The following is a 111,879-nucleotide window of genomic DNA, read 5'->3' as shown; positions in this document are numbered from 1 at the left end:
GAATTTTTTGATAAATCAAACTTTGGTATGATAATTCAACTATTACGTATTAAAGGAAAAGATAATTTGACAAAATATGTTCATAATTTTTCTAATATTTGACTTAGCTTTTTGAAAAAACACATGCAAAGAGATCAATTGTCCATTCCCAAATACTAATATGATGAATATATCATCATAGGTCAATAAAGATATTCAAATCACTCGTTAATATTACTAATACATATGTATAACCTAGCAGACGCATTACGATTCGTGCGCTAAAGAAATTTATATATGATTAGTGTTGTTGACTGCAATGGACTTGATAAAATTAAAAAAAAAATCTATCGACTCACAATTATTTGATGCAAGACTCATATTTAATTATCTATACCGTTGAAGTAAGTCTTGGTGGTAGATGCAATTAGTTGTAAGATCAATTTTCCGTTAAACCATCAAACATAAAAAATTATTTACTCGATTAATTTAAATTTATATTATACGAGGCTTATAGGGAAAAAAAATTATTTTTATTTTCATGGCTTAAATTCAAATTTTTTTATTAAAGGTGAAGATCTCATTCAGGATCAGGAGGAGCAGATCTATAGGATTATATAAGGCTCGTTGTAGGAGGAAAAAATATCTCGAAGATTATTTTTTTTCATTTTCATGACTCGAATTTAAGATCTCTAGAGTGGAGAGCTCTCATTTAGGGGGAGAATCTATAGGATAAAGTATTAATTCACATGAACTCAATAACTTTTCTCCAAAATTTTATATTTATAATTTAAAAAATAACTAATATATACTAATATTTAGCTCAAAACCACTGCATTAGTCAAGTTATAAATAGGTGTATACTCCCCCATCTTAAATAGTTTAGTTTCTAATCCTCATTTAATTTTACCCTTATTTAGAATGTTTATGAGAGTTTTTAAAGTACGATTTCAAAAATATTACATTATTTTCTTAAATTTTGTACTAGATCAAACACCAACATGTAATTAAAATGAATAAAATATTAATTAACTTAAAATAATTATAAAAATACATAAATTTTAAATTTCGAATTCGTATCATCTCGATTAGTTACGTACATCCCACCATACCTCTTGATGATATTATAAGGTCATATATTCATCCAAAAGTATTTGCTTTTCATTTGTTGGAAGTCACCAACTGTTAAAAGATTCGATTGGACGGTGCATTTGGTATATTATTGGTTGGACCAAACTATTATTATTATTATCACTCCAAAAAAGAGTACAATTTTCATCCACTTTTTGTTCATTTTGTAGTACACACATTTTGTGTTGTAGTACCATATCTATTTAGCATGCAGTACAAAGTTACAGCCACGTCCAAACACACAAAAAAGACCTACTTAATACGTAAACGTGTTATTCAATCTTGAATACACACAAATAAAAATAAATATATGTGTTATACATGATATAATATCTATCAGTATAATGTAATTCAATTTGAGTGTATCTTTATATATACAATGGCGTAGCGTAATGGATGGTCAGTTGAACACCCTTTATTGAAAAAGTATACTTTGTATATAGAAAATTATATAAAGTAGGGGTGTACATGGATCAGGTTGGTTAGGAATTTTCAAACACCAAATCAAACCATTTATGTCGGATTTTTAAATCTATAAACCAAACCAAATTAATGAAACTCAGATTTTTCAACTTCAGATTTTTGGGTTTTTAGGCTTTTTCGATGAAGTATTCATACAACATATAATTAATTTGTACTTCAAATAACTCTTAGGTCCTATTGAAATATAACTATCTAAAGAAGTTTCTTAAGAAAATAACACAAAATATGATAAGAGTGATGACACTAAAATATTCAACAACAAAAAAATGAAATCGCTTAAAACAAATATTGCAAATAAATCCAACATGGTGGGATGTACGTAACTAATTTTGAATAATATCATCTTGAAGTTATTATAGTCATACTATTTTAACTTAGAGATGATAATGATCATAATTTTTAACTAAATTTATCCAATTATTCAAAATTCATATTATAATAACTTCGAGATGATAATGATCATAATTTTTAACTAAGAAAGGCCTAAAATATCCTTAAACTATTGGAATTGGTACAAAAATACCATTTGTTAGCCTATTGGCCACGAAATTCCCTTAAAAGGTTAACCTTTGTGGCCCTTTTATGCCTTTTTCACAAACGACTCTACTAATTAATTAATTAGCCTTCTCATTTAATACATGACACGATCTGATTCTTTAGAAAAAATAATCAATTAAAATTAATTTAACCCAATCTAAACTTGGATCCACCCAAAAAAAATCCGACCCTACTAAAAATCCAATTATTCTAAAAGAGGGAAAACCCATTAACCTAAAACATTTCCCCGGATCTACATGTAAATCCTGAGCTAGATCGTAAACCCAAAGCCCAAAATTTTTACAGGCCCAAATGGGCAATTTCACCCAGGCCCATTTACATAAAACGGATAGTTGTCCTATTGGATTACCTACAAATCATGTTGGATCTTCATATCTTTTTTAAAAAAATTAGCAATTAAGTCATAATACCTAACATAATTAGTCAAAATAACAATACTTTAAAATATTTATTTAAAATGGCAGAATGACAATATTTTTATAAAATAACATGTATTCAGATTTTAGTATTTAAAATTAATTTTATTTATGGAAAGAGTCCTATATTGGACCAAATTATATACCAATAACCGTTTAAAGAAAAAAAATTAAACCAATACACATTAACCTTTTTTCAACTCCATTCACGTTTCTTCCCCACCTTTCATGTTTCAAGTTTATCTTTCTTCAAGGTGCTAAATTGTTGTTCATCAAATCTTCTTTATTGTTAAATGAAATCTATTTATTAATTCAAGCAGATTTATCGATTGACAAGGTAATTTCCATTATCCATTTTGATTTGATGTTTAAATCACCGATTCTATATATTACGGATTTTCAGTCAAATTTTTCAATTTTTATGTGATTTTGTTTAGTTATTCATCAAATAGTTATGATTTTCAATTTTTTTTGTGATTTTCTTTTAAATTTTCAGATTTTGGAGAATCTAGAAATTCATATGTATATTTATTTTGTTTGATATTTAATACATTCTAATTTTTGATAATTTCGAAATTCAAATTATCAAAAATTTTGTCTTCATATTTGAGATTTAGTAGATTGTAGTAACTACATTAGCACACATACATCATATATTTTTTGATTTTTTTATACATTCATATTTAATAATTTCGAATTTTGCTTATAGGGTTACTGATGCACAAGTGAATACGGATTTAGATTCAGTTTTGATGGAAAAAAATCGGAAAAAAGAACATAGTAGATGAAGAAGAAGAAGAAAGACAAAGTCAAAGAAGAAGGTTACAAAATTGTATTCATACCACAACTGTATTCCTATTAATTTTTGTTTGTCAATTGTTTTTCTTTTACTCATCATTTGTATTTTTATTTTAAAACATTGTATTTCTTTTTTAGTTTGTAGTAATTTAAATAGGTATATAATGTATTCGTCATAATTATATATCTTATGCTTGAATACATAATTTATATAATTGTGACGAATACATTATAAGAAGGGAAATGAAAACTTATTGGTATTCATTTTTTCGTTTGAAATACAAAATTATACTAAAATACAACCTGATATTTGAAATACAAACTTAGTAAGACATATTTTGTATTTTATTTGGCTAAAGCAATATAATTTTATGAATACATAATATATAAAATCGTGCGATGAATACATCACAAGAAGGGGAATACAAAATTATTGGTATTCATTCTGTGTTTGATATACAAAATGATATTGAAATACAACATGCTATTTGAAATAAAAACTAGGCTAGAAAATACTTTCTGCAAATTTAAAGTGAAATAATAATATAACAAAATTGGATATTGAAATATAAATACAATTTATTTTGAATAAACTTATTCTATGTATTATATTATATATATGTATTCATCGCATTTGTATTTTTCAATATCATTTTGATCTACAACTAATTTGTATTTATATTTTGGTATATATTACACAACTGCTTTTATTTTTGTACTTGAACTAGAATGCCAAAGAGTTGTATTCATAATAAATCAATACCAACATTTTTTGTATTTTAAATTAGTTATACATATCATTAGGTATTCAAATACATTTCGGATGGACACATATTCAAAGAAGTTCAAACATTTAAATATCCAAAGAGGGCATTAGAAATTTTCCAACAATTCCACTCATATAAGATATAAAATACAAACTACTGTTTCCAAAAAAAAAATGAAATTCTTAAGAACAAAGAAAAAAACGCTAGAAAGAAAAATGGCAACACATGGTTTTTCAAAAACGTAACTGATGTTAAATTTTTTTAAAAAATTACCTTTTTTGAAATTTTTTGTTCCATGATTTTCTCTATTCAGTTATTAATTATTTGTATTCTTTCAAATTAATCAAAATAAAATAAATACATAACTCAATCCTTAACAAACTAAAATATTGACATTTTAAATAAATAGTGAAACTATTGCTAAGGAGTCCCATTAAAAGCTAAAATATTGTTGTTTTGAAAATTTTCCCAAAAATCATTACTTACAAATCATATCAAATTGTCATGATTTTAGAGCTACAAATTAAAAAAATAATAAACTTCAAAAGTTTGACATATACAAGTTATTATAGTCATACTATTTTAACCTACTTATCATGTTGGATTAATCACAAATCAAGTCAGTTCATCATGATTCCATAGATACAAGTAACAAAAAAGAAGAGAGAAAAAAAAATACATTTTAAAAATTATGAAACATAAATCATCACAAATTGATATGACTTTATACTAAAATTTACCCAATTTCGTTGAATTACTCACAAAATATACCAGATCATCAGGATTTTAAAAATACAAGTCATAAAGAAGAGGGAAACAAATATATTTCGGAATTATGACAAGCAAGTCATGGGTAAATCTATAATTCAAAACAAATAAATAAAAGTCGAGTTTTTCAATTTCAGATTTTTTTTCCGAGTAAATTCTTTATATAAACACATAACTAAGTGGTGCTTCAAATATTTCTTTTGTCATAGCAAAATATAATTACCTAATATGTTTTTTTTTAAATTATAAAAATAACACAAAATATGTAATGAGTATGACAATAAAATATTCATTTTTTTTTTGTATAAAACAAATATTGCATATTAATAAGTCATAATTAAAATGATCATTATCCTGCTAAAATAAATCTAATAAGTATTAATTACATGACTAACATTAAAGAGAAGAATAAAATCACATCACATATTTTAACTGACTAAACTAACGTAGAATAATTTTTTTTTTTTTAAAAAAATAAAATATATATATATATTGTCATTCAAATGTTGGATTGACTTAATATTGATTTGATTTGATTTTGATTTAAGCATTATGAGTTACTAACAAACGCTATAATTTTATTGGACCTACCCTACCTCAAGCACAATTAATCCACTCATGCACAATGAAATTTGTAAAATTAAAAGAAATATCAATCGACAATCGCACATGAAAATAATAATTCAGGGATATCAATATCAGACACCGAATAAACAAGAACCACCCTACCTCAAGCACAATTAATCCACTCAAGCACAATGAAATTTGTAAAATTAAAAGAAATATCAATCGACAATCGCACATGAAAATAATAATTTAGGGATATCAATATCAGACATTTGTTCAACAAGAACTACCCTACCTCAAGCACAATTAATCCACTCAAGCACAATGAAATTTGTAAAATTAAAAGAAATATCAATCGACAATCGCACATGAAAATAATAATTCAGGGATATCAATATCAGACATCGAATCAACAAGAAAAAAAAAATTTATTTGGCATGCTTATGTGGTGTGTCCATGCTTAAATTGAGTGACCCTGTGGCCAGATCAAAAATTATATTTTGCCAAATTCGTAGGGCATCGACTTTAAATTTATAGGACAATTGTGGGAGAAACATGTTTTTTAAGTTGTTTATTGGTGGACAGATTTGACACACAGTACCAAATATATATTCACGAATTTAAGTTATATATGGTATAAATAATTATTTTCATCACCAAAAGAGATGGTTGAAGTTGAAGCGATCTAAAATTTAAAGTTTTGAGTTCCTACAACGACTTTAAATTAATATATGATAATGATTGATTTCATATAATCAAATATTTAAAAATAGACTTGTAGGTTCCTATAATGACTTCAAATTGATATGCGATAACAATTGAGATGATATATGGTATTTAATATTTGAGCAAAAATAGTTGAATTTTGTGAATCCGCACACAACATGTTGGATCAACCCAAGGTTGAAGTATTTTAAGGTAAAGTAGTTAAGGAAAAAAAAACTATAAAAATGAAAAATATAATTTTATAAATAAATATTAAACTTGAATTTCACAATAAACTTGTATATAAAGAAAAAGAAACAACTTGATGAAAATGATATGATAAAACTACAAAATCTCTTGAAAGTTTTTTAGCAAAAAAAAGTATAATGTGTTTTATTAAGATTTGATTTGAGACATCAGTTGGACAAATTTTAGGGGTATTTCATGAATTTTCAATTTGTCAAATTAGAAAAAATGGTATCCTACCATTGCACATGAAAATAATTCTTAATAGATATTTAGGTATCAAGATTCATTTTATTTTAAATCCGATCAGATTTAACAACATAAAATCTATCTCTTGTATTATCTATAAATATTGATTCATTCACATATAGTAATTTATCCAATAAAAGAAATATCAATAGACAATCGCACATAAAAATTGAAAACAACTATTGATGGATACTTAGGTGTCAATGTCTTGTCTAGTTATGCTTGACTTGAGCTCTCTTGTTTCTCAAAATTAGAGAAGCTCAATGTGTGTACACTAATCAATACCCAATGTTTAGATATTTTGTTGGGTATTTTTAACTAATAAATGTTCACAAGAAGAAGAAATTTAAAAATCAAACCATATCCTAGACCATCATAAACTAGTTCACAAATTAATGCCTAGAACCTAGAAGGAAAAAAAAAAGATATCAATGTGTTGTGTGCATGTTTAAATTGAGTGAGAAATACAAATATGAGTTATTGTGAAATGATTGAAATTCCTCTACCTTTAATTAGAGGTTTTGAGTTTGAGTCGATATATGGAAAAAGTCATGTTGGGACTGATGCCTCTAAAATAGATGTTGCAATGCTCAATTTAGATTTAGTCTAACTCCAATACAAATATCAAATATCGAATAAAAAAAAAAGGAATAATTGGATGCTCCCAAATTTGTAGGGCATCAACTTTAAATTTGTAGGGCGGCCATTGGGCACATGTTTTTTTAAGTTGTTTATTGGTGGACAAAATTGACTTACGATAAATATATATCCATGAGTTAAAGTTATATATCGTTAAAAAATAATATCGCATTACCAAAATGGGTTGGTTGAAACATATGTGGAACTAGAATTTAAAGTTTTAGATTTATATAACGATTTTAAATTAATATACAATAATAATAATTAAATTTATAGTTAAATATTAATAGATGCTTAATATTTGAATAAAAATTATGAGATTTTCATGAACTCGCACGCACTATGATGAATCCGCCCAGAGTTGAATGATGAAGCAAATAAAGGAAATGTTTTTGGTCTCAAAAATTTTAGGGGCCTTAATTTTTTCTAGTAATGGACTCGTACGTTAATTTTAAGAAGAAAAGATATTGAGTATTTTATGGTAGAAGAATTAAAACAATATAAAAAGGAAATATAATTTTGTAGTTGAATATTGAGCTTGAATATCACAATAAACTTGTACATCTATAAAAAGAAATAATTTGATGAAAATATTATAATAAAACTACAGAATCTATTGATATTTTTTTTTTTGCAAAAACGTTCTAAAGCATTTTTGTTGTAAAACTAAAGTAAAATAAGACAAGAAATATAAAAGATAAAAGCAATAGAAATAGGGAGACGAGATGAGAATTTTTCTTATTATTCCAAGTCTACAAGTGTATACAATATGAACCTTTATGCCTCTATTTATAGTGTAACATAGAGGCATACAAAAGGTTAGTCAAAAACATGACATTAACATGAATATAATGGAGAGGTTATGGAAGTGAAAGGTTACAAGAATAATGGTTATAAAGGTGGAGGTTATGGAGGTTATGGTTATCTTTATAATGGAGGAAAGTAATGGAGTAACTTCTTGATGTAGTGGACATCCACAATATATTATTTTATAACACTCCCCCTTGGATGTCCATAGATAATATGCCTCGTTAAATCCTTACTAGGAAAAAACCCCTTGGGAAAAAATCCTAGTGAAGAAAAAAGAGTACACATCTTTTAATACGCTTTGAATGTTGCCTCGTTAAAAACCTTACTAGGAAAACCCAATTGGGATAAAACCATGGCTAAGGAAAAGAGTACAACTCGTATTTTTCTCCCCCTGATAAAAACTTTACTTGATATCTCGGAGACGATGCATTCCAATCTTATATCACAACTTCTCAAATATTAATGCCGGCAATCCTTAGTGAATAAGTTTACAAGATTATCACTTGAATGAGTCTTTGAACGTGTATCTCACCATTTTGTTGAAGATCACGTGTGAAAAATACTTTTGGTGAAATATGTTTTGTCCGACCTTCTTTGATTGTATCTTCCCTTCAATTGAGCTATATATTATTTCCGTATATGGTGGTTAGAATATCCTTTGCCAAAGGAAAATCACATATTTTCTGACTATGATAGATCATGATTCCAACCATACACACTCCCGACTTACTTCATAGATCAATATTATTTTTGTATGATTTAAAGAAGTGGTTACCAATGTTTGATTCTTTGAATGCCAAGATATTGTTGTGCCTCCATATGTAAACAAATAGCTCATTTGCGATCGAGCTTTATGCAGATCAAATAAATATTTTGCATCTACATAATCAAATCATATCTAACTTAGAGATTGATCATTTTAATTTTATACGTAGCTCATCTTTTGTTCTCAAAGAAAATCACACATCTTCTATGTGTTGAGTCACTTGCTTTGTTAGTTTCTTGGCATAACTTGAATGCTAATATGACAATTCCCTCACATAACTTTATATATATATATATATATCAAATAATCTTCTAGCATTTGCATAGCCAACAATCTGTAAGTGCACCAATTGCACTAATACATAGCATTTTCAATCATTTTCATGAGGTTGAAAAGATTCATTCTCTATGTTAAGCAATCTCAAACCATTGGGTACTCAATGGAATTGCTTTAAGGCATTTTAAATCCTTCAAGGATTTTCATATAACTGCATTGTCTAGTTAGACATAATAATCATTATGCATATTCAAGTATTTCATCTATTGCCAGACTGAAACAAGTATCATTGCATCCACCATTGAAGAATATATCTCCATTTAATAATATTGGGATTTTGAAACCCTTTATGCCCCGAGGCACAAATCGCACTTTATATCTTACGGTTATACTTTCGCACAATGATTCATTTGTACTACACTGACATTATATTTTGATCCATGAACTATAAGATCAAAAACATCACTTTTCTAAGTGAAACAAAATATACTTGAATAGTGCCAATAATTTATCTGTCTACACTATATGACAAATTTGAATTTATGATCCTCGTAACCATTTATAGCATTGAGTGCTACTTCATATCAAAGATATCGTTGATGGTCATTTTGATATTGATTTCAATACGACATAACTTATCAAAATCTCTTCATTTTTCGTCATTTTCAGGTACCTGAACTTTTGCCAAGGTTTTATGAAGTGTTATGTCATAGTGCTCTTTCAAATCACTTACCTCATTATCATGACCATTTTGATAATTTGTTCATCTCCTTCCTCAAGGAGTTTTACGTTTGGAATCGATTGGTCTATCACGCATCTGGCGTACCATAGACTCTGTCATTCAAAGACTATTTATTGGAGCATTTGCAGCTAAATTAAAATATTGGGTTAGCAAATACATCTGGCAAATTATTTGCAACATTTTGCAAATGAATTATCTCTTGAACTTCAAGTTCACTTTTTTTTTTAACGAGGATCTAGATAATTCACCTCACACATAATTTTCAGCTGCTCAACACATCTCCCCCTAATGTTAGGAAATCTAACATTTACCCCAATTTCATTTGGGGATCCATCTTTGTGCGTGGTGGAGCAATAAAATCATATGTGCACACATCAAATTTTTAGATGAAAATTATTTGGTTCCTGACCTTGAACCAATTGTAATGGGAGAACATTGTTGGCTTGATGCATACATGTTAAATAAACTCATCTCATACCAAATTTTATTTGATAGATTTGTTCTCATAATCAATGGTCTAGCTATAATTGGAGGCAAACAATTTCTGCTTAACCAACCAGTATTATCAACATAATTTTATAGTTTGGAACTATGCTCGTAATTTAACAATTCAAGTAAACAATCTTACAAAAACCAATTAGTAAGTTGATACAAATGCACATATGACCATACCATAGATGCATCTATTAAATCCTAATAGTAAGCGGTCCACATGGCAGGTGAACGAGCCCATATTCACCTTTCTATATGTTCCAAATAATTTCAGGGGATATAATCCCAACCTTAGCTGGTACATTGATCATTTTATCATGAGAACAAGCAACACAAGAGAATTCTTGAAGAATCTTTTTTTTCCTTCAAACATATAATCACGTGAATTCTCAATTTCTTTTGCATCATGTTTGAACCGAAATGGCCAACCGGTTATGCCAACTGATATTTATTCTAGTAAACTTCTAGTTTACTTTTGCATGTGATTCCTTCATCATGCTCATATCTTTATACAACAAACAAGAGAAAGATGGGTAACTTTTTATGTAAATATACATAACCTGCTTTGATTGTAGTAATCTAAAGATATTTAAAACTTTCCATAATTTACAGTCTCAATAGAATAATTTTTCTTTTCAATTCCTCCGAAACTTAAAAAGATTCTTTTGAGACTTACTACAACCTCAATATTATGAACTATTGCATTTTCTGGATAGTAACAAATTAGTCCTTCCGAAACTTTCAATTAATTTTGTGTACTACCACAAATTTCACAACACCATTCTTATGGTGACCATCTACTTCAAGGAGAAAATTATTATTATTGTCATGGTTAAAATTATTATTGCAAGACTTATTTCTTGACAACCAATGACAAATTTGTGTTGCCACACAATAATATTTATTTTGGTCATGATCACAACCTTTATAGGATATAATTATTTCTTTCTTTTGTCCTGCAATAGTTCATGATAGAACATACCACAATATTTGTGATGTACTCAAAGTATATGACCAAATAATCATTTATGTCAAAATATTTCTTTTCAATCTCTCAAACCTCCCATAGAGGTGAGATGTGACATTTATCCAACAATACTTAAACATGTTCTTATCCATAAGAACACGAGTCACATTTTCTTTAAGAAATGGACCATAACCATTTGAACATGCTCCATAAGTTTTTATTAGAAACTCATTGTCATGCTTTGGCATTATCAAATTTATGTGACTCACCTCAACATCACTTTAAGAGGTCAAATGTACCAAACGTACAACCACTTTGTATTCCTTTATTTTGATGGAGAATTTACAAAACTTTTCAAATTTGGGTTGCACCAACAACAATGTGCCCAATAACTTCTCATACCACTTTGATGGATAAAAATTACCTTCACATTTGAAGGAGCATCTTAAGAAACAATGTGTCCAATAACCTTTCATACCACTTTAATGGACAAGATTATCTTCACATTTGAAGGACCATTTTAAGAACCCATAATGTTCTTCCTTTTAATTACCACAATGATGACCATTAACATTTTACCACCCCCATATTCATACATACAGTCACTTGTCATTTTTCAGACATATTATGCACTGCTACCACATTCACATAAGAGAATGGAGTAAATTAATTGGGCAAATTTCATGACTTTCAATCAAAAGTACACAACTTTATGTTAGTCATCATCATATCATCACTATAGTGCATTAGGACTTAAACCCAATGTCTTACCCATATAAAAACGTCTTTGGTGATAAATCAATGGGACTTAAACCCAACTTCTTATTATCATGGTGCACCAAGACTTTAACTCTGTGTCTTACCCACTTGGTGCGGTGAAACTTGAATTCACCGTCTTACCCTCAATCAATGTCTTGATAAACCAAATACATTACCAAAAAAAATAATTATCGAAAACCATAAATATAATCTGAATTTGACTTGCAGTCCTGCAATTGGTAGAACATTCGTGCTGATAACGTGTTATAAAACTAAAGCAAAATAAGACAAGAAATATAAAAGATAAAAGCAATAGAAATAGGGAGACAAGAGATGATAGTTTTTCTTATTATTCCAAGTCTACAAGTGTATACAATATGAACCCTTATGCCTCTATTTATAGTGTAACATAGAGGCATACCAAAGGTTAGTCAAAAACATGACATTAACATGAATATAATGGGGAGGTTATGGAAGTGAAAGGTTACAAGAATAATGGTTATAAAGGTGGAGGTTATGGAAGTTATGGTTATCTTTATAATGGAGGAAAGTAATGGAGTAACTTCTTGATATAGTGGACATCCACAATATATTATTTTATAACAATTTTATTAAAGTTTCATTTTCAAACATCAATTCTATTAAACCGCCTTAATTAAGCATCAAAACTTTCCAATTAAATATCTATAAGCAAACTTTACCTACCTTAAAGTTGGAGCCTCGTAACTTAAACAGTGGTCCATGAATAATACCATAAATCACAAATGGGCCATCTTATTAAACTATTATTTAATTTTTATATATCGATGAATTTATAATTTTTTTATATTTAATAGAATTTAATCGATTGTAACAAATAATAAAATAGGAACATTCTTTTTTTCAAAAGTTACCAACACATGCATGTTTAAGGATAAATGCTAATTCACAATTACATTTTAAAGCTCCTCTCCATTTTCATTCCCTCCATTTTCCCCAAGTTTTTGCTTGGATGTGAGACACACGGCATAGATAAAAATCAATGGCTAAAATTTAATAGATTAAAATAATATTCTAAATATAATTTAGATAATTAATATTTCATAAGAAAAATAATAATACCATAATCATAAGTCATAACAATATAATATCTTGTCCTTAAACAAAAGATAATACTAGAAAGAAAAAGAAATAATATATTTATGAATAAGATATTATATTGTTATATTTATGGACAAGATATTATAGTGTTCAATTTAGATTTAGTCAAACTCTAATACATATATAAAATATTAAATAAAAAAAGAAAAAGGAAATAATTGAGTGCTGCCAAATTTTGTAGGGTATCAACTTTAAATTTGTGGGCGGCCATGGGGCACATGGTTTTTAAGTTGTTTATTGATTGGCAGAATATACGTACAATAACTATATATTCATGAGTTTAAGTTATATATCGTTCAAAAAGAATATTGCATTATCAAAATGAGTTGGTTGAAACATATGTGGAACTAGAATTTAAAGTTTTGAATTTTTATAATAATTTTAAATTAATATATGATAATAATTAAGTTTATAACTAAATATTTATAGATAATTAAAGTTTTCTATTAATACACTTGTACGTTAATTTTTTAGAAAAAAAAGATATTGAGTATTTTAAGGTAGAAGAGTTTTTTTAAAAAAAATTATTAAAAAAGGAAATATAATTTTTTAGAGGAATATAGAACTTGAAATTAGGGCTGGCCATTCGATATTTTTGTTCGATTTTGGTTTTATTGGTTTTCGATTCTTATACAACGTGTACCGAACATCGAACCAAAATAATTCGATTCGGTTCGGTTTTTATTATTTCGGTTCGATTTATGTTATTTCAATTCGGTTTTGCTAGTTAGGTGGCGCCTGACTGTGTGGAAAGTGGAAAGGTCGGCTGACGGCTGGTCGCTGCTGCCTGCTGGTCGACGCCGGTCGCTGCTGTGCTGCGGCAGCCTGCTGGTTGACTGGCAGCTGCTGCGTGCTACTGATGGTCGATGCCGGTCACCAAAACTCGGAAGTGGGAACGTCGGTCACTTTTGGCCTTTGGGAAGTTAAATGTAAAGTGGAAAGTTAACAAAAGTTTGAAAAGACCTACTTTTGCTTTTAATTTTAAATTATAATATTTATTATTTAATATTAATAATTAATATAATATTAATATATATTATAATATAATATATTTCGGTAAACCAAAATATCGAAATGATTTGATTCGGTTCTATTTTTTTGATGTTTATGCCCAACCCTACTTGCAAAATTATTTTAAAGCATTTTATATATTTTGTTTTAAGCATCAATTTTACCTACCTTAAATTTGGAACCTCGTAACTTAAATAGTGGTCCATGCCTAATAATTGCTCTAACATAAATCACAAATGGGTCATCCTATTAAATTATTTAAATTTTATATACCGACAAATTTATAATTTTTCTATATTTAATAATTTAATCGATGTAACAACAACAAAATACTCCTTCCGTCCCTATTTACTTGTCAAATATTTCCTAATTTGATTTCTCTGTGTACTTATCATTTTTGACAAATCAAGGAAGGACAATATTTTTTTTTTTCAATTATATCCTCAATTTATTAACATTAAGTTGATATATTTGAAAAATGTAGTAAGCAAATATGTTTGAGACCTATCAATTAATAAGGGTAAAATGATAAACTCGCTATATCAATAATTAATTTTTAATAGACGTGTTAAGTCCAAATTTGACAAATAAATAAGGTCGGAGGGAGTAGCAATATTCTTTTTTTCAGAAGTTTCCAACCACATGCATGTTTAGAATAAATGCTTATTCACAATTAAACTTTTAGAATCCTTACCATTTAATAAAACCCAAAATAAGTTCCATAAAGGGAGCTGATAACATTGTATGATTAATGATTTAAATCACTTCAACTTCATTAAGTGGAAAAAAGATAATTCCCCCAACACTATATTACTCTAGGATTATCATTATAACAATAACAACAAATCCATTGAAATTTCACTAATGGGGTTTAGAAAGAATAGAGTGTACACAGACCTCGTGTTGAGATAACAAAAAATATTTTCATAGACCCTTGCCGTGCAACAATTTCAAGTACAAAGATGAAGAAAATAATGACAAAACATAACAACCAATAGAGTACTTTAAGATTATCATGCCACCTTTAATATTTTCATCTATCAAAAGGAAGTGAACTATTCTTATTTCTTACACAACCTTGCCTAATATAGACCAAATGAAGCACATACCCATGTGAAATATCAAAACATGAAACCAATTTCTCCATGTTGAACCATAGTAGTAGCAATCACAAATGAATGTGGTGGAATCCATCACGTTGATTAGAGTTTTCGAATTCGAGTCCTGGAAATGAAGAAATTTCTATCACAAAACACTTCTCTTTTAAATGGATCCTATACAATGTGAATCTGAATTAATCGAAACAGTAAGTTTCAGATACTAGAATGTAATACAACAAACGATAAACCATACTGGTGGTCATGCTACTAGCTAAAAAACTTCAAATGCCCCTCCTCCTCCTAACCACCACCGGAAGCCCGCCTCTCACGGTTGCCGTCAACCCCGGATCAAACCGAGGTTCACTGCCGACCGCCACGGCCCGAATTTCGAAGTGTTGCAACATAGAAGCCACTACACACTTCATTTCCATTAGTGCCAATTCCTTACCTAAACAAACCCTAATTCCACCTTGAAAAACAGGATATTTAAAAGGACTTTGTTGACAAAATATACCATTTTTTAACCAACGTTCTGGCTTAAACTCCATATAATCTTTACCCCAAATATTTTCCATTCTCCCCATTGCATACACATGATATGTCACCCTATCATTTTTACCAACAAATGTACCATCTACAAAAACATCATTTTCACTAGCAAATTTTGAATCAAATTGCACTGGTGGATATAGCCTCATACTTTCATGAATCACAGCATTCAAATAATGCATTTGATTCATTTCTTCAAACTTCAAAAACTCTTCATCATTTTGTTTCATGACACGACTCGTTTCTTCACGAATTCTCAATTCAACGTCAGGATGACTTGTTAACAACCAAAATACACTTGTTAGACCCGATGCCACCGTGTCACGCCCTGCTAATATGAAACTTATCACAATGTCTCTTAAATAAACATCATTATCAACCATAGTCATAAATCTTGATAAAAGATCTTGATGATTTGAATAACCTAATTTCCTTTTTTGCCTTATGACTTCATTTGCAAGTACATTAATATCCTCAATGGCCCCTTTTAACTTCTTTTCTGTTCCAATGTCCAAAAATCTTTTGATCTTCCATATCAATGGTGATGCTACCATTGCCCTCTCTGCTGACAATTTTGTAGCCAAATCGAATGAATACGCGAAATGTGAAAGAGGAAGGGATAGTTCAAGACAACAAGGGTCTAAACCAAAAGAGAATTTACATATGTTATCAAAAGAAAATCTTCTAAAAACATCTTGTAAATCCAAACTTTTAAAATCATGTTGTGATGATGATACAACAACATGTGAGGATAAAAGTGGTATAAGCCTAAAATTGATCTCATTTTTCACGTTGTTAAATGCATAAGATCTAATAGACATACTACCAAGTTCAAGACTAGACATTTTTCTTTGAAACATCCATAAATCACCATCAACATTAAAAATACCATCACCTAAAAGATCACCAAGAATCATTGAAAAAGGCTTCCCTTTAGGATAATTCAAGAAGTTGGTTTTGAGCATGTACTCCACATTTCTTGGATTGGCTGTGATTATGTTGTCAAGAACATGTATTCGTATCGTTTGTGATGGCGAATTACGGAGAAGATGAGCATACCAATCACCAAGATTTGTAAATTCTTTTCTCCAACTAGATGTAAGGTAACAATGGCAAATGTCACAAGTGCACCATGACCAAAACTTGTGTCTTAACAACAAGACTAAAACAGAGAAAACAGAGAAGCCAATGGCAAAAGTGAAGAGAAAATAGCCAATAGACAATTGCAAATATTGCAACAAAGTGTATACTTGCGACTCCATTGAAGAAAAATGAGTATAACACAAAAGGAAATATAAATTTGGAGTGGTGGGCTAAGTGCATTGCATTTTCTTATATAAATAATACTCTTTCTCTCCAACAATAGTTGTCCACTATTGTCTATTGACTTGACACAAAAATTAAGAAGCAGTAAATCATAAGGTTAATTTTACCAAATCACTCTTATTAAATGTAAGTCATCTAAACATTAAAAATTGAATTGTATTTAATAACAAGAGTAAAATAAACACGACACGGTAAATTATTAATTTTATAAATTAAACAAATATTATTGAATATCCCGAAATAAAATACTGAACAAGTAAAGGTGGACGGAAAAAAAGAATAACAATTTTTTTGGTTGTGGGAGGGGTGGGGGGGGGGGGGGTGGGGGGCTATTGCAGCACAAGAAAGATGAGGTGTTTGGTAATCCCTATAAGGCCATCACTTTCATATACTTTTTTCCTATTTGGTACAAATTTAACTTAAATATTACAGTATGATTTTGGGAAAATGTATAGATTCCCCTTTAAACTTGTTTCGAAAAGTCAGCTACACGCTTAAATTATTATGACGATCTATTACACATCTTTACTACTTAAAAGTGAATTTACTTATCCCCTAAAATTGATATGGCAAAATAATTTTTAAAAAAATAAAAATAGGCGTGTCAGATTTATTAAAGTAGAAAAAAAATCAAAATTCAATTAGACCTCACCCTACTCTTCACATCTCTTCTTCTTCACAACTCACCCTCTTCTTCTTCCTCAACCCCACCCTCTTGATGAAGCACATTTTTCTCCTCTTTCTTTTAAGCAAAAATCTTTTTTTCCTCCTTCTTCGACTTTTTCTCAGCTTGCTTAGCAAATTACTTATCATCAATCTAAGTTTTGTGGAATTTGATTTGTGTTTGTTAACAAAAGATTTCTTAATGTCATCGTCGGGATACAATTTTGGGGGTTTCTTAGTCGTTGCAGCTATAACGGGCCTTTTTTGAGAGAAACGGAAGAATTTTCCACTCCATAAATCAACTCCATGTTTCGATTAATGTTCTTGGCGGCCATTGTTAAAATTTTCATCTTATTATAATTTTGCTATGAAGAAATATAATTATTAGTGCATTTTAATAATTAATTGGAGATTAATTAGTGTAAAATATAGTTAACAAAAAAAAAGTTAATTAAAAATAAAAAAGAAAATAATTTTTTTTAATTTCTGACATGGTGCTGACATGACACTAATGTGGCAGCGAGTGTAATACACCACATATTGTGAGAGTGGTGTTACACGTCTCAGGGGTAAACAAATTCACTTTTAAATAATAAAGATGTGTAATAAATTAAATCGTCATAATAGTTTAAGTGTATAACTGACTTTTCGGAACAAGTTCACAAGAAATCTATATATTTTCCCTATGATTTTTTGTCTATGCCTGAGTTACATGTTTTCAATGTTGAGATGTCTAAAAATTTCAGTAGACAGTTTGTACACACTTCTGTCAATTGTCCTCCTTTTACCCTTTTTATGATAAGAGAGTTTGCCTACTCCAATATGAAATAAAAAAAAGGGGGTTGGGGGGGGGGGGGGGGGGGNNNNGGGGGGGGGGGGGGGGGGGGTTAAGTAATATACATCGGATTGTTTGGTTGGTGAGATAAAAATAATAATTTTAAGATACGTTATGGGATTATTTTATCACGTATTTGCTTTTCTTTAGTTGTAGACTTATGGTATATTTGACACATGCGGAAAAAAAAAATAATTACACTATTCAAGTTGTATATATGTATTTCCTCCGTCCCCTTTTAGTTGTCCTGGTTTCCTTTTTTAGAGTTAAACGATAAGAACTTTGACTAGCATTTGATATACACAAAATTGCTATTTATAATACTTTTAATTTCATCTAGTTTTTGAATATCTAAATTTTTAATTTAAAACATTAAATTAATATAATCTAATTTATTTTAAAAATTAATTAAATTAACTTTCGAAAAACATAACATAACAACTAAAAGGAGACGGAGGAAGTAAGAAGAAGATACTGTTTGCTAACCCCAAGGATTATAATGTTGACTAGGGATTGTAAATTTTAAGAAAATATGCATACCACTAGTGCATCACTCTTTCGAAGCTCGGTCCATTTTAATTATCATGTTTACTTAAAGGTATTCTAAGTTATAACCATATTCTCCATAAAAAGAAATTAAAGATATCGTTCGATTATCTACTAATCCTTTATTTTAATTCTCGATCTTTACAATTTTCTATCTAGGATCACATCCTCAATGAAATGAAGATGTATTATTAGTTCATGTCAATTCATCTCTTTCAAACTTTTCTTATATGCTCTTCCTTTATACGTTTGAACTATCTGAGTCTTTTTTTCACATCTTGTGTCCATCACTGTTCACTGATGTCGCTCTCATCTTGTCTCATATAGATTTTCATTTCATAATCTTATTTTCTTAATATGCTCATACATTCATTTATACATTTTCATCTTCATTATTTTTATATTTTAAACGTGTGAATTCTTAACTATCCAAGCCGTCTAACATAATTGGTTTAATTAAGTTGGACTGTGGTCCCCAATCACGACTCTATAAAAACTGAACTTTCTTCTATCCCAATGCGACGTAAACGTTTCTTTCTTTTTAAATATTTTATTTTTGTTTTTGTTTTTTGAATTTAGGACCACAAAGAAAGTATTTTTTTTTTCTGCTGACAAATTTCACTTTTTAACAAAAATGACAGTTAAATGAAGTATTCCAAATATTATTCACATAAATTCTTTTTATTTTTATTAAAAATAATTCTCATTTTAAAATTACACCCTTATATTAAAGATTTTTTGTCACATTAAATACTTTAATACAAATATTACTAGCACAAAGTAAAGTAGCAACAAGATAAACCTGAAAACTTAATAAAATCTACGTAAATAAAATTAGCAATATTATAATGTGACGAACAAAAACAACTTACAGAGATACGTCAAATCTAAATTTATTAATCCTTCCAAAATGGTTTTAGTGGACATAGATTCCCTCAGAAGAGTTAAAAAAAAAAAAGAATTAATAATTACGTCCTCTCCAACAATAGTTGTTTGTATTAATTTGACACAGAGATTAAAAACAGTAAATGATATAAGTAATTTTACTAAGTCATTACTATTAAATATAAATCATCTAAACATTAAAAAATGAAAAACAATAGAATCAAGAATAAAATAGATATAATATAACAAATTATTTAATAATATTTTTAGACATTTTAAAATAATATAATTGACAAATAAAAGTATCGATTTAGATGCCGTACTATTTAAAGTGATGGGAACAGAAGTCGAAGACTAGAATAAATAATTAAAATTTGAATCCACATGCATAATTCAATGCATCACACCAATCATGAAAATTTGGAAGGGATAATACTGTTCTCGTCAATTTAAATATAATTAACTTGAATTAATAAAAAAAATACTCATATTTTTAATTTTTATTGCTCGTGAATGAAAGTTTTTGAAAAATAATAATAATTTTACCATTTAATTCCTCATATACTAATTGATATTATAATACTTTTTGTTTATGTGTCGCACATTTTTAATTTAAAAATAATAAGAGATCAAAAGCATACTTAATAAAAAAAAAAACAACATATTAGATTATATATCACAAAAGTTAAAATTTCAATTTACGAATTAAAGGGGTATTAATTTTTTATAATTATTGTATATATTTTTTATGTTTCAATTTATATGTTTGAAATTTCAAGATTCAAGTTTTAAAACTTTAGCGTGAATTTGGATGAATTTTTTTTAATTTTTTTGAAATAAAATTTATATATTTAAAAATTATGTAAAAAATATTATAAAAATTATAATAATAAAAAAATCAAAATATTTTAAAACTTATAAAAGGACTTCAGAAAACGCTAAACTAATTCTCAAAAATTTAATTGTGCCACGTTAAAATAGGACCGAGAGAATAATATATTCCAATTTCTAGTGATATCTAGCGGCGGCTAGTGCTGAGATTCTTTTTTTATGGGATTATTAAATTCTGAAAGACTAAATAAGTAAATAAATAAACGAATAAATAAGCATGTCTTCAATAATCAATGATAAGTTTAATATGAAAAAATTATATTATCTTCTCATTGACTTACTGATTTTCGAGATCCTACTTTTGCAAACAGGTGTCCTAATAATAATTACTTCATATGTCTCAATTTATTTAATACATTTAATTTTTTAAGATGTAAATAATTTAAGTTTGACCAATAATTTGTTCATGAAATCTTTAAACTTTAATTTTTTTAAAATAAAATTTGCATATTTGCAATCTACGTAGAAAGTAGTATAAGTTTCAATAATTGACAAGTTAAATTATTTAAAAAATATAAAAAAAATTTACGGTTAAATTAAGATTGATTTGTTTAAATGCAAGGGAGTAATTTCTTTCCTTTGAAAAGAGATTTAATATCTTTTTTTGTTGCAAAAAATATTAAAAAATAGAAACTAAGAACAAGAACATGGCTTAGATATCGCCTGTTTTGAAGTGATAAGGTTGGTGGTCAATTTTAATCTGTGAGCATAATTTGAAGAAAAATAAAAATAACTCCCAAATGCCTACAAGTGGACTCTTTGATAGTGTATACGTAGATCTTATCCTTATATTAATAAGTAAAGAGTCTGTTTTTAGATAGATCTTCAATTCAAGAAAAAACATATTAAAGTAGGCTGTAGAAAAAAATGCAGAAGTGAAGAAACCATGATAAAATATTCAAGATAACATAATAAAAGATACTTAAAAATAAAAGGAACAATAACTACAACAAAATAATACAAAGAAGAAACAAATAATAATAGAAATCGGAGACCATGAAACTACAAGAGTATTACTACGACTACTAATATGAAAGGGTAAGTGAGACAACGTTATAACTACCTACTAGCATTCTACGTTTGTTTGTGTCCTCTATAGCCTCCTATTTAAGGTCATGTATTGGGTAAGCTAAACGTGTGACATGTCATGTCTAATCAACTCTCCACAATACTTCTTCGGCTTACCTCTATTTCTCCTCAAACCATCCATAGTCAAGCTCTCACACAAACGCATTGGATAATCCATGTGTCTTCTCTTCACATGTTCAAACCATCTGAGTCTCACATCTCACTTCTTGTCCTCCACATGAGGTCACTCCTACCTTGTCCAAGATATCTTCATTTCTAATCTTATTTCTCCTAGTAAGCTCATACATTCATCTTATCATCCTCATTTTTGCAACTTTCATCTTATGAATGTGAGGGTTCATGACTGACCAACAATCCACCACACAATATATTAGTCTAATCACCACTCTATAGAATTGACTTTGAATTTTGGTGATCACACCTTCTTATCATACAAGACTTCAAATATTGTGAATCTCTATTTCATCCACCCTGCATCATACAATGTGTGATATCATCTTCAATCTCTCTGCTACCTTGGATAAAAGCCAAAAGATACTTGAAACTTCCTCTCTTTTGGATGACTTGGGTATCAAGCCTCACTTCAATGTCAATCTCATGTGTTTCGTCACTAAACTTGCACTCCAAGTATTTTATCTTGGTCTTACTTAACTTGAACCCGTTAGATTCTAGGGTCCTTAATTCTCCAAGCCTCCTTAGCTTTAACTTTGTCATGAGTCTTGTCAATCAAATTATGTCATCTATCAAACATACATCATGAAGCATAACCTTGAATTCCTGCATCAATTCATCAATTACCAAGAAAAATAAAAATGGGCAAAGATATATGAACCATGGTGCAACTCCCTCTGTTCTTCATCAGATATTGCTTCCATCATAAATGTCCTTAATCACCTTAGTGGACCCAACAACTACACCTCTAATCTTCATGCATATTATAAAACCTCCTTCATGACTTTGTCGTATGCCTCTTTATAGATCAATACACACTATGTGTAAGTCATTCTTTATTTCCATTACTGCTCCTCCAGTCAGGGGTAGACCCACCCTTATTCGAGGGGTGTCAAGTGATACCCCTTTGTCGGAAAATGACATTATCAAATTTTGGTTTATTATATATATACACACACACAAAATTATTGACACCTCTTAACAAAAGTTAAAGGTTTAGTCTAGTAGTTAATACTCTCTGGGTCCTTACCGACGCTGAGGTGCGAAAGCATGGGAAGCGAACAAGATTAGATATCCTGGTAGTCCATGTTGTAAACGATGAGTGTTCACCCTTGGTCTACGATGCGTTGTGAAAATTACTTGAGGTTGTGTGTTCTAGTCCTACTAGAGTAGCCTCATAATTATATTTTTTATTATAACTATTGACACCCCTTATATATTAATTTTTTATTACAACTATTAACACCCTTTATTGATAACTCTGGGTTCGTTACTTCCTCTAGTCTCCCATTTTATACATATACAAATACAAATTATATATATACATATACAATTATACCCTCTCTCGCTCGCCTCTCTCCTCCCTCTCCCAATATCGCTCGTCTCTCTCCTTCCTCTCCCAATCTCTCACGCTAGATATATAACCACATATGTATACTATTTACATATATACAAGTATTTGACAGATATACCTATACAATTCACCTCTCTCCATTATTTTCCCTCCCTTTCTCGCCTCTCTCCTCCCTCTCCCAATCCCGCTCACCAAATATACAAATACATATGTATACCAGTTACATATATACAATTATTTGACAGATATACATATACAATTCGACAAATATATATATATATAATTCGCCTCTCTCCACTCTCTACCCTCTCTTACTCGCCTCTCTCCTCCCTTTACCAATCTTGCTCTCCTCTCTCCTCCATCTACCAGTTGCACTCACCTCTCTCCTCCCTCTAATATATAGCTACAACTCGTAATTAGCAAACTATAGCTATGAAGCATAATTAAATTAGTTTTGAGTAGACATGCAAAAATTCCTCAATTTAAATTAGGTTCATTTGCTTTTGAAATAAATTTTGTAAATAGTCACGTAACTATAATTTTTCAATAAGTTTCACAATAAGTGTTTGTTTGGTTTTATACAAAAGGAAAATTACTTTATTTTTTTTTTTGGAAGAACTCACACTCAATTCTTAAAAATTTCTTTCTCTCTTTTTATTTATGTGATATTTTTTTTATTTTTCGAGAGTTAATTTGAAGAAATTTTAAATCTAATTAAGAAAGTAAAGAAGAATTTTGAAATTTTTCATGTTAAACCAAAAGATACGTAGAATATCCAAAAATGATCTTTAATCTTATGGTTCTAAATTACATGTCATATAAAAAAATAAAATTAAAAAATTACAAAAAAGGACATTCCTATTCAAACAGACAAATAAATTAAAATGGAAGAATAATAAAAATTGTAAAGGTTGAAACTTGAACCCATTCTAAAATTGGAGTAGGCAAAGTTAATATACTTATTCGGCAGTCAAGATAATGGATAAGGAATTGGAATATTTTTGATAATAATTGATTGAGAGAATCTTAGATCAATCATTTTGAACCATTGAACTTGTTCTTTCAAAGTCATTGGATATATATTAGCTTTAATCGAATCACTATAAGACTTGCCTAAGTACATGCATCATGTTTTTATTTAAAAAACTTTTTAAAAACTATATCCTCTTTGAATATGACCATTGATCGAAATTCAAGTCTTTGTTAAATCGTGGACCAACGTATGAAATGAAGAAGTTTGATATTGCTTTTCACATGTTAGTCTAGTTGATAAGAACGTCTGTCAGATAATTAATTATCATGTTGAATTTAATTAATTGATTTTGTCCCGCGAGACCAGATGTTGTTTTTATTCTATTGTTAGTTGTGATTTTGAAAACCTTAATGACAACAAAAGAAGTACTCATTTTTCGTAGAACAAAATTATGAATTAATTGAGCTTAGATTAAGAGAAAATAAAAGACTATAACATACTCCATTCATTCATTTTTAAGTGTCTTTTTAGCCCTTTAAATTTGGTCCATAGGAAATGTCATTTTAAGAAATTATTATTTTGTTTTCAAGTATATTCTTGCTCTAACAAATAATCTACTTTATAACTTTTAAATATTTTTCATGTCTTTTGATCAAGACTATTTACTTAGTAGATTCGTAAGCTATCTCTTCCATTTTCAGATAGCATAGCTCTAAAAGGAGAGTTGAACGGAAACGATTAAAAAACCCAAATATTTATGAATAACCAAGATTTGAATGTCAATCGATAATACGAGCCTGTGAAAGATTTCAAATTCAAACTGCAATGACGGCATATCCTCATCACTTAATTTACACAGCGACATTGAGTTGATGGAATAGTCATTGCCCTTGAGTAATTATTCTCTTTACTTAATATTGTCTTCTTATATCATCCTTAAAGATATTGAGGAAAGATAACAGGTAATTTAATTAACTAACTTCTTAAACTTAATGTTACTAATTAATTTTCTTAATATATAAATTGTATGCCAAAATCTTAAAAGATACCTAATATAACCAAGAAGGGGTACAAGCCATTTACTCTGGTCTTTGGGTTATAAAAGTAAGAAAAAATATTGTGATTCAAAACCAGAAATAAAAGTAAAGTTGAAGGCACTAAAGACCTATGGATCTTTTACCAATTAGGGAAGAATAACAACAAATCAATTAGAATAAGAATATAGATGATCTCCACAAACAAAATTATCAGTAATATTTAGCCATAGATTAGCGATGAAATCATTAATTTTAGATATATTCTCTTATTGACTTTGGCTATTAAAGTAAAATATACTTTATTAATTCGAAATTGGAAAAGAAAAAATGCAAAATGAAAGGCACTAAAGACCAATATTGTATCTTTTACCAATTATGGAATAATAAGAAGTATTGAAAACATTTCTAAATTCAACGTAGATTATCAGTTTTATCCTTCAGCTATTGACAGCCTTAGAAACACTATTTATTTGACTAACTGAACTTAAACACATCTCTAATCTTACAACCTGAAGGAAATACACCCATAATTTCTCGTCAAGTTATAAAAGAGTGTTTTCAACACTTCTCTTGGCCTTTTATTAAGAGCTTCATGCTCCTAAAAGAGTTTGAGACCACCTGCTATGTCATGTGGTAGATCGGGGGAATCTAAGTTTAGTTAGTCAAGTAGAAAGGTGGTTTAAGATTGTCAATTAGTTTGAAAATAAAACTAATAATTTGCATCAAGTTCAAATTGTTTTCAGTACCTTTCTCCAATAATATTAATAATAATAACAATCAACAACAACAAATTATTAATTAAGATTATTGAGAGTGTATACCCCCACACAAATACAAGATAAAAGGGTACCAAAATTCCAAAATACTTTTCCTATAAGTAGCTTAGCTTTCACTCTCATCAATCATCTACACTACAACATAAAAGAAAAATCTCAAACAAGAGAAACAACAATTCTCATATATATATATATAGATATAGAGAGATGTCAAAGCAAGTGATTAGTAGTAGTGTTTGTTGGGGAAAAGGTGAAAAAGTGCCACAAATTTGTAGGAAGACAGAGAGGAAGTTGAGCTTTGAATTGAAGTTGGAAACAATTGAAGAAGAAAGTGACCAAAAATATGGTGGCCAATTTTGCAAAATGTCTCACTCATCTTACAAGCTAGCTACTACTTCTTCTAATATTAGTAAGGGCTAGCATATCTTGTGCATCACAAAAGTGGCTAATAATTCAACTTTCCTTGCTTTATTTTGCAATTATAAGAGGTTATATGTTCAATATTCCCACCTCACTACACTTCTTATAATTTTAATTGCTTATTTATTTTGGAGCTCAACTAATTCAAATTTCAATCGGACGTTCTAACGTGAGGGACCGGGAGAGGGGAAGGTGGGGCAAAGCGCTCCCTATTCTAGACAAATTCTCTCTTAAGGTTTGAACTCAAATTTTTTGATTAAGGATGAAGGAATAATTATTATTCTATTAGAGTCTGTTATTATCTAATCTGATGATTAATTAACTAACAGAAAATTGCAAATTGGCGGTGGACCAATCACCTATTAAATGAAAGATTATTTATTCCTCGTAATCTTATGATAAAAACAAATTATCTATTATAACAAATAAAAATATCCTGACGATATAAAATTTTCGAAAAATAATTGTATATAACTTAAACACTTAATTAAGTTAGTTAAATAATGAACCGTGTGGACAAATATAGATTTCACAACTCATCCCCATCTTAAAGAGGAATGATTCTAATTAAGCAGAGTCAAATAGAAGCATATATCAGTCAAAGAAATTAAAGACATAAATACACATCAACAACACTTAAATTTGGCATCAACTTATAATTAAGTAAATACTCTAATTTTGAATATGTATATTTAGATACCTCAACTCGTCTCTATTATATCAGTTGAACACTTCAACTTACAAAATGATTATCTAGACACCTCCAAAATTTACGTGTCACCTCAGCATCTAATGTTCACGAGACACATAAGAGACGAGTTACATTGGAGTATTTTAATTGCCAGTTGAGGTGTCTAGAAATGCACTTTCAAAATTAAAATATTTACTTGCCAAATAAAGTCAATTTTAAATGTGTGTTTATGTATTATGTCTTCTGAAAAATGAACATCAATGAGAAAAACCGATCTCGCCATCAGCTCGACTAAGAGTTACGCCATCGAAAGCAGACATGCTTGATTCTCGTCCTTTGACCACTCCTCTTACTAGTGGTACCGAGCTTCCCAAGTTGGATGTCACTTCCAGCTAACGCGTGAAACACTCCGCCTGAGGAGTACGGTCGCAAGACCAAAACTCTTTCGATTCGAAAAAATGTGGTGCGGATTCATCTTCCATAGATCAAATTGTTTCGTGGATTGGATTTCACTTTGCTACCCCTGGGGGATCAGAGAAAAGTCTACTTGCATTTGTTAAGCATGTGAAAAAGGTTTCCTGCACGCTCCGTCCTCGAAGCGAAGAAAGAGGAGCAGGAACAAGAAGCTGTCCTCTTTTCAATCTATATCAGATCTAACATATATTCTTTGCAAGACACAAGATCTCCCCAACTAAAGAACATATTCCTTTTTCATTATTGGTCTTGGTTGAATATTACTCTTAAAAAGAAATTTCCACTGAAAATAAAAATTCCCTTTTATTTTCTATCAAAACTCTAATTTCACCGATTCTCTCTAAATTCTAATAGGACTATTAGATTACATGTAATATACATATAATATACACACTATACATATACTAATATATGTACCTACACATAGCATATACAATATTTGAAGCATATAAATAGTATATACATCATCGAGTTGGTAAGCTATTGGCCGAATTGTACATTTGTGTAAGTCCCCTTAACATATATCTTCCGTTTAAATTTATGTGGCATACGTTCTTTTTAGTCAGTTCTAGAAAAGGATACACTTCTCATTTATCCTTTTTGAGAAAAGTTTATAATTGGACAAATGTTATACTGATATGTTTAAAATCACAACTTTGAATTTTTTTGTACATAGCTATAGAATTTATGACATGGGTAAGACCATATATTTTTTTTTTTAAAAAAAGAACATTTCCTTCTTAAACTTCACATAAATTCAAACTACATACATCATATAAACTAAAAAAAAATGAAGGAAAAGAAGTAGTTCAGTCACTACTTCAATTTGATAAGTAATTTGTGTGATTTAATGTTTACTTCAATAATATCACAAACATGATGATGAAGATTTGACATACCATAAGATACAAGAAAATAAAGAAGAATAAGGGACAATAATTTTTACAAAATGTAATCGACATATAATATATAACATGTACACTATCAATGCATATGTTGTGTATAGATATGTATATTGTATACATAGTGTGTATATTGAGTACAAATTAGTATACACAACTTATACATATTTTTAAATTAAATGATCGAATGGTTCAAACACGTAATCATCCCTATATGGTTTACAATAAGGAACTTAGAGAAGGTTTTAGAGCAGAAAAAACAGCAAACCAGCCTTGTTGAGAAGGATGAATTACATCCCAGAAGAATGAAAGTTCTGGATTTTTGCATAATACATAGTTCTTCTTATCTCCACAAATTCCCATGCAACATGGTTTCAATGGATTCTCAAAGTTTGAATTTCCTAAAAAAAAATGAAAGATTAATTAGGGGTAAAAAATTCAATAAATACACGATAAAACCGCGAATTAGTGCATATGGTGTAAAATGCATACTTAATTTAACGTGCGTGTGATCAAAGTTCAGTAACCATACATGAAATTAACTATTACCTGGATGGTTTTGTTGTATGTTCAAGGCAGTCATGAAGGCACTATAGAGATCAATAATGAAGAAAATTGGTCTACTAGTTTGATTGTTGAGTTTGTCTATTATTTGATGTAACATTTGATTGTGAAATATTGAAAGAGAATTGGCATTTTCACTACAATTCTCATAAGAAGAACTAATTGTCATTTTTGGCAAACAGCCTATGGGTTCCATTGCTGTTATTCCTATTTTTTGAACTCCTAATCCATGTATACGTCTAAGGTTTAATTCAAGTTGACTTAATAATGATTTAGTAACATTGCCCAAATCCTGCACCAAAAAAAATAATAATTAGAAAATATGATCTAGCATTTTATTATGGTAATGACTAGAAGAAATTAATTAATGAATATTTTTTATATTTAGAGGGGGGTTTAATTGTTTATATTGGCTAATTAAATGACATTTAAAGTAGTTATTGGAGATGATTAAAAAATAATGAGATCGAGAGCAAGAGAACCATGGTTGGTGGAGTTATAAGCACTCTTTCATCCTTAACCAGATATTTTGGGTTTTAGTCAAAGGATACAAAGTCATCTTTGTTAGAGAATCTTTACCACTTAATGTGAAACTTTCTGGTGTGAATCCAATTTTTATCGGATTTCAATGTGTATACTGACACTGAAATGATGAATCTGAAGAAGAAGGAAAAAAAAACTTCCCTAGCTAAATCTAGCGATTTCTTGCTTCTATGGGTGTTTTTTTTTTTTGGGGTGGGTGGGTGGGGTTGGGTTGGTACTTGGTCCTCACCCGGTGTCTGATACAAGTATTAGGTGGAGTAAATTTCCATATATATTGAAGGTGTGACGCCCAACTTAAAATAAAAAGTCCCATATCTGTAAAACACATGAAAGATGTTGGGTATATAAGTAAGCATATCTTACCAACTAGGGACGCGTTTTAAATTCATTGCGGGCCTAAACCCAGAGCGGATAGTATCACTAGCGGATTAGGCTGTTACAGAAGATAAAACACTTTCTAATAAAGATGACTTTGTATCCATTATTAAGACTTAATCAAGGATGACTTTCTTTCTTTTTTTTGTTGGAACTCCATCATGGTACTTCTCAAAGACATTTGCTAGGTAAGCAAATCACTAGCGGATTAGGCCGTTACAGAAGATAAAACACTTTCTAATAAAGATGACTTTGTATCCATTATTAAGACTTAATCAAGGATGACTTTCTTTCTTTTTTTTGTTGGAACTCCATCATGGTACTTCTCAAAGACATTTGCTAGGTAAGCAAACGCAAGAAAATAAGACCATATAGATAACCAAACAATTCTAGATACATTATTTAATTACCTCCATATTGTTGAATATATATATACACACATAAAAGTTAGGTTAGTTTAACAACTTAATTACCTCCATATTGTTGTTATTTTTGGTGATGAAAGTAGCATAATCATTGCCTGCCACAGACACAATAGCAATTGATGAACTCATCTTCTCTTTGTTGTACACTTGTTCCTCTTCTTCAACAAGTTGTTGAAAATAATTTATTTGTGTTGTCATATTTGGTTGGTTAACAAAAGTATTGAATACACCTGTGCCTCCATATGCAAAATTTACCCCATAATTATCCATTTCATGTGATGATATTTTCTTTCTATTAGCATAAGGTTGTGGAGATTTTATACCAAGGAATGAAGCTGCATTAATTAATTACAAAGTCAAATATTAAGTAATTAAAAAAATTAATAGAAATTTAAACTTATTGAAAATGCGAAATTTAGAGATTTTCTAGAACATGAGTACATCATCAGAATACAGATAAAAGAGCAAAAAGAAAGTATTAAGTCATGAAAATCATTCTGGCCTTATTACTCCGATCGAGCAAATAACTCAATATTAAACAAGTACATCTTTTAGTCTTTCGGAAACATGATCCAGCAGACTATATAAGATCAAATTCTAAGAAATATGAACATAGAATACTTGATTTTGCGGAAAGATCATGTGTTCACGTTTATCATAATTTAATTTTGAAAGTAAAATCCGCCCCTGATTGGATGGGTTGGTTAGTCTATAACTCATTAATTTATTAATTATTAATTCAATTCATAATTTTGATAGTCTTAATTCACTCATTTGAGACCACTAATATAAAGAATTAAAAAGAAAAGAAAGGGCAGTCGTTTGATGTACAGAATGTTTCACGTTAGCAGGATTCAAAGAAGAGTGGCACCCTAGAGATGTTACGTTATGCATGGAAATAACATAACCTAATGCAAACATTAGTGACACAGACGATGTACGTACCAATAAAATCAGTGAGTACGAGGCCGTCGGAGAATCTTCCAGAAGGATAACCAGGATAAGTGAAGCCATAAGGCTGTTTCCAAGAACTAGACATAGATTTTGGCCAATTCCCAGTATCTACATATGAGTCTCCAAAAACAAACAGTTTAATTTCGCCATGTTTGTGCTTCCCATGTTGTCTTTTGAGTACAACATCAACCTCCTCAATCATGTCAACTGCAACAAAAAAAAAAAAAAAGATGCTGACCAAGGGAGGATCCAATATTACAATACTGAATATATCTGGATTCAGTACTTTTGACACGAAACATAAGGTTACGTATAAAAAATCATTAAAATTGCAACAAATAGCAGATATACACATTAACTTCAGAAATATAATGAGTTCAATGCTAAAAAACCTTAAATATTGAATTCATAAAATTTAGATCTTAAATATCAGTATATTCGCATGTGAATCTCCTAGACTTTTTTTCTTGAAACGTAATGATTTGGCACCTGGGCCTTACTCAACCCCAAAAGCTAGTAAAGGAGGGTATCCCTTCCCTCTACTGATATGAGACTTCTTAAGCAAATCGAACAAACAAATTGAAATTTGTTGAGAATATAATTAAATAATAAAAATGTATTATTTCTATCAGTTTAAACTTTTAGATGAGATAGTCACACACTTCAACATAGTATCAGAGCAGACAAAAGTCCTGAATCAAAATCTCGTTGTCACCCATATCAAAAAGAATTTCCACATGCTCAGCCATGAAAAAGAATTAGGCCCACAAATAAAAAAACGTATTAAAAATATAATTAAATAATAAAACTGCTCTCTCTAACAGCTTAATTAACCTTTAAGCTTTTAGATTCAACAAAATTAAACTTTATCTTAAACTACTACAATTTATGAGTGATGAAATTTACCAGGAGGAAAAGTGGTCATATAAGCATAGATACATAAACAGCATAAGAAGTAGGCTTTATTTCCCATTTTTTGAGTAATACTGCAAGAACAAAAAAATGTTGCTATCCATTAAATTAAAAACTATGTATATATAGAGGGTATATTTCTTTTTGACATGTTACGTGTCACAAAATAAATTAATCAGCGTGGAATAAGCTAAGGTTCATTAAATTTCTTATCTTCTCATTCAAAAGTAAACACAAGTTTTCCATATTTCCCTTATTAGTTAATCCAACATTTAGTAGTTGTAATGTGAATAAATAGACAAATTAGTTTTCATTAGGCAAAACTTTATTAGGGTAACGTACCACCATGAGGATAAGTGGTCTTAAATTATTTCTTTCTCCATCCACTTTTATTTGTTATGTTGCGTTTTTCGAAAGTCAATTTAACTAATTTTCAAAATTAAATTAGATTACATTTGTTCGATATTTAAAAAAATTAGATATTCAAAAACTGTATGAAAAGTACATAAATTGCATTTTTTTGCATATTAATATGATGAAAAAATACATCGTAAAATGTTAGTCAAAGTTTTTATAGTTTAACTCTAAAAAAGGAAACTATGACAATTAAAAGTGGATGGAGAATGGAGATAGTAACTATCTACTTTTAAAGGTTATTGGGTGTAATTTCATATTTATTTTCAAATAATTTGATATTATTTGTGATTTTTCTTGAAAGTGCACAAATACCTAAATTCGAAATCATTATTTAAGTTGTATCGGAAGTTATTATTATTACTTTTTATATAAATTTATCAACTTCAAAATAGCTTAAGATATATAATAAGATATATAAGACTGAAATTGTAAGTATTTGTGTCTGAAATTTGATTTACAAAAGAATAGAATTATAAGAGTTCATGTTTGAAGTTTGATAAACTTTGGACATTTTGAAGTGTGGTATTAGTTTGCCAAGGTCAAATTTTTGGATATTATTACTCAAAATTTTACTTGATTTGTCAAAGCCAACTTTGAATATTTATATAAGGCGAAACTTTAAATATTTTTACATGAATCCGAGTATGTATATGACAAAATTTTATATATTTTGCATGAAGTTTAGGTATATGTATAGCTAAACTTGAGACATATATATCTCATATTAGATTTTTAAAATTTTTGTTGTGCTCTTCTTCTACTCACAAAATTCTTACCCTCGATTATGTTCTTTACAAAACACTTATTCAATTCTTTAGATTTTTAGTACAGTAGTAAGATCATTCAATGGGATAAATTTTTTCATATAATAAAATATCGATGATAACTAATATAACACGATCAAGACCTAATTCTCACTTCAATTGAGATTAATTAATACATATTTTGACTTCGTTAAAATCATATTAATTTAATATAAACACTCAACTCGAACTTTCATATGCGAATAAAGTTTTACCTCCCAAGTCACATATGCTTGATAACTTGGACAAGAATAACTATTGAACAAAGAAAAGAAACTATTATATAATAAAAACATTAGTAATATCTATTATCATAATATATAATATAATTTTTGTTAAAATCAAATTATTTAATTTGCATAAATTTAAAACAATTATACTTAAATCTGAAATTGGTGATATTTTATTTTATTTTATTGGAAAAAGTTCAAAGGAGAAAAAAAAAAGAAAAAAAAAAAGGAAAGGAGGAGGAATTGCCAGTCTGATTTTTCTGGAATTTGTGATTTGGAAGTTGACACCACCAAATTCCAACTCCAAACTAATCAAATCTCAAATTTTTAACTACAATTCCTTCTCCAAATTTTCCAAAATTTTGCAGATTCTATAACGCGTTCGTTGAAAAAGTTGAATTTCCCGGATTTTTTCTTTTTCATTAGAGCTTTGATTTTTGCTGATTTACAGGTTTGTTGATTTCGTTTCCCTCAATTTCAGATACCCTTTTCGTAGTTTGTTTTGGATTTGCTTTTGCATGTGTTAATTATATTGATCTTGAAAACTAGAATTTTAGATTATTCTATTAGTTATGTTTAGGTACTTCTATACTGCGTTTGGTTGATTTTGATCAGATGCAAAAGGGGTTGTTGTTTTTTGGAAGAAATAGCTAAAAGATAGAAACTTGGTGTCTGGGGTTTGTAAGTTTTGAAGAAATAGTTGAAATTTAAGGATATGGTTTCTGATTGAGTGGTTTTGGGGAAATAATTTTGAAGATTGAGCTTGGTTTTGAAATTCAAACTGGAATTGATGATTGATCGAATCGAATTATGTATGTTGTTTAGTTGAAGTATACAGATGTTTTCTGAACTGGGTTTCTTTGATTTTGATCATATGCAGTAGGGGTTGTTGTTTTTTGGGAAAACATAGTTAAGAATAACAATCTTGTTGCTACAGTCGTATTTTTAATCTGTTTTTGAGTGGAGGAACTAACGGAAACAGCCTCTCTACCTTCTCAAGTTAGGGGTAAGGATGCGTATACATTATCCTCCCGAAACCCCACCTTTGTGATTGCACTGGGTTTGTTGTTGTTGTTTGTATGGTTATAAATGATAACTTGGTTTCTTGACAGAGTTGTTTTTTGGTGAACAGGAAATCGTAAGAAAAGTAAGACTTGGGGGAGGATTGAGGTGTAGTTTGTTGAACGTGGGTTCGGTTGCTTGTTAAAAGTTTCAAGCTTTGATTTTGCATGTGGTTTGTGATTATAAGATGTATAGCAATTTCAAGGAGCAGGCAGTAGCTTATGTGAAGCAGGCAGTTGAGGAAGATAATGCTGGAAATTATGCAAAGGCTTTCTCTCTATATATGAATGCTTTGGAGTATTTTAAAACTCATCTGAAATATGAGAAGAATCCCAAGATTAAGGAAGCAATTACCCAGAAGTTTGTGGAGTATTTGAGGAGGGCTGAGGAGATTCGTTCTGTTCTAGATGAGGGAGGTGGTGGGCCGACGTCCAATGGAGATGCTGCTGTTGCGTCGCGCGCAAAGTCAAAGCCAAAGAATGGAGGAGGAGGAGGAGAGGGTGATGATTCAGAGAATGTAAAGTTAAGAGCTGGGCTTAATTCCGCTATTGTAAGGGAAAAACCTAATGTGAAGTGGAATGATGTAGCAGGGCTTGAGAGTGCCAAGCAGGCATTGCAAGAGGCTGTTATCCTACCGGTTAAGTTTCCTCAGTTTTTCACTGGTTAGTTTGCCACTTCTCTTTTCTGTGTTTTTGTACATAAATTAGATATAAGCTTGTTATAAAGAAGTGAATTAAGGTTTAAAGATGTCGTACCATTCCTCTGGATAATTTATACTAGTATGTAACATCTTCAGTTCAAAGTGTTTTTGGCTTTCAATTTTTGTAGCATAATTTTTGCTTATATCAGTCTACTGTATTGTCTGTTCAATAACTTATGTTTATCTTCCCTATATATTGGGGATAATATTTCCACTTTATAATTGTTTTGGTACACTACTTTACACCACCTCCTTTATATTGTAATAGGAATGTTAGTAAGTGCAGAATTCCACCCTAAACTCTTATAACCCTGATAATTTTTCTCTTAAACTAAATTACATTGCATTGTTGTCTCGAACTTTAACTTACCTTTTTGTGACTTATTAAAAATGAGGTTCCACATACTATTTCAATCCTCCTTATCATTTTTCTTCTTCCTCTCCTCTTTTCTCCTTTCCCTGTCTTCCTTTTTCCAACCAGCATCCACTTGTTGGACCTGCAGTTGGCTCTTATATTGGAAAGAGGGCAGAGGAGGAGCAGGAAGAGAGAAGATAAAGAAAATAAGCAGCACGAGATGGAGAAGGGAGGTGAGAGACTTCATGGGCTAGGCTGAGGCGACCAATACAGTGGATCTTAGTGAAAACAAAAGAAAAAGAACCTCCAATGGCAGCCTGGAGAGAGGGAATTATGTGAGGTTGAGGAGAGGTTGGCAGTGGGCTATACTGTCGAGAATTAGCAACAGCAGAAATAGGAGGATGAAAAACATAGGTGAGAAGAATTTGATTGTTAACTGTAGGTTACCATGGTGGTGGGAGTAGTAAATAGAAGGAAGGGGAAAAATAAAAATGGTAGGAGGTTTTGTGTTCCTGGTTTACCTCAACGTTATCTGGGATGTTTAAAGAAAGAGGCTGTTAAGTACACCTTTTGGGTTTAAGAATGAAAATAGTAAACAATTTAGTTTAAGGGGAAAATACTGCAGTTGTAAAGACTTAGTGATATTTTTTCTCCACAGCTAGGTTTTCCTTTTTGATATCGTTTGTGATTAGTCGCTTTTCTTTTTGAAACCAAGTACTGGGACCACTATCTTCTTTTTCTTCTGTGAACCTTATACCAAAATGGTGAAAAGAGTCATACAAGTGAAGTAGTCCCTTGGGGTATTTAGTTGGAGATCCTAAAGAAGGTATTTGAAACTGCAACTTCAAGAGTAATGCCACTTCCTGATAAGAAGTCGATAACTGTATGAAAATATTACGTAGAAGTCTTTTTATGTTCATAGTTTCTTGAGTTAGCATTCCTGTTTCATTGTTTACTTTCTTATTAGGCAAGCGTCGACCGTGGAGAGCCTTTCTGTTGTATGGTCCACCTGGAACAGGAAAGTCATACCTAGCAAAAGCTGTTGCAACAGAAGCAGATTCAACCTTTTTCAGGTAAGATGAAACTGGTGTGCGAGATTCAGGTTCTTCTGGATTTTATTAAATGGCAAAGGATATGTGTTAATGACATTTCCTTCTTATCCATTTCCTCTTGCATCATTTTGGAACTCTCTACCTTCAAGAAAATATATGCTCTCAATTCCACTTAGTGGAAAAGTTTTGTGTATATTTTAGTGTCCATTATTGTTGAAGTGCAATAACATTGAATAGAAGTAAACGGTAAGGACCATGCACAGTGGAAACATCTGCTTGTTATCCATTTCCCATTCATCACTCTCCCACACACAAGCATGCAGAGACACACTGCCTGGGAGAGGAAGGGTTTGGGAGACCAGAAATCAATATTTTATTCTGCCTAGTATCTTCGACTTCTTTAACAGACAAACATCATGTATCTGAAATTCTCCTGTCTTGGCTATGCAGTGTTTCTTCATCAGACCTTGTTTCAAAGTGGATGGGTGAAAGTGAAAAACTTGTGTCAAATCTATTCCAAATGGCCCGAGAAAGTTCTCCTTCAATAGTATTTATAGACGAAATTGACTCCCTGTGTGGCCAAAGAGGTGAGGGTAGTGAAAGTGAAGCATCGAGACGTATCAAAACTGAGCTTCTTGTACAGATGCAGGTAAATTATGTCGTGTGGATATATTGGAATTGCTTTCTTGATTCCGAGTTCTTATTTTCACTAATTAGCTACTGGCAGAATTATTCCTTAGCAAACTCGTCAAACTTTTTGCTTGGAGAAACAGAGGAATAGTAGTTAGATGTTAGTATATTACACATTATATCCTGGTTTGGTTAGGAATTTGAGAAAAAACTATATTCAATAGGATAGGGCTTTGAGTCTTCATTTTCTATTTTTTATTTTTGGATAGATGGAGTTCAGAGTGTTTTTAAGCAATTGTGCTGGAGTTCAGAGATCTCAGGCTTTGGTGCTTCCTTTGCTTTGAATACCATTACAACCTTATGGTATGATCCTTGAGAACTTGGGGGAAATTCCTTCAGCGTCCTTTCCTCTTGCCAATGCTTTTGTGTTCTGGGAACAGCCGTCATGTTCAAAAATTTTCTGCCTCTTTTGTTCTTTTAACATTTCTAAGCCATCATGCAACATAAAGCCCTTCCATTCTACCATTCCCTACCCTTGTTTGCAGTGCATTTTCAGAATTTTGAACTCTATAATTACTGTGAACTTGTCTTGCATCAGGAACGTTTCATTACAGTTATGAAGTTCTCGTATTCTTGTCTATCACTCGGAGCTTGCAAAAATGAGTTTAACTAAAGATTATTTGAGGCTTTTTTTTAATAACTGGAAATGAACCATGCTCTTTGTAGAATATTTTCAATAAATTTCATGATACTTTTCTATATTGCTTTAGGCTGACTATCTTCAATGCATTCTAGGGTGTAGGGCACGATGACGACAAAAAAGTTCTGGTTCTTGCAGCGACAAACACTCCCTACTCATTAGACCAGGTTAGAAGGGGGCCTTTCGACTGCTAGAGTTATTTCTCCTTTCCTGTCTAACGTGTAGCTTTCCCAGGCTATTAGACGGAGATTTGACAAAAGAATATACATTCCCCTACCAGATTTGAAGGCAAGGCAGCACATGTTCAAGGTACATGTGAAATATTTTAAGCTATCAGGAATCCTCCTGGCGCATTGGTCTCTGGTGTTATGACATACTAATCTTATTGTGTTCATGAGCAGGTACATTTAGGAGATACCCCTCACAACTTGACAGAAAGTGATTTTGAGCAACTAGCTCGGAAAACAGAAGGTTTTTCAGGTTCAGACATTTCTGTGTGTGTAAGTATCATAGTTTTAGCTGAAATAGTTTTTGAAGCTCTATTGTGTTTTTATTGAGTACTAGCTGGTCTAATATCCCAAGCAAATCAGTCAGCAAACTTCCTCAAAGGTAGCTGAAGTTAGTTTTTTTTCTCACATCCTCCTTCAAATGACAGGTAAATGAAGTCTTGTTTGAACCTGTACGTAAAACTCAAGATGCTGAGTTTTTCATTAAGACTAGTGATGGGTTGTGGGTGCCTTGTGGACCTAGACAACCAGGTGCTATTCAGACTAATATGCAGGAGCTTGCAGCAAAAGGCCTAGCTTCAAAGGTAATAACATAGACTGCTTCTGGCAGATCTGCTGACTACATTCTGATATTAGTTGTAGTCATGCCTTATATGATGCTGCCTGTATTGTGCCGTGGGTATTCACCAAATGAAAACTGCATAGAACATGCAATTGAAATTTGTGTCATACTTAACACTGCAGATGCGATGATCTCACAACAAGATTACACTGAGACATAGCAAAAGCCAAATAGTTTTCCTAGATATCAATAGTCTTCCTCACTAGACTTAGTTTAATTTTTACTCCCCCACCCCCCCTCCCATAGGAGTTATTTCTGTGGATAGTCTTTGTATTCAGATAGGACATTAAAACAGTCACTTCCTCTTTTTAAGTAAAAAAAAAACTTTAGGGTGGGGCGCGCGGGGGGAAGGGGGGAGTTTCATGACTAACCTGCATAGAGGTTGACTCCAAAAAGGGCCCGATTAATTCAAATTTTATTAAAAGAAGGATGAAAAGAGTTTGCTCTGGAAGTAGATATTGAAAAGCTCCAGGGTCTGTGCTGTCTTCAAAGTTGCTTATTGAACTATTAAAAAAATCATTGTGAAGCTCTTAAACAAGGATATTATACTTCTATGTGGCAATTGAATGGGCAGGGTATCCCTCGTATTTTTTTCTTGACCCAAGAGTTTTGAACCTCCTGATATTTATGATAAGCATGCCCTACTTTAAGTCAGTTCAGACTCTCATCTTTCCCACATTATTATTCTCTGTCAAGTGTATGGTTCTTGTGAATAGCTTGTCTCTGTAGAAAATTTTTTAGGACCAACTTTCTGCTAATGCAAGTATGGCTGTTTGTTGATACCAATTATTGGTTTACTGTTGCAGATTACACCACCACCAATCAGCATAAGGGATTTTGACAGAGTGCTATGGAAACAGAAGCCAACAGTAAGCAAAGCAGATCTTGAGGTGCATGAGAGATTCACGAAGGAGTTCGGTGAGGAAGGATGAAGGATCTTTGGTTTGCTATATAATTATGTAACTACTATAGCCGTGAAATATTTCAGATTTAGTCATCACTTCAATAAAACCCAACAGTGTGTGATAAAGAGAAATAATCAGTCTTGGTCCTTAATTTAAGGACCATTGAGCTGATGTTCAGTGATTACTGTTTTTGCTTTGTACAGCTCGATGATAGTTTCTCAAAAAGCATTTTATGAAATTTTACATGTTAAGACCATCGTACACTGGTAAAGTATTATCAATATCTCTGATGGAATGAAAGAAATGTTGTTTTTGTGTCAACAAGCACATTGTATGTGCCCCCCCCCCCCCCCCCNCCCCCCCCCCGGGCCCCCCGCCCTTATTTTTCATTGTCAGCCCTTTACCTGTTGTTCTACCTATAATATGTGATATGTGATATGAGAAACATTCAAGTTAGATGTTTTGATAATTTGAGTCCAGTAATCTTCCCTTGGGAGATGGCCATTCATCGATATTTCTTGTTAGGCCTTTGAACAATTCTCTACGATGTCTACACGCGTTTGAAGAAGTGTTATTAGCAGTTTTTTGTGATGATGCCTCTCCTAGGATCTCCACTTTTTCCTGGAAAATGACTACTGTCATACCAAACACACCTGTTTACGTTTATGTTTGAAGAATGAACTTTTTGAACCTTTGAGCTGTATTCATATTAGTACAAGAAAAAATGGAAGAAGATAAGAGGTAAATCATTTGCAGTTCTACATGTGTGCTTCTCCATTCAAAAATATCATTTCACACTGACTATATCATTTAAGCAGCAAATGAGCTGATATCTATATAACAATTAAACTGGTCAAAACTTACCCGATACACTAAACCAAACTTAACTTCATTTAGTCTCTTTTCTACAATATTATCTAGTTGCTCCTGGTCGTCCTCTGCTGTATTTAGGAGGATTTGTCTTAGCAACATCAACTGTTATCATCCAGCCATTGATAATCTGTGAACAAAAAATCAACTTAGCATTTCTGTTAAAGCACTTATGATTTTGTGAGAGTAAATAAGCACATTGTTCCAAAATTACCTTGCCATTCATCTCTTTGAGAGCAGCACTTGCTGCCTCCAGTGTTGTGTACTCGATAAACGCATAACCTTTAGACCTCTTAGAAATTTTGTCCATGATGATTTTAACTGTCAGGATAAAGAGAGATTTATGAGCAAATTTTCTTCTTACAACTATATTATGAAGCAGAACAATCTTCAGATAACAATTATAACACCTTCAACAAGTTCACCATAGCCTTCAAATGCTGCACGTAGCGTTTTCTCAGACGTATAGAATGACAAACCTGTCCAGAAAAAGTGCATTGCAAATAGTTAGGTTATGGAAAAAACCAACTCTGAAGCAATGTAATATCTAGAGCTAAATGGAAAAGGAGTAATCACGATCAAACTACCAAAAGAAAATAGAATGGACTAGAAATCGGAGCTCTAAATGATTCATTTTGGACTCAAAAGCAAGGACTTTGCGGTTCTTATAGATCTAATCATTGAAATTCCATCCAATAAAATGGTATTATTATGTAAGAAATAAGTAACACTTTTGGAGGTGGATTTAGACTTGCAACTTACCAGTTACAAAAAGCTTCTTGGTTCTAACATCTGTTTCCTCATTTGATGCTGTAGATTCCTGGGAATCTTCACTAAGCTTTAAATTCCCACCTGAGATAAACCATGATTATTCAAACTTCCCAAAATGGAGATATTGCATGTAATTAGTTACTTACCAAAAAATTTAGGACAGAACAGCAGAAGATACTACTATTTCTTTTGTTTTCTTTCTGAGAGAAAAGATAACACCAGAGTCCTTTTCCTTTTGTTTGTCTTACTTACCTTTTTAGTTCGTTTCAAAAAGAATGTCTCTTTTCCTTTTTGGCAACTCGTTTATTCTAACTTTCCACATGGTATGCTTAAGATCACAAGATTAAAGGTCATTTAAGTACATTCTACTATCTTTAGTTTAAGACCACAAAATTCAAAAGTTTTATTTACTTTCTTAAACTCCATGCCGAGTCAAAATCAGACAAACAAATTGAAACAGAGGGATTACTCTCTGTTTCAAATTGCTTATTACAGTTACAGATAGCCATAGAAATTACTCTCTTCACTGATAGAAAGATAGATTTATTTGATACATAAATATACATATAGAGGTATTTTTAACACAAGCCCAAGTAGAGCTTCCCAAGGGAAAAATCATCAAGAAACTTTTTTTTTTTTTATGACAAGGGAAACCCGCAGCCGCTACCCTTTGGGTGCGCACAGGGTAAAACCCCCGCTCCTATGCAATAGCTCGCAAGCCACATAGGAGACATCGATAAGAAACTTATACAGAACAGAACTTTTAATACCTCGTTTTACCAATTGATATTCAAGAGCAGAAACCTCACTCGAAAGAGCACGCACATGAAAATTTGAAAGAAAAAAAATCTTTTAAGTTGAACTAATCCTGATATACTAGATCTTTTTGTGTTCAAATGACTTCCTGATATAGTTCATTACTATGTCAAAATAGAGAGAGTCAATAATTTGATGTCATTTCACATATATGGCTTTCATTTTGATATTATTCTTTTCTAGTCGACCGAATCCTTAACATCAGAGATGTAGCACTCAACAGGTTAAAGTCGGATGTGATCTCAAACCTCCATAATCTTTATCGTCAGAGTTAAAATTTTCATCTGGCTGAACAGATAGAACACCAGGCACTCCTGCGATAGTACATCAAGACATTTACTGGTACTGCAAAAAGTTTACTGATTACATATTACAGGTAAGAAGATTACTAGTATGAAATGATATTCTCACCAGCTAATTCTTGAACACACACCTCATCTAATTCGCAACAAAATCCATAATTGGATTGCCAGGACACATGATATAAGCACATCTGTGCATCCTTCTCACTATCAAGAAACCAATCATTCCTTTAGCAACCTGTAAATGATGACAAGGAAATAGCAATATATCGACACTCGGAAACAAATACTTACTTCCCAAGAACTTTAGTTAGAACTTGAACGTAATAGTCAACCACTGGGCCTTTTCTTATGACTCCAACAGATGGCCTGGCCATACGAACAAGCCAGTGTTTAGAAGTCCCAGCAGGAAATAATGAAGAGCCTTCCGTGTATGAGGTTGATGGGGAACTTAGCTGACCATTTGTGTAGCTATAGTCTTTCACCATCGACTCAAAATCAGGGTCAGGTATAACTGATAGTACCCTAGGCAAACCTAGTATCCAAAAATGTACAAAAATGGAGAAGGAAAAGCTTCAGGCAAAATCCAAAACATATATTAGTATTTTACAATTAGTATGCACTGCGCCTAAATTAAGAGGCACCAACAATGCCTTCAATCTTGACTGATATATAGAGGAGGTCATGCAAGAAAGCAGACAAAGAATTTACCGGCAATCTCATCAGCTACCGCATCATCAATGTCGCAACAGAACCCATATGGGGGATTGCAAGAGGCATTATATATACACATTTGAGCATCCTCCTCACTGTTTCATGAAGAACAGATAGTTGATAAAAATCAGCACCAACTCACAGTGAAACATGACAGACGGTAAAGCCTATGCTCTTCTGAAGTTAATTCTATATGATGAAATATCACAATTATACTTGAGAAACACTACAGGAGAGACAAGGATGAGAAGAATTATTATACACAGCTTGAATCCAGAATTAAATGCATAATCATATGCTGGTGGGACTCAGAATCAACTTTAGTTGAGTTGGCAATTCAGCTTTAAAAGAAGAAAGTCGGCAAGCATGGAAGAAATTCAGAAATAAAAATGAAGACAATCAATCAAAAAGAAGACATATTCAACAAGAGCTTTGATGGTGTAAGGGAGACTTACCAATGTGAAAGGTAAGTTCTATAGAGCAATTATAAGACCAACAATGTTATATGTGAGTGAATGTTGGGCTACTAAAATCCTACACATCCACAAGATGAGTGTCACAAAGATGTGATTGATAAGATGGATGTGCGGTAATACAAGATTAGAATAAGATCTCTCTACGCGATATCAATAATCTGGCCAAGCTTCCAAAATCTGCTTATTATGAAAAGTGCTTTCTGTCGGAAGTACTTTTGAAGTGTAGCAGTTTGTGTGTGTTTGGCCAATCAATTTGAAAAGCACTTTTGTCAATATTTTGAAGTAATTTGTGCTCGGCCAAGGTTTCAAAAGTGCTTCGAGGAAAAAACTGTTCTTTTAGGTTCTACAAAACATCTTCTGTTATTATTCTAGAACACATGTTTTCCCTGAAAGCTTAGTCAAACGCCTCAATTTTCTAAAATAAGCACTTAAGGCTTCCTAAAAGTTTGGTCAAACACATTTAAGTTTGGAACATGTTTTAGTTATGTTAGTATGTTTAGTTTAGGTCTTATACTTTCAAAGAGACTATAGACTATTGTCATGCCACATTATATATAGAACCTATAGTACTTTTTTGTTCTATTTATTTTTGTGTGATACAGGGTGGAAATTGAGGCGTCGTTGTTGTTGTTGGTTGGAAACTTGGAATGATTAAGAGGCCAAACAAAAGTTGGTGCTTGGGGAGAGCATCTAAAAGTAAACTCCCAAAGCGAGATATTCAACAGAGCTCTAGACTATTTAGAGTAAAAAATCAATGCAGCACAATATGTAAATGTCCCTCAGTAGATGCTCCCATTATACATCCTATAAGTATAAGCAGTCAGTTTGGTTGGCTAACAATTGCATACTTCAAATTACAAGCTTCCAATTGCATTTGACAATAGTTACCTAAAAAAATAACCAAAAGAAAGAAATAGTTCTACAAAGGCATAATACATAAATAAGACTTTTAACTTTGCCTCAGCTAACATCTATGCCCTCCAACTCTGAGTATGCACAAATAGCCACTTAAACTTGTATGGAGTTCAACAAGTTGACACACGCGTCCTACGTGCCATAATACACGAGGACACCATTTAGGATGCCACATAAGACACAAATTGCAGCATAGGACCCCAAGTAGGACGCACGTGTCTACTTGTTCAACTCTATACAAGCTTAAGTGCCTACTTATGCACAGTTGGAGGGCGCGTATGCCAACTGAGGCAAAGTTAAAAGTTAAAACAACACGTTTATATATTATGTCCTACAAAATTTCCAAATTTTATCAGCACATATTCTACCAATCATATAAGCACTAACCAAAAACACTTGCCAAAACTTATTAAAACACATAAAAAATTGTTTTTTTTTCAAGATAATGAAACATACTCACCTGCCTAATACTCTTTCAAGGGTCTCAACATAGTAATCAATGACTTCAGTTTTGGAACTGACCCCATTGGGAGGGGTTTCCATGAGAACCATCCAGTGGCTTTGAGTTGTAGTAGAATTGGGCAAAGATGGAGAAATGGATGTAATAGATGAAGAAGAAGCTGTTATTGAAGTTGCCCTGTTTCTTGAAATCACACAAGTACAACAGAATTTGGAAGAGTAGAGATTTTTTGATGATTTGTTAGGCAAATTTAGGGTGAATTTGAAATGGGGTTTTAGGGTTTTAGCTGAGAATGTAGGGATTATGGAGAGTGAAGAAGAAGATGAGTGGGGGAGAGTCACTTCCATGGCTCACTTTGCTCTATCAAGAAATGATAAAATGAGGATATTTTAATGGAGGAAGATTAAAGATTAAAAATGTGAAATTATAAAGATGTGAAACTTAGTTTTATGAGGCTTACGCCCTAATCGCTTGATTGCACGTCCTAAATACATTTAATGTTCGCTTCTCGAGGCTTGCGAAACAATTCTTACATAAATTATGTGTCAAATTCTGTTTAATGTTCAATGCTCGAGGCTCGTTAAATAATTCTTATACAAATTATGTGTCGAATTCTCTAGTCAATTTTATTGACCCTCGTGATTCATCATAAATGAATGGTATTGAATAATCTTTCATCTATAAAAAAAAATGAGAGTAATTTAATAACAAGTTGTATTATTGCATATTTACTATTTGAGAATATTGTGAGATTGAGTATCACTTAACATTACTTTAATATATATATATATATATATATATATATAGCTAAATTGTTTATTTCACTTGTCATTGATCATCATGTTTTTATTTAATGTCTCAAAATTATTATATTTTATTATTTTTTTATAAGAGAGTAATTTTACTTATATTCAGAAGTGATGTCTTAATTATAATAATATTGATAAAGCTTATTGATTATTTTTTTAGTGAGGTAAATTGCATAGTATAATAGTAATATATTTTTTTAAAATTGTGATTCTTTTTTTAAAGTTAAGATGCTAGAGTTGATTTGCATCTCATAATAACAATTATATCATTGCATTACTTATATTCATAAAATCATGTCAGAATTTTTTGTTATTTATGTGTTTCTTTAATCATATTTGTAATTTTATAAATTATTAATATACTTTTTTGTTATCATAATATTTTCATTACGTTATAAATTAAAATTTTAAAGATCCATGAAACTTACGCTTATTATATGCCTCGGGATCTCGCCCTATGCTAAGTAAAATGTTTCATCTCGCCTTGTCTCACGACTCCATCTTTCAAAACAAAGAATAAGATTTTCCACTCAATTTTAAAATACACCTTGTATATTTCTAAATAAAATTTTTAGGTCTTATTTATTTTTATTAAGATTAAAATATTTGAATACAAATACACATTTAAATATTAGAATTAATATGTCTGAATAAAACAACTGAATTTCAAATGATGCAATAAGAAAGTTTGTTTTCTCAATATTTGAATATATAAGTCTGTTTCTATTGAGAATTCTAATTAATCTAATACTACAATAATAAATAAATTTATATGGTAATCGATGGGGATAACTAGCGATAGCAATTGCCTGGTGGTACGTTGTTATAAGTGTGGACTGACAATGGTAATTGACGGTGATGATGGTTAAGGGTGATGGTTTTGTCATGAGTTTTGGCTAATAATATTGATTAACAATAATGAATTATATAATAAATAATTGTGATTGTGATTGATAACGATAATTGACTATATATAATTGTTAGTTATATGATTATAAAATTTGATTTTGTTTTTTGAAAGGTTTGTCTAGAGTCTCGACTATGTAGCAAATAATTAACTAGTAATGAAGAATTAAGAAAATTAGAGAAATAAAATCCTACCATTAACCATACAATATTAAAAGAAAAACAATAAAAGATATCCTAATTAACTTACATTATTAATTAATGAAACAACTACTTTCACAGAATGTGCAAAAGAAAATATATATAATCAAAGTCCATCCACCAACTTGTGCTTAATTAGCAACAATCTTGGCCGTTTGATCAACCAGTTTATGGATCAAATGGTTCATATTAATTCTCCTTAATTAATTAATAAGTCAAATTTTGTGAAGCTTTTCAGCCTTAACCAATGGATTAGCCATGGCAATTGCCACCTTTCCCATTGACTTATAGTCAAAGGTACAACCATGATGCTCAGGGTACCTATGTGAACCACAAAATGTGACCCCACACCTACACTTGAAACCCGTTAAACCGATCCGTTTTCGACACGTGGCACAACGATTCGACTGCACCTGAGGAGTCTGATCAGCTACAGTATTCAATTGCACCTGAGGAACCTCAGTCGCAGTATCTGACTGCACTTGAGGAGCCCTAGTTGCAATCTCGGTCTCTCGTGGTTGTGAGACTTCAAGAATTGGTAACGGCTTTGTACATGGCATGTACGTAGACGTTGATTCAGATTGTTGTTGTTGGGGACGAGTCTTTTCCATTGCAAGTTGAGCGGTTCGCGATTGTTGTTCTTTCATGCAATGATCCTTGTAGCATTTGGAACAAAGGTTCAAAGTTGTAGGGCTACCACAGAACCCACAATTATTAGCACATAGCATATGCCCTCCTCCTTCTTGCATCCTTTGTTCCTCCGCCATCTTTTTTTCTTTCAAACAAACTGTGACTATTAACCCAACGAATTTATATAAATATGTGAGCGATCGACTTATTTCAAATCAATCGCTCAATTTCCAAAAACAAGATTCGTTACGTACCTTATACCTGTAAACAAAATAACAATATAATTAAAAGAAAATGTACTTATAAATAAATCAAGAAATCAAATCAAAGATATGAACCAAACGTTAAAAGACTTCAAAGTTGAAAATGTGTGTACGTGAATAAGCAAAGAAAATAAATAGGAGAAAATTATGCTCTTTGGAGAAAGGAAATTAATGGTAAGGAATCAATAATAGAGGCTTAAATATTAATTGGAATTTAGAAGACTTTTGGTGGTTGGTGGGGTTGGAAATTAAATAATAAAAATAAATTATATAAAGGGAACTTTGGTGTTACTTGGAATTGCCGTTTTAGAAAGATTCTTGGAGATGATAAAAGTTTAGAGAAAGGGTCCATTCCATAAATATTTATTCATCATTTATTTCGAATGTTTACATAAAATCAAATCAAATAACTTAATTTTAAGATAAAAAATAAAATAAAATAAAAAGTAATTATATCATTTAATCAATGATTGATAGTTTGTTTAGCTAAACTTTCAAAATCTGCTAAGATTAAAATTTAAGGAAATTGCCTTTCGAAAAAACTTATTGAAGGTAACAATGTGTGTTGTAACTAATTAACTTTAAAAGCAATTTTAACTGAGTTGGAGTAACAATCTGTGTTTGACAAATAATTTTTGTTATGGGTCTAACGTAACTAAAATTTGGACCCAAAAGTAATAAATGTGTGTATGAAAAACACATTTTATATCTCTTTGATTCAATATAAATATTGAGTACGAATAAAATTTTCGTATAATAAATGGTTATTCAAAAGATTAGCTTTATGATAAATAATTTTTGTTGATTAGAATCATTCGAAGTCGTTGATGCTACGTTAAGGAGACCATTTCTTTTGTTTTTAGCTTTGGGTTTACGTTTTGTGTTTTCTTGATATTCTTTAATTGCCTAATAACATGTTCTAAAATGGCTGCTAAAAACATTATAAAATATTCTCCATTTGACATTCAAAATAGAGGTCTTTTATTGTGTGATTAAGACTTTTATTGGTTATTAATTGTTTTTTTTTTCCTATTGAAGTTTGGGAGTTGAAAAAATTGAGTATTTAGTTAATTGAAGAAAAAATTATTCCTTTTAATCAAATTTATATAGTTTGAATTTCAAGAGTCTAATTTCTTTATTTTAATCGCGCATCAAGAAATACTACAATCTTTAATTTTTCTACAAATATCTTACATAAAAGGTACTATAAATCACAGTAGTAAAAATATTTTAAAATATACGAGTAAATTGCGGTAAAATGATTTCTTATTTAACTCTCAAAATTTGAATAGTATCATATTGATTGTGACAAAGGGAGTAGTAATTTTATTTTAAGGTGAAAAAAAACAACAAACAAAAAACAAGAAGAAGATTCCAAACTTGGATTCAAGAAAATAATATAATTTAATTAATAAAAGAATTTTATTCACGTTTATATATTCTTTGAAAGCTTTATTGCATAAATAAATATGATTCTTTGAATCTCAAAAAAAAATAAAAAATTGAATAGTTGGTGTTAATGTTATTCATACTTTAACTTTAATCAAACTCAAAGGACTCTCTCTCATAATAATCATACAAAGAAGGAATATATTAATTCTCTTCATAAAAAATAATAATTAATTCTCTTAATTACTTGCTATTTTCTCTATTTTTCTTCCATTTTAAACCAAAAAAAATAAAATAAAAAATCTTGCCTTTCATTTCAATCCAAACAGTTTTAATAGAAATACACAAGGTACAGAACATTTACAATATTAATTATGTACCTATCATCTGTGGCCGAGCCAGAAATTTTCATAACATGCTCAAAAAATAAAAATGCACTAGTTAAAATGTCACATCTCAAATCCTAGCATGTGACCTAAAGCAATTTTCTCATTTGTCACTCGACTATACAATCTTCACTTATGTCAACAGAATTCATCAGTTCATATGTATATATAACAGAAAAAGTTGTATTATATTTATGCTAGAAGCGGCGCTTCCACACTTTCTCCATTTTCTTCTTGTGTTGATGGTGCTTCTGGTAGTATCCAAGCAAAATAAAATGCCATCGCCTAACACATCGCGTTTCTAGAGTTAAAAATCACAAAAATGTTGCATAGCAAAACGGTACAATGCATGTCTAACCAGAGGCGAATCCAGGATATCAATATTCAGTGTCAAAGGTCGCAAGATGAGTGTCAATCTTATGTACATTTACTTCTTTTTTGCATAATCCGAGCCAAAAGCAATGGGTTCGGTTGAACACTCCCTACTTATAATACGCGGCCTCTATATCTAACATGATTAAAATGTGTGAGAAAGTTTACCAAAGCAAAAGCTGCACAGATCAAGCTGAAACCTTTGCAGTTGAAAGGTGCATTGCTAGACAAGAACCAAGCTGCAACAATTCCAAGACAAACAAGATTTGATTGAAGAATGAAATCGAGCTAAGAAAAAGATCTTCAATAAGAAAGAAAGGCGCGTTTTTTTACTCACAGGTCAATGGACTCATTACAAGAGGGGCTAGAAAACTTCCAATTGCTTCTGCACCAGCAACTAATCCTTGAGTTTTGCCCTGTAACACAAAGAACAGCAATCGACTGAAGTTTCTAATAAACGTATCTTCAATAGACCAATGATTACTCGAGAAATATAACGATAATGATTATACAGTGTACACCACATTCGTTGAGTATGTTTCGTAGTGACTAAGAAATGTATCTTCAGTAGACTTTTCTTAGTTCACACTCAACGGGACAAACATTTTGTTTCAGTAGCGCACGCGTGTATCAGAGATGTTAGACTGACAGTTGCACTTAACTGCTGTGAGTAAAGCTTATGGTTTACTAACCTGATCAGATGAGCTTGATGCTTTAGATACAATAGCATTAGTCTGTGATAAACAAAAATAACCAGAAAAAGGCAAGATTATCAATAAAACATCATTGCACGATGTTTAAAGTGTCGCAAACAACACATTTTTTGATGTACTACTTACAGAAGGGCGCTCTAGTATATAAACCATCCGAAATAAAGCACCAAAGTAAGGCACCTGTAACAGAAAGAACAAGTTCAAAGTCAAAATCATGTCATCTGACAAGCTTTTAGCTGAAAAAGCTATTAGAGGAGTCAATACGTAACCCCATTGGAGTACTGGAAGGAGATAAATGTCTAGTTCACCTAACAATGTAAGAATTCCTCAACGTTCTTCGATCTCGTATACTCTAATGCAATAAGTAAGAGTACTGAATTCAGCTGCTCTTAAGTTAAATAGTGTTATCAAATTAATGCTTTCTTTGATTTTCCGATACACGCTATGTGTGGGATACTTTGCCAGGGATGAAGAAACTTTAAGGACAGCAATCAAAATAAAGCAGGTCATAGATTCAAGATTACATACCCACGATGCCCATGCCAAGCCGTAAAGCAATGCCTGTTCATATATATATATAACGTAAGGATAGATGCTTTTAGCAAGCAGTTTAATTGATAATAAGTGATAAAATGAGTTAGTTAACTCAACTTACATATGTGATTGATGCTAGCAAGGCTATTCTGAGTACCACTCTTTCTCCAACTAATGGGTTGACTAGAGGAAAAACCAGCATCTTGAAAAAATGCAAAAGGTGAAAGAAGTTCAAAAAAAGGAATGATCACGATTCACGGGCAACAAAATAATCAAATTACTTAATAGTCAGTTAAATCAGATAAGAAGGTTTCGTACTAAAACGAGGAAATGGACTTCTGTCACTCACATAAATTGACGGAGAATCTTAAGGGTTGTTTGGTAGAGTGTATAAGAATAGTACTGAATAGAGTGTATTAGTAATGTTGGGATTAGTAATGATGATGAATAGAGTGTATATAAATTCTCTAATACATCCTACCAAACGACCCTTTATGCAGGTTCCAGATATAACAGCTAAAATTCGCAAAGACAAGTGTTTGTAAAACAGAAAACAGGTCTAGAATCTCTGTGAAGAATACCTGAGTGATAATTGAACCTACTCCCACCATCATCAGAATTTCCGAGAATTGGTTTTTGTTGAAATCAAATGCTGACTTCAGATAGTACTGTAAGATCAGGAAGATACTTCAGTGAGTTCTTAATCTCCCTTAGAAAAACATTCAATTATTCAGACTTAAGTAATTGCAATTTTAGAAGAAAACACAATTTTACCATTAACACACTGCTGATACCAGACATTCCCATGTCATAGAAGAACGAAACAAGACAAATACACTTGAGAGTTGAACTGAGGAGGAAAAACAAATGAATCTTTTAAGAATATGAACGAGGACTTATTTTCCGAACCTAGGTCTCCATATGAAAAAAGAAAAAGAAATGTTGAATCATGTTCCTATCCCAGAGAAAAGTTGGAAGTGGAAGAAAATGGTACAAGATCATTAAATGATATGGAAAAAACTCAAATAAAACAACTGTAAGACCTGCTTGTTACCACGTGTAATGCGTATCTCATTGAGCTATATCGATCCTGAACAAGTTTGTATGCTTTGCTTGACCAACGTAAATGCTGGTTAAGGTTTGGAGTTAGCTTAACTGTCTCGGTAAGAAAGATTATCATGTACATTGGAGCAATGATCAAAAGTGCCACCGAAACCTGAAATATGACGCTTCAATATGGAGAAATCAAAGCAACTGCAGAAAAAAAGTAGGAAAAGTGAAATCAAACAGTCATGCCTCGAATATGTAGGTTCCAGGAAGTAAACGAGCAAGAAAGTTTCCCAAAACATGCGATAAAGATAAAATTCCGTGCATCCAACCGAAAGCTGCAGCCCTGCTTCTACCATCAAGAATATCTGCCTGCATACAAAATAATTCTGTTCTTTATATATAGTTCAGACCACATTCTAGACAGGATGCAGTATAGAAATCTTACAGCATAAGCAGCAGAAATGCAGAAAATACTTCCTTGACTCATGATATGAGAAATCATCCGCAGCACATAATAAGCATAGACGAATCCTTTTGACTTGTCTATAGCCAATATAGCTGAAACAAAGAAAAGATCATTAATAACATCATGGAAACATTTTAAAGAATCACAGAAGCATGAAGTTATAAAATTTGGTGGCTACGATACATCAAATTAAGAGATACGAAAGAGTATATTTGTGAAATTCTTCGAGAAAAGGTTATCATTAATATAAAGATAGATGCTTGAAGAATTTGTCCATCATGTTAATCGTGAAACAATTGTGAATGCATCTTTCAATAGAATGAATACCGTACATCACATAGGTAGTTAGGTTTAAATCAGCTCCTTGTACAGCTGATATTTATCAAAATTCTCACAACTAAAACTTCTCATCCTGCTAATAGAAATCAATTCAACAACTAATGCTACACAATAGCTTGGGAAATGGTCATGCAAACTAATGCAAAAGGTTATATGACGGCGAGATGTAATTGTTTCCTACAAGCTTCTCAAAGTAAAAGTTAAGAAGAAAGAGCATACCACTGGGAAAAATAGCAGTAGATACGATTAAAAGGAGTAGAGGTTTACGCCCGTACTCATCAGCTAGTTGACCAAGGACTGGAATGGCAACCATTTTGCAAATTCCAACCACCTACAGTTGAAGAGATATGCATAAAACTTGATGAAACAGTCCATCGGAAAGAATAGAGGAGACGGATAAAGTAAGCTACATACTAATCATTCTGATTTTAACAAATAACCAGTGTTTATGTATTTCAAAGGCATGAACCTATATAACTTGATCACGTTCTTTGAAAGTCGTCATTTCTTTATTAATCTTTTCGCCATTCACGTGTAACTCTTAGTCAAGGAATGGTCCTCTAAGAAATCGAGTCGAGCTAATATGCCAGACAAAGCTCATCAAATTATTGAAGTAAACTTGTGTAGCAAATTAGAGAACCTTTACAAGCCATAGTGCACAATCCACTAACAGATGCAATGGAGGAACTACTCAAACATATAACCTAATCATGAATTAACCAAACAGATAAATGAGAGTGCTGAGGATACAATACAACATAAATAAAAATGTGTTCTCTGTAACAATTTAAGCTTTTAAACGATATGGTCACACAATTGTCTTAATGATTTTTTTAAGAGAGATGCAAGCAGCAAGGATGAAAAACTCTCTTAATTTCAAAAATCATGATAAGGCTTTAAATAGCCTCATAAATAAAACAGTAGACAACAAAAGTATTAGACTTCTCCTATAACTAATGAGCAAAATCTTGTAGTACATGAAATATTAAATTCCCCCCACAACTAATTATTGTACAAAAACACTACAGATGCAACATCCAACAAATTGTGTAAAGCATAAGAAGAGGCACAAATGTTCAATTCTTAGTGAAACCCCTATCAAGAAGAATTTGCAGGGCATAATGAAGTAAATAAAAGCACCCAAGGATGTTTGCTTGCATTCTTCACCGGCGCTCGCCAGATGTATCACTCATCCCTCTCCCCACGGAGCGGCAAGGGGTCTTCTTGTGTGTTATAATCTTTACAGGAATGAATAGCATATGTTGGTTGAGAATTGCTTGGGAATTCATTGATAATGACTTTGCCAGGTTCTAGGGAGGCTACTCTTCTTTTTTGTCGATCAAGTCGATTTCCCTCATTCGACTCGTCCAGCCCTCTTCACGAACTTGTACAATTGATACCACAAAGATAGCCAACTCAATTATCAAAGAAACAAGGAAAGGGGCGACAATTTGGCACCGGATAGCCAGAGGTGTGGAAAGAGCAGCTGTGATAAGCGGAAAAACATTAAAAAAAAAACAACTATAGTTCATGGAGGTTTCTACAGAAAAACCCCTTGGTTCTAGCAAACGGATCACAATTACAGGTACCTAGGAGCATACCGATGGAATGAATGAAATACGAACAATTAACATAATATCACCTAATGGTCAATGAACTGATTGGGAACCACGAGATCTCAAGTTCAAATCTTAGCAAAGACAAAAAACACTAGGTTCATGTGCCCTAGCCTTGATGGATAGAGTTAACTGTTGCTAGTGGGTGTGACAAATATATTAGTCGAGAGGCACACAAGCTGACTCGAACATCATAGTCTCTCTATCAACAATCAAATCAATATAGAGGAAAAGATAGAGAAAAAAAAGTACCATTTGTTGAAGACCATTGATGTAAATAGCTTGAGAGCAAGTGGATTTTGTAGGACAAAGAGCATTAGTAGTAATATCAGCAATAATAGAAACAGACATCTCTTCAGCAGTCCAATAAATACATAATGGTAACAATAAATGCACAAGTATTTTCAACTGCTCTCTGCTTATATTCCCCTCCATTTTTCTTGATTTTTTTTTCTCCACAACCCCTTCTATCTCAATAGCTCATATACATGTAAAAAAAATAAAAAATCTTTACCTAAAAAAAAGTACATAGAAATTAGAACAATATATGTAGTTAGAAAAGTGGAAAGATGAGATGATGACAAATTAGTCAAGGCATGAAGCTTGACCCCCTGCAAGCCACTTTTGGTATGACAAGTTGTATATTACATGCGGTTGAATAAAATAATACTCCCTCTATCTCAATTTTTGTGACACTTCTTAATTTTTGAGATTCGAATAAGTCCATTTTTTACAGTAAATTTTTCATATATCTTTTAATTATTTAAATTGCCAATTTTTTAGATTTCAAGACTTAAATAAGTTTATTTTTTACTGTAAATTTTTCATATCTTTTAATTATTTTGAATTGCCAACCTTTTAGATTTCGAGATTCAAATAAGTGTATCTTTGACCGTAATTTTTTTATATAACTTTTAATTATTTGGATTTATCAATTATTATGACTTATAGTACTTTTTACATAGTTCACGAATATAAATTTTATTTTAAAATATTGAAGATTACAAAAGCAAATTTATTATCAAACTTAAACTATTTGATACTCGAAAAATGAAAAATGTTACATAAATTAGGACATAAAGAGTATTTTTCTTATTCAACCAATAAAATAATACTCCACTATATTGGCTCAATGGAAATGACTTTTTGGACCAAAATTTTATTAATAATGAGTTCATTTAAGGGTAATAATCCTATTTTTGGGAGAAAATGATATTTATTTTTCCCACTTTACCATTTTTGTAAAAAAGAGATGAAACTAGAAAATTATTTCTCTCATGTTTTGGAGTGGCCTTTAATTTGTCCCTCAAATCGGTGGAATTTTATTATTTTTTTATATTTTACTTCTCAAAAGTTAATTTAATTAATCTTTGAAGCTAAATTAAATTATATTAATTTACTATTTTGAAAAATAATTTAAATAACTAAAAACTATTTAAAAAAATACTATAAGTTATAATGTTTCTTGTATCAATATGATAAAACAATACCTTATATATTTTAATTTGTTAGACTTACCTTCCTTTTAAATCTATTTTTTTTAAATGTCTTTCATTTATTTATAACTCCTTACTTCTAATTTTTCACTATTTTATATTATATCATTAATAAATGGCAAAGAAAAAAACTTTCTATCAGTGTCTTGAATATTTAATAGCATGAAATTGATGTTTTTTATTAAAGAAAAGAACTTTTGAAAGTCACGTGGAGTGTGGACTGTTGTTTCTTCTTGGTTAAGTCATTTTGATTTAATAAACTAAAATATATTATTTTATTACTTATAATTAAATAAAAAAACACAATTCAAATAAATAACGTGTATATATTGATTTAGTGTAAATATCATAAACTGTTACATGGTTTGATAAATGCTTAGCATGTGTTCACACAAACTAAAAAATAAAATCAGATAGCTTAACATAGACAAATCGTGACGTACACTTAACCCGCATCGCGCATGATCTTCTCATCCTTAGAATGGTAAAAAGGCAAGATGTTGAATTCACTAATATAATGTGCATAACCCCAGTTTCATATATACAAAAATACAAAAGTACAAACCAACATCTTTCATTTAGACCAAAAAAATAAAGTGATACATTGAAGAGCTACAAATTTTAATACACTTCTTCTAATCTAATTAGATCATACTTAGCTTCATAAGATTTACAACTCTATCGTACGTAGATCGTAGACCGGACTTATTGCCGTTGTATAAAGGGGCAGCCTTGGGTACCAATGTCTCAAGTATCATGTCAAAAGTGGTGCTTCAATGTTCTCTGCATTTTCATCGAAGGTCCTCTCTCGTGGTGCCTCAACTTTTAGCGTGCTAGCATAACACAGTGAAACCACCTAACGGAATTTGTGCAAGTTAAAGTTTTAACATCAACAGGTATGACAGGTGAAAAAGTCGCGGAAAGAAAGAAAGAAAAAAAACAGCTTACCATGCATAAAGAAGCACAGAGTATACTGAATCCTTTGCAGTTGAAAGGTGCATCGCGGGACAAAAACCATGCTGGATGAACGTTATGTCAGTGATTAAACACGATTTCATTAAGATGCATCTAGAGTTCTGTGTGTTAAGTGAATAGAAGATGACTTACAGGTCAATGGACTCATTACAATTGGAGATAACAAACTCGCGACTGATTGAATACCAGCAACAAATCCCTGTGCTTTGCCCTGTAATAGGAATGAGAAGACAGCACGTAATTATAAAGTAAAGTAGGCGAAAATGGGATTCTGTTAACATATCATCTTAAGCTTACTAACTAGCTACAACTACAAGTAAGGCAGATCTCGGACAAAAAACACTGATTTGAGTTAGTCTATGATTTGATGGGACGCGGACAAGTTTCCTAAATTAGCATCTTCTTGCCCCTTGGTGTCAAAGCTGAGGTGGGTCATTTTATTAGCTTTGCTTTTCAAGGACTTTGGCATGTATTGGGCAGAGATACATGAAGAATACTATGCTAAAAGACTAAAATCGCATGATTTCACTAACCTGATCTGCTGAAAGTGCTGCTTTAGATATTACAGCATAAGTCTGTCAAGAAAGTAAAAGGATATGGGATTATCAAGAAGAAAATCCACAAGTATTAAGCTCTTCAATGTAATGTGAAATCGTGAACGATGTTCGAGAAATTACTCACAGAGGGTTTAACAAGGATGTAGATGACCCCAAAAGAAGCACTTAAATATGGCACCTGTATTAACAAAGACAGTCAAAAACGATACTTGATGCTTTGGTATCAACAAGACGAGAAAGGGTTATCGAAGCAGTTAAAATTTTGAGGGAAGGGAAGGAGGAGATGGAAATGAGTATGAACTGATATGTATTCTTTTAGAGCAGAAGTAAAATGTTAAAACAGCTTTTGTTATATGCAATTAGTTACTCACACGAAAGAGTTTGGTCTATTAGTGCATTTGAAATGCGACTTTCATTCATATCCTTTCGTGTCATTTTCTTCTTCTCTTATCGAAATCAATTTGCTATATCGTAGAAATGCTACTAAAGAGAAAGAGGATATGCATAGATATGACCCTCACGGAACAATTAAGCATTCATTATCATCATTCTCTCATTTTTAAGAGTCAGCATTCTGTTTTAAATAATTAGAAACGTACCCAAGGTGCCCATGCTAATCCATAGAGCATTGCCTGCAAAACAAAGTGCGGTATGAGGTTATTTTTCCTTCAGAATAAGCGTCTGCTCCGGTACAAAAATTAATCAAGGGAACTTACATAGGCTATTGATGAAAGCAAGGCCATACAAAGTATCACTTTCTCCCCAAATAGAGGATTGATAAGAGGAAGCACCACAATCTGGAAAAATTCAAGTACAACAAAACAGAAAAATTACACCACTATTTAGAATATATATTCATCTGTACAGATGTACCGGTCCCCCCAGCCCAAACGTGCCCAGAACACGCACTACATATATACATATATAGTAGTCTATTATAGAAACATAGCCAGAATGGCTTCAATATCGCTGTCCAACAAACTCAAGGCTCAAAAATTCTGCATACCTGTGAGACTATGGAACCTACTCCCACCATCATCAAAATTTCTGAGAACTGATTCTTGTTGAAGCCAAAGGCTGATTTCAAATAGTACTGCATAATTAAGAATAACATATATAAGTCTCCAATCAATGTAGACAAAGTCGGAATTCACACTGCAATTCCATGAAACGGTAACAAGAACTCATCATTGTACTAATATTTTGGTGATTCTGAAGGACGGAACAAATATGGGAGGAACGTTGTTTGATTCAAAGGAGCAGGTGACATACCAGTAAAACGCTGCTGATCCCGGACATTCCCAACTCGTAGAAGAAAGATACAAGAGAAATGCACTTCAGTGTTGGGCTGAGGAGAACAATAAAATGTCGTTTAGAAAATACACGCAAGTTATTCTGAATCTATCTTTATGTGCTCCAAATCAACATGTGGTAGTAGAATCCGAAATGTAATGGACGACACGTGCAAAATTACCTGCTAGTGACAAGATTTGCAGCATATCGCATTGAGTTATATCGTTCCTTGACAATCTTCAAGGTATTGCTCTTTAGTGTCGAACTTTGGCTCACCTCTGTTTTTGGTGCTACAGTCTCTTCTAGAAACAGTTGCATATAAACAGGAACAAAGATCAAGAGACCTATTGAAACCTGAAGGAGGAAAGTTCATTAGGATGGATGCGATAAGTAACAATAATAGAAACATGGTTCCCAAAATTGGTCTAGCTATAACACCAACGTGCCTGGAAAATGTAGCCCACGGGAAGAAAACGTGCGAGGACATTCCCGAGAACATGGGATGCAGAAAAAAGGCCTGTAATCCAACTAAAAACTGCAGCTCTACTACTCACGTCAACAACATCTGCCTGAAAACCAAAAGAGAATCTGCAGTTAGATTCTTGATAAATAACGCAGGCTTAATGTTGTCAGCAAATTACCAAATGGAACTCCTACCGCATAAGCAACAGAGATACAGAAAATGCTCCCTTGACTTATGATATAGGAAATCGTCCGCAAGATATAATAAGCATAGACCATTTCCCTTGACTTATTGATGGTGAGTAAACCTGGGAGGTTAGAAAAGAAAGAGAGAATGAGCATTAATAAGCATGATAACCAATTAGCCATACATAGAACAACAACAACAAACCCAGTGTAATTCCACAAGTGGAGTCTGGGGAGGGTAGAGTGTAGGTAGACCTTACCCCTACCTCTGAGAAGGTAGATAGGCTATTTTCGAAAAACCCTCGGCATAACAAACAGTGAAATAGAGGTCCATACATAGAACAAATCCATAGAAATGCACTTTAAAGCCAAGACAAAATGTTAATGTCAGACGTGCCCCAATAAGCATAATCACCTAATTCAGGAAAAATATAGTAAATTTTTAGAACATGGGATAGTTCAGTTCTCTTGAAGTTTAAGTACATTAGCAATTAGCTCTGTAGTTTAGAAACATATTTTCCTTTGTCAAATTTACCACTCCACTCAATCCCGTAGAGAAACAATTAGAATGAAAGAGAATACAGAAAAAGTTCATGCCACACCATCAAGTGGGAAGCACACTTCAGAAGACATAGAAATTACCAAAATGTTTACTGATGATTCTAGCATTACGTACCGAAAGGAATAATTGTTGTAGATACAGTGAGAATAAGAAGCGGTTTACGCCCATACTCATCTGCAAGCTGACCTAGAATAGGAAGGACTATCATCTTGAATATTCCAACGACCTGCGTAGGAAAAATTCCTTAATGTTATAGAACAGCAAAAAGCCATAGGATGGGTGTCGCGCTTTCTGTAAAAGAATTATGTACACTGCTGGTTACACACAACAAATCAAATTGAAGTTACCCCACTCCCACTTCACCATCCTAAACAGACATGGGATAGCCTTGACGAGAAAATGCTAAAGGCAGCACGGGTAAATCTATTTAAACACTAATCAAGAATCACAATAATGTTCTTCTACTTAAACACTGACAAAGAAAAAAGATGTGACTGAATAGTTCAATGCTGAACAAAATCATTACCACCATCCCAACAAGATACATTATAGTTTCATACAACTAATGTTAGTATCTACTTCAACGAAAAGTCCACTAAGGAAACAAGTGCCTTTCCTTTACATAACAAGCTCCTTACTCAGTCCAGGGGCAAGATTTCCTTTTTTTTCCAAATGTTCAATCAGTGTCCTATTTCCATAGACAAATAACGGAATCAAGCACTCAAACAGAACGAAACAATTAAATTAGGTGATCATTTCATCTAAAAGCTTCAGTTGTTGAAGGAGAATACACCTTAAATACTTAATTATATGAGTATGTTACAACACACGTCTCATGGTCTGATTCTATTTCATGGGCCAAACACATGTATATTATGTCTCAACACGCGCCTCATGGGATTGATTCTTTTTCATGGTTCAAACACATGGAAATATGCTTTTTTGTGTGTGACCATCTTAGCTTAATCCACTAAGCTCAACAATATCAAGATTCCTCAAAGAAAAGAATATGCAGACAGTAAAGGGTCATTTGGTATGCGGAATGTGATAAGCAAGGATATTCATGAAATTATTTTATCCCGCCTTCTATATGGAACAGTAATACCACCATATCAGTATAAAAGGAATAAAATAATCTCAGAATTAGCTAATACCTCAAACAAAACATGAAATAAAACTAATCCCAAATTTTATATCGAGATTATTATCCTTATCCCACGAAACAAAACAACCCCTAAAAGGTAAAAGAGGATAAGATTGCATACTGTTTGTTGAACACCATTGATGTAAATAGCTTCAGAACAAGTGGTTTTGCCTGGACAAAGAGCACCAGTAGTAACATCAACAAGCACAGAAACAGTCATCTCTTCAGCAATCCAATGAACACATAATGGCAACAACAAATGCAATAAAGGCTTCAACTTTTTCATACCCTCAAACCCCATCTCTCTTCTTTCTTTTTTTCCCTCCTCCCTCAATCTCAACACTTCAAGAAACAACACATTAAATAAAAATTAGGAATAACTAATTTCTGTTATAAAAAGACAAGAACTTTATGACTTTTTTAAATAGATTTAGACCAAAGGGTATCTAAAGATTTGATTTTTATTAATGTAAATAAGATGACAAATCAACACTAGTCATCCTACTCACAAATATCATCAAGAATTGCTTTTTATTGCTTTAAAGAGTTGTACATTGTGCTTTTTAGAGTAGTACTTCTTGAAAGATAAAAACTCACCTACCCCCAACAAGGGAGGGTGGGGTTGGCGGGGGTGGTGGGGGTTAGGGGGGTGGTTTGCACGTGTGAACACTAGTGAATCGTGTGTTCTACTGAGGTTTTGTGTCCAATGTGGCTATTTTTTAAATAAATTATTAGGCTAAAAAGTGTGTTGGATCATGAATGTAAGAAAGTGACAAAAGTTGGAAAGTGATTGCTGCGTGTTTGATTGATTGTGGCATGCACTATCCTTGTTGTTGTATCCCTTTAATTTTTTATTTTATTTTTTGAAATTTTAAATGTGTGTTTTTTTTTAAAAAATAAATTTATATGTGCTTGGTATGATAAACAATGATTTTATAAAAAATTAATTAGTATTTGGTCATCATGGGTGATCCCATTGCTAATGTTAATTTGTCTAATATTATTATATTGATAAATAATTTTATATAAATAATAATAATAAATAAAATGAATATATGAATAGTGTTTTGTGCGAAGAAAAATATTTTCTTGAAAAATGATTTTTAAGAAGATAAGTGAAATTTCTATCCTATTTTTGTGTGTTTGGTAGTTAGACAACTATATTATTTAAAAAGATTTGTACTCCCTTTGTGCTAATTTATGTGGCACTTTTCGGATTTTGAGATTCAAACAAGTCTATTTTTTACTGTAAATTTTGCATATATCCTTTAATTATTTTGAATTTTTGATCATTGTGATTTATAGTACTTTTTACGTAGTTTACGAATATATAAATTTCATTTCAAAAAATTGAGAATTTCACGCGTAAATTCTGGTCAAACTTAAATTGTTTGATTCTCAAAAAATGAAAAATATCACAAAAATTAGGACAGAGGGAGTATCATCTATAGTTAAATATTACTCCCTCCGTTCCATTTTATGTGGCAACATTTGACCGGGCACGGAGTTTAAGAAATAAAAGAAGACTTTGAAATGTTTACTAAATTGCCCTTTAAAAAGTAGACTCTTTTTTCTCTCTCCTCATAAATGTATTGGAGTATTATTTTAAGATTAAGTGGGACCAACAAGGATAAAAGAGGAATTGTACCTTTATAAAGTTACCTTATAAGGAAATGTGACATTCTTTTTGGGACTGACCAAAAAGGAAATAGTGCCACATAAAATGGAACGGAGGGAGTATTAGAGAGATAAGGGGTGTAGGTTCGTAGGGATGAGGTGGGGATAACGAAGATGTAGGTATGTATGATAGAGACGACACAATTAATATAGAATGACACATGTGAAACTTTTTTTTAAAAAAAATTCATTGGAGAATTAAATGGTTAAAATTTTCATTCATAAAAGAAGAAACGATTCCTTTTCTCTTTTTTGAAAAGAGAAAAATGGCATGGTAAACTTTTTTCATGTCAACTTTTTTTTTTTTTTGTGAGAGCGCTGTCTGAAAAGTGAATTTAAATAATTGAGCCATAATTCTATTCTATGTGCTTTTTTTTTTTAATTGGATGAGTTTTTTTTTTTTACTTGATTCTTATATTAAAAATAAAAAAATTACTTATCTAGTACAACAAATTAAAATAAACTTATTATCAATTTCAATATTACTCTTATTAATAAATAAAATATTAGTAATAAAATTTAAACTTGCAAAATATAATTAATAACTTAATTAATAAAATAAACTCCTAACAAAAAAGCTTTTAAGAGAATAATCAAATTGACATGGACCAAATAAAATAAGAGAAAGTATCCTTTGAGCTCAGAATTTTACAGTCTACTTGTAAATAAAGCCACCTAGTAATTAAAGTTGGTGTAATTACATACTATAGAAATACTTATTTGTAAGTCATTATGTAATTACACGAACTATGATAATTATCAATATATGCGAAATCAAACTTTAAAGTATCAAAAATCATATAAAACTAATTTAATAATATCATATTATTCATATCATACATATCCACTCCCACTTACCTTTCCACAACATTTAATGGTTAGATAAGTCCAATTGGTTGACGGTTTGACAAATATTCTTTAATTTAATATTCTCGATAACAAATTGATCATGAATAGAAAGATGGGAACACTAATTAAATAGGCATCTATTTCAGATTGTGACTACTTAAATATCAGCACATCACTAAATTATCTTATGCCCATCCCATGAAAAGTAGGAATATAATCTTACTTCTTGAACCGAACTATTTTAACTGGCAATTGAATCCATTAGTTCAATCAAATCGGATAGCTTGTTGACGTAATCTATCTCTCTGCTTGGACAGAAGATGCAAACGCAAAAAAGCTCAAGTGATTTTCCATTGACTACTGTGAGAAGATAATTCCATAACCACATTTTTGCACTAAAAATTTATTTACATTGCTTTAAACAAAAAGAACATCTCATTTGCAGAAGCATTAGATCTGCACACAAAACATGAAAATGATAGAATTGCATATAACAGATGGACAAATGGTTAGAAACTTCAAAAAAACTTGTGCATATATATGCACTTCAGCATTTTTATAGACTCATTAAGGAACATGCTGCAATCAGCTGTCCTGTCTTCTGTGGAGTTTAAACCTGAAATCCAAAACCAGCTAAACATATAGCTGAAACTATTTATTTGAATGTCATCAAAACAACTACCCAACTACGATTCTCGAATCTCGAAGCATATAAATTTGATAGATACAAGAAACTAGTGCACTCGATTTCACTCGCTGTTTACATGGAGGAGCATGAACAAGACCTGCCTCCCCTGATTGTGATCTTTCTGTCAGCAAATTAACTGAAGGAAGCTATAACAGTATTACTACTCGTGTGCTGCCCCGGTTAATGCAGGTTGTTCGTCTTCATCCAGTTCCTGTTCCACACTTTTAACCTCGGGTACATAATGCATGAGCATATTCTCGATACCAGACTTAAGGGTAACTGATGAGCTAGGACAACCACTACATGCTCCTTGCATTTTCAATTTGACTACTCCTGTATCTGGATCAAATCCTCGGTATACAATGTCCCCACCATCATCTTGTACAGCTGGGCGAATACGAGTCTCTAAAAGTTCCTTGATCATTGCAACTATTTCTGAATCATCCTCATGGATAGCTGTATCCATGGAGGCTGCAGTACTGGAGTCAAGAAACACTGGGTTACCAGAAGAAAAGAAATCCATAATTGCTGCAAATATTTCAGGTTTGAGGAAATCCCAGGAAGCTTCTTCACTTTTTGTTACAGTAATAAAATCTGATCCAAAAAATACACGTGTAATCCCTGCATGAAGGAAACAGGATTCAACTCTTACGGGCATAAATGAAAAAGCAAAGAACAATAACAATACGTCCCGTCTAATTTATTTGACACAATCTCCTTCTAGGCATCCCAGATGTTTCACATAATTCTACAAAAATCAATTGGTATGTTTCATGATTCAAATATATCAAAATTATGCATCTAAGCAGTTACGTGATATTTTTTCTCAATTACCACTTATCTTAATGAACTTACCTACATTATATACAAGTCAGACTTGTGTTATAAAATTCCATATTCATTCAGACTATGCAGGCATAATATCTAAACTTAAAATCACATGAAATTCTTGTGGATTTAGCAAAAAATCATAAAAAAAATTAGAATGATAACATTACTAGAAAAAAGCATAATATAATGGAAGCAAATATCTATATCATGATACCAACTAGTTAAGTCTGGCATTGACAGAAGTCCTTTTAGTTTATCTAGAGATAAGTGTGTTAGAGAACTCCAATTTATTGAGTATCGGAATGGAATATGTCCAAATGCAGCAAAGTGGACATCGAAGCTCATATAGCCAACCCCAACAGAATCTAAGTTTCTAATTCTTTTCCACCTTCCGCCCTTGAGGATTGGTAAATATCTGTTTCAGATCTCCAGGCATCACAGGTGAATTGGTGCAAGTTTAGGAACATGGTCCACATCTTTCATCTGCCAAGCAGACCTGTAGTAAACAGATGACTGGCTAGCTCTGTTACTTCCTCACATACACAGCATCATTTGCATACCATGATGCCTCTTTTCTGCAATTTTTCTCTACGTAGGACTAGTTTCATGGGTTGCACTCCAGCCAAAACATTCTACTTTTTGCGCAGAACTTTTGTTTTCCTATTTATCGTCCCAAGATAAAACTATTTTCAATCATTTCTTAACAGCACCATGTAACAAGCATTCATTACATCTTTGTTTTCAGTCCAATACATACAGAATCTTGCATTTCCTGAATATCTGCATTCCCTATTACTATTATGTATTCACATCCTCAATCTCCCAACCATTGAAAATCCTTCTGAATAGTCCACTTTCAGTAAAACAATCTGCTAGAGTGCAACTCTTGTTTACATCCTATTGTATAAATTTGGCAAATTGCCCCTAAATGAACTTCTCCAACTATTTGTTTATGCAGAACTTCATTTTCCTCCCATAATACACCTTTAATCATATAATGATTTGAACATCGTCGCATACTATTCACTGGTTTTGTGCACCATTAATTTCCACTTTATTCCTCTTCATCGACTTCTGATGTTATTTGAGTAACAAACTCTTGTTATACTCTTTCCAGAACAATTGGTCCACCAAGAGGGTACATCAACACAGTGCATGGCACTGGTCTTTGGGAAAACATCTCTAGGTACAGAGATGAGTTCTTCCAAAACGTATCCTTCAAGGTTGGAAATGGATCACATGTGAAGTTCTGGAAAAATAAATGGCTGGGGACATGGTACTTAGAGACTTATATCCAGCACCTGCCTCCATTGCATGCAATCCTGAATCCACTATTGCTGATAATAGAGAGGGGAACATCTGGAGTATTACTTTCAGAAGGAACCTACAAGATTGGGAGGGTGAAGATTTTTTGAACTTATTAGGTTGGCTTGAGGGCCACAACATAACAGAATCACAGCCAGACAGAATCTCATGAGGAAGTTCTATGCAAAGGCATATACACAGCTACAAGCATCTATGCTCTCAAAATGAGATTATTGAAAACTGGCCATGCAAACTTATTTGGAGGAATAGACTTCCCACTAAGGTGATCTGTTTTACCTGGACAGCTTTAAATGGTGCCTGTTTGACCCAATATAACTTAGCAGAAGGAGCTTTCAGTTGATTAATAGAAGGTACATGTGGCAGAGGAACCTGGAGTCCATTGACAAATCTACTCATATACTGTCCAGTTGCAGCAGAACTTTGGAACTTCTTCTTCTTCTCTATCTTTGGACTGAGTTGGATGCAGCCTCAGTCAATTAAAGATGCCTATGAAAGCTGGAGACTTTGCAGAGTTGATAAAGCCATCAAAAAGATCTAGAGGATGATAGCAGCTACTATATTTTGGTGTTTATGGAATGAAAGGAACCGGATATGTTTGATGGAATTTCAACTCCAACACACTTTGAAGACTAACTGTTTAGTCAACCTCTACCGCTAGATGACCCTTACCCCTGTAAATTGCCCAATTATTTTTTTAAGTTTTGTTAGCTCCTTAAACTTAATTACATATGTACTGGAGTTGGCACTACTTTTGCTTTTGTATCTATTCTTCATCTTCTTGATGCTTTTCAATGATATCTTTCTGACTTCGTAAAAAGAAAACTTGTTATGCTACTTTACAACCGACCTCCATCTATATTTTTTTGGGATAACTGTGGTGTTCGGGTCAGCATACGCGCAACCTCCCTAATTGGTTAATTCCATGAAATACATGCTACCTCCCACCAGCATATATACCGAATAACTCTGGTCATCAAGGCTTGGACAAATGCAAAGAAATCACCAAGTGTTTTGTCCCCGTTGAGATTTGAACTTGAGACCTCATGGTTCTCTACTCACCCTTCATTGGCCACTAGATCAGACTCTTGTGTCAGCTCCATTTATTTTATCATCTTTCATTGACGCAACCTCATTCCCACAAGGAATATCTTAATTAGTTGCTTCTAAACCTTTGGGCGGAAGAAAAAATGACATGCAGCAAGTAGGGATCCCATCTAGTACACTAATGGCTGTCAACCTTCCTCCAAGGATGAATACTATTTTTTCTTTACTGGTGAAGAGGGAAAATTATATTTCCTCCAAGGAACTTAACTTTTTTTCACATTTCTCAATCACTCCTTCCCAAATGTAGTATAGTTTTGCTTTGCCCCCAAAGTAACTCCAAGTAAACTAAAGGAAATTGTCTACTTCCATCCCAGTATCATCATAGCCAGCTTATGAAACCTCTGGTCAGCATTTACTATGAAACAATCGCTCTTAGCTAAGTTGATATGTGACCAAGCTGTCCTTAAAGATTAATAGAATCGCCTTCAGATTCAGAAACAATGAGTCATCTAGATACAAAAACTAAACTCATTCGGAATTTCCTTCTTCTTTTTTAACAATGGCTTCCGGCCAGCTTCCCCGCACCTCGACTACTCCACTAGGTAATTGTACCTGTTACCTGCCACTAGCAGGAGTATTGGGTAACTATGTCCACCATGTTTTAGGCAAATGCGAAGAAATCACCTAGTGGTTTTCTTTTTCATGGTTGCAATAACCAATAAGCTACACTCAGTTTTGCACAATCTATGATGAAGACGTCAAAACAAAGAGCGAAGGAGAAGCCGATTTGTGATTGCAGAAAAGCAAGTTGGCAATGAAAAATGAAGTAAAAGGGCCTTCTAGGCTCTAGCAAAATAAAGTAATAACACAAGGCACAAAATGCAATCCCAACATATTGTTACCGTCTCAAAAAAAAAAAAAGCAATCCCAACATTCGAAAAAGCGCTAGTTCTCAAAATTGCTCCTTTTTTTGGCAATACATTTGTTCCTATATTTATTTCTAGACAGTTGTATTGCACATACAAAAAATATTCTGTTTTGGTACTGCCTTGATTAAAGTTGAATCCACAGCCAGTCAGCCAGATGATAAAATAGCAACAATTTTTCTAATAGCCTAAATGCTGCTATGTAGTATGTTAGTGAGTTAAATTCAGGTAACTGCACTAAATTAGGCATCTTTTCTTCCGCATTTCTTCCATTAAAGTCTGAAGAGGGTTAATATTATAAACACAATCTGTGCAGTCTAATGAGAAGTAATATTATAAACACATCCCCACACATTAGTAATCTGTGAAATGAACATAGATGTTAAACGTCTAAGTCTTCACCATCTAAGTTTCGAGAACACATACCATCTATTCCAAAGAGGGCCTTCGCCAGAGGTGAATTCATGGCAGACCGAGCATTTGGAAAGTCTGCACTCCCAGCTTCCACAACTGGCTTCCCAGGATAGAACATTAGGGATAAAGGATTCGGAGTTGATTGAGTTTGGATAAACATGGTCCTCTTCTGGCCTGTTCACAGAAAGTACATGATCAGAATACAGACATTCACAAAATCTAATAGTTAGCACACTCATTTATCACATGAGGCAATTACTAGATCAACTGTGTAAACTATAAAATCTTAATCTTTTTGTAAAGGCAGAAAATGATGCGAGAAAAAAAACAATACAAATTTTCTTGATCCTTTTTCTAGTTGCTTCTATATGTAAATTGCACAAACAAGTTCCATTTTCATTTCTAAACGCTGACTAAGTTCAGCTCCCATGGAATCTCATCAATTATCAACAGAATTCAAATTCCTTATTATTGTATGCTCAATTCCCAATATTCATTGAAAACTTCTCATGTAGCCCTGCTAATTCTTTTTCTAGTACTAAGGCCACATATATGTACTCATTAGTAGGAAAAAAAAGCCTTCACCTTCAAAACAAACAATCATTCAAAACTGGTGTCATCCAGGCTTCTAGTTCAAGCTCATCAATCGTCCGGAAAAAAAATTCTCAAATTTATGAAAACACTCTTCAGAAAGAGTCCAACTTTACATTTTCCCCTCCTTCCTTACCCCAAACATTTTCCAGTAAAAATCCCATAAACCCAAAAATATCCAGAAAACACCAATTGTACTCTCGTGTAGTTGCAAAAATTCACATCAAATGATAGACATTCATGCTCTCTAGTGACTATCCCGAAATTATTTTTTTTTTTTTTAAACAAAAGAGGAACTAGCTGAATATAAAAACTTACCTCCAAAATGGCTCCACAATGGCGGACATGAAGAAGGAAACTTTGAAGGCTTTATCGTAGTGAAATCAGAGAACGCATGCGGCGTATTAGAAGATAAAGCGTAAAGAAATCGACGAGATGTGGAAAGTGAACCATTTTCTACATAGGGTTTAGTTAACAATCTACAGCTGCGGAGATTCGTTCGCGTTATCAATCTCCCTATTAATCCCTTCATTACCACAGTTTCTCGTACAAGCTTCTGGCAAAATCTAGATTCTTCGAGCTTCAATTACAGATTTTCATGGCGGTATTTTGCCTTTTGATGGAATTTCAGACTGAAACGTCAGATGGGAGAGAAAATGACAAACATGATCCCTCAAATATGAAGTTAGGTTCGAAATAGTACCTTAGGTTACCAGTATGTGAAATAGAAACACCAAATAGCAAACAAAGTAGACATGTTCACTCTATGTGGCGTTGTACATGATAGTTTTGTGTCCTATAAGGTGTTCTGTCGGTGTGTATTATGTTACGTAAAATATATGTGTCTACTTATTTAATTTTGTATAAATTTAAATATCTATTTGTGTACATTCAAAATTAGAGAATATAAATGTCAGCTAAAATAAAAAAGTAGTTTATAGTCAAAAAGTTATAAAGAGGAATAGTTGTAAAAGTCAAGAAGTACCTACCATTGATTTTTGATGAAGAATGTGCTAACTCTTGTTAATAACGTATTATAAAAATAAAGTAAAATAAGACTAAAAATACTATAAGAAGATACCAATATAATAGAGAGACAAGAGATGAAAATTTTCTTATATTTCTAATAACTATTTTCAAATGTACACAATATGAATTTTCATAGGCATAAAAATAGTTAATAATAAACATGATATTAATTATAAAAATTATGAAGGAAGAAAAGAATATGCATCAAAATTGGCAGCAAAAATTATAGTCTTGTCAAAATTTTAATCGAATTTCAATATAAATATTAGATGTCAAATTAAAAATTCAAAGATGAAAAGAAATTTAATTCAACCTTCCAAATTATTATTTTTCATTTTGGGAGCAAAAATAATAGCCTTACATGCAGAATTAATTCTTAAAAAATATGCAACCTGTCTAATTGTGTCCCTCCTTTAATCACTTGTCACTGCCACATCCACATTAGTTTTTTTTTATTTTTTATGTTTAGACTATAGAGTCCGATTCTATCCACAAATATTACATTTCCCCAAAATAAGCATATTTTAATTGGTTCGTACTATTTTAATTTAATATAAAATTTTAATTTTTCAATACTTATTATACTTTTAAATTGAAAACAAATAATATCAAAATATATATTAATTTTATGTTTTTAAATATATGAGGTAAACATAAAAAATTATCAAAAGAAAGATATCCTTTTAAAACGAATTAAAAAAAAAAATATTGATTTCAAATGGAACTAATAAAAACATAATAAGGGATTAATTATGAGTAAATTTATCTTATTATTTTTTATCGAAATTAGTTATTTACGCATTAATTATTTTATTTTTTATTTACATAAAAAATAATACATAAATTTTGTCATAACTTATATATGTATTAACTATGTGAATTCTTATTATTTTTTATCTATTTAACAAACTTCTTGATATAAATTTTACGAAAATTAAAACTCATTGCATATGAATAATTTATTTCTTATCCGACTACAGGTGTCATTACTATGCATGCCCTCGAAGCAAAGCAAAATTATAATATTGTCAAACCCCTCTTTCTCTCTCCCGTCTCTCACATTCTCTCGAAACCCTAGAATCGTTTTGTTCTCTTTTTCTCCTCTTTTAGATTCTCTCAATCTCTATGAAAATTTTCAAAATCTTCGAATCTAGCTTCTCTGTAATCTTGATTTACAGCTGGATTTGATGATTCCTTTCATGTCTAAATCCTAGTTTTTTTTTTGAATTTTTTTGATTTTTTTTTGGTTGGGCTGAAAAATTGAACCCATGGAGGGCTCTGTGTCTGTTGCTGATGATCTCGGAGCCCCACCGGAGTCATGGGAGGTGGCTGACTTGGATGCTAGTATGAGACGGCTTATACTTTCTTCTTCGAAGAAGGACCAGTTTGATTCTTCATCTTCTTCTGTGAATAATAATCAATCTGAGCTGCCTGATTCCTTGGCTTTGGCTGGTGCTGGTTCAGCTGCTGTTTCAGGTAGTGTGTCGGAGGATGTTGTTAGCACCGTGGATCAGTTTCTCCGCGAGGCTTTACAAAACCCTCGAGAGCGTCTTTCCGGTTAGTATTCCACTTTTTGTTATAAAAGTTCTGATTTTTATGCTAATTTGCATCAGCGTTAGGATTTGTTTGTTGATTTTTGTTTTGTTGTGGTATGTATAATTCTTACTGTACTTGTATAGTCACAGTCACATTGCTGTTAGTTGTGTCAATCAGTTAGTTACAGCTGAATTGTAAACTATTTGGTGTTGGCCGCATGAATCCCAAATGAATGCAGTGTTAGTATAAAGCCTTAATGTGAGAACAAGACAAGTATTGTGGTTCAGTTTGGCTGATCACACATTTGGTAAAAAAATTGAAAGGCCAACTGTGGTTTAAATGGTAATTTCTTTTATAATCAGTGTGCAGTAGTCTTTGCTTTGTGAATTGCACCAAGTTTCATGTTTGGTTGGATGAGATTCATTACATGATGTCTCTTTTGGATGACTACAATTTCAGATTGGATGTTCTGTCAGATTGCTGAAATGTAAAAACAATCTATGTTATTATTGATCTCTTTTGACTACATACCAAAGATAATAACTGTTGAGGAGAAAGAATACGGTTCAAACAGATTGAACGCTTAGAGGATAAGGCATGTGTCATTGCTTACCACCATGTCATTTTATTAGTGGGATATAATGAAGGAGTAATCTATCGAATCCTTCCACCAAAGTTCAAGCCTTGGGAAGTGCTTTTTATATGTCATGTTACTTGTATTTAAAAGATGATTGAAGCTAAGGAACTATAAGTGTATATGCAGTGAGCTTGGCAGGTGGACTCTACTAATATCCTTGCTAAAAGGCGAAGAAGGTATCTGGGAAGCTAGTTCCTGGCATTCGGTTAGCTTTCATCAAAGGCTATGTTGCGCGGACTCTTCATTTTTGAAGGCGAACCCGTCTCGACGCGACACTGGTGCGGGTGCGGGTGCAGGGTGCGTGTCGGATTCGGTCAATCCGATCCGGACACTTTGACCAGAGCAGAGAAAAAAATTTGGGGAAAAGGAGATCAGTTTCCGGCGACCTCTTCAGAGAGGCGGCGGAGCCGTAAGAAGCTTGAAAAAGTAAAAAGAAGAAGAAAGAGGAGGAGTTTTTTCTTTATTGAAAAAGTAGAGAGAAGAAGAAAGAGGAGTTTTTTCTTGAAAAAGTACAGGAAGTACAACCTTTTTATTTTTTTGAAAAAGTAAAGTCTTGTCAACTTTTCAACTTTTCTTGAAAAAGAAAACTAAAGGCTAAGGGTTTCTCTAGATAAGTGTGTCCTTTTTTATTTATAAAATAAATTAATACTTTTAATGTTTATTATATTCTCTCTTTTCTTTAACAATTATACTCCTTTTATTTTGTATGTAATTATACCAAAATATGCAATTCATTATTAAATATTTTTAATAATATTTTATTATATATATGTATATCCACTTATTTGATTATACTAGATATATTATTATTGTTGTTATTGATATAATTTATTTTTCGAGGTACGCTAAAAATAATAAGCAATTATACCATGTATATATAATATATTACACCTTATATTATATATACCATGTATACCAATTAGCCGTATCCTCGCACCCCCGAATCTTAAAATTTAAATTTTGCCGAATCCGACTCTCGGATTCGCATCCGTCTCGGATACCCGCACCCGAGTCCGAGCAACTTAGATCAAAGGCAAGCAACTCTAAAATGCAATCGTAGTAGAATGTAGAATAGTGCCAGGATGCCAAAATAAGGCTGTATTGTTGCCTAAGCTTGATATTGAAGAAGTATCTGGTCAAGCTAAGTGGATGTTCATAACCATCTATTGAAAGACTTGGGATTTGAATAAAAAGGGATCAACTAGATTTATTTGTGCATCTCTACAAATGGAATGTCAGTTTGCAATATGGCACACCAACAAGATGCTTTCCAACAAAAAGGGCCTCGGCCAAGGTGATCCCTTGCAGAATGTTGAAGAACGTCAGGTTGATTAACTGATTTAAGAACTTCTCTGTGGGGGACAAGAAATCACAAACATTTCTCATTCTATCTCAAATGACACACTGGTTATGTGTGATACTAATAAACACTACTACCATCTATCGTAACAGATAAATAATAATAATAGGAGGAGAATAACCTATTGGAAACAACCTCTCTATATCCACCAAGATAGGGATAAGGTTAGCATACATCCTACCCTCCCTAGAAGAGCATCCTGAGCTGCTCAGCTTTGCTAGGGATACTAGGGCCACAATTGCAGACTTTAGATCTAATCAAGGATGTCATATAACCTTCAGAAGGAACTGTGATAATTGGGTTTTGGGATGAATGACTACTGCTGCTGCTGTTTTTTTTTTTTTGGATAAGTCTACTACTGCAGTTGTTAAGAGTCAGCTCCTGAACTAACACAAAAGTGCAGACTCTATAGGCTGGAAAGGACAGAGAAAGGGGTAATTAACAATGAAATCCTGCTACAAATGACTGCCGTCTCACAGTGTTTCTCCACCTTGCTATCCCCAGAAAAGAAGTGGGAAATTTCAAGCTTTATTTAAGGTTGCTGATTACTTGTTCAAAGTCTATTTAATCCTAAACAACTTGCAGAAAGGACTCTCTATTTGTAGCAGATGCCCTTTATGTGAAGAAGAATCTGGGGATGTCAATTGTCTCTTTTTGCGTTCTGCTTTCAGCCGGAAGGTTGGAATCTGTATTTGACCATTTTTGAGCTTGAATGGACAATTCCAAAGACTTACCATTAAGTTGTTATAATGCTGGATCAGAAGGCTTTAGAAAGAAGCAAAACCATTCCTGCTTGTAGCTGGTGGGTAGTCTGTAGGGAATGGAATTCTGGAATCAAATATTTTGAGGGCAATCAAAGTGTGTAGGTAAAAGAAATACAAATACAATTTTTGCTCACCCTTTGGTGTTGAGAGCTTCTTCTAGACTTCTATAATTCCCTGGGGAACTGAGGTTTTACATCAACAGCTGTGTGCAACCCCACTTTCTGCTGATGTACATCTTTGAAGTCTTTGCTGAGTTATCAAAAAAAGGAAGAAACGGGCAAGTTTTTGCAGGAATTTTTTTTCCATTTTGGCTGAGAAGTATAACATGAGTCTTTTCCACCTCACTAAAAAAAGAAGGATACGAAGAAACCTTGAACCTTTTCAATCGGAAAACACTATGTTCTCTATTATATATTCTCAGATATGTAGTATTTACTCTTCAGCTGTTATGCTGAGGTAGGCTTCTGGTCATTGAATACAAGTTGTATGATGACTTATAAAAATATTCACGATATAATGCTTCACTTACCTTTAGGTGCCGCCTTTTCTGTTCTTAGATCTGGCTGTCCATTATTTTTTAACAATGTTGTTTCATCCTATGTGTTGTGTTGAGATAGCTAGATTCTCCTTAAATATTGCTCTGTATGCATTTTATTCCCTTTTCCTTCTCTCTGTCTTTATCTTTTTGTGGGTGGGTGGTGTAGGCTGTGGTGCTGGGTCAGTCTTTGTTAGCCTGATTGATTACTTTTATCATGCGCATTGTGACTTATCATTGCTTTTTCTCAGTTCTGAGGATGGAGCAAGATGTTGAAAAGTTCATCAGGGATCCTGGTCGACAACAGATGGAATTCCAACAGCTGCCTACCTCCTATTTGCGATTGGCTGCTCACCGTGTGGCACAGCACTATTCACTACAATCAATGGTTCTGTTGGACAATAGTTTACCGGATGGCTCGGGTTCCAGAATTATTGTGCGCAAGACTTCTGAATGTCGGATGCCTTTGATTCGCTTGGCTGACATTCCGGTGAATTTGCCTCAAGGAGATACTGGTGTGGTTAAGGTTGCGATAAAGCAGAGGCCACAGAAAGGTTCACAGTTAGCAAGTGGTTTGAATTCAAATTCATCAAAGGGAAATTCTGCTAAAAGTGTTGAGGAAAGGAAGGAGGAATATAATAGGGCTCGAGCACGTATATTTAACTCTAATAGTTTAAGTGGGAGCTCCAATGTAAAACCTGAAACTGAATCAAGGTCACAAGATACTTACCAGTATGGTCCTATAGGCATACCACAGTTGGAAGAAAAAACCAGTTCAGCTGGCGGCTCTGATTTGAATACTGGGCGGGTTCTGATTGATTCTTCAACAAGTAGCAGTAGGTCGGCTAGAAGTAGGACAGAAAAGGAGCCAGTTGGTAGGTCTAAATCTTATAATAAAGTTGCTATCTTTCGTGATCGGGAAATTGACCGGAAGGACCCTGATTATGACAGGAATTATGACAGGTCTTTCTTAATCCTCTGCTATTTTATGAATATACTGTAAAGTAACCCTTCCCATGAGGTAGTGGTAAGGTCTGCGTACACTCTACCCTCCCCAGACCCCACCTAGTGGGATTTCACTGGGTATGTTGTTGTTGTTGTTGTAAAGTAACCCTTCCCCTCAGTTTGTGTTTTGTGTACGTGTTGGTGGTTCTGTCCAGTGGTATCCCTTTTAACATGGTACTGCTCTCTTCTTTATGGTAATAAAATCACCCTCTACTCTGTATACAAATGTTCTAATTGATTATTTCTACAAAAGCTTCATTCCTATTGAGATTTACTGACCAATCTGGATAAACGCATGGGGATCTGTGATTCTCTCTTTTTATTACATGTTCGACTTCTGATGCTTACCACCTATGGACCTTTGCTTTTTGTGTAGGTTCCTTTTTTTTGGGATTGGATTGAATATACCCAGAGGTTTGGGTTATAGTATGCTTATTGATGTTAAGGTGGTTTGGAGCCACTAGTCAGTTTCCTTTATTTATTTATTTATTTATTTTTTAAATGGTAATGTTAGTCAGTTTCCTTTATTGTCCTTGTTCCTTCTCTTGGTTCTTCCCTCTCTATTGTATGTGCATTGGTTGTTTAAATTATTTTGTTGACGTCCTATTGATATTTGATGCTACTTCAATTGTGTATATGAGAATGTGTTTTATCATTTCCCTCAAAAGCTTTTAGTACGAATTGTGAGGTTTGTGTTTATGTTTTACATAATTATGTGCAAATATAATACATCCATCTTCTGTTGTGTCCCCCTCAATTTAATCTCTTCGTGCTCGTGGGTATTTTCAATACAATGTTCATGTCGTTTTTCAGTTTTTCTTGAAACTTAGTCTGAGAGTCTAATCGGACGGTTCCCTTTAATTTGTAGGTACATGCAGAGGTTTGATCCTGGGTTTGGATTCGCTGGTGGCCCATATACAATTCAACCCATGTATGCTCCTGCAATTAACTATAATACTGAGTTTCCCCAGCTTGGATCTGCTCTTCGGTCTCCCATTTCCGCTGAAAACCAACCTCGTCCACTTCCTCAACATTTACCTGGGCCTTGGGCAACAACAACGACTCCAGGTATTGGTTATGGTCCAGCAGAGAGCATGATGCCTCCCCCTTTTAGTCACAATCATATTAGTGCACGCTCAAACTCAGCTATATATTTACATTCAACCCAGTATCCTTGTCAGCGTCCTGGAATGACTTTTATCCATCCTCACGAGCAGGTTCACCAACCCTTCTCACAGGTATGGCAAACGGACTAAACTTCACTCTTCAATAATTTGGGCTTGTTATTTAATGAAACCCCCGGAGACCTAGACAGATTTAAGAGGGAGTTTGTACAAACTCATATTTCATGTGTGAAAACCTGTTCATAACTACTGTTTGACCTAACATGCTAACATTACCTAAACTTCACACAGTGAGAGATGATAATAGTTTAAGCTTCTGAAGCATAGTTTAGTTAGGGGGAAATATTTCTAGTAAAGAGTATGCTGGGATCCTTCATATTTAGGTGCTTGGTTACTAGACAAAGGGTTTAGCAATGCAGATGCGCAAAGAGAATCCAATGACAGCTACACTTGCCTTCTGATAGGAAGTTTGTTGAAGCTATGGAATCTTGCTATGCTTAGTTATCTTATGTTGGGTATGTGTGTGAGGAATTTTAGCTTGTAGAGGAGGGAGAGTCTCTTTTCTTCCACATGAGATTTTATAATTATCCGTCGGTAGTTGTGCTTGACATCCTGTTTACTGTTTGCACTTTATGTTTTGCTTCATCATTTGATTGCTCCGTCTGTTCATGGTTTTCCAGTCTCATCCGCTGCAACCTGATGGTTTTGGATTAGCCCGGCCCCGGTGAGGGGCACGGGCCATGCCTGCATCCTGCCACATACATTCAGCATCTTGAGGGGGATGCTGAGCGGCAAAATGTTGCAATTGGTAGGGTGCAGGCATGAACAACTGAGACCTGGTGGAGTGGATTGTTCAGCTTGCAGTATTTTCCGCATCCATCCACCAGTCTCAGTTTCACAGAGCCTCCTGCATTGCTCTGAGGATGCTCATATGCCTTGGCAGTTCCATTGCATGGATGAGCACTCAAAGCTATGATGATTATGACGGCGATGATGACGACAAATTAAATCAGCAAGAGTTCAGAGCCGGCAATCTAAGAAGTTTGAACTGTTTTAGGTTTTTATTCTCATTTTCCATTATTTTTGCCTTCTTTAAGCTCCCTGTTTCTACGTGTGAAGTATTGTAACAAAGTACTGCTTGATTTATTTCACAGCCTCATCAAAGCTCCAAGCAGAAAGGGAACTCAGTTAGAGATTTCGAGTAAATGTGTTGACTGGACATGCAGCCTTTGGTAGTTTTGGTGCCTGACTGACAGTGATAACAGAGAGCTCTGTTCTCCTATGGCAAAGCAATCTCCAGGAGAGACTCTGCACATTATGTATTTAAACGAAAAGTGTTTCCCCTTTTATTTTTGCTCAGACAATATTCAACTGCTTTGGTCTTTCGCCGACTTATTTGTAGCTGAAGTGTTTTGTTCAGAACTCTTTCATTGCTCGTTACCAAAATGATCCTAACTGGCAATTATCCCAGTGTTGCTCTATGGTTTACAAATCCTAGGTTCTCGATGGAGAAACAGGAACCTAGGATGAATTTTGACTAGTGTGATTACCATCAGGTTCAGTTTGACACTTGGTGGTCACATTTGGTCATTCCAGTGAGCAGGGCATAACATTCACGGTGTTGCGCCGAATTAGGCACCTTGTATCCCTTCTATGTTCTGTGTCAACAGAAAATTAGACTGCGCAACTAGAGATGGCAATGCTTTTATTTAGGGAAAAGGCTCAAATATGCCATCGAACTTTCAGAAAAAGCTCATTTATGCCATCTGTTAAAAGTTTGGCTCATCTATGCCATTATTGTTTAAGAAAAGGCTCATTCATGTCATTATTTTGTAATGGTAGTTTTGCAAAACTATTTTTTACACGTGGCCAATTATAATTTGGCCACGTCATTATTTTTTTTAGAATATTGATTTTTTATTATTAAAAAAATAATGACGTGGCTGAATTATAATTGGCCACGTGTAAAAAATGGTTTTGAAAAAAATGTTTATTCAGAATTTTGATTTTTTATTATAAAAAAAATAATGGCGTGGCCGAATTATAATTGGCCACGTGTAAAAAATGGTTTTGCAAAATCACCGTTAAAAAATAATGGCATGAATGAGCCTTTTCTTAAACGGTAATGGCATAGATGAGCCAAATTTTTAACGGATGACATAAATGAGCCTTTTCTGAAAGTTTGATGGCATATTTGAGCCTTTTTCCTTTTATTTAACCCAAGCCATTCGAAGTACCTTGGCAGACCTCTGGTTAACAAAAAACATGTTTGTTTCAAAGGGTATTAAGCCATTGAAGTAGTCAATACTTGATCAACCAAAAGTCTAGGACTGAATTCGAGTCAGAGAGTTTCACGTTAACGTCAATGGATTGTTGAACGAAGACGAGATCTCTTATTAAAGATGATGGAGTATTTATCATTATTACCAAATCTTTTTTGGCAAAAGATTTGGGTGTGGACGCTTAAGTTGTATTAAAAGTGTCCACACCCAAATTATGTTACCAATCAACGCTATATCGGTTGTTGTTTACAATGTTTTGACTATTCCACTGTTATTATTCTAGTAGGTTTTACACTCTTTTCCTTGTTAGTTGCTAAGTGTTTTGAAATGAAAATTGTGAAAATAATTTTTTGAAGTTTCTCAAATTTTGCAAAGTTAAAATAATTCTATGTCCAAATAATTTTCATAAAGAAAATTTCCATAAAAGTAAAAATTATCCATGATCAAACGGACAGTAAGTTACCTATGGAACAGTAACCGATTGTATGTTATTTTTTCTTTCCTCAAATGAAATCTTTGCAAACTTTTTTGAATTGCTTTAAATGTTAATTTCTTATCTTTAAATAATGTTCAATCATATTTATCCTATTTTTGTGTGTATAAGTTTTGTATACTAACAACATATGGAATGCTTAGCAAACAATGGTCTAATGATGGAGTTAGCTTATTTTTATTTATAATAATAAAAAAAAGTTTTTCAGTTTGCTAATTAGAATTGACAACTAAGTTCGATCTACAAGACTCCATAACATAAGAAATAACATATGAAAATCATGGAAAAGAAAAAAAAACAGAGATGAAAAAAGATCTTATACAAATACTACCTATTTCAATTATTGGGGAAGGAATGCACCAACCAAAATGAATCTTTGTTGTTTTGTTTCCCTTTCTCTTGAAAAATTGAAGATTTATTCGATATCTAAATTGATATCTATAGGTTCAGAGAGGATAATTGATGCTTCACGTGAAATTAATTTTTTATTTTATATATCATTAAATTAAGTTGATTACGTATTTGTACATATTTGTTACACCATCAAAGTTAGTTAATCTACAACAATAAATAACTATTTATGTTAAACATGATATGATCGAGGTCATAATATGTTATATTTGTTTAAGTCATATACATAGTCAGTATACCATTTGTTTTGTTTGGTATTAATCAAATAGGAGAATATTTATAAATATATATTTTAAAAAAATATAAAATTTACAATTTTAAATATAAGACAAATTACATGCTATAACAAGTAAAATGATTTCATAATTTATGACAAGGGATAAAAAAAATTCTGCATTATTAATTTGTATTATATAAATTCATTCCATACGTTTAGAGTTCAGTACTAAATAGGATAGCGTGAATAGTTCTTTGATGTCGATGATAATCCTGAAAGATTAATGGGACTTTTTGGTGGTGTTACATGATTTTGAAAAAGAGGCACATTCTACCCAAACAGAGACACTTCAACTATTTAGAGGCTGTCACAAGCATAGTTGCTTCAAAGAAGAAGAGAACAAGTAAGTCATAGTAATCTGCAGGCTCAGATTGCTTCTTGAAGCTTGTTGTTGCTCATTCATTTCATTGTGTTACAATCTGATATTAACACTCTTTATGCCTCTAATTTTTTAGTGGTTTATTCTAAGCTTGAAGAATAGTTTTAAAAAAATAAGACCCAGAATAACATGGAAAAAAGTTATCTAGATCTACAACCTTACAACCTCTAAAATACATTTGAATTAGCATATAAGGAAAACATGGTCATTGTTGGTACACATTCTGGTACTTACCAAGAATGATGTGTCAATGTTAGGATAAGCATGCAATTGAGAGGATATTTCTTCTTAGAGAAACTCTAGTAAATGACAAATAATTGAGTACTTGAATCAATTCATACACACTATCTATAGATGTGTAAATAAAAATATTTTTTTCATACTTACTGAATATTATCCACCTGGCATAACAAGTCTCTCTAATAAGTTTAGATACTCACATATAATTGTTAGAAATCATTCCCTTCACATTTTCTTCATGAACACATTAGGTTCACTAGGGAAACCGTTAATTTTACTAAGAAATGAGTATATTCATACATAAACAATATCTGTCGATTGTGATAAATAGCTAATACCTAAAAACATACGATAACAGATTTATACCAATTTCAAGTCACATTAAGAGTGATAGTGATGTACATTTTTCCCTAGTGAATCACTTAGATACTCTTTAAAATACCTTGTACTCGTCTTAAAGTTGGATCTATGTTGCAGGACTTAATGACTTTATTAGCTTCTAATAGAGCATATATTTACTTGGTCTCTTTTTTGGATATTTTTGATGTCGTAATTTCTAATCACTTTAGTTCTCACTCTTTTGATATCATGTTGGTGGCAGTAAATTCAAACCTCCATAGAATGCCACACATGGGAATAGCAACTGAAGTTGTTTTTGTTAAGGACTCAATAAAATTGGTAGCCTAAATAAAATTTCATTAAGAGATCTTAAATACACAAAAATATATATATAACATAATAAATATTTAAAAGTATTTATTTATATTTTTATATATTTACTATTTTTAATGTAGTATTTTTAAATAAACATAAAACCTATGGTTAAATTTATATTGGATGTTACATTGAATAACATCCAATGTTATTCGCGCAATACATCACATTGGATGTTATTGTAAAAACTTAATTTATTAATATGAAAATTTAAGTTATTTAATTCAGGGTCCTAAAATATTTTTTGGTAATATGTAAATAATGTTTTGTTTAAAATATAAATTTTGAACTTTTTTTTTATGATTTTCAATATTGTTTTAAGGGAATAAAATCACAAAATTCATCATTAATAAATTTGGGGCATAAAACAAACACTTTACTAGTTTCATTCTTGAGTCACCCCTTCAATTTCTCACATTTGGTTAAACAAAATGTTTTGAAAAATATATTATTTAAGAATAAGGTGCTTAAAAATTAGAGAAACGGCTTATTATGAAAGTAGAAAAACAAATTTTATAAGTGGTCTTCCACACTAATTGTCTCTTCACCTGAAAGGTCATTTCAACTTTATGGCTTCAAAATTATAGAATGACGACATCAATTGTTAATAATTGGATTTCAAATTTAATACTTAATGAATTTCATAAAATAAATACACATTGTTTAAGAAAAAACTACTTGATTCGAACTAAACTTGTACTCGGGGTTCTAGCTCGATCCTTGCCCCACTCAATTACCCACCTCCTCAACAGTGGTGTTTACCTAAATTATACTATATAAATGCCTTTTTGGACAACATTTTAGGATAAATTAGCCAACTAGTAAAAATTCCTAACATAATTATTAAAAATATATACATTTTTAAATAATTATTAAAAATATCAAAATGTCAATATTTTAACAAATAAAGTGTATCATAATATAATTCATTTACCTTCCTTTTATTTTTCAAATTGGGTCCACTTTTTGAATTCATTACTAGTGAAAGGAAAAAACAAAAGACCTCATTACCCATTTTTTTCTCTCTAAATTTTCTTTACCCAAATTTTATCCTTTCTCTTTCTTTCTCCATTATTCCATATTCTCAAGTAACTTAAACCTTGCCTTTTTAAAATCAAATTCCTCCATTTTTCTACAAAATCTCATATATCATTCAAAAGATTTTCAACCTTTGTTGAAGTGAATTCGACTGATTTGCGATCGTTTCCATTAGAAAAGAAATTTTTAAAATAATTGATTGGAATTTCGAAGTGAATTCGACCAATATTTCATGCTTACCAATAGGGGTGGAAGGAGAGTATGATCAGTTATGGCTCAGACTAATTCAATAACTTTTATTTATATTAGAAAATTTATTAAATATTTATAAATATCAATTGCCAATTTATTAATTTTCTATGAAAAATATTTTCCTTCGTATCAAACACATATCAACTCTTTCTTCACTAAATGCTTAAAAGTGCACTTCTTTTCCTAGTGAACTATGTTATTCTCATGTGACCTTGGCATGGGGCTGACAAAGGCAAACAATCCTATCATCTCTCATTAACAACAACAAAAAAAAAGTTTGAACTATATTTTAAAATTTTAAAAATAATGACATTTGAGCGATAATTATTAATTATATTGATAATGTGGCTAATTATCAAATATAGAATTAATTCAATGTATTACACTATGTATTAGTGTATGAATTTGTTTTGTATCTATTATGTTTGTTCGCTTTGTATGGATTTGCTCTGTATTGAATAGATCAGCTTCAAACGAACATATACAAATCGAAACTCTAGCTATGCATTGTAATTTTTTAAAATTCTCACTATTTCAAATAATTACAGGGGATATGATTGCTCTTTGAGGAGAATTTTCCTTTATTTATCTTACCAGTGCTCACAAATCAAATTACCTTATGAGTTTAAATTATGTGCACTAACAATATATATAACGTTTAGTAAGCGATGGTCTTATAATCACCCTACATAGATTAGAGCTAGCTTATTATTACAAAAAGAAGGGGGGAAATCCCAGCTCATTCTACAAGACTCCATATAATTTTTTTTATGAAAGTACATAATTTCCTATAGAGAAATGGACATGAAAAGATCAAAACATGGAAAAAGATTTGATATCAATACTACCTATTTTGATTGTTGTGCTGGAGGAAGCGCCAATCCCTAGATAGGTGACAAATAAATAAAGCAAACCTTATATTGTTTCGTTTCCTTCTTTCTTTGAAGTTTGAACGCTTAATATCTATTCAAAGTTAAAACTGATATTGTCAAGGTCATATCTACTTAGATCCAGAAGGAGGCTATGCAATAATTTCTGGAATATAATCACTGGTCTGATGCTTCAAGTAAAATCAATTTACTTTTTTTATATCATTAGGCTAAGTTGACCTACATATTTGTATATATTTTTTACATCAAGTTAAGTTAACCTACAATAACACAACATTTTCTATCAAGAATAATATAGTCACCACCCAAAAAATAGAGTAGTAATTTGCTATAGCCGTTTAGGTTGTATACATTTTCAATTTAATAGAAAATTTGTAATCTCAAATATATAAAATAGATAAATTATTATAACAAGTAAAATGACCTAATAGTATAAAAATTTACATTATACATGTATATGACATGAAATAATTTTTTTCCATAATTCTAGAGGTGATTATTGCATGAGATACTCAAAAGTAAAATTGTCATATGTGTGAACAAAATTGAGATTCTTCACATGAATATTCAAGTTTCATGTTATAGCCTCATCTCTCTCCCGTGCTCAAATATTGCATAAGCATGTTTGTCTACCCCACAAGAGGCATTTTTTTTCTCACTTAGAATGTCTCTTTCTTGGCTTTATATCTTAACAAACTTATTATTACAAAACAATATCCATGTGCAATAAGGATGTGTTTGGGTATTGTTCAATTTTCATATTTTTAATTGGTCAAAATATTTTTTTAAAGAAAGTAAATTATTTATAATTAACCAAATGATTTTTTTTATGAAGATGAGGAAAACAAGTTTGATACTATTCCCTATGTTTCATTTTGCTTGATCTGACTTTGACATTTTCGTTCGCAAGTTATTTATTACTCTCTCTATTTCATATTAATTGTCTGTTTTCTCCTTTACCTGGAGTAAATAAGAAGGGCAGCTTTAATAATTTATCCCTTAAAATATTTTGTGAAACTTTACAAACATGTTTACACTTTCAAAAAAGAATTATCTATAAAGGTAAAATGAGAAAGATTTAATTAATTCTATTTTTGATTTTGTAAATTGACAAGTAATTTGGGATAACTTTTTATAGTAATGTGATGGGACAGAGGAAATACTCTGTTCATTCCAAAATAAGTTCCAATTTGACAAAACTCACATTCATCAAAATATAATAAATACAATATGTAATTTACTAAATTACCCTTATTTAATAAATATTTCTTGAGGATGGATAGAAACGACAACATCAATTGATCATAACGTCGATGGAGCCAAAATTGCAACTTCGTGGGTTCTAAATTATAGAACGACAACACCAATTGTTCATAACTGACTTTAAATTTAATTTCCATACATACTTAATAAATTTCTTAAAACAAATGTTGTTTAAGCAAAAAATATTTAATTCGATTGAATTCATATTCGGACTTCTAACTCCACCTATGACTCCCACTTCAACCCTACCTCCGCACCAATGGCGTTTGCCTAAATAATAGCATATGAATGCTTTTGGACAATATTTTATGGTCACCAACCGGAGCGGGAAGGAGATTATTAGTTATCGGCTCAAACGAACCCCATAACTGTTATTAGATTAGATGTTTGTATCAAGAAATTTATTAAGTATGTATAGAAATTTAATTCCCAACCTATTAATTTTTCATAAAAATATTCTCCGTCATACCAAACACACCATAACTCTTTCTCACTTTTAAAGCAAAATCTAGCGTCTACTTCGTAAGAGGAAAAAAAGAGAGAGGCTTTTCTCTTTCCCACACTTGATGGTTAAAGTGCACTTTGACCTGTGTTTTGTTATGAGTATAAAGAAAAGTGTGGGGGCTATGCTGATCAGGTAATCAATACTACTTCTTTTTCCTAGTGAACTGTGCTATTCTCGTGTGACTCCTGGCATGTTTATCAATTAGTCTGCACCAAGTTTACATGCATATGACTATATAAATATGTGTATTTTTCCTTTTCAAATAAGAGCCAAACTGAAGGTACTGATCCCCTCTAAGTTCCAACAAACACAAGGTAATTCTTTTTCTGTTTCTACTTTGCTCAATTCAAACTTCAGTCTACCAGATAATTTTCATAACAACATGTCTTCATGCACAATATATGCACTGCAGATAATTTTCTATATTATGTTTCTGTATGATGTATCCTAATCTGGTTTTGTCACTTTTGTCAAGATATCTTTCAGGGTAAAGCAAGCAATACAGCAATGGAAAGAGAGAATTCAGAGCTGTACCTGCGCAACTGTCAGATTATTCGCGAGAATGAGAGGCTGCGGAAGAAAGCTCAACGTCTCAACCAGGAGAATCAAGCTTTGTTATCAGAGCTGAAACGGAAGTTAGCAGCTAAAAATGCCAAGCGGAAACCTGGATTTGAAGTTGAATTGGGTTCGAATTCTGTCAGTGATCAAATGGAAGCCAACAAACGTCAGGCACTGGAATGAGAGGTGCTTTATGCAGTTCAAAATTATGAGAAATTTCAAATTGGGTTTTACCAATGTCATAGCAATTACCAGGCAATGTGCCATTTGAAACTATTTATTGTTGCATTTACTCCAAAATAATGTACTAGTTTAGTAATCAAATCGAAGTGCTTAGATAAAAGGTCTACTACCAATTGTACTCCCAAGAACAAAAACAAGGAAAAGAATTATGCTATTAAGGGGTTGTGAACTAAAAGGCTAAGTTTTTCACTTCATCAATTATCAATCCACATTCAACTTCCTGTCTATGCTTGAGAATGACTGGTAAAATGCCTTGAAGTGCTTGTATGCAATATCCACATCTTCCTTTCCACATATCTCTCTCACGCTGCAATTCCAGAAAAGCAAAGTGAATTTATGGAAATTGATGACCAACTTAACGAAACAGGTGACCAATTAGAGAAAGAAGAAGATATATATTAACAGAGTAAAATATGTTAGTGTCCCTCAAGCAACATGTAACCATTTCATGAAATCAAACTACCATGTTCCAATTACAAATTACATCTTGAAACTTCATAAGTTAATTATTTAGTTGTCTGTCATTTATTTTACACCATAGAGATTTTTTTGTCTGAAAGAGTACACAAAATGTACATTTTGATAGAAGGTACCTGGATGTTGAACATTTTTCTTTCAGGATTACTTCAATTCGAAAAAAGTCAAGTGTATAACATCTGATCCCTACTTGCCTGAAGGACAAGCACTGCAGCTTGATAATATAGATCATTGCCAAATATGGGCTCAAGTAAAATTCTATGTCGGATGATGCATGACAAAACTCAAAGTAAACTAGTTATAGACCGCTGCCTCGTATTACATTTCAGGTAAGGAAATACTTTTTTTGCTTTTGGAAGTCCGTTGGTTTCTTCCTTTTGTGACAGGAATTCAGGAACTAAGGGTAGAGGAATATTTTTTTGGATTTCAGAAGTTTGTTTATGTTTTGCCTAATGGAAACCAGTCACTGGTGTATAACCAACTTTCAGATAAATGGAAGAAAATTCTTGGAAATCCCATGAAGCGCTACATTGAATGGAGAAACTAAATAACAAGGTACCTGTGCATGGATAGCTGAGCAATACCACAATCAACAGTACGTATTCCAACTCCTGCAGCAAGTATTGGACCTATAGTTGATCCACATCCCATATCATTTCGCACCACAAAGTCCTGTAAGGATTTAAAAGAGTGGTTGCTTTATACAAGCTTACATACTTGGATCTTAAAATTTTAATAGACGTCATACACAAGATTTGTTAATGAGAGGCTGCAGCACATGTGGAGTTTCCTCTCATATCATTGATATAAACTCCAACATATTTTCTTATTGATATATACTGAGCATACAGTTCTACTTCTTGGAAACCTCTTACAAACTGAACAGAATACATCAGAAGAGTATTATAGCTAAGATTGTGCCTAGCTATCTTCCTGCAAAAGATGTAGAGAAAAGTACTTAACAAAGGACTAAACTACACAGTATTTTTTCATGATATCCTCTCTTGACTGAATTCAACAAAACGGAAGAGCTCTCTATTTTATTTGATGCAACTCTTTATTTGGTCTCTGGACTTCTAGCCTCTTATGTGCTCTTCTTCCTTGTGTATAAACTTATGTTCATATTGAAAAGAAATCACATAATTATAGGACAGGCAATAACATACGTTGTCATGGGAGTCCTACTTTCTTTATGCAATAGAGGGAGAGATATTAGGAGCTATGCTTACACTGAGGAGGTGAGGGACCAAACAGGGAGACACATAAATGGCTAAAACTCACTTAATTTACATGTAAATGCCTAGATAAACAAGGAGTCTTGTTACATAGAACCTTCATTTGTGATGAGGTAAGACCTAGAAAATAAAACAAATACAGAAAACGAAAGAAAAGATGATATGCACTTGAAGATTAAGAAGAAAGAGCAAGAAAAGTACATAAATCTCATTAATGGTAAATTAAGAGCAATATATCAAGATTATAAAAGTGTATAATACCTTGCGCCTGGAAAAGAAGGCTCTTATCTCAAAAGACACAAGAGAAAACCTAAGCAGCTACCATGAACAGTTTGACTAATGCACTCTGGAATAGTTAGTGCAACTTATAGTTGAGATAGTGATACACCAGTTAATACATTTGTAGCATTAATGCGTAGGATTTGAATCCCTAATAGAAGTTACAAGTTGACTCTTGAATAAGGGATAGAAGGGATTCAATTAATAGGTCAAGTCATGGCTTTCGTTCCCTCCTCCTATTTCTTTGATGGCTATGCTAAAGCACTTGGAAGTTGAAAATTACCTGTGTCGGAAGGCTGTGGAGTCTTGCAACTTCTTTAAAAAGAAAAGATGTAATTCCACTCGTAGCATAGCGTTGATTTGCATTATGCTTGATTACAAGTCCCTTCTGTAATTCAGGACGGTGGTGCTCCTCATGCTTATCAATAAAATTAGGGTGAACTCCATGAGCCATATCAGCAGACACTGTTGTTTGAATGAGATACTAGACAATAAGTTTCACATGATATGTAAAGGGAAAATGATGTAATTTGACAAGAAAGCTGGAAACTGATTTTTCCTCCTTTCTGTATGTAATGACATCAAAAGTTATTTCCATGTTAGACCCCACAAATTCTGGTAGAATCTATGGACAAGGAAAATGATGTACTACTTGGCTGGTTTGCATCACACCTACAATCACACTAGTCTTTCTATGAAGGAACAAGTTTTTGGGGAACTCTTTAGACCTTCTGGTTACATGGAATGGGACAGACTCCATCCTTAAGCAAAGGCTGTTAGATTTATCAATAAACTATTGCACTCGTCAAGGGAAACCTCAACACAGACACTTAGTGAGTCCAAAGTGCAATAGTGTATACAAGTTAACATAAACTCAAATAACGAACTTATTAGTTTTCATTTGAAAAGACAATTACTAATACACATTTGCATGTAATCAGATTTATATGTTCAGCAAATGAAACTGAAGAGGTGTAAGTTTACAGGGCCCAATGCTGAATTTATTACTGCCTTCTGAAAGAATCATGCAAAGCAATAACCTTTCCCACTATACTGTCTTATTTTGAGCTGGTCAATTGAATTACAGCTGCAGGAAATGAGGAATAACTGTTCACATAGGAAGGACTTAAAGAGTATGGAGTAGTCCATTCATAGTCAGAGATATTGAAAGGCCACAGACATATCAAGAAAAAGTACCAAGAAAAGAGTGGCGAATTGCGCGGGCAAAATCAGTTTCTCCTGCAGACTGATGACTTAGACAGTCAGTTATCCGTCTCATTGCCTCAAACATAGTTGGCGCACCAGCTCCTTGGCATGAATCTGAACCAACCTAAAGTCTTGATGGAGTTAGACCTCATGCTTAAGTAAATGGGAAACTGAAACAAGGAATATCAATTCAGATAGCTGATTCAAAGTTCAAGTTCAAGCCAAACTCTACAGATTGCGTAAAGAAATGTCTGCCAAGTAAGAGAATGTGAAACTTATTGTTCATTTTCTTGTTTTTAGGTGGAAAATGTAAAAAGAAGCTAAGAAAGAGGATACAGAATAGTAGAAAAATGCCTATAAAGAGGATTTAGAATACTGCTAACTGATCTTTATTGCTTTTGTGCTCACATGCAACATTTGACAAACATGACAGATCTATCTACATCAGACAAGTATTTTCAAGACAAAAATTTGGTCTGGGATAAGAGCTTGGAATATTCTTAAACTTAGAAATTGAACAACTGAACTGATGTTCCTCAAAATGTACCTTTCATTTAAGAGAGCATCTGTAGATTGCAGAAGAAAAAAATTAAGGAAATCACTGCTAGAACTTTCAGACTGCGCATACTTCCTACCTCTTCATTATCAAAAAGAGCGATCATCCGAATTGAATTCTCATTTGATAAATCTTCGGGCAAAGCACATGAATCAACAAGAGCTCTCAAACCACAAAAGCTCGATGCAAGATTATCCAGTCTTCCAGAAAATATGAACTCATTATTAGCACCTCCAAGGCAGCTAGGTTGAGTATCACAAATATTTAACTCAACACTAACTATGTCTTCAATTTTACAGCTGAGTTCATCTGACAAGATCTGCGATCACAGAGCAATACATCAATGTTCATATCCAGTATCCAGAATAGCCTTCGCCCGTCATTCCCTTGTGTAAATCATGTAACAAATTAAATATGTTGGAAATCAGATAGAAGAACAGAACAGAAGCAGACTCATGATAATGCCAAATGAGAAGTGTGTAACAACAAATCAGTGCTGCTACCAACAAAAGCAAGTAAACTAATATAGACAAGGCATTCTAATAAACATGCATGTGACAAAAACAGCAACGTGATCTACTGAAAATCGAGAATCAAGAGAGCTTCCAGCTTCTCCATCAGCTAAAGTATGGTCACTAGATATTTAATGCATTTGTTTTTGGAGACTACTAGCAGCTAAAGCTCTGTGTTTCCAGTCGGTTATCCTTGAAATGGAGGATGTTCTGATCCACCAAGCTTGAGCCTATAAATAAGCTCATCGACAGAATTTTTCCATAGAAGAAGGTAAAGAACCCGCTTTTTGTGCCTTGAACCTCTGCCATTTAGCTACCCATCTTGACCACTTATTCGGCACATTATTTTAACATTCTGAAAGTATCTCTTATATGCTGAATGCTGATCAATATACTACAGATTGTCAAAACAAATCTTGATTGGAAGCAACATAGAAATAGAGGGTTAAAGCATTCACTGTCTTTGACCAGGGAATGAAATAATGAGGAACCCATAGGTCAGTCTACATATGAAGATTAATAACATGATCAGGTAATTCCAGGAAAAAATGACGAAAGGAGTTCCTCTTTTTTGTTGTCAGTCAAAAGATTTCTTCAAGTATCTATGGATTGACCACACAATCAAGAAATTTTCTTGGACTACAAGTCAGATTTAGTTTAAATAATATGAACAACTACCTTCAGAAGGAGTTGATGATGAACGTCTTTGGAAGAAGACACATTACTTTTCTCTGTGGAATCAGCAGTTGCATTCTCTGTCTTTGTTGCCAGTAGTGGAATAAGGTGAGTCTCAAGGTTTGGCTTAAATCCATCCTGATTCACCGTTCTAGATGCCAGAAAATTGACAGCACAAAGGAGATATCAGTAAAGCCTTCAAAGTAAACAAAAAGTACATAAATCTGCTTGATTTGGTGACACAAATTAAAGATTATTGACAACTGTCACTGATGATTGACCAGTTTAACAAATGATAAATCAAAAGAGATCCTCCATCAAGGTTACCCTTTATATTTCGTTTTTGATGTTTGTCACAATCTAAAGAAGATAGGATAACCTAAGAAGGAAGCAATTTTTAACAATATTTCAATTAAGGCAATTTATACACATCATAAATGTAACATCTCGCTAATTGAAAGAACTAGAAAGAGCTAGAATTAGAAAGAGTCATTTTCGGAAAGAATGAAAAATCTGAAAAATTGGTTAAGTTATGTTAAGTTTGAGTTTTGGTCAACTTCAAACGACCATAACTCCTAGCTCAGGATGAGTTAGGTGTGTTTCCAGATACCGTAGGAAAGATATTTGAATTATCTTTCCAACGCCACCGAGTTTGCTCAATTCCGAGTTCGTATGAGTGAGATATCCCCATTCGAAGTTGGACTGTTTGGATAAAGAAAGTCCAATCCGGATTTTAGAAGGGCATTATGGTCTTTTCCATAAACTATTATTTCAATTTCGTTTTTGGTAATTAAGTTGGGGTCTAAACTGATTTGGTTCAGTTTACGCTATTGAAAAAGAGTTGGGGTTTTGAGAGAAGAGAAAAGAAGAGGAGAAAAGAGGAGAAGAAGCAAGGATTCGTCGATTTCTTGGAGAATTGCGTGTGGATTTCGCCAAAGGTTAATCCCTATGAGGTATGTGAGATCACATAGCGTTGGGTTAGTTCACCCACACGCCAATCATGATTCTATTAAATTAGGTCTTAGGCCTAACTCACACCCCAAAAGCTAGCTCAAAGGGAGGAGAATTGCCCAAACCTTATAAGGAGTCCACCCATCTCATTAACCACCAATGTGGGACTTTTGTCATTCTTTAACACCCCACCTCACACCCAGTGCTTAGCATCTGGTGTGCGGGCAATTTTGATTTTTGGGGGGCCCCAACATTGGGTGAGATGGGTCATGCTCTGATACCATGTTAAATTAGGTCTTAGGCCTAACTCACACCCCAAAAGCTAGCTTAAAGGGATGAGGATTGTCCAAGACTTATAAAGAGTCCACTTATCTCATTAACCACCAATGTGAGACTTTTGTCATTCTTTAACAGATCAATTCAGCGAAGTTGTGTAGTTTTGAAAGCAAATATTATGAGTTCTTGATGATAATTCGTTTGAAATCTTGTGGGTTCTTGTTGGTGTAGTTTCTTGAGTTTGATTCATGCAATTAGGTGTGATTTCGAGTAGAATCTTATGTATTTTGAGCATATAGTCAATTCTAAGTGTTTGGGGAAAGAACCAAGTGAAATTAGAGGGTTTAGAGTTGAAAAACGAAGAAGAAATTTCGTCAAAAATCTGGGGAAGCGGCTAGGGCGCCGCGCCTCTCAGTGTGGTCTAAAGCAGACTCTGAATTTTGACCTCTGGGGCACCGCGCCAGCCAGAGCGCCCCAAGTCAGCCTCTGAAATTTCAGAGCTGGCGCCCCACGCCTCTCAGAGCGCCAGGGACGCCAATTCTCCCACCTTTTCCCACTTCTTCCGTACTAGTTCCTTAGCAACGTACCTATGTTTTCTAGTTGATTTCTACACTCTAAGGTACGTCTAAACATCATGAAATCATCCATAAACATGAGATCATGAACCTTGAATCCATAATTCAATTCAAAGAAAGTTAAGAGTCAAGTCAAGAAAAGTTCATACAGTTCTCCAAAATTCTTTTACAAACGTTGTAACTTTGTTTTAAGACTTAAGCTTTGAGTTGAGTAAAGAGTAAGAGTAGAGTTCATTTCTTCAAAGATTATACGGGAACTAAGTATTCCCAAAAGTTAAAATGTTTTCACATTTGAGCAAGAAAGGAAACACCGATTTCCAAGAGAGCCTTTGAGCTAGTTTGTGAGTAATTATCTCAAATCACAGAAAGAATTTTGTTTTTAAAACATATGAGCTGAGTATATTTTGGGAATAGTATTGAGCACCGATATGGGAACGCGAATTCATAATAACTCAAGTCTCCATAAACCATGTAGCCATCATGGGTAGAAAGGATCATACTTTTTAGAAGATTCCTTAGTGCTTTTTAGCATAGATTAGTAGATCCACTGAGTTGAGGCGTTCTATATGACGGCAAAGTATAGGACAGTTCTGGTAGCGTGGGCGAGACATTGTATCATCACTTAGGCTCATAGTGGTGGTTGTCGGTTAGAGAAACTCCCACAGTATTATATAACTTTATTATATGAGTAAACTGAGTTGTTATTGTATCTCTTTAATACATTGAGTTATCACCTATTGTTTTAAATGCTTTGTATAAACTGCACCAATATTGTTGTTTTTACTTTGCATTTGAGTTGAGTTATTCATGAGTTGAGTAAAGTCAAGGTAAGTGTTCTTTTCAGATTCCTTTCAAGCTTATGTCTTGTTTAGTATTTCCCTCGCATACTCGTACATTCAATGTACTGATGTCATTTGGCCTGCATTGTTTTATGATACAGATACAGGTAACCATGAACAACATCCAGCGCATCGTTGATTCAGTTGAGCACTCAGAGTGAGCCTCCTTGCTTTCCGAAGGATCCCTCATTATCTTTTTTTTTTAGCATTTCAGTTGTTAGGATGATCGGGGGTCTTTTCCCGACATCCCTCATTGTTTTTAAAGGCTTCATAGATGAGTAGTCATAGTTCTTTAGTCTTGTATTTAAGATGTTTTGCTTTAAGACTTAAGTTACCATCTATGGCAAGTTTGAATGTTTTATCCTTAAACGTTCTGAGTTTAATTTGAGACAATTGTTTTATAAATGTATTTGATCCTTGTAATAATGCTTAAAGTCTTTCGTTGAGAGTCTAGTCAGGCCAAGGTTCACTTGGGGCCAAAAATGGTTTTCGAGTGCTGACAATACAGGTAATACTAATAGAACAAGATTCATTTTTAACTACTCCCTTTGTTTCAATTTATGTGTTTTAGTTTGGCACAACACGGAGTCTAAAAAAGTAAAGATCTAAAATCTTGTGGTCTAAAACTAAAGATGTGTATAATGTACCAAAATATCCTTTGAATCTTGTGGTGTTAAATATGTCACGTGGATGTTGAAATTAACTTTTTCTTAAAAGGGAAGCCCAGTGCACTAAGCTCCCTCTCTGCGCGGAGTCTGGGGAAGGGCTGGACCACAAGGGTCTATTGTACACAACATTACCCTGCATTTATACAAGAGACTGTTTACACAACTTGAACTTGTGACCTCTTGGTCACATGGCAGCAACTTTACCAGTTACACCAAGGCTCCCCTTCAAATTAATTAGTTCCTAAATATAGAAAGTGACTAGTTGAGTGAAACAAGAAGGCAGAAATGGAGTGAAAAGTAAAAAATATTTTTCTTTCTATTATGTGTTTACTAGTGTTAGAAAGAAAAAATTCAGAAGCTAGCTTAAGTATTGCACTAAGTGGATCAAAACTAGAACATTTTTGGAGAATTTCAGCCAATTCCAGACTTGGGCCTGTTTGGATGGACTTACATAAAGTAACTTATAAGTCAAAAGTTGAAAGTCATAGGTAGATGGTACCCTACTTTTGACTTATTTTAAAGCTTTTTTGGCCAAAAAGTGGGTGCTTAAAAAGCACTTTATAACCTTTCCAAACACCTCCAAAACTAAAAAACTACTTAAAAGTCAAAAACACCAAAAAATAAGTTAATCCAAACGGGCACTTACAATCTTTTGAAAAAATCTAAAAAAGGGAAAAAACAGTTGACTTCTATTTGGAGAAGAAATTCCAAGATATTGTTCTTGTGAGAAATATAGGAAAAGAATATTATTGAATTATTGTTGTCTACATTATTACAGAAAGACCCTATTTATAGACACTACAATAGACACCTTTTCCAACTAGGACACTGCAATACAATCCTTTTCTAAGTAGGACACTATATACTATTACTATTACTATTACTATTCCTATTCCTATTCCTATTCTAAGTAGGATTGTATATACCTATTACTATTCTAACACTCCCCCTCAAGCTGGTGCACAAATCATATGTACCTAGCTTGTTACAACTGTAATTAATATGAGGATCGATAAGGAGCTTGATGAGATATCTGCAAGTTGATCACTCGACTTCACAAAATTGACATCCAATATTAATGTGTTTGGTCTTCTCATGAAATACTAGATTTGATGCATAATGCCGATAAAACACAGAGTGATAAATTACAGTGTTGAACTTCCCAAGCCAAGCTTGACTAACACATAGAGTGACTAAAACAATCGACATACTCCTACTAAACTCCCCCTGAGCAACAAAATTAGGTGGTTGCTCCATATAGACTTCTTCACAATCCAACGATCGCCGGAATTGCTCAAAATCTAGTATAAGTGTATAGATCATGTTGGAATCAATAGACGAGTCATTATTAAACAAGAAAGTCACCGAAAAACTGGCTGAAACATGCTCATATGCTGGAGTATTAGAATTGATAGTTAAAAATGGCCATAATCTAAGAAATAAAATTATATAGGTAGGGTCGGAATGATGGCACAACCCAACTGGAAAATAGAACTTATATAGGAAAGATCAAATTGCCTGCACGATCCTATTGAAAAAGAGAAATAATATGAGTAAGGTCGGAATGATGGCACAACCCTACTGAAAAAGAGAAATTATATGGGTAAGATTGGAATGATGGCACAACCCTACACAAATCAGATTTGAGGAGTCACCGGAAAGACGAATGGAACTGCGCAAATCAAATCTGAGGAGTCACCGAAAAGACACACAGTGCTATGCAACTCAGCTATGAGAAAGTAGTTCGGAAAAATCCACGGTACTACACAAATTAAATATGAATAGTCTAGAAAGATGCACGATGCTACGTAAATAAGATATGCAAAAAAAGGTAGTCATCGGAAGGATGGCAAGGTGCTACACAAATTAAATATGAAAAATAGGCACCAAAAAGATGGCACAGTGCTACGCAAACCAAATATGAAAAAGTTGTCACCGGAAAGATCGCACGGTACTACACAAATTAAATATGAAAACGTAGCCACCGGAATGATGACACGGTGCTACACAAATTAAATATGAAAAAGTAGTCACCGGAATGATGGCACGGCACTACACAAATTAGATATAAGAAAGTAGTCACCGGAATGATGGCATGGTGCTACACAAATTAGATATAAGAAAATAGTCACCAGAAAGATACACGGTGACCCAACTTTTGCTAACATAATCATTGGCCGGACAGGTGGCATATATGGATAATAGCCGTCCGCCGGCAATGGAAGCTCTTTGATTGTTTACCAAGATCGTAGAGGCTCAGATACCATGTGAGAAATATAGGAAAAGAATATTATTGAATTGTTGTTGTCTACATTATTACAGAGAGACCCTATTTATAGACACTACAATAGACACCTTTTCCAACTAGGACACTGCAATACAATCCTTTTCTAAGTAGGACACGATATACTATTACTATTACTATTACTATTCTAAGTAGGATTGTATATACCTATTACTATTCTAACAGTTCTCATTATGCTACGGGTGATAAGAACACTTGGACGTATATTAAGCATGAATTAAAATTTGTACCAGTTATAGTAGCTGGTGTGCTTTTGAGAGAACGGATCTTTACCAGCTGCTTTGCACAAAATAATTGCATAATAAACCTAACAGCCGTATCCGTAAAACCAACAACAATAATAACAGGCTAAAAACATATTAACTTTTGTCGGATGACATGTTAGTTAGAACATGTCTCATGGGAAGGAGGAAAATATGTCTGAGTGTTGAGAGAAATACTTGAGCTCTTAAGGGCATGGAGACGTACTTCAGTCTCACATGCAACTATTAGCACTCCTAAATTCTGAAGCTTGCAGTAGATATTGAAAGACTGACCTTGAAAGTATTTGTGAGAAGTTTTATCAATAAAAGAGAAGCAGAGATCACATGTTGTGGATCCCACAACTTAAGTAGGTCTTACTTTTCATTTAGACTATTCAGTATTATCCACAAGATTTCAGATATAAGTACTTAGAAGACTTGATATATGTCTTGGACCAATTAGCCTTATTTAATGTGAAATTTAGATCAAGTACAAATGTAGGTCACTTCTGGGAGAAAGCTATTCAAATTTGCATGAATATTCCCATCCGTATTCTAACACATATTGACACATTACTGGACCAATTTGAACATACTGCACTTATTATTTCTCCAGTTTAAAATTCCTCTACTAGGCGTCATAGGTAAAGAAGGATGAAGCTCACTCTCAACTTCAGCATGCAGGAGTTACCCGCTCCAGTTTCTTATTGTGTTTGTTCTCTGCGGTTGATGTATGGTCTCAAAGCAATACCTTAGATGGTAGATGATATCAAGAAATAAAGGTTCTGTTTACCTATTCAAGAATGTAACAGCCCTCTCGCCACAAACAAAGAGCAGGAAAAACAATGAGAAAAAGAAGAAACTTCAGCGGAAGGCAACAGACCTATTAAGATGAATAGCCAATGTAGGCACTCGCAAAAGAGGCCTCGTTATTTTCACAAGCCTATGCAGAAAGGAACCATCATCAGCTCTTAGAATAACCCTCCCAGCTACACTCAAATCCCGATCAAACCAAGTGTGCCATAACCCACCACCATATGTTTGCACATTGACCATAAGATAGCCAGATTTGGTTGATGCAGACTTTGGCTTTAGTTTTAAACATGGGCTATCTGTGTGAGCAGCAATCACGTGAAATCCATTACCAATAGAATACCTGCAAAGCTAATTCATGTATCTGATTAAACAACATAAGAATGTAACTCCTAAAGGAGGAGGGAATGAAATGGCTGAAAGACTTCAATATTAGTTCCTAGTGCAGACGTTAAAATGGATGAGACTGATAATGTATAGAGAGAATGCCCCTTGATCTATAGCTGGTTTCTACTTGCAGAACATTCCAATTTTTCAATTTGGTTTCTACCGGCTCATATATGTAAGGAGCATTGCATGACTAATTAGCAACTGTAATGTAACCTTTAGGAGGTATGTAGTGTTTGCTCACTTCTTTCCAATGGCAAATGCAACCAAAGAGGACATGTTCCGTGTAAAGAAATAACGCCCACCAGGCTGCAGATCCCATTTCTCATTTTCTTTCAGCAGATGAAATCCAGCAGCAATTAATTGTCTTTTTGCTTCAGCTATTACAAAGAAGAAAGAACACATGTTCAAATAGTGAGCAGGTGAAAACAGAAGTTTGAATTGACTGCAATAAGCGACAATTCAAGAACTCTATTTAAGAGATCTGTACACTCTCCATACACGCCTGAACACAGAAATGCTCTCACACCAAGACAAAGTTCAAACATTTAGACTGCCTAAGAGTCACGCACGTAAAACCAAATTTCATGCAACTCAGATAAACATATACTCTTGCCTAAAGAGTAATCACCCCAGTCAGCACAAACTAATATTTGAGAAACATCTCATGAAATGAGGAAAGCTCACCCATTCATTAGAAAGAAATCATGCAAAATAAAAGGTGAATACTACGTTTATCTTAAGTGGCCAATCAACTTATGCAACAAACCACATGCTCTATATATGATATTATCATAAAGCTATAAAAGCACAACTGAACCTTTTTTCCATAACGGTGAGAAAATAAGATACTACATTTCTTAACTTGTACAGTAGATACACCACTCAAGTCAACAATCGTCATCAACAAACCAGGGTTGTCTACTACATTTCTTACTCCTTTTTCCATAATCATCTTAGCTCTGCTGTCTATCCTATTATAACAAGTATCTAATCAAAATAAGTCCAAATAAAAAATTCGAAATATTTTGAAATTTCACAAACTTAAAAAAACTGTGAGGTGAATTGCGAACCCAGGTCCTTAGAAAAGGCAGAGGTGCATCAAGGATGCATGGTTAAATTTAATACATTTGAGTGACCATGTTCCCTTGCTATGTCAGTGGTAACCCAGGTTGCTCGGGTGTGGGTGACCGATACGGGTGTGAATCTAGAGAATGGATCCTTCATGATCTGAATTTTAAGATTTGGGGATACGGATACGGGTGCGGTGATTCAGTTAAAAATAATTCAATATCTAAAAATAGAGTTATAGGTCTAAATTATGAGACATGGAAAACTTACAAGGTATTTCGAGGAAAAAATATTGATCAAGAGGAGATTCCAGAAGGAGATAAAAGGAAAAGGATTGACATGGAAATTTCTATATACAAATTACTCCATATTATTCAATTTCACCTAAACTTTTGTTTTGATTACAAAAATCATAGATGCCTGTCCTGAATCTCTCCGTTGATTTTGTCAAAATACCCAAAATTGATTGACCAAAGCCGGTACAGATCCCACGCCCATGTTGTGTCGACACTGGTGTGGCACCGAAAGTGAAGGTTCCGAGCAACTTATATGGTCACAAAAATAATGAAACATATGGATACATGCACAAGTGTTCTCTATACATGTTCAACATGCGTAGTGGAGACATAAAGGTTATGCACTTCAACAGCTTGATGAATCACATAAAATTGAATAGCAATATTGTGAAGCAAATAATAACCAGATAACAAAAGGGAAGTACTAACCAAGATTAAACAACCGATAGTTCATAAAGCAACAAATTTCATAGATAACCTTGTAAACCAATAAATGTTATACAAGAATCAACTAGAAGATATTACTTATAACAAAATTCTGTGAAGGCAAGGTCTCATAGATAGATCATAGACAATGCACCAACATAGAAACCAAAATGATGTGGATAAGTAAAAGATGCAACAGATCTGAAAGGGGTATGCCATAACGGGCACAGTCATAGGTTGAGATCAAATCAGGAAGAGCGACTACAGCTACTCCAAACGTTTGGAGAAGAAAGGTTCAAGACATGTGTTAAATATATTGGAACATGTTGCGTCATTTAGTTCCGTGCTAGTTAAAGGAATTATAGTGTAGAGATATTTTATGCGGAAACAACAATGAAGGAATTGTTATACCATGAATAATATTGTAAGGACTAAGGACTGTTATGCAGTGGCTAATAACATTACAGAAAATATTATGTAGGGATGACCCATGTTGAGGGGATTTTTGTCTTTAAAAACTTCTATCTCAGTAATACATGTATTTTGTTCCACTTTTTATGTCGCATAAAATAATACATGGATTCTCGCAACTTAATGCGAGTATTATTTATTACGGACAACCAAAGGTTCGCTGCATTAATTGTGCGGAGATTAAATTTTCTTATACTAATAAGTAATAAGTAAATGTTGCATTAATTATGCTGGGAATAATTATGTTAGGATTATGTTGTCGGACTCTCCAAAATTGTTGTTGCACCAATGTTGGACCCTTCGAATATGCACTACTTTTGGAGGATCTAACACATACCCATCAACATTTTTTAAGAGTCTGAACAACATATATTTACCTAATCCAACCAAACAAAACCCCTAAATTGCCTTTAGTTAGAGGACAATATTAGGAAATTCTTTAAGTCACTAGTCCTCGCAGCATTTTCCAATAAGATAAACTGAGACCACAAACTCTAGAGACTTGATGCTACAAAAACACCTTGTTAGATATTAACTCAGTTGCTTGATCATGTCACCTAATCCATGCTATTAAGTGTTTTTGTCGTTAAGTCACCTAATAAAATGAAGACCATAAAAAAATCTAGGAGACTGCTCCTTTGTCCTTATCCTCAGGAACATGAAAGGAGAGGAAAAAAGAAGCCTCACATGGACAACAACCAATGCTTAAAAAGCGGAAAGGTCACGCATAAAAACTTTGTATACATTATATGCATGTATTTATCATGATGTTTTGTTCTTCTCCCACATTTCTATCGCTCTTCGAGAAATTATATAATAGCAACCTCTAATTAGAAATATCAAACATTTGATCCCCATAACTAGATCTATATCAGGGGACCATAACAACTTGGTATGAGAGACGGGAGTTATGGGAGATCTAAACCAACAACAATTAGCACAATTGTTGGCTTTGTACCAAGAAGAACATGCAACCAGTTTAGCAAGGCAGGAAGACTTAAATGCTCGCTTGGATGCAGTAATGAAGGATTTAGCAAATTTAAAGGCAAATGTTGAAGCCATTGAAAATGGCAATCAAAATCAAGGTTGGAAAGGTAAAGCACTGGTTGCAGGTTCACGAACAGAAACGGGTGGGAATTCCATGATTCCTAAACATATAAAGTTGGATTTTCCACGATTTTGTGGCCACGAAGATCCCTTGGGATGGCTGAATAGGTGTGAGCATTACTTTCGATACCAACATACACAAGAAGAAGAAAAAACTGGACTTGCTTCTTTTCATTTGGAAGGAATTGCACAACGAGAGGCGAGAGTTATGGGAGATCTAAACCAACAACAATTAGCACAATTGTTGGTTTTGTACCAAGAAGAACGTGCAACCTAAGTTGCTTGGACTCGGGTGCGGGTATCCGAGACGGATGCGAATCCAAGAGTCGGATTCGGCAAAATTTAAATTTTAAGATTCGGGGGTGCGAATCCGAGTATGGATACGGGTGCGGGGATTCGGTTAAAATTATTCAATATTATAAAATATAATAATAATAATAATAAATATCTTGTAAAATGCTATACTTGAAAGGATATCAATTATAGATATACAAATTTAAAAGTATAAATTAATTACTTGTTACTAATTAATTTTAAAAAAATTATAATTACTTTTATTTATTATAAAAAAGAAATAATCATTTATATATATATATATATATAGCCTATTAAATTAGATAGTAGTACAATTCATTAAAGTTCTGACGTGCTGCCATATATATATATATAGCCTATTAAATTAGATAGTAGTACAACTCATTAAAGTTCTGACGTGCTGCCCTTTCTTCTCCCAAGAATGTCTTTTCTTCTCCCAAGAAACCCTAGAAAAAAGCTCTCTCTTCTTTTTCAAGAAAAAAACTTTGAATTATTTGTTCTTTCCCATGGAGCCCTTCGCCTCCTCTTTGTTCTTGTACAAAAAAAAAAAATCTGTTTGCTCTCTCTCTATTCTTGTAAGTTTTGCCTCTTCATTATTCTTTTCCGTGGGGCAGCCAGACCTTGTGACAACTTCGTCGTCGTCAACTTTCGCCGGCCATGAAATTGATCTCTTCTTCCCTATTTTTTTCTCGGTTTTGGTCAAAGTATCCGGATCGGATTGACCGAATCCGACACGCACCCCGCACCCGCACCCGCGCCCGCACCAGTGTCGCGTCGAGACGGGTTTGGCCGCAAAAATGAAGAGTCCGCGCAACATAGCGTGCAACCAATTTAGCAAGGCAGGAAGACTTAAATGCTCGTTTGGATGCAGTAATGAAGGATTTAGCAAGTTTAACGGCATACGTTGAAGAAATTGAAAATGGCAATCAGAATCGAGGTTGGAAAGGTAAAGCAGTGGTTACAGGTTCAGGATCAGAATCGGGTGGGAATTCCATAATTCCTAAACATACAAAGTTGGATTTTCCACGATTTTATGGCCACGAAGACCCCTTGGGATGGTTGAACATGTGTGAGCATTACTTTCGATTCCAACATACACAAGAAGAGAAAAAAATTAGACTTGCTTCTTTTCATTTGGGAGGAATTGCACAACTCTGGTTTCTTCAACTAGAGAAAGATATGCCTCAATGTACTTGGGATGAGTTCAAACGTCAATGCAACCTTCGTTTTGGACCATCAATTAGAAGTCAAAAGTTGGGAGAATTGGCTAAGTTATGCCAAATTGGATCTGTGGCAGATTACCAAGAAAAGTTTGAGCAACTGATTTCACAGGCCGATACTCTTACACAAGCGCAAAAAATTGAACTTTACATTAGTGGTCTTGCTGATTATATAGCAATTGAGGTAGAGTTGCATAATCCTCCAGATTTGGCTACTGCGATGAATATTTCCCAACTTTATGAATGCAAGGAACAACCCCTTCATTCACAATTATTAGATGCATGTAAATCAAAGACAACAAATTTGTGACCTCAACAACACGCCAAATTTGTGAAGAAATTAACCAGATCTGAGATGGATGAAAGATGGCTTAAGAGACTTTGTTTCAATTGTGATGAACTATTCACTGGGGACCATCAGTGCAAGAAATTATTCTGGATTGATTTCATTGACGATGAAGAAGAGTTACTTTCCACACTTCCACACTTGGCGCTTGAGGACAAGTGCGATTGGAAGTTGGAAGGAGGGGAGTGATGTTAGCACTCTCTAATCAGAAAGTTGATTAAAATCAGCAACTATTAATTATGTTTTCCTGTTTTCTCTATAATAGTTGCAGCAGTTGTTTCCTTTGTTGTAGCTATTAGTAGTAAGGAGGTTATTCCTCCACTTTCTCCTTTCAGTAGTAGTAAGAAGTTATTTCCTTGTTATTAGGTGGGTGGCAAATCCACCAATGTTGTATTTAAGTTATTTGAATTCAATGGGAAGATAAGCAGAAAATTATTAAATCTTTGAGTACTTCAAACTCAAGAAATTGTAGGTTCTCTCTTAACGAACCAAGACCATAGGTCGTAGGAAGAAAACATTTGATTTCATATTGCAGTGCCCCATAACTAGATCCATATCAGGGGACCATAACATTATATTTGCTATAAAGACTATGATTTTTCTCCTTTCTATAAACACACATTACGAAACAACATAATCGTGCAACAGTAGTTATTGCATCTATTTTTTCACGATAAGCTAGTTCGATTAGGGAAAAGACAAATAAACGGACTTTGAATATTACATCAAAGTGCAACATACAAGTATGTCTAACGCAGTCATGGAACCTTATAAAAACTAACTAAACAACTAAACTTTCTGTTAAATGACCTTATTGTCCTGAGATCATTTAACAAAATACTTTTTAACTCTCAATTAAACATCTTTGTCGACAAACCTTCTCTTTCTTCATGCCTTTTTTTACCCTACATTTTCCTCAACTCACCCAGATCAAGTTGTAAGTGTGGAGTCCCCTTACCCACCCTTAAACAAAAGACCCCTCTTTTGCCAACAGACAAACTGTCTCTTCAAATTCATTTATTTATCCTTCAGAAATTATTATTTTTAGGAAGGTAACATATATTATAAACAAGGAAATACACCAAACGTATATCCCAGTAATAGTTACAAGTAGAACCTATGTTGCGCGGACTCTTCATTTTTGCGGCCGAACCCGTCTCGACGCGACACTGGTGCGGGCGCGGGCGCGGGCGCGGGTGCGGGTGCGGGGTGCGTGTCGGATTCGGTCAATCCGATCCGGATACTTTGACCAAAGCCGAGAAAAAAAATGGGGAAGAAGAGATCAATTTCATGGCCGGCGAAAGTTGACGACGACGAAGTTGTCAAAAGGTCTGGCTGCCCCACGGAAAAGAATAATGAAGAGGCAAAACTTACAAGAATAGAGAGAGAGCAAACAGATTTTTTTTTTTTGTACAAGAACAAAGAGGAGGCGAAGGGCTCCATGGGAAAGAACAAATAATTCAAAGTTTTTTTCTTGAAAAAGAAGAGAGAGCTTTTTTCTAGGGTTTCTTGGGAGAAGAAAAGACATTCTTGGGAGAAGAAAGGGCAGCACGTCAGAACTTTAATGAGTTGTACTACTATCTAATTTAATAGGCTATATATATATATATGGCAGCACGTCAGAACTTTAATGAATTGTACTACTATCTAATTTAATAGGCTATATATATATATATATATAAATGATTATTTCTTTTTTATAATAAATAAAAGTAATTATAATTTTTTTAAAATTAATTAGTAACAAGTAATTAATTTATACTTTTAAATTTGTATATCTATAATTGATATCCTTTCAAGTATAGCATTTTACAAGATATTTATTATTATTATTATATTTTATAATATTGAATAATTTTAACCGAATCCCCGCACCCGTATCCATACTCGAATTCGCACCCCCGAATCTTAAAATTTAAATTTTGCCGAATCCGACTCTTGGATTTGCATCCGTCTCGGATACCCGCACTCGAGTCCGAGCAACTTAGAGTAGAACACAGTAAAGCAAGTGATCTCATAAGTAGTCTAAAATGCGAGAAATATCCTTTGCTTCTTGAGGATACTCATATTTACACCAAAAGAAGAAAAGCACCAAACAATTCATCTTCAATTTCTGCGGAGAACACCATTCAGCAATTGGTTATCCATATATTGATATGGCAGCACATGTTTTTTCTTAGATCCCATTTGGAAGCCATATCCTTTCATAAAGTGATTCTCTCTAGTAAAGTCATCACCATTGGGATCATAACAATCATTTGAGTGTGAGAACCCTTTCCTCACAGTTATCGTGATTCAATTGGCTGAACTGCCAATTCTGTCATGGGATATATTTTGATCAAAAGAAGTAATTGTGCTTCCATTTAACATGATTGTGCATTGCCTCACCACGAAGCATCCCTTCTTGGAGGTGGTTGAGATCGAACTGGTGTCAGAATTTCCATAACCAAAGTTGCTAAAAATTAGCTTTATAAATCACTAGAGACAACTACCTCTTACTTTGACCTATGTTACTAACTTTCTCTATAATTACCAAGTTTTGTGATTGACTAAGTCACAATATGTACAATGCATCCAAAAGTGTTGTCTTCTTTAGCTTTCCAAGAAAGGAGCATATTGCTGTTCCAACAGACTAGAGAAAATGTAAAAATATTTGATTTGGGCTGCCAATGATTAGTTTCTTGAGGCAATGGAGGCATTTCATTTTTGGGTGGGGCCATGGGGTTGTCACATGTACTCTTTAACTTTATGATCTACAACCTCTTGAGTCAGTTATTGTGCAATAAAGACTATGATTTGTCTCATTTATATATAGCACACTTAAAAAAACATCATCAGCATAGTGCAATAGCAGTTAGCATCTATATTTTCATAATAAATACACTAGCTCGAGTACAGGGGCGGGCCCATTATCCACCGAGTTTAGAAGGTTGTGATTGGTCCAAAGGACGGGTCACGGACGGATTTCTCGGTTATAAAAAACAAGTACACTAGCTTGATTAGGGAAACGACAAATGAAAGGACTTTGATTATTATATCAAAGTGCAACATACAGGTATGTCTAAAACAATCATGGAACCTTATAAAAACTAACTAAACAACTACACTTTCTGTTAACTGTACCGTCTTGAGTTCATTTAACAAAAACCTTTTAAACTCTTCAATTAAACATTTTTGTTGACAACCCTTTTCTTTCTTCACGCCATTTACCTTTCATTTTCCTCGACTCACCCAGACCAAGTTGTTAGTGTGGAGTCCCCTTACCCACCTTTAGACAAAAGACCCCTCTTTTGCCAACAGACTAAACTCTCGCTTCAAATCATTTCTTTATCCTTCAGCAATTTTTATGTTTTTTGAGGAAGGTAACATATATTATAAAAAAGAAAATACACCAAAGGTATATTCCAGTAATAATTACAAATAGAAAACAGAAAAGCAAGACCAGTCACCTATGATCTCATAAGTAGTCTAAAATGATAGGAATATCCTCTGCTTCTTGAGGGAACTCATGTTTACACCAAAAGAGAAAAGCACCAAACAATTCATTTTGGGGAGAACATCCTTCAGCAATTGGTTATCCATATATTGATTTGGCAGAACATGTTTTTTCTTAGATCCTACTTGGAAGCCATATCCTTCCATAGAGTGATTCTCTCTAGTAAAGTCATCAACATTGGGATCATAACTATCAGCTGATTGTGAGAATCGTTTCCTCGCAGTTCAATTGCGATTCAACTGGCTGAACTTCCAATTTTTTCATGGGATGTATTTTGATCAAAAGAAGTGATTGTGCTTTGATTTAACATGATTGTGCATTGCCTCACCACGAAGCATCCCATCTTGGAGGTGGTTGAGATTGAACTGGTGTCAGAATTTGCATAACCAAAGTTGCTAATACTAGCTTTATAAATCATTTGAGACAACTACCACTTACTTTGACCTATGTTAATAGCTTTCTCTATAGTTATCAAGTTTTGTGATTGACAAAGTCACAATATATACAATTCATCCAAAAGTGCTGTCTTCTTTAGATAGCCAAGAAAAAAGGTGCATATTGCCCATGATCACTATTCTAAAATCAGTCATAAGTTGACCTACTCATCCACTTTTACATATTGGCATAAAGATCTATAATTGTCACACAATTTGAAAAAAGTCTGTTTTTAGTATAAAAAAAACTTAATTGTGCTTATCTCACTTCATCTTTGTCCCGAACTCTCAACACCACATGGAAACATTTCCATATTAAGGCAACATTCTCAAACTTCGTGCTTTGTTTCGAGCTCTACTCTTGTGTGATCTGCATGAATTTTGGTTTTATAGAATGAGCCTCAGGAGACAAAAATGCCCAAAAAGGAAAGCACGATCAAACCTCAAGTCCAAACTAATATAATGTTCTCCTTACCACTTTCCCCAAGTAAGAAACATTTATGATACTCTCTACTTAGTTACAATATGAGGCAGTATCCACTTTTCTCATTCACAGGTTCTGTTATTTGGTCCAAGCGAAAAAATGCTAGCAAACTTAAAGACGCATTAGAAAGTGAAAAACCATCTCAATAATTACACATTAAAAACTGCAATCAGAGGCTATAGAACATAGCACCTTGGTATAATCACAAGACCAGAAGAAGTTGCACCTTCATAAATATACCTGTAGCATGAAACTGAGTCCATGATTCATTCAGATAGTCCAACAGGTCACCAACAATTGACGTACTCGATTCAGAACTTTCAGGACACTGCATTCCAATTAAGAAATTGTCAACAGAACTGCTACTATTGATGACTATATATTAGCAAATACTCTCTCTGTCCCAATTTGTTTGCCACCTTACTGTTTAAAGTATCGGATCATTCTCTTTTTTTAACAGTCCTATCAACTACATGATACATTAAATTATTTCAGCTATAAAAAATGTGCTTTGCAGCACTTCTTATCTGACAAGTATGTACTGTTATTTCCAAAAGTAAATCATAAACCAAATTTAGATATTGACTCTAACACGCCGAAATTAAATGATTTAACTCAGAATACTAACTCTCGTACTATGAATCATGCCATTTTTTATTTCTAACAAAAAGATACTAAAGACTTGAAATTCAAGTTCACACCAAAAAACTTTTAGGTGATTCGATTCTCACACACCGAAATTAAATTATTTACTCTGAATTACTAACTCTCTTACTATGAATCATGCCATTTTTTGTAAAAAAGAAAGTATTAAAAACTTGATATTCGAATTCACACCAAAAAAATTGGGTGAATTGACTTACACACCGAAATTAAATGACTTACTAACTCTGAATTACATTTTTTATTTACAAACAAACAGGTACAAAAAACTTGACGTTCGAGTTCACACCATTTTTTTAAGGTGAATTGACTCTCACACACCGAAATTAAAAGAAAACTATGAATTACTAACTCTCTTAATATGAATCATGCCATTTTTAAAAATAAACTAAGTTAAAGACTTGATTTTCGAGCTCACACCAAAACTTTTTTTTAGGTGAATTGACTCTCACACACCGAAAATAAATTATTTAACTCTGAATTACTTACTCTCTTAGTATGAATCATGCTACTTTACTAGATATAAGAATATATTAGAAACTTGATATTCAAGTTCACACTGAAAAAAATTAGGTGAATTGACTCTCACATGCCGAAATTAAATGATTTAACTCTGAATTACTTAAACTCTCTTACTATGAAGTATAATTATGCCATTATTTACTAATTTAATAAACGAAGGTATTGCAAACTTGATATTCGAGTTCAGACCAATTTTAGGTGAATTGGCATTTTGTATCCTGGTAGTCCGAATTACATCGTTCTTTTTCAGGTGAAGAAAGTAGTAAGTAAATTTATACAGAGGAAGACAAGATTGACCTCGGGAATTGAGCCGGAGCTGGAACAGAGTGGTGATGTGACGGAGAAATTACGGAAATGAATCCGGCAAGGTTTGATGCTGCTGAAGCTGGAGAAAGACGGTGAGGATTGAAGAAATTTTGAGAAAAATACTGAACGCTTGGAGATTGGATATGGTTGGAGGAATTGGAATCGAGCTATGGCCGCCATTGTTGCGCTACTGGATTGAAGCTTCGAATTTGAAGGATTGGGCAAAATCTATTACTATATTTTAATTATTTCTTCAAAAGATAATTATTATTTATTAGTACTAAAAAAATATAATTAGAGAACTTGATAAAATATTTTTCTTTTTTTAAAAAAAAAAAACTTACAACTTGTTTGGATGGTTGTTATGAATGGTATTGTATTAGTTAGATTTAATATAATGTTTGTTTTGATTGATAATTAAATTTATTTTGTTATATTATATATGTTTATCAATTTAATGTCTTCATGTTGTTAGAAAAAAATTCCTTTTCTTCTTATTTTATCTTTGTTTATTATTTATCCTAGGTTTCTTGAAGGTTATCTTTAAAGTATTGATGTAATGATATTATGTAATGGTGAGAAATAATATAATAAATACAAATTATATGTGTAAATAATACAATATGATCTAATATAATACTTTCTACGTCTAATAATAGTTGTCTAGTATATTAAATATAGTTGTTCAATAATATTTGCTCTATTTAGAAAATCAAAAGATAATTTACCTTTTGTGTTTATTTTA

At 32.9% G+C, this 111,879-nt stretch overlaps 11 protein-coding genes across 13 annotated transcripts; 3 read left to right on the top strand and 8 right to left on the bottom strand.

Moving 5' to 3' along the window:
• Positions 1-15,505: 15,505 nt before the first annotated feature.
• On the bottom strand, positions 15,506-17,222 carry LOC125844681 (cytochrome P450 94C1-like). The gene has a single exon (XM_049523999.1). The coding sequence runs from the start codon at positions 17,178-17,180 to the stop codon at positions 15,651-15,653; it is 1,530 nt and encodes a 509-aa protein (XP_049379956.1). The 5' UTR covers positions 17,181-17,222; the 3' UTR covers positions 15,506-15,650.
• An 11,744-nt stretch (positions 17,223-28,966) lies between these two features.
• Positions 28,967-32,826, bottom strand: LOC125844790 (GDSL esterase/lipase At5g03610-like). The gene is made up of 5 exons (XM_049524122.1): positions 32,719-32,826; positions 31,804-32,019; positions 30,907-31,193; positions 29,501-29,807; positions 28,967-29,352 (listed from the first exon to the last, which is right to left on the bottom strand). The coding sequence occupies exons 1-5, from the start codon at positions 32,783-32,785 to the stop codon at positions 29,171-29,173; spliced, it is 1,059 nt and encodes a 352-aa protein (XP_049380079.1). The 5' UTR covers positions 32,786-32,826; the 3' UTR covers positions 28,967-29,170.
• A 1,512-nt stretch (positions 32,827-34,338) lies between these two features.
• On the top strand, positions 34,339-40,611 carry LOC125843855 (protein SUPPRESSOR OF K(+) TRANSPORT GROWTH DEFECT 1-like). The gene is made up of 9 exons (XM_049523070.1): positions 34,339-34,625; positions 35,307-35,898; positions 37,259-37,364; positions 37,794-37,992; positions 38,769-38,840; positions 38,908-38,982; positions 39,075-39,173; positions 39,329-39,484; positions 40,329-40,611. Exons 2-9 carry the CDS (start codon positions 35,424-35,426, stop codon positions 40,452-40,454), a joined length of 1,308 nt encoding a protein of 435 aa, XP_049379027.1. The 5' UTR covers positions 34,339-34,625; positions 35,307-35,423; the 3' UTR covers positions 40,455-40,611.
• Positions 40,612-41,295: 684 nt separating this feature from the next.
• Positions 41,296-46,221, bottom strand: LOC125844295 (organelle RRM domain-containing protein 1, chloroplastic). The gene is made up of 9 exons (XM_049523580.1): positions 45,752-46,221; positions 43,898-43,995; positions 43,481-43,721; positions 43,296-43,393; positions 43,133-43,198; positions 42,060-42,149; positions 41,708-41,776; positions 41,512-41,618; positions 41,296-41,427 (listed from the first exon to the last, which is right to left on the bottom strand). Exons 1-9 carry the CDS (start codon positions 46,096-46,098, stop codon positions 41,341-41,343), a joined length of 1,203 nt encoding a protein of 400 aa, XP_049379537.1. The 5' UTR covers positions 46,099-46,221; the 3' UTR covers positions 41,296-41,340.
• A 1,519-nt stretch (positions 46,222-47,740) lies between these two features.
• LOC125844493 (zinc finger A20 and AN1 domain-containing stress-associated protein 4-like) lies at positions 47,741-48,581 on the bottom strand. The gene has a single exon (XM_049523802.1). The coding sequence runs from the start codon at positions 48,432-48,434 to the stop codon at positions 47,883-47,885; it is 552 nt and encodes a 183-aa protein (XP_049379759.1). The 5' UTR covers positions 48,435-48,581; the 3' UTR covers positions 47,741-47,882.
• Positions 48,582-50,258: 1,677 nt separating this feature from the next.
• Positions 50,259-55,886, bottom strand: LOC125845530 (uncharacterized). Of its 2 annotated transcripts, none has more exons than XM_049525055.1 (14): positions 55,678-55,886; positions 54,029-54,140; positions 53,450-53,562; positions 53,251-53,373; positions 52,998-53,170; positions 52,729-52,804; positions 52,536-52,622; positions 52,076-52,156; positions 51,949-51,981; positions 51,547-51,600; positions 51,400-51,441; positions 51,045-51,123; positions 50,876-50,946; positions 50,259-50,620 (listed from the first exon to the last, which is right to left on the bottom strand). In XM_049525055.1, exons 1-14 carry the CDS (start codon positions 55,858-55,860, stop codon positions 50,528-50,530), a joined length of 1,320 nt encoding a protein of 439 aa, XP_049381012.1. In that variant the 5' UTR covers positions 55,861-55,886; the 3' UTR covers positions 50,259-50,527. The 2 variants fall into 2 exon arrangements, with proteins under 2 accessions (XP_049381012.1, XP_049381013.1); XM_049525056.1 differs by lacking the exon at positions 55,678-55,886 and adding an exon at positions 54,950-55,234.
• Positions 55,887-57,407: 1,521 nt separating this feature from the next.
• On the bottom strand, positions 57,408-62,579 carry LOC125844691 (uncharacterized). Its single transcript, XM_049524011.1, has 14 exons — positions 62,222-62,579; positions 61,071-61,182; positions 60,404-60,516; positions 60,193-60,315; positions 59,928-60,100; positions 59,726-59,801; positions 59,460-59,546; positions 59,170-59,250; positions 59,053-59,085; positions 58,578-58,631; positions 58,430-58,471; positions 58,029-58,107; positions 57,870-57,940; positions 57,408-57,777 (listed from the first exon to the last, which is right to left on the bottom strand). Exons 1-14 carry the CDS (start codon positions 62,399-62,401, stop codon positions 57,676-57,678), a joined length of 1,326 nt encoding a protein of 441 aa, XP_049379968.1. The 5' UTR covers positions 62,402-62,579; the 3' UTR covers positions 57,408-57,675.
• Positions 62,580-65,251: 2,672 nt separating this feature from the next.
• On the bottom strand, positions 65,252-71,082 carry LOC125845267 (nifU-like protein 4, mitochondrial). Its single transcript, XM_049524744.1, has 3 exons — positions 70,765-71,082; positions 69,868-70,029; positions 65,252-65,935 (listed from the first exon to the last, which is right to left on the bottom strand). The coding sequence occupies exons 1-3, from the start codon at positions 70,976-70,978 to the stop codon at positions 65,475-65,477; spliced, it is 837 nt and encodes a 278-aa protein (XP_049380701.1). The 5' UTR covers positions 70,979-71,082; the 3' UTR covers positions 65,252-65,474.
• A 1,394-nt stretch (positions 71,083-72,476) lies between these two features.
• Positions 72,477-80,148, top strand: LOC125843946 (uncharacterized). Of its 2 annotated transcripts, none has more exons than XM_049523147.1 (4): positions 72,477-73,032; positions 76,559-77,270; positions 78,181-78,550; positions 79,591-80,148. In XM_049523147.1, the coding sequence occupies exons 1-4, from the start codon at positions 72,744-72,746 to the stop codon at positions 79,639-79,641; spliced, it is 1,422 nt and encodes a 473-aa protein (XP_049379104.1). In that variant the 5' UTR covers positions 72,477-72,743; the 3' UTR covers positions 79,642-80,148. The 2 variants fall into 2 exon arrangements, with proteins under 2 accessions (XP_049379104.1, XP_049379105.1); XM_049523148.1 differs by lacking the exon at positions 79,591-80,148 and adding an exon at positions 79,117-79,295.
• A 7,522-nt stretch (positions 80,149-87,670) lies between these two features.
• LOC125844715 (protein LITTLE ZIPPER 4-like) lies at positions 87,671-88,115 on the top strand. Its single transcript, XM_049524043.1, has one exon. It carries the CDS (start codon positions 87,688-87,690, stop codon positions 87,919-87,921), a length of 234 nt encoding a protein of 77 aa, XP_049380000.1. The 5' UTR covers positions 87,671-87,687; the 3' UTR covers positions 87,922-88,115.
• Positions 87,945-111,359, bottom strand: LOC125844714 (probable aspartyl aminopeptidase). The gene is made up of 10 exons (XM_049524042.1): positions 111,126-111,359; positions 109,884-109,971; positions 100,222-100,357; positions 99,661-99,933; positions 92,925-93,072; positions 91,814-92,053; positions 91,170-91,302; positions 90,256-90,437; positions 89,018-89,130; positions 87,945-88,288 (listed from the first exon to the last, which is right to left on the bottom strand). Exons 1-10 carry the CDS (start codon positions 111,312-111,314, stop codon positions 88,183-88,185), a joined length of 1,608 nt encoding a protein of 535 aa, XP_049379999.1. The 5' UTR covers positions 111,315-111,359; the 3' UTR covers positions 87,945-88,182.
• Between the last annotated feature and the right edge of the window lie 520 nt (positions 111,360-111,879).

Source organism: Solanum stenotomum, chromosome 11, assembly GCF_019186545.1.
Source record: "Solanum stenotomum isolate F172 chromosome 11, ASM1918654v1, whole genome shotgun sequence".
Taxonomy (NCBI): domain Eukaryota; kingdom Viridiplantae; phylum Streptophyta; class Magnoliopsida; order Solanales; family Solanaceae; genus Solanum; species Solanum stenotomum.
Note: the sequence above shows the minus strand (reverse complement) of the source record. Positions and strands in the feature narration are given on the sequence as shown.

Bases quoted from the DNA above. Each gene is read 5' to 3' on its own strand.
- LOC125844493 (XM_049523802.1), bottom strand. From the start codon at position 48,434: ATGGCGGAGGAACAAAGGATGCAAGAAGGAGGAGGGCATATGCTATGT.
- LOC125844295 (XM_049523580.1), bottom strand. From the start codon at position 46,098: ATGGAAGTGACTCTCCCCCACTCATCTTCTTCTTCACTCTCCATAATC. The intron at 42,150-43,132 runs GTTTGAGATCAC...GGTTTATCTCAG, and splicing joins TGACGATAAAGATTATGGAG to GTGGGAATTTAAAGCTTAGT. The intron at 41,428-41,511 runs GTAATTTTGGAA...TTTTGTTCACAG, and splicing joins TCAAAGAGATGAATGGCAAG to ATTATCAATGGCTGGATGAT.
- LOC125844790 (XM_049524122.1), bottom strand. From the start codon at position 32,785: ATGGGAAATAAAGCCTACTTCTTATGCTGTTTATGTATCTATGCTTAT. The intron at 32,020-32,718 runs GTAAATTTCATC...TTTTTGTTGCAG, and splicing joins TATGACCACTTTTCCTCCTG to TTGACATGATTGAGGAGGTT. The intron at 29,808-30,906 runs GTAATTAAGTTG...TTTTTGGTGCAG, and splicing joins AAAATAACAACAATATGGAG to GATTTGGGCAATGTTACTAA.
- LOC125845267 (XM_049524744.1), bottom strand. From the start codon at position 70,978: ATGAAGGGATTAATAGGGAGATTGATAACGCGAACGAATCTCCGCAGC. The intron at 70,030-70,764 runs GTAAGTTTTTAT...TTCTGTGAACAG, and splicing joins ATTGTGGAGCCATTTTGGAG to GCCAGAAGAGGACCATGTTT. The intron at 65,936-69,867 runs GTATGTGTTCTC...TCCTTCATGCAG, and splicing joins GGCCCTCTTTGGAATAGATG to GGATTACACGTGTATTTTTT.
- LOC125843855 (XM_049523070.1), top strand. From the start codon at position 35,424: ATGTATAGCAATTTCAAGGAGCAGGCAGTAGCTTATGTGAAGCAGGCA. The intron at 37,993-38,768 runs GTAAATTATGTC...AATGCATTCTAG, and splicing joins AGCTTCTTGTACAGATGCAG to GGTGTAGGGCACGATGACGA. The intron at 39,485-40,328 runs GTAATAACATAG...TTACTGTTGCAG, and splicing joins CAAAAGGCCTAGCTTCAAAG to ATTACACCACCACCAATCAG.
- LOC125844715 (XM_049524043.1), top strand. From the start codon at position 87,688: ATGGAAAGAGAGAATTCAGAGCTGTACCTGCGCAACTGTCAGATTATT.
- LOC125844681 (XM_049523999.1), bottom strand. From the start codon at position 17,180: ATGGAGTCGCAAGTATACACTTTGTTGCAATATTTGCAATTGTCTATT.
- LOC125844691 (XM_049524011.1), bottom strand. From the start codon at position 62,401: ATGGGGTTTGAGGGTATGAAAAAGTTGAAGCCTTTATTGCATTTGTTG. The intron at 60,316-60,403 runs GTAGGAGTTCCA...TTTGGTTTTCAG, and splicing joins GTATCTCTGTTGCTTATGCG to GCAGATGTTGTTGACGTGAG. The intron at 57,778-57,869 runs GTAAGCTGTTTT...AAATTCCGTTAG, and splicing joins TCTGTGCTTCTTTATGCATG to GTGGTTTCACTGTGTTATGC.
- LOC125844714 (XM_049524042.1), bottom strand. From the start codon at position 111,314: ATGGCGGCCATAGCTCGATTCCAATTCCTCCAACCATATCCAATCTCC. The intron at 91,303-91,813 runs GTAGGAAGTATG...TCAAGACTTTAG, and splicing joins CTCTTTTTGATAATGAAGAG to GTTGGTTCAGATTCATGCCA. The intron at 88,289-89,017 runs GTACCTTGTTAT...CTGGAATTGCAG, and splicing joins GCTCAGCTATCCATGCACAG to CGTGAGAGAGATATGTGGAA.
- LOC125843946 (XM_049523147.1), top strand. From the start codon at position 72,744: ATGGAGGGCTCTGTGTCTGTTGCTGATGATCTCGGAGCCCCACCGGAG. The intron at 77,271-78,180 runs GTCTTTCTTAAT...TTTAATTTGTAG, and splicing joins TATGACAGGAATTATGACAG to GTACATGCAGAGGTTTGATC. The intron at 78,551-79,590 runs GTATGGCAAACG...TTTATTTCACAG, and splicing joins TTCACCAACCCTTCTCACAG to CCTCATCAAAGCTCCAAGCA.
- LOC125845530 (XM_049525055.1), bottom strand. From the start codon at position 55,860: ATGGAGGGGAATATAAGCAGAGAGCAGTTGAAAATACTTGTGCATTTA. The intron at 54,141-55,677 runs GTACTTTTTTTT...CTTCAACTGTAG, and splicing joins TCAATGGTCTTCAACAAATG to GTGGTTGGAATTTGCAAAAT. The intron at 53,374-53,449 runs GTAAGATTTCTA...TTTTGTATGCAG, and splicing joins GCATTTCTGCTGCTTATGCT to GCAGATATTCTTGATGGTAG.